The 117,516-nt window shown below is 41.8% G+C and overlaps 3 protein-coding genes, 1 long non-coding RNA gene, 1 other non-coding gene and 2 pseudogenes across 15 annotated transcripts; 3 read left to right on the forward strand and 4 right to left on the reverse strand.

Moving 5' to 3' along the window:
- Positions 1 to 8,815: 8,815 nt before the first annotated feature.
- Positions 8,816 to 10,324, reverse strand: LOC132354243 (ferritin heavy chain-like; annotated as a pseudogene).
- A 1,355-nt stretch (positions 10,325 to 11,679) lies between these two features.
- On the reverse strand, positions 11,680 to 29,930 carry LOC132354209 (zinc finger protein 350-like). Of its 2 annotated transcripts, none has more exons than XM_059905936.1 (5): positions 29,771 to 29,930; positions 25,551 to 25,730; positions 17,611 to 17,737; positions 16,767 to 16,862; positions 11,680 to 13,033 (listed from the first exon to the last, which is right to left on the reverse strand). In XM_059905936.1, exons 2-5 carry the CDS (start codon positions 25,563 to 25,565, stop codon positions 11,691 to 11,693), a joined length of 1,581 nt encoding a protein of 526 aa, XP_059761919.1. In that variant the 5' UTR covers positions 25,566 to 25,730; positions 29,771 to 29,930; the 3' UTR covers positions 11,680 to 11,690. The 2 variants fall into 2 exon arrangements, with proteins under 2 accessions (XP_059761919.1, XP_059761920.1); XM_059905937.1 differs by having other exon boundaries at positions 25,551 to 25,737.
- LOC132354241 (translation machinery-associated protein 16-like) lies at positions 18,876 to 19,471 on the forward strand (annotated as a pseudogene).
- Positions 29,931 to 29,985: 55 nt separating the features above from the next.
- Positions 29,986 to 33,257, forward strand: LOC132354254 (uncharacterized). The gene is made up of 2 exons (XR_009499216.1): positions 29,986 to 30,399; positions 32,133 to 33,257. It is a non-coding gene; the product is annotated as an uncharacterized LOC132354254 (long non-coding RNA).
- A 4-nt stretch (positions 33,258 to 33,261) lies between these two features.
- Positions 33,262 to 49,378, reverse strand: LOC132354210 (zinc finger protein 350-like). Of its 5 annotated transcripts, none has more exons than XM_059905940.1 (5): positions 49,279 to 49,378; positions 41,044 to 41,232; positions 40,486 to 40,612; positions 40,117 to 40,209; positions 33,262 to 37,510 (listed from the first exon to the last, which is right to left on the reverse strand). In XM_059905940.1, exons 2-5 carry the CDS (start codon positions 41,056 to 41,058, stop codon positions 36,174 to 36,176), a joined length of 1,572 nt encoding a protein of 523 aa, XP_059761923.1. In that variant the 5' UTR covers positions 41,059 to 41,232; positions 49,279 to 49,378; the 3' UTR covers positions 33,262 to 36,173. The 5 variants fall into 5 exon arrangements, with proteins under 5 accessions (XP_059761923.1, XP_059761922.1, XP_059761924.1 ...); XM_059905939.1 differs by lacking the exon at positions 49,279 to 49,378 and adding an exon at positions 45,910 to 45,993; XM_059905941.1 differs by lacking the exon at positions 49,279 to 49,378 and adding an exon at positions 45,722 to 45,738.
- Positions 49,379 to 49,883: 505 nt separating this feature from the next.
- On the reverse strand, positions 49,884 to 116,781 carry LOC132354197 (zinc finger protein 615). Of its 6 annotated transcripts, none has more exons than XM_059905918.1 (5): positions 67,500 to 67,584; positions 60,132 to 60,320; positions 58,480 to 58,606; positions 56,169 to 56,261; positions 49,884 to 51,265 (listed from the first exon to the last, which is right to left on the reverse strand). In XM_059905918.1, the coding sequence occupies exons 2-5, from the start codon at positions 60,144 to 60,146 to the stop codon at positions 49,905 to 49,907; spliced, it is 1,596 nt and encodes a 531-aa protein (XP_059761901.1). In that variant the 5' UTR covers positions 60,147 to 60,320; positions 67,500 to 67,584; the 3' UTR covers positions 49,884 to 49,904. The 6 variants fall into 6 exon arrangements, with proteins under 6 accessions (XP_059761901.1, XP_059761902.1, XP_059761899.1 ...); XM_059905919.1 differs by lacking the exons at positions 49,884 to 51,265; positions 56,169 to 56,261; positions 58,480 to 58,606; positions 60,132 to 60,320; positions 67,500 to 67,584 and adding exons at positions 72,783 to 75,940; positions 101,467 to 103,407; positions 107,389 to 107,484; positions 107,765 to 107,891; positions 111,375 to 116,511; XM_059905916.1 differs by lacking the exons at positions 49,884 to 51,265; positions 56,169 to 56,261; positions 58,480 to 58,606; positions 60,132 to 60,320; positions 67,500 to 67,584 and adding exons at positions 97,327 to 103,407; positions 107,389 to 107,484; positions 107,765 to 107,891; positions 111,375 to 111,584; positions 116,699 to 116,781.
- On the forward strand, positions 96,112 to 96,203 carry LOC132354391 (small nucleolar RNA SNORA40). Its single transcript, XR_009499261.1, has one exon. It is a non-coding gene; the product is annotated as a small nucleolar RNA SNORA40 (small nucleolar RNA).
- Positions 116,782 to 117,516: the final 735 nt, after the last annotated feature.

Consider the following 117,516-nt stretch of genomic DNA (forward strand, 5'->3'; position numbering starts at 1 on the left):
TGGAGCAACTAAGCCCGTGTGCCACAACTACTGAGCCTGCGCTCTAGAGCCCGCAAGCCACAACTACTGAGCCCATGTGCCACAACTACTGAAGCCCGTGCGCCTAGAGCCCATGCTCCACATCAAGAGAAGCCACCGTGATGAGAAGCCCGGGCACTGCAACAAAGAGTAGCCCCCGCTCACCGCAACTAGAGAAAGCCCACGTGCAGCAACGAAGACCCAACGCAGCCAAAAATAAATTAATTATTTTTTTTAAAAAAGTTATCCTAAATGTCTCTTATGTGAAGTAAGAATAGAATTGGCAATTATTGCATATTTGTAAAATGACAATAAATATTTAAATGTGAAAAATTACGGTGAAGAAACATGAATATAATCAGAATAATTGTGATTATTTCTATGATTACCAGGTGGAAACAAGAGAAGGATCATACCAAAGATATCACTTGCCTACATGAGAACTAAAAACATGTTCTGAAAAAGGATAATTGAATGTTTGATATATGTCTTATCTTCAGCAAGTAACGTACAGTTTTAATGTAACATCAGACAAACTCTCTAGGCATACCAGTTAAAAGTATTTTGTAAAACAAGTAATAGTTCGCATGATTCAACATTCACAAGGTACAGCTGAGGTCCTTCCACCACCCAGTTCCTCTGTTCCTAATTTTGTGAATCCTCACAGTGATATGCTATGAATATACAAGCAAATATCAGTTTAGATTTCCTTAGGCTCTGATCATTTAAAAACACTTTAAGTTTTTGTAGGGATGTGGTCAAAGCAAAGGAGGATGTGAGGGACTTCCTTGGTGGTGCAGTGGTTAAGAATCCGCCTGCCAATTCAGGGGACACAGGTTCGAGCCCTGGTCCGGGAAGATCCCACATGCTGTGCAGCAACTAAGCCCGTGCGCCACAACTACTGAGCCTGCACGCTAGAGCCCGCAAGCCACGACTACTGAGCCTGTGCGCCTAGAGCCCGTGCTCCGCAACAAGAGAAGCCACTTTAGTGAGAAGGCCACGCACTGAAACGAAGAGAAGCCCCCGCTCGCCGCAACTAGAGAAAGCCCACATGCAGCAACGAAGACCCAAAGCAGCCAAAAATAAATAAAATAAACTAAATTTAGTTTTAAAAAAAGGGACGTGAAGAGAAGAATGGGTTTGAGGAATGGCTTGATGGGAACAGCTGGTAAGCTGTTGAGGAACTGGGGGGACTGTCACAATATGAAGCTCCTTCCGGTTATAAAGGTTGGAAATAAAGGTTGGAAACTCAAATCAGGGATCTCCAGGGAGTCCCTCCCCAATTACTAACTCCACAGGCTTCCCAAATCAACAACTTCCATGAGCTCACCAGTCACAGACACCAACTCCATTCCATGACCTGCCCCAATAATAGTCATAAACATTGACTCCTTTACCCATCAGTGACCCCTCCAAGCTCCTAATGTCCCCCAACGACTCCATCACTGCCCCAATACCTCATCCTTGATTCCCCAAACCTCCACATTATTAATGCCCACAGACTCTCCCATAATTGACTTCAAGACGCCCCATTGCTAACCCTACAATCCAATCAATGACCACACAGGCTGCGCCAATTACCAACTCTCACAGGCTTCCCAATCAGCGACCTCACAAACCTTCATCCCTTATTCCCCAGGCCATGAATGCTGAACCCACAGATTCACCATGCCCTAGCGGACCCCACATTCCCTCCGTCACTGAACCACAGATTCGCCCAATGAAAAACTGCTCAGATCACCGATTTCAACAGACTGTCCGATTATGGACTAAACAAACGGCCTATCAACCCAATACACCTGCTTCCTTGACCCTCACAGACTCCTGCCACTGACCCCACCGACCCTAATCACTGATCCAACACTGCACCCCACAGAAGTCTCTCCTCTTACCGGGTCTTCTCACGACGTGGCTGGAACAACCACAGGTTCCCAAAGGCTACTTTCCAAAGCAGGTCGCCCGGCAACGCCACAGCGCCTCTGCTGCGCATGCTCAGTACTACCTGTGAGCCGCCAATGGCCGCCGGTCACGTGAAGCACCTCCAGGGACCTGGATTCTGCACGTGGGGTGGGCGGGAGTGGGGCGGCTCTTCGGGGCAATGTGGCGGCAGCTGGGGAGCAGCCGTTCTCCAAGTCGTGCTCTACAGAGAAGTAGCCTCTTCCACCGGAGATCTCAGCTCTGGAGCGTCCATCTCCCCAAGTGCCATCAAACGTGTGGCACACGTGCCGACTCTTGACAATGCAGCTTGGTCTTCTTCCCCGTCAGTTATGTGGGACCAGGACTTCACACGGCCGTGGCCACCGAATCTCGTGTCACAGGAGGTGGTGGCCGTCTTGAAGGAAGTGTACGTGTCCAACAGACTTTTATCCTTAGCAGAGAGAAACCTGGTCGAGGGGCAGACCGTGGGAATGTTTTTGGCTGGAGAAAGCTCTAGAGAAAAGTACAGGGTTATGGAGGAGCTAAGGTGGTGAAACTGGGTCCCCCTAAAACTGAGTTCCTCTACTGAAGCCGAATCCAGCCTCTGTACCCGGGCACCGAATTAATCTCGGAGACAGAGTTCCTGGTGAGATGGAAAATAGCTTTACTGCTTTGCCAGGCAAAGAGCGCCAGAACAAGCTAACACCCTCAAAACTGCGAGTCCCAACGTGGAGGGGGTAGTGAGGTCTTTTATAGGAATGGTTCTGAGAGGGCGTGATCAGCTCGTGGACCTTCTTCTGATTGGTCGGTGGTGAGGTAAGTGGGAGTCAATATCCGCAACCTGAATTCAACAGGTGGGGGCCCTCTGTGCCTGTGAGTAGCATGCCTTAATTTCTCCCACCTGGAGGGGGTTTCAGTATCTGCAAAACAGCTCAAAGATACTGCTATGTGTAGACCTTGAGGGGGAACCAGGACTGTGCCCCAAGGCGGCACTATTGTTTCTAGACTATTCCTCCCTTGTCTCTGCATCCCCTCCCTTCCCTAATTAGCATCTGTTTAAACCTGCCCCTTGGAACTAAGGGAAGGTCCTGAAGGCTAAATGAAGCCTATTTTCTGTAATCAAGAAGTGGGGGACACGGTTGGTGGTGCAGTGGTTAAGAATCCACCTGCCGGTGCAGGGAACACGGGTTCGAGCCCTGGTTCGGGGAGATCCCACGTGCCACGGAGCAACTAAGCCCCATAACTACTGAACCTGTGCTCTAGAACCCACAAGCCAGAACTACTGAAGCCCACAAGCCCGTGCTCTGCAACAACAGAAGCCACCGCAACGAGAAGCTCGTGCGCAGCAACGAAGACCCAACACAGCCAGAAATAAATTTTTTTTAATTAAAAAAAAAAAAGTGGGGGACACGGAAAGGCTTTTGTGCCCAGGAGCCCCACCCCTGCTTGGTATCACTACTGAGTTTATGATTTATCTCTCTGTCCAGAACTTTATTCCCTTTCTTATCACCTCTGACCTCAGTCCTGACCTAAGTGAACACTAATCCACCAGAGTAAAATGACTGAGATTGCTGTTGTCAATAACATCCTTAATGTAATAAAATTGCTGTTGTAGGCGGGAGAGGCCGCGATAGTGAGAGGCCCGCACACCGCGATGAAGAGTGGCCCCCGCTTGCCACAACTAGAGGAAGCCCTCGCACAGAAACGAAGACCCAACACAGCCATAAATAAGAATAAAAAAATAAATAAATAAATAAAAATTGCTGTTGTAGGTATCATAATTAACATACTAACTCAGATTGTTTCTTCAGGGCAAAATGAGCTCAAAGACCCTCGGGCCATGGACCACCTGGCCAGAGAATCATAAACACATTCTGACTCCCAAAACCATGATTAAGAAATGTCACAGAAATGTTACAAAACGATGATTAATCCTAGTTTGTTCTTCACCTTTACAACATCCCTGACACAAAGACCAAGATACAGTGGATCTGAGACTCATCTCCGCCTCCCTTGCTTGGCGCCCTGCAAATTACTTTGCTACAAACACCTGCTGTCAGAGTTTGGCTTTCAGCGCCTCAGGCACACAAGCCCTTGCTCAATTACAACGTGGCAACCCAAAGGTTCCTCTGAGGCTAGTGCCTGTGGTCTGCTGACCCTCTGTCAGCACAGGACTTTCCTTTTGAGGATCCAGCAGCTGCCCAGCCACTTTGGCCCAGGGATCTGGCTGGGGAATTCCCTTCTCAACCGCGCATCAGCGGCCCTAGGCAATATTTCAAGCTTGCAATAAAGGAATGGTTTCTCGATTGGAAGACGTAAACAACCGCACGATAGCGCCAGCCTAAAACTTTTATCCTTGTATATTGGTGCTCTCCTAGGCCCATTGCCCATATTGCAGGGATTGGGTTTAATAAAAGAGCCTAAGGTTGCTTTTGGAATTGGTTTGGCTTTAAACCTTTTGAAACTGGTTTGACTTTAAATCTTTTGGAATTGATTTGTCTTTTGTCTTGTGTGTGCATGTGAGTGTATATTTGTGTTAAACAAGGGGCACTATTTTAATTGGCGGATATGGGGGGGTTCAGTTTCTAAAAATAGCCCTTTAGGATGCATCCTACAAAATTGGACCACCTTTAGTTCTGGTTCCATGACTAAAGCCAAAGTTTTGTTTGTTTGTTTGTTGTTTTGGTAACATTCTTTAGACTCTGAAGAAAAATGCCCATGACAAGCCTCATTTGACAATCCAAAACTGGTTTTGCCAGTCTAAAACATTTTTTTTTAGAATTCTGACCCTAAGGGAACAAGTCCTTCTAGAACTTGCTTTTCTTTCCCTGTGAGATGTAAATGTTTTCCCAGGGCTCTCAGGAAATTGCATCTTATCTAGACCATCTCCAATTCTTCAGATTGAGGGGGAAAAAGGGAAAAGAGCCCTTTTAAATTTAAATTATTCCAACTGTTAGTTATAAAGTAGTGAATTTTATATTATAATGCCTGAGTCATGACTAAGTTTTAAAATGAAGCTATGAGATCTCTGTCTGTCTGGATGTATGTATGTATGTAACATGTGCATTATAAATATATGTCTTTACCCTTACCAAAATTAATTTATAAATGAGCTCTATTTAATTGGCTTAAAGGAGGTTAAGTGCTTATATAAATTCTCAGAAATGTAAAAGAAACTAACCCAAATGAATTTCAGGTTCGTGTGATCTGGGAAATAGTCAATATTAAATTAATATCTGGTATTAAAGTTAGCTTAACCTTGTTGGGTTAATTAGTATACACATGTCTTTATTTTTATTTTTTAATTAAAAAATATTGCTTAAAAATGTAACCATCATCGGAGCTTTCAGTAAGTTGTACTCTTTCTGATGGAGGGTTTGAAATATTGTGAGAATTACTAAAGTGTGATACACAAAATGAGCAAATGCTGTTGAAAAAATGGTGTCAATAGACTTGCTCAACACAGTGTTGCCACAAACCTTCAATGTGTAAAAAACGCAATTTCTGCAAAGTGCAATACAGTGAAGCACAATAATATGAGGTATGCCTGTATTTGATTTCACAGCAATAGTGTGCTATATATATTATCTGCACTTTGCAGATGGAGAAACTGAGTCTCAGTGCAGTTAGGCAACTCAATTGAAGATGATTTTTTTAAACAGAAAGCAGTAAGTTGAAACAAATATATAGAAAAACATTTAAACTTGCCCTGATAATTAAAGAAATGTAAGCTAAAACCTCAAACTACCATTTTTCACTTAAAATTTTTTTAAATTGAATTATAGTTGATTTACAATATTGTATTAGTTTCAGGTGTACAGCATCATGACTCAGTATTTTTACAGATTATACTCCATTCACAGTTATTACAAAATCATGGCTATAATTCCCTGTGCTATACAATATATCCTTTGAGCTTATCTATTTTATACATAGTAGTTTGTATCTATTAATACCCCTAATTTGCCCCTCCCTTCTTCCCTCTCCCCTTTGGTAACCACTAGTTTGTTTTCTATATCTGTGAGTCTGTTTCTGTTTTGCATGTACATTCATTTGTATTATTTTTTAGATTCCACATATAAGTGATATTATATTGTGTCTTTCTCTGACTTAATTCACTAAGCATAAATATTCTCTAGCTCCATCCACATTGCTGCAAATGGCAGAATTTCATTCTTTTTATGGCTGAGTAATATTCCATTGTATTTATATACCACATCTTCTTTATCCATTTGTCTGTGGATGGCACTTGGGTTGCATCCATGTCTTAGCTATTGTAAATAGTGTTGCTATGAACATTGGGGTGCATGTATCATTTCAAATTAGTGTTTTCATTTTTTTCTGGATATATACCCAGGATCATATGGTAGTTCTGTTTTCAGATTTTGAGGAACCTCCATACTATTTCCCATAATGGCTACACCAATTTACATTCCCACCAACAGTGTACAAGTGTTCCCATTTCTCCACATCCTCTCCAACATTTGTTATTTGTAGACTTTTTCATGATAACCATTCTGACAGGTGTGAAGCACTAGATTCTTTAGCTAGAATCATACTAGACAATACAGTTGCTTTAGATCATATTTTATATGTAGTGGCCAATAGCTCCTGTTATATGTTAATACCGCATCAGAAGTTAAAACCTACTTCGATAAAATTAGGCAACTGGCTACCTGGCTACACATCTCCCCAGAAGTGCCAGGTCCAGACTGGTTTTCAGGCTTATTCTCCTGAATTCCTCAGGGAATAAGATATATTTTCCAAGGTTTATTAAAGTTTGGGTTTCACTCCATCTCCTACATCTAATTGGGTCTGCTGCACCAAAACGATGGACCAAGGGACTAAGATTTTAGTCATGCAAGATTCGGGTCCAAGACCTGGAACTTGGGAATGTTCCCTACTCAATATGCAACACTTCCACTCCCCAAATTGAGGTAGGAAATAGCCAGAGCAGTCACTGCCCTGTTCCCTCAAAGATTTGGAGAAAGTTAAAACAGGAGTGAGGATTGAAACAAAGTTCCCCTAAAACTGAGTTCCCTTAGTGAGTTTATGATTAATCTCTCTGTCCAAAACTTTATTCCCTTTCTTGCCCACTCTGACCTCAATCCTGAGCCAGCTGAACAGTCATCAGCCAGAGTCAGATTGTTGTCAATAACATCCTTAATGTAATAAAATTGCTGTTGTAGACATCATCATTAATGTACAAACTCAGGTTGTTTCTCCAGGACAAGATGAACTTCAAGACCCCGAGCCATGGACCACCTGGCCAGAAAAATCATAAACCAGAGATATTCTGACTCCTGAAACCATGCTTAAGAAATGTCAGAAGACGACGATTAATCCCAGCCTCTTTTTTTTATTCCCCTTTAAAACTTGTCTCCCACTCCCCCGCATGGCACCCTGCAATTAAACCATTACTTTGCTGCAAACACCCACTTTCTGTGCCGTGAGCACAGAAGCCCCTGCTCAGTTACAGTGGTACAGAGGATGGAGAACAGGGGAAAAGAGGTGGCATGGTCTATGTAGGAGTGTCAAAGGGAGCTGGGCCAAGAAAGATGAGGTAGGAGGAACGCCCCGAGACTGTGGGAGGGTCCGTGTTGAGGGCAGGCCTTCTCATCTATATGGGCGGGGCCTCTGGCAGAGGCAGGGCTTTTCTGCCTCCAAGACTGGGAAATACCAGCATCAGAAGCCAAAAGAGGTGGAAGTTAGGGGATAAACTTTTTTCTACGCTCCATCCTGTAACTCCCTTGTATTATGACAAGCCTGCTCCCTTTGTTTACACGGCTTATGAAAAGAAGCTTCAGAGGGGTAAGGGACCCATATAAATCACACAATGAGTCAAAAAATTAAAAATGTCTCATCAGCTGGGAGCCTCCTGCCCAGTGAGCAGTTTCCCATGAAGCAGCTGATTTAATTTCCTCAGCCAATGACAGAGGGGAGCCCTAGGGGAGGAAGCACCTTCACCAACTGCTCCCACCCTTTCTTCAACATCCGGCCAGATGCCCTCTCGTGCTGACCCCTCCCCCCCATACCTTCACATGACTACTACTCGGCCTCAGTCCCACCTGCTGAAATTAGTGTGTCCTTTACCCACACTCACCTCCAGCTCTCCAATGAAAAGACTGTGGAACCAAGAGGAAACCAGCTGCCGGCCTGAAGACTGAAATTCCTATTACATTCACCACCTGGTGGAGCTGGCTGTCGGTCAGTGGATGGGAAGGTTTGAGGAATCGATGAAATGGAAGGTCAGTAGATGAAGGTCTCCTGGTCACCTAGGATTGGTAGGCCTTTGGGGGTGGGGTGGGGTCAGTCAAGAATAATCTGTAGAGGCCAGTGATGGTAAGGCCCTCGTGGTCCATGACGGGCGCAATTCCAAGAGTCAATTATTGGGAGTGTGAGGATGTCGTGGTTGGAAGCCAGTGGAAAGAGGGCTTTTGAAAAGATCAGAATCCAACCATCTCCCCCAGATTATGTTCTTTAAATACTACCCTTCGAATTTAGGTCTTTGATCTATTGAGAATGGATCTTGATATATAATGTGAGGCAGGGATCTAATTTCATCTTTTTCCATATCAATAATCAGTAATTCCAGCACCTTAAAGGATCTTCCCTTTCCCCACTTTACATGATTTCAGACTGGGTATTTGTCCCTAAAATAAGAACATTAAAAAACCATACAAAACATACAAAACAGGTTATAGATTCTAGGGGCATAAACCATACGGGTGTTTTGGGTCATAAATCCCATCAAAGTTACTAACGAACCCCCCCCTCACACACACACACACACACACACACACACACACACACACACACACACAAATAATGACTAGTAACTTCACTAACAGGTTGTCTTATACAGAGCAAATATTCAAGGACTGTTTAAATAAGTATCATTTTATTCACAAATATATTTTCAATCCGCACTTGTCTATAAGTGGACTGTAAGATTTGTAAATTGCAGGGGCCAGGGGCACGCACCACAGCTAATCTCAATTGAAGTAGGTTGCTCGCCTGATTATTTAGCTATTGTCTCTCACCTCTCAACCTACTCTTCCACTGTCTGCTTTGTGATAGCGCAAACCAGATTCTCTTTTGCCAGCTTCACATTAAGTTCTGCCAACATGGGCCACTAGAGAGAATGGGTAGGCAGAAGGAAAATGGAGATGGGACTCGCTTTTTTCTGTTTGCTTTCTCTTCTTGCTGCAGAGGAAACAGTTGGTTGCTGTTTTCAGTTTTCATCCACAGTCTTAGAATCATCTTCATCCCACACCCTCAGGCATTCTAGTGTCAGCCAGCCATGTGCTCTCCTCAGAGACAGGAGGAAGAGTTCCACAGCGGGGGAGCAGGGGACCCGGGTGGGGGGGGGGGGGTCCTTCCTCCTGGCTCCTAATTCCTTGCACCAGTCAGTCATCTGTCCTGTTCAAGCCAGCACAAAGTTTCAAGTGAATGACCGAGGAGCAGTGACTTCTAGCTAAATCACTCCTACGTAAAAAACAGGGTGACATTTGTGAGATTTTCTTATCAACCAAGGGCCCTCTTACCATGAGACTGGGGATTCTCAATGGCACTGGAATCCTAGTATAACCTGGGGTGTTTACGTGTCTGTCATTTTTTTTTTTTTATCTGGGTACCAAATTTGAAGCAATAGTACAAATGAAAAAAACTTAAGTGGATGCTTTAGTACAACTTACAGAAAAGGTAAAGGAAAACCCAAAATGGATGCATTGTCATGGTAACCAGGGAAGTCACCCCCACGGCCACTGGGAAGCCAGCCTGATGCTTAGCTCTCATCATCAGGGTGAGCCTGTCAGAGACACTCTGCCATGCCAGATTCGGGGGCCCTGATCACGCACAAGTGGGTTATGTGGTCACCCAATTCTTTGATGTATTTCACCTGCTCATTCAGGTTGTCACACAAGTAGGGGTCATTTTTCGCAGTAGGCAATTTGTGCAGTGCCAGTAGTGACTGATTCATGCCCTCTTCTGAGTGGAACACACATGCCTTGCCTTGAGCCCACTCTCCGAGTCATCCTGTTCTGGTTTCAGCATACACCAAAGATTCGGCCACCTGGTAGGTTCTGCATCTTCATCAGCTTCTCAGCATGTCCGCTCCCCTCACGAGACTGGTGAAGAGAACAACTGGCAAAGTTCTCCAAAGCCACATCATGGCCATCAAAGTAGTGAGACACGGACAGGTAAACGTCAGAGGCTCCAGGTGGATCTGGCAGTTATTTGTGGCCTCCAAGTCCTGGTGGTGGTGCTGGGGCACCTGTGAGGGGGACATGGTAGTCACAGCAGTCACTCCACTCCCACTCGCCTTGGGAGTGGTCCAAGGGTGCTGTGAGGAGGTGGCAGAAGGCTGGCTCTGCATGGCCAGGTTGAGGGGGTGGGGTGGCGAGCACCAGCTTCTGTTCAAGCACTGTTTAAGCAGGAAACCATGGCAACTCTCGGCAAAGAATGTCTTTTTCCCTGAAAATCATTATTCTGGTAGGCTGGCTCTAAGAAGGCCCTCAAAGATTCTCAACTCTCCCCTTGAGTGTGGGCTGGCCTAGGAACTTGCTTCTAAAAGAATACGGCAAAGATGATAGAAGATTTAGATATAATAGGTACAATGTGACACGGACTATAAACCATCTTCAAATGAGTTATGGAGTCGTTCCCTAGCAATGAGAAAGAGTTCAAGACATTCTCTATCAAAATACACATTAAGGGTGTTAATCTGATGGAAAATGAGGGTAGACTTACATAAACAAGTTTCCAAATTTCCATTGCAATCACGAGCTTATCTCCTTTGTGAGATCTCTGCCATTCTGCTAAAGGTTCAACACATTTGGTGTATCCATAGACATTCCTTATTTCTGACACATGATGAGGAACCATGTTACTGAAAACCTTGTCCTATTCACTGCTGTGCAAATTAGGGGCTGACTAGGCAAGTTTGGGGTGTTCAGACCCTGCACGTTCCAATGAAAGGAATGACCCTTGACTGGCACCTGAGAAGGAACCTCTAAGCCCTTGGAATATGCTGCCTGCCAAGAGCGTCTTTGTATACCTGGGGTTTCGGCCATGCCATATAGCTTACATTAGCAATATGATTTTTGGTGAACACCTGCTTTTGTTTGCCTGGGGCTCTGGGCCATTCTGTATCAGTTTGATCCTTAGGAGGCTGGAGTTTGAGAAGTTAAGGTCAGTTATGTGGTTTCTCCATGCCTCCATAACTAACCCCCTTACTGCCCCTCTCACCCCCCGGCACTAAGGCTCAGGTGAGTTTCTCTGGTTGGCAATACGCCATATGTGTTGTCAGGTCATTGCTGGAGAATTAAGCACTGTCCATACAACTCCACTGGGAGGACAACTGGATGCACCTGGTTTCTCCTAAAGTCTGCCTCATGCACCTTTTACATTCGCTAATTTTAATTTGTAACTCTTCACTGTCATAAACTGTAACAGTAAGTATAGCAGCTTTTATGAGTTTAGTGACTGCTTTTAGAGAATAATCAAATGTGAGGGTGGTCTTAGGGACTTGATACAACTGCCTTCCTAAAATTTCTTTCTGATGTGAATTTGTTGATGATTTTGAAGTCAAGCTCGTTACAATTCAACCTACTTAGAGCCACTGATACTTAATGAGGTATATCTTCCCATTATCACTACATTCATTAGCATTCTCTCAGTGAAAGTTTTCAACTATATAAAAAGCTAAAACCTTGATCTAAAGGCTTTTCCACACTGAACGTACCAAATCTTCCCTACACGTTTCCTGTGACATAAAATAAGACATAATTGGTAACTGAAGGCACTACCACATTTACTGCATTCATGAGGTTTCTCTCCTGTACAAATTCTCTGTTATTTCCTGAGGGTACACATCTGGCAACAGGCTGTCCGACAAGGACTACATTCCCTTGGGCTAGGAACCCACTGATATTTAATGATGTCTGCACGGCCACAGAAGGCCCTTGCACTGTCATTGTTTCAACAGAGTTTTTCTCCTGTACGGGTTCTGTGGTACATAATGAGCTGTGATTCCCAAGAAAATCATTTTCCACCTTGACTGAATCCACACATTTCTCTTTCATATGAGTTTTCTTATGTTTAGTGAGGGAGGACTTGTGGCAGAAGGCTTTCCCACAATTGCTACATCCATGGGGTTTCTCTCCTGTATGAACTCTCTGATGTCTACTCAGTATTGACTTCGTGGAGTAGCCTTTCCCACATACGTTGCATTTATAGCGTTTCTCTTCTGTATGACCTCTTTGATGTCTAATGAGACTCGACTTTTGAAAGTAAGCTCTTCCACATTCACTGCACACATAGGGAGGATTTCCAGTGTGAAATACCTGATGTGCAACGAGACATGGCTTATGACTGAAGGCTTTACCACATTCCTTGCATCCATAGGGCTTCTCTCCAGTATGAATTCGCTGATGTATAAGAAAATTACCCTTCTGGATGAAGCCTCTTCCACATTCACTGCATGTATAGGGTTTCTCTCCCGTATGAGTTTTCTGATGTACAAGGAGCTGAGATTTCCTGGAGAAAGTTTTCCCACACTCACTACATGCATGGGGTTTTATTCCTCTTTCCACTTGCATATGTATATTGAGCTCTGCTTTCCTACAGAAGGCTTTACCACATTTAAGGCATTTATATGGTTTCTCTCCTGTATGAGTTCTCTGATGTACAGTGAGTTGAGACTTTTTGATGAAGGTTTTACCACATTCAATACACTCATGTTTCTTTCGTTTTTCAGTTTGATGTATACTGAGTTTCGAATTGGTGAAGATGGTGTTTCCATATTTATTGCATTTAACTCCAGTGTAACGTTTTTCATGCTTAGTACGAAGAAACGATTTCTCATATTTATTAAACTTGTCAGGATTCTTCACTACACAGCTTTTATTCTGGTTAACTAAATCTAAATTAGAGTTCAGTACATCAAACTTATCATGGCTTTGCCTTAAAGTAACAAGATTTCTGCGCAGATGAAACACATTTCCCGATGAACTGTGTTCACGGCCTCTTTCCATATTTTTACGCTTGTTTTGGATTTCCAAAGACCACTGCATATGATCACCAATTTCTCCAACTTCTAGAAAGAAAATTAATTCTTTCATAATCAGGTTATGGTAATAAAACTGCTTCTAAATCAGGTAATAAAACTGCTTCTAAAATGCCACAGTTTGGGCTGGCTCTTTGTGACAATTCTGTCATATGAAGGAAACCATCAAGTGTAAATTTACTTCTTGAATATGAGGGGAAACACAATGAAATAAAGCCATAACATCTTAAAAAAAACCCAGCTGATTCAGAATCAATGGTAGACAATTCTCAATTAGTAAAGATTTTGCTGCTCTCCAAATAGATCCTTGCAAAACGGGCAAAGAGGATGAAGTAGAAATGTGTCTCATTAACATAAGATAAAGTAAGTTGGAGAGACATCTGATCTAGCATGATGGAGGATATAGCCATTCATTCCCCCAATGCTTATTGAATGTCTACGTATCATTCACTGTCCTAGCACTTGAATACAAATGCATCCCACTAGGCAAAAGAGAACAAAATGGAAGCAAAGAAATAAGACAACTTCAGACTGAAAACTGGTTCCTAGCATATGAAAAAGAACAGTGGGAGTTGGTCAGCTTTAAATAGGTAAACACCTGTGAGAAAATAAAAGTTGAGCCAAGAAACCAGGAATAAAGAATAAGCAACCTCATGTAAAGAATTGCAAGTTTTCATTCAAGTACAACAGCAATGCAAGAGCCCTGAGACAGGAAAGGTTTTGGCCAGGTCAAGAAATAGAAAGGTAGTCAGTAGGCCCTGAGTGGAACAGCTATATAGGGAGAAGGAAGCGTTGAAGTTCAAAAGGTAGACAGAAGGCATATCACGTAGATCTGGTAGGAAGAATCTGAATTTGACGCTAAGCCTAGTGGCAAGCCACTGGAAGTTTTGAGAAGGTGGGGGGTTCTGATTTATATTTCCAAGAGGTTGCCGACCGCTACATGGATAGTGATGGGAGAGGAAGGAGTGTAGGAGAGAGGAAGTTAATGGAGTAATCCAGGGAAGAGATAATGGTGGCTTGGTGTGGAGCAGCAATAGTGTACGTGTGGAGAAGCGGATGAACTCGAGGTACATCTAGGAGAAGGAAAAAACAACATTCAGTGTTGAATTCAATGTAAGTAAAAGGGAGGAATGAAGGGTTTTTCCCTAGGTATTTGGCTTAAATGACTAGACGTACCAGCTAAGTTGTTGAGGAACATCAGGGAGACAGGTTTTGAATGTGGGAAAATCAGGTGTGTATTTTGACATAAACATTTTGAGATGGATATCTTGGTGCGGACATGAAGAACTCAACTGGAGAGAGGAATTTGGAGAAGACTTTGGCTAGAGGACAAATTTGGGATTATCTGTACAGGCATACCTTGGAGATATTCCAGGTTCAGTTCCAGACCACCACAATAAAGCAAATAGTGCAATAAAGCTAGTTACGTGAATTTTTTTGTTTCCCAGTGCATATAAAAGTTACGTTTACACAATACTGTAGTCTATTAAGTGTGCAATAGCATTATGTCTAAAACAGTGTACATAGTGTACACAGTGTACACTTAATTTAAAAATACTTTCTCACTAAAAAATGCTAACCATCATCTGAGCCTTCAGCAAGTCGTAGAAGTAACATCCAAGATCACTGATTACAAATCACCATAACAAATATAATAATAATAAAAGAGTCTGAAATATAGAGAGAATTACCAAAATGTGACGCAGACACAAAGTGAGCAAACGCTGTTGGGAAAAATGGTGCTGATAGACTTGCTCGACACGGGGCTGCCAAAAACCTTCAATTTGTTTTGTTTTGTTTTGTTTTGTTTGGCTGCACCATGAGGCTTGCAGGATCTTACTTCCCCGACCAGGGATCGAACTTGTGCCCCCTGTGGTGGAAGTGCAGAGTCCTAACCACTGGACCACCAAGGAATTCCCCACAAACCTTCAGTTGCAAAAAACACAATCTGCAAAGTACAATAAAGCAAAGCACAATAAAGTGAGCTGTGCCTGTATAGAAATTCCCAGAGAGGGAATTCCCTGGCAGTCCAGTGGTTAGGACTCGGCACTTGCACTGCCAGGGCTGGGTTCAATCCCTGGTCGGGGGATTGAACCCGCAAGCTTTGCGGCGTGGCCAAAACAAACAAACAAAACCCCAAAAACATAAGCCAGATCATGTCACTCTTCTGCCCCAAACCATTCAGTAACTGTCATTCTGAAAAAAAAATCCTAAGTCCTTAAAATGGCCTGCAGTGCCCTGCATCGTGTGGGCCCCTTTCGCACCTCATGAGTATCACTTCCGCTCTTGATCGCTCTGCTCTCCCCACACAGGCTTCCTGGACAGTCCTCAAACACGCCAGGGACACCTCTGCCTCAGGACCACCACTGCTGGTACACTTTCCCCAGGTCTACCCATGGATCATCCCTCACTCCACTCAGCCACCCTAGCAGAGCAGAGAGGCATTCCCTGTCCCTTGTGTATAAAACATCAGGCCTTCCTATTGCTTGACATTCATTACCCCTTACATTGTTCTCCATGGTTCTAATTACCACCAGAAAAATTTGTATATTTCTTGTGTACCTCCCCCACTTAGAATGCAAGTTCTGTGAGAGTAATAATTTAATCTCTTTTATTCTCTGCTGTAGCCACATAATATAAAGCACACTACATAGCAGCGTGTATTAGGCATTAAAAATACTTGTTGAGGGAATGAATCAATGAAACAATCATACTTGTGGCGGGCATTGTAGAGACTGGTTTAAATGAAGCTGACTTTGAATTTAGGGAATGGAAAGAAAATTCTGTGTAAGCATCACATTGTATCTCGCAGTCCCTTGATCACAGAAGGATTTAAATATCCCATGTTGGTAGTAGGGTTATAACTAGAATTGTTTAGACTCGGGAAATTAAACTGAGAGTAACTAAGATGAATCAAGATAAATACCTGATCCAGCAAATATACAGAGAAATCAGCAAAGAATGCATGACGTTTATGGTTTGATTTCAGGTGGGGTCTAAGATTGTGAATTTTCTGTTTTTGTTTTTTTATTTGAGTGAATTCCTTTATTTCAGTGTATGCGGGAGGCATAATTCACTCTGAAAATTACAATACTTATAGCTCTTCCCTTACCATTTTATTATAAAAATTTTCACAGACAAACAAATTGAAAGAATTACACAGTGAACAGCCATATATCCACCTCTTTGATTCTATAGTTAACGTTTTGCTACATTTGCTTTAGCTCATATTTGCCCAGCCAGAATAAGGAAACAGACAGATGCACATTAAAAGACCGGGTTACCATGGGAACACAGCACCCTGGGTGGGGCTGAATGTTAGGAAGGAAATCAGTATTACCCAAGGTTCAGTAGTCAGAAGACGATGATAGTGAATTTGAAGTTCTCTCTTTGCAGAGAGGAGTGGAAGACTGAATTTTCAAAGCAAGGGAAGAGGAAGGAACAAGCAGTGATACTATGGCAGTCAATGAAGAAGCGAAAATTTGAGAATCCTCAGAAAGAAAAATATCTAAGCAAAACAAATCAAGATCCTAGATGAAATAAATCAGTATCAAATCCAGGGGTGAGAACACAGGAGTATTTTCCTCTAAATGCTTAAGCAATGAATATTAACATAGGAGAGTAATAATCAGAGGCTGTTTAGATACTGTCAAAAGGTTAGAAACCAGAAGATGAGTCACCTCAACACTATTTCAAAGGTGTGAGGCCTCCACAAATCTAGGAATTTACTTCTTTTCTACCTGGATGTTTCTCATTCACTTACCTGGAAAGTTCTGACCACGGATATTTTCCTTTTCTAACCATGGTTTGTTTCTTTGCTTCAACTTGAAGATTTGAATTGGTTTGGGACTTTGATACCCTATTCAAGAAAAATAACAGAATATTTAGGAAAATATCTTTGGGCGTGAGATCTAAACATTGTTAAATGATACATTTTATAGATTGTGTGACTGTACCTTGGAAAAGAGTTTTCCCCTTGGAGTAGGGAAAATATACTCCCTCTATCTGAGGCCCGAGAGGAGACTGAGAATCTACCACTTATAAAATTCAAGTCTTATGTAGGGGTCAGCAAACTATGGTCCGTGGCTGTAACTAAGGCATTTTTTTACATTTTAAAAGCATTATTAATTCAGAATAAAGTGCTCTTATAAAACAGAGTATTCGAAAAGTGAAGGTAAACTTCTAAAACATGATAGCAAAAGTGTTTTGTACCATTACATTTTAAAAATTAAAACCATTTAAAAATATTTATCTCACTGATGTTTCATCCTTTTGACATTTCTATTTTTAAGTATATTTTATAGTGCATATAATAAACTTAGCAGAATACTTATATAATTGATAAATAAAAATATGTTATGTGTGTGCTGAAAAAACAAATAAAATAAAATAAAAGTGTTATTTAAAAAAACCCAGAATATAATTACAGAGACAGTAGGTAGCCTGAACAGCCTGCAGTATTTACTATCTGGCCCTTTGCAGAAAAAGTTTGACAATCTCTCTTACATTATTCACACTTCAGATACCTGCCCCCAAATCACTGCACAACTGAGAAAGGAAAGACTGCTGATTGGGCACCCTGAGTGGCACAGGGAAGCAGTTCTTACCCACGGACAGCAGGTTGCTATAGTTTTCCAGCATCACATCCTGGTACAGGTCCTTCTGAGCAGGGTCTAGTAGCCTCCACTCCTCCCGGGTGAACTCCACAGCTACATCTTCAAATAATAATGATTCCTGTAGTAATAAATTCTTCTTTAATCTGGGGTGATCATTTGATGGTTTGGAAGAGAAGTACAGAAATCTATTCTAATCATTTCTACTGTGTAGGCTGTATCTATACGGGTGGTTTACGTTATATAGTGTGGAAGAATGGAAAGTCTTATACAGATATCCTGCTGCTGTGATTCAGCCACCCACCCCCTCAATAATTCAGAAGGTTTTCTGAAATGTGGTCATTAAAACCTCTTGTTAACCTTGGTAGATTTGCCATCTGTGTGCATATGTGCGTGCACTGAGCTACATGCAGATGATATCAAAACAAACACACGTATTCTCGCTCTCAAGAAGCCTTCACTGTGCACAAGTTAAACAGAAACAATAAGCACTAGAATTAAACATGAAAAACCTGATGATGCTGTAATTGTAAGACACTGAATATAAACAGTGTTTAATATGTGCAAAGGCATAACAGAGTCTTAAAGATGAGTGGGCTAACTTGAAGAAACAAAGATGAATTCTCAAAATAAGAAATACAGTAATTGAAATTAGGAATTTCCATTTATAGATTGACTACCAATTTGATACGACATAGAGAGAATGGTGAACTAGACAACAGATCTGAAGTGCAAAAGACAGTGATGGAAAATACAAAAGTGAGGTTGAGAGATATGAAGGATAGAGTGAGAATGTTGAATTTACACCTATTCTGAGTCTAAGGGAAGAATAGAAAATTTGAGGGAAGGTAATAACCAAAGATGTAAGGGCAGAGAATATTTTAGAGCTGGTAAAAGACACAAAACCTCAGGATGAGAGAACCCCACAATTTCAAGCAGGATCAGGAAAAAGAGATCCACTCCTAGACACATGGAGGTAAAACTGCAGAACACCAAAACTCAAAGGGAAAATTCAAAAATATCCAAAGGCAAACGACATATACCTAACAAAAGAACAAATATGATTTATTGCCTCTAAGTTCTCAACAGCAGTGATGGAAGCCTGAAAAAGAATGAAATAGTATTTTCAAAGTGCCAAGTGAAATAACTTTCAATCAAGAATGTTATACTGGGAGTTGCCTCGTGAGTTGCTGCCGCCGCAGACCCTGAGGTCCCGCAGCATGGAGTCGGAGGTCCGGAGGTCCCAGGCCACAAGGACATCGCCATGCCTAAAGCACCAAAGGGAAAAAGCGTAGGACAAGAAAAAAAAGTCATCCATCCATATAGTAGAAAAGCGGCTCAAATTACGAGAGAGGTCCACAAACTAGAAAAAAAGGAAAAACTGAAGAACGAAAAGGCGTTGCGTCTCAACCTTATTGGTGAAAAACTGCAGTGGTTTCAAAATTATCTTGATCCCCAAAAAGTAGAATATTCAAAGAGAGACGCTTGTGAATTAACTGAAAGGTATTTAAGTCAGTTCAGCAGTGAGCTGGAGCAGACTGAGTTCCACAGCAGCATCAAGGCCGGGCAGGGCAGCCAGCAGTGCTCCCGAGGCGGCCATCAAGCAGACCACGGAGCGGGAGCGACAGCAGTACGGGGGCTGCGGCCTTGAGATTCCAGACATTTTAAATACAGGGAATGGGATTTTGATCTGAAGAAACTGCCAAACATTAAAATGAGAAAAATCTGTGCTAATGATGCAGTGCCTGAGAAGTGTAAGAAGAAAACTGTGACAGCTGTAGACAGAGATTTAGGAGAACTGGAACTGAAAGATGAATCAAGGGACACAGACGAGGAACTGACTGCAGTCGCCTAACTGTCTTTACTTGAGTTGAAAATAAATAATTTGAGAACTTCAAGTTACACTTGAATTCATTATGGTAAATAATTGTCTCTACACAAGAATCTGCTGTTTAGCTTATTCTCTTATATGATGAGAATCCCATTTTCAGTTTCAAAAACAGTGTTATGATTTTTACTTAAAAATGAATGTTGCTTTTTGTTTACATTAAGTTGTTAGACTAGGTAGAAATGCTCTGCAAAATCCATTTAATCTGAATTTCTGGGGCTGGGAGAGCAATATGAATGAGGACAAAAAATGTTGTAATTTTTTCCCTCATGCTTACTTAGAGTCACCTAATCTCATGTTTTGGAGCATGGGCAGCAGCTGTTTGCTAGAAGGTTACTGTGGTACTTCTTGAGCAGTGACGATGGCAAAATTGCCTTTTAGTAATATGTTTTACTCTTTTTCCTCTTACACATTAAAACTATTTTCTTTCCTTATAAAATAGGGAAAGGGGCTTCCCTGGTGGCGCAGTGGTTGAGAGTCTGCCTGCCAATGCAGGGGACACGGGTTCGAGCCCTGGTCTGGGAGGATCCCACATGCCGCGGAGCAGCTGGGCCCGTGAGCCACAACTACTGAGCCTGCATGTCTGGAGACTGTGCTCCGCAACAAGAGAGGCCGTGATAGTAAGAGGCCCGCGCATCGCGATGAAGAGTGGCCCCCGCTCGCCGCAACTAGAGAAAGTCCTCACACAGAAACGAAGACCCAACACAGTCAAAAATAAAAAAACAACAACAACAAAATAGGGAAAATGTGATACAGAATTTATATACATTTATGGGAACCCTGTGCGCCTAGAGCCCATGCTCCACAACAAGAGAAGCCACCACAATGAGAAGCCCGTGCACCACAACAAAGAGTAGTCCCCGCTCGCTGCAACTAGAGAAAGCCCGCGCACAGCAACAAAGACCCAACGCAGGCAAAAATAAATAAATAAATTAATTAATTAAAAAAAAAAACAAAGAGGGATATGAAAGTTTGTGAGGATGTTTCAGATTGTCACACTGACCAGGTCCCTACTGTATTTAATGGTCACGTACCAAGGGTGCTATATATCCTGTAAAGCATATGACAGTCCTACACAGGAAGAACTGTCAAACTCAAAATGTTAATAGTACCCACAGCCTCCCTCTCATTGAAAAACATAGGTATAGTAAATTATACTGTATCCCAGAATAAAACTGAAAAATATTTAAAGGAATAAAAGTCTATCACTCAACAATGAAAAATTTATAATGCCTGGTACTCAATCAAAATTACCAGATATGCAAAGAGAGAAAATATGACTCATACAAAGAGAAAAGATCATCAACAGAAACAAAACCAGAAATGACATACATAATAAAATTAGTAGATAAGGATAGTAAAATACATATTATACATACATATGTTTAAAAAGGTGGAGGAAAGCATGAACGTGATATGGAGTCATATGGAAGATATCAAATAGACCCAATTCCAACTCTAGAAATGTCTGAGATGAACAATGTACTCATTGGATGTGATTAATAGCAGACTAGACACTGCAGAAGAAAAGATTAGTGAACTTGAAGATATAGCAATAGAAACTATTCAGCATGAAACAGAAAAAAGACCTAAAGAGAAACATTTTAAAACAGCCAGAGAAAACAGATTTACTACATGCACAAGAACAGAGCAGATGAACACAGACTTCTGTAAACAATACAGGTCAGAAGACAATGGAAAAACATCTTTACAGTACCAAAAAAAGAAAACTGTCAACCTTGAATTCCCAGTGAAAATATATTTCAAAAATGAAGGCAAAATGAAACCTTTTTCAGGTATGCAAAAGCTAAAGTAATTCAGCAGCGGCATACATGTACTAGCAAAAATGTTAAAGGATGTCCTTCAGATAGAAATCTAGATCTACCCAAATGAATGAAGGGCTGCAGAAATGAAAAACCTATGAGTAATATAAAATCTTATTTTTTTATATACCTTTAGAAGATAAGTGATTGTTTAAATCAATGATAATAATGTATTGTGGGATTTCTAAAATACAAAGAAGTAAAATGTAGGCCAACAATAGCACAAAGGCTGGTAGAGAAGAAATGGAAGCACACTCTTTTAAGGTTCTTATACTATGAATGAAGTGGTATAATATTACTTGAAGATAGACTGTGATAGATCAATATGTAGAAATGAGTAGTTTACTACTCACACGAACTAGCACACTAACAATACCAACTAGAAAATGTCTTGCAAAAAACAGATAAAGATTAATATCCCTGAAACCTATTTTTTTTTTTTTAGAGATCAGAAAAAACAAAATCAGCACAAAGGATTTGATTAGGCAATTCACAGAATACAAACAGTTAACAAATACAGGGCTTCCCTGGTGGCGCAGTGGTTGAGAATCTGCCTGCTAATGCAGGGGACACGGGTTCGAGCCCTGGTCTGGGAAGATCCCACATGCCGCGGAGCAACTAGGCCCGTGCGCCACAACTACTGAGCCTGCGCGTCTGGAGCCTGTGCTCCGCAACAAGAGAGGCCGTGATAGTGAGAGGCCCGTGCACCGCGATGAAGAGTGGCCCCCACTTGCCGCAACTGGAGACAGCCCTAGCAAAAGAAACGAAGACCCAACACAGCCAAAAGTAAATAATTAATAAATACATAAATAATAAAAATAAAGGAATTCCTTTAAAAACAAAACAAAACAAAACAAAAAAAAAAAAAACAAAACAAATACAGTAAAATATGTTCAAAGTCACTGATAATAATGCAAGTAAAAATAATAGTAAAACTAATTCTGATAGCACTTATTAAATAACAGGCAATGTTCTAAGATATGTCCTACATATGTATATACATATATACATAGATCAGTGGTTCTCAACCGGCCAACAATTATTTTACAACAGCAGACATATGACATTTTAGGTTATCATAACTTGGGGGTGGGAGGGTGCTACTGACATCCAATGGGTACTGACCAGGGAAACTGCTATTCTATAATCCTGTGGTGTCCCCTCAACAAAGAATTTGTTGTTTGGCCAAAAAAGTCAATAGTGCTGAGGTTGAAAAACTCTGATATATATTAACCTATTTAATCTTCAGAAAAATCCTTTCATGTAAATTCTATTATAATTCCCATTTTTCAGATGAAGAAAGCACTGCAGAGAGATTAAATAACCAGAATAAGATAAAGCAGGTAATTATAGACCAAGGCAAGATATGAATGAGTGAATCTGACCACAGAATTTGTGCTCTTAAACTAAACACTAGGGGCTTCACCTGGTGGCGCAGTCATTGAGAATCCACCTGCCAATGTAGGGGACACGGGTTCGAGCCCTGGTCCGGGAAGATCCCACATGCCACGGAGCAGTTAAGCCCGTGCACCACAACTACTGAGCCTGTGCTCTAGAGCCCACAAGTCACAACTACTGAGCCCACGTGGCACAACTACTGAAGCCCGCGCGCCTAGAGCCTGTGCTCCGCAACAAGAGAAGCCACCACAATGAAAAGCACACGAACCACAACAAAGAGTAGCCCCCGCTCGCCGCAACCAGAGAAAAGCCCACGTGCAGCAATGAAGACCCAATGCAGCCAGAAACAATAAATAAAATAAAATAATAAAATAAAATAAATTAAAAAAAACTAAACACTAGGCTCTACAACCTTCAAAAAAGTGATATAGCTTTTATATTTCAGATTTGTAAGATTTAAAAACTGATACAATATTAAATAATAGCAAGAATGTGGGAAAAACAGAGACTTTCATAAACTCTGAGAGGAAGTGCTGAAGACTTTTAAAAAGGGCAATTTTGTAGCAACCATGAAAAATTTAAGTCCAGGTACCATTTGACTCATAGATTTCCCTTTCAGGAATCTAACCTAAAAAAATTTTCACACATAGTCAGAATGCGTATTGTGAAGAAATTTTATGGCTAAAATGTACTTTTAGGGACTTCCCTGGCAATCCAGTGGTTAAGACTCCATGCTTCCACTGCAGGGAGCGAATATCCCACGTGCTGCATGGCGGGCCAAAAAAAAAAAAAGTACCTTTATATAAACAGAGTACATAAATTAAGGCAAATACATGCTAGGAAATATCATGCAAACCTAAAGGCAATGAAATAGATACATAAATACTTGAATGGAACGCTCTCCAGGGCAGGTTGCTATAGGAATAAAGCAAGTAATGTGTTTATTATGATCTCAGTAATGTAAAACTATTTTCACAAAAAATATGTGTGTAGGGGCTTCCCTGGTGGCGCAGTGGTTAAGAAACCGCCTGCCAATGCAGGGGACACGGGTTCGAGCCCTGGTCTGGGAAGATCCCACATGCCACAGAGCAACTGGGCCCGTGAGCCACAACTACTGAGCCTGCGCGTCTGGAGCCTGTGCTCCGCAACAAGAGAGGCCGCGATAGCGAGAGGCCCACGCACCGCGATGAAGAGTGGCCCCCGCTCGCCGCAACTAGAGAAAGCCCTCGCACAGAAACGAAGACCCAACACAGCCAAAAATAAAAATAAATTAATTAATTAAAAAAAAATGTGTGTATATGCACATAAGTGTACATAATGTATGTATATCTACGTGCATATAAGTGTTAATAAAAACAGAATTATTTCTCTCCTAAGTGATGAGTAGAGAAGGGTTTGACAGGGCAACTTTCTTTTTTTGCTCTATTTATTTCCATATTGTTTCTGTATATTTCACAAACAAATGATTTGTATATGACTCATTTAATAACAACAAAAGATGATAAAAATGGAAGGTAGCAGGTTGGATGGTGGCCTCCTAAAAGACATGTCCACTTCCTAATCCCCAGAACCTGTGAATTTTACCTTGTCTGGATAAAGGGTCTTTGCAGATATAGTAATTAAGGATCTTAAAATGAGAAGATAGTCCCAGATAGTCCGGGTGGGCCATAAACCCAATGACAAATGTTTTTATAAGAGACAAACAGGAGACAGACAAACAGAAGAGGGGGAGGTAACGTGAAGACAGAGACAGAGATTGGAATGATAAGGCCACAAGCCACAGAATGCAGACAGCCACCAGAAGCTGGACGAGGCAAGGGACAGATTTCTGCTCGAGTTCTGGAGGGAGCACAGCCTCACTGACAACCTGATTTCAGACTTCTGGGCTCCAGAACTGTGAGGGCATACACTTCTGTCGTTCTAGCCGCCTACTTTGAGGTAATGTGTTACGGCACCCACAGGAAACTAATACAAGGAGGTAGGTAAAAACTGACAATGAATAATTCCGGAAGAATACTACATTTCTAAGACTGGGATGCAGTGACAAAGACAATATCATGGATCCCTACATCCCAAGTCTTTAGCAGAGAATGTGATTTTAAACTCGGCTGGTAGGTCTGTACCCGGAATCCAATTCAGCAAAAAATGGCTTGAGAGGCCACTTAAACCATCCATTTGTCTAGATAAATCTAGATTTTTATATCTGAAAAAAGCCAGAATACCAGAAGGGTATTGAAGGAACTCTATAAGAAACAACCACAGGTGTACAACTGTGTAAAAATTCACTTTACTATATGTATGTTATGCCCCCATAAGAAAGTGTAAACACACACACACACATGAAACAGAGAAATGGGAACCTCTTCTTGCATATACCAGAAGGCTGCCATTGAGGCCACTGCGCCCTGCAGGAAAAGTCATCAAGAAATTTATTAAAACTTCAGTGCCAGGAAATACTTACTTTTCTGAGGAAATGATCTACTTTCTCTGTACAAAAACACGAATCATGTAATGTTTTGTGTTTCTCTTGCTGGCACTGGCTGCCAAAGTTATTGGAGATAATCTGGTAGCTCAACATAAATAACTCCTCAGGTCTTACAGTTTTTTATTAATATTCTGACTTCAAAATTCTGAGCAGAATCTCTGACCTGCATTCCCACCATTCCTAGTTTACTGTGACATCAACATTATGGTTGATATTTATTTGTCTTCAGATTCAGGCTCTTATCAATGTGTCATTTTCCAATTAATCAAGTCAATTTTTATAAGCCTCTACAAGTACAACAGAAAAGAAAGGAGGGAATAAATAAATATGTAAAACTCACCTGAAGCTTGGTCATTTTCTTCTGTTCTTAGAAAATGACTGGAACTGGGGTTCTTCTTTTTTTACTTTGCTAGATTGTCACTCAAATTCTGGTCATAGCTCTCACATCTCAAATTAATGGCATCCCCAGAAGTGACGCTTTCCTGGTTCTGGAACTTCCTTCTCCTTACTTCACTTGATTCTAAGGACTCAAAAGCAAATTCGCTTTAATTTGTACATTCCCCTCAGCCATACACCTTGTCGGTGATGTTAAAGGTGCTGCAGTAGGCGGAATCATGGCCCTCACAAAGATATCCACGTTCTAATCCCTGGAAGCTGTGAATATGTTACATCACAAGGCAAAGGGGAATTGAGATTGCTAATGAAATTACAGTTGCTAATCAGATGACCTAAAAATAGATTTCCTGGATTATTCAGGTAGGCCCAATGTAATCACAAGGATCCTTATATATGGAAGAAAGCAGAAGAGACCAGAGACAGATGTGATGTGACTTGAACTCTACACACCATTGTTGGCTTTGGAGATGGGGGGAAAGGGAAACAGGAGGCAAGGAGTGTGGGCAGCCTCTAGAAGCTGGAAAAGACAAACAGATTCTCCCCCTAGAGCCTCTAGAAAATAACTCACTCCTGCTGAGCCCTTGATTTTAGCCCCGTAAGATCCATGTTGAACTTCTAACCTATAGAACTGTAAGATAATAGACTTGTGTTGTTTAAGCCACTAATTTATGTTACTTTATCACAGAACTAACAGAAAACTAATATAGGGGGCTTCCCTGGTGGTGCAGTGGTTAAGAATCCGCCTGCCAACACAGGGGACATGGGTTCAAGCCCTGGTCCAGAAAGATCCCACATGCCACGGAGCAACTAAGCCCATGCGCCACAACTACTGAGCCTGTGCTCTACAGCCCATGAGCTACAACTACTGAGCCCATGTGACTAGAGCCCGTGCTCTGCAACAAGAGAAGCCACCGCAATGAGAAGCCCACGCACCGCAACGAAAAGTATCCCTCACTCAGCGCAACTAGAGAAAGCCCTCGCGCAGCAACAAAGACCCATCGCAGCCAAAAATAAATAAATAAATTTACTAAAAAAAAACTAATATAGGCGTCCTCTAGCATCAAATCCCAATACTTAAGAGTTTTCTTTTGTTTAAAAAACCACAACACCTAGACCTCAAGGCAGAGCAAACATTATGAAGAGTAATGTGTTAAGCAGATCCTAAGCATTTTCTTATTTAATCCTCACCACCAATCTAGAAGTATCAAATCACTAGAACGAAGGAAGTCAAGGCTTAAAACCTAGAGATAAAGTATCTTGTCCAGAGTCACATACTTTCTAAGAGGCAGGGCTAGAATTCAAGCCCAGGCCTTTTCTCTCCAAAGCTCATCACCTTAACCATTGTACCTTTTAACCAGACAACCTCCAAAAGTTTAGTTCTCTGTACAACTGCCTGAAAAGTTTACTACTTTTCAGGCAGTTTAATATCACACCAGAAGGTAGCACATAACCACAATGCATAGACTGGACTTCTGAAACAGCTCTTAGAACACTCAATGCATACTCACAGACAGCAACCTTCTTCCACAGAGAAATGAAAAAGGAGCAAGTTCCAATACTCACTCCAAAGCAGCAAATCAGAGAGACAAGGAGTCAGAAAGACTCACATTAAAAGGTCATTGATTCAGTGGGATTACTGTGAGTTTTTGTTTCCACTCCTTCTGGCCACAAATTTTTCTAAGATAATTTCCCAGTAGCTTTTCTAAACCCCCAAACCCACAGACACCGCCCTGCCCCTACTGCAACTGTTCTTTGACCTCTGAGTACATGCAGTGCCCCTCGGTCTCCAGCCTAGAATCACTTTAGGCACCAGGACTAGAGACCTGGACAAGAGAAACGGTATAAAACTATCTATAGGACATCTAGGACTATAAAACTATAGCTATAAAACTTCATGGGGGAAGAGAACATGAAAGCAACATCTTGGCCACATCCAAATTTCATGACTCCTTGTGCATGAGCCCTCATGTCCCTGCTGATGATTTCTTGGCATTGCAACCATTCACTTTATGGAATCACCCGTGTTGCCCTAGAAGGGCCACCTGCCTTTCCAGAAATACACCTATGTGCAAATATAAAAAAATAAAGCTTTACAGAGCAAAGTAGGCCATAGAAAGACATTTTCATAAGTTTCACAAGTCAATATCAAAGAGGCTTATTCCTTGACCACAATGCAACAAAACTAGAAATCAACAGTAATGAGAAATTCAACACATTTTAATCAAAATAGAAACAAAACCCTGCATATCCAGGAAAAAAACACATGAAAAACCTTCAAACTAAAAAGGCAATATAAATGAAAACTGAATTATTCAGTAGTAAATGGCAACAAATCCTGTGGGTGGATAAGCATAGAATCATAACATGTTGCAGAAAAGTACAGATATATAAGTCAAGCCTATCCAAATTAATGTATACATACATTTAATGTGACTCTAGTAACCTTGTCACTGGTTCATCCACCTGATGTGACACTACTGCAGCCATTAAGAAAATCTGTAATCGTTTTATACTATGGAAGTGTTTATAATTAGAAATGAAGTGATAAAACCAAATTATATCTGTTATACAGGTCATTCCATATGCAAAGGTAACAAAAAAATATTAAACACACACAATGGTTTGCACTGGAGATCAGCGTTTTGGGTAACAGAGATGTTTTCACTTGTGTTGCATGAACCTGAAAGGAAATATCCAAGAAAACTGTGGAGTAAAGTTGGAGGCAAGAAGAATAAAACATATCTTTTATAACACATCACTAGATCATATTTAACTACTTTTTTGGTTGGGAAGACTATGACAAGAGTGTTTATGTGGCAAGACAAAAGAGTTTTTAATTAGTGCCTTGATGAAGGTATGGACTTGAAGGAGCGGACTGGATTTGGATCAGCTGAATGAATCTATCATCAAGTCTGTGCCCAGGAATCGCCATCTGAACCTCAACCTACCTACTCTTCAGGGACCCTGGGTCTCCAAAGCGCCAGCCTCATGCCCCTCCACATACACTAGCCTCCCCCACAAAACAACAACAACAAAAAATGACTCCAAGTTAAGTCTGAAATCTGAACCAGAAACCCCCATTCATTAGCACCCGACCCCCATCCCAGGTTTCTCCACGTCTGAGCCCCACAGTGAATCGCAGACCTGCATGAGACATCGAATTCACTGATCTACACCTACCACTCCAGGTCTTAATCACTGAGCTTCACGAGCAGAAACTGCTACCAAACCAAACTTGGGTCAGCTCACCCTCTGAGCAGCAAAGCCAATTTACTGACACCGGGTTGGTGTGAAAGAAAGTCCAGCGTTTACTACAGGGCCCAGCAAGGAGAACTGGCAGCTCAGGCTCGAAAGCCTCAACTCCCCGATGGCTTTCAGGGAAGGGTTTTTAAAGGCAACATTTGTGGTGAGGGACGCAGGTGAGGGATGACTTTCTTCTGATTGGCTGTTGGTGAGATAACAGTGTTTCAGGAACCTTAATCATCAACTTTCTGGTTCCAACCAGTCTGAGGTCTACATGCGTACGCTCAGCAAGCAGTCACCACCCTCCACCCTGGCAGGTGTCTTAGTTTCCGCAGAACAACTTAAAGGTATGCATCAGATCGTTATGCATCAGATCGTTATGCACATCCTTTGAGGAGGAACTAGGACTCTATGAACTATTGTTTCTTGTCTGCTTTTTCCTGTTTCTACATTCCCTCACTTCCCTAATTAGTCTGATCTTTGGAACTCAGGGAAACCCCAAGAGACCAAAGCCTTTTTCTACAAACTAGAAAGGGGGTGACACAGAGGGGCTCTTGTACCCAAGAGGTACTTCAGGGTCCTGCTTAGTTCCAATCCCCCCCTTTCTTTGATACTCCTCAATCCTGAGGGGAACAAGGGTGGGACAAGAAAAAGAATAAAGTTTGGGATAGAGAGGTTAAATATAAAGTCAGCGGGGGAACTCAATTTCAGGAGGGCTGGGTTTCAAAATACCCACCCACATCGACAAAAACCCTCAGTCAGAGCCTCGGTCGTTTCTCTCTTCATACGTTTAATAACACTGACCGCCAAAGGGCCTATTACTGAAGCCAAGCCTCCCCAGTGACTGAAGACACCCCCAGAAGGCCTTTCACTGGCCTCACAGGCCCCTCACTCCGGACCCACGTGCAGACCCCGACCCACCTGATGCTGAGATTCTCAAGGCTCCCGCCAGCTGCCAAAAACTGAATTCACTTCCAAAACGATTCCCACTCCCCCGCTGTCGCGCCCCAATCCCCTCTCTGGCTGTCGCTAGGGACGCCTCCGGCCCGGCCCGACCTCCGAGCCTTCCGGCGTGTTGGAGTTCGGGCCGCACGACCAGCTCTATGACGTAACGTGGCCACGCCCACCTCAGCGGTCGGGGAGGAAACGGTCGTGACGGAGGCTACGGCTCAGAGCGGGAAGAACTGAAATCGCTTTTGGACACCTCCTTCCCTTTCCCTCCTCGTTGTCGGTCAGAAGCACTAGGCTGAATAATTTTTTTAGAGGCTGGACCCTATCCAAGGCCGTGGCGGCGCGAGCTGGATTCTATTTTGTCTTTTGGGCAAAACGGGAGAGATGGCGGCGCCCGTGAGCCACGACGGAGGAGCAGCAAGGGGGCGGCCATCTTACAGGAAGTGCAGTTCCGTTCGGCAGAGACCCGAGGAGCTAGTGTTAGGAGGAAACTTGGGACGGTCAACGAAGTTTGCAGGAGGTGAGACACGTTGTGAAGGCGGCGGTCAGGTCCTGGACAAAACACGGAAACTTCGAGTCCTGGTGAAATTTGGAAAGAGGTAAAGCGAGGATGGGAATGAGTACGGCTGGTCTGAGACCTGTTGAAGGGGCGGGGCCGATGCTGAGGGCGGGGCTCTGTGAACATCGATGCCCACAGGGGCCTGGGAATGTGGCTGCCTTTAGTAGGGAAGGGAGAGGGGTGAGGCTTCAAATGTATGCGAATGTTTCCTTAAAAAACGAAGGGCATTTCAGAGTAATTAAATGGTGAGCTGTGCTGTTATACTCTTTGGCATGATTCCCAAATAAAATAAACACACTTAAGAAATATTAGCCATTATTTTATGCAGGCAAAGGGGTGGTAGAGGATATTATCTATACATTCTTTCTAGAGGGCAATTTATTAGAATTATCTATACAATTTAAATTTTTCGTTCTCGTTGATGTAGAAATTCCAATGCTAAGAATCTTTGTTAAAAACTTTTTATATTAACCACAGAAATTTTGGTAAAATTTTTTAAAACTAGGAATAACTTGAATGTACAATCAGCAGGTGAATAGTTTGGTAAATTAAACACATTCCTTCAACAGAACGGTTTATAGCCATTAAAAAGCCAATTATAGAATTACCAGTATTTTTTAAGTGACTTCAAAAGGATGAAATACTGACCTCCAGAACAGTATTTATAATGTGATCCTCACATGGCAAACATTAATAAACATATGCATTTCAAATTTTTGAATGGATTAAGTAAAACTTACAATTTTGATTATATTTGGGGTTTGGGCTTGGAGATGGACTCTTCACTAAGTACCCACTAAACCCAAAAGATTTTATTAACACAGCATCAAAACATACTGCCTGCTCCAGTCTCACAGCTCCTCAAACTACACAACTCTAAAATGGAAGTCCTTCTCCCTTCCAGACTGAATTCTCCCTTATTCTGTTTCTCATCTAGCTGTCACTATTACACAATAAATTAAGAATAGAGACCTGTTACCTGGATTGTAGGTTACTGGAGGTTGCTGTGAAAAGGTCAGAGGACGAAGCCAAAACAAAACTTATATGTCGTTGTCACACTGGCCACCAATTCCTGTTATGCTGTCTCAGAAATAACTTCTGAATCACTCCCTGTACTCGCCCTCATTGCTTTAGTCTATTTATCTGAATTACTACTGAATTTGCCACCGCACTGGTCCCTTCTTAGAAGGTGTCTCTCCAACCACCTCCTTTTTTTCCATACCACACCATGTTTATTACCATACCCTCCATGAAACTCTGAATTAGTATACTGATTACAGATTAAAGCAAGATCTCAAGAGAATTCTTTTAAGACTGTATACAAGCAAACATCAAACGGATTCTCCATTATCATCCTCCATTACTCCCTGCCTTCCACTTCCCAATGCCCTGTGGTCTCATATGCTACCAGGAATTTGCAAATACTTTCCCTCCATTGAAGTCCTTGGCACACAGGAAGTAATGAGAGAATATTAGTTACTATGGCTGTTCTTTCATGAGTCATCTTAGATGTCACTTCTTCAGATAGCATTCTCAGACACCTTCCAGGTCAGTCTCAAAAATAATACAGTTATTAAATATAAAATTGTAGCTGTATGGTGGTGCTAACGATAGGAAGTATAAAAGGCATCCAAAAGAGAAAACATGTCTATACAAGGGATGACTGAAGATCATTTATCTTTCTAGACCATCATAATATACTAATTTGACGGCCCTCCAAAATGTACTATGAGTTCCTCAGACAGAAACTCTGTAATATTTTTGTATCCACAGTGCTCAGAAAACTTGAACAGAAGTTTTCAATAACGGACTATTAAATGAATAACTGAATTTGGCTTGCAAGATACAGTATTCTCTTCGTCAAGGTTCTATGCTGCTCAGTGAAAATTAAATACAGCAAAGGTGCAAGAGAATGTTTATATGTGCTGCTTTTTGAAAAGGGACAAAAAGTAGTATCTACTTGCTTGTACTGCCAAAAAAAACAAAAACAAAACACTGGAGGGAATAAAACTTACCTGTGGGAGCCAGAAGGTCAAGGGAAAACAAACTGAGAACAGGGTAAAAGTGAGACTCATAAATGCACCTTTTTATACAGTTTTAAGTTTTGAACCACATGACTCTGTGACCTATTCAAACAATTTCAATCCAATCTTGATGGGGAATACACATCTAAATCCAGGAAAAATAAAACTGCAAGTCTATAAAGGGCTTATAAGGAGAGGAACATAGTTCTATGGAGGGCCAGAAATTGGGGAACCTGGCCGAGTGAGGGAAAGCTTCACTGAAGAAGTGATTGTTGAAGATGATGAAGAATGAAGGAGGGACCCAGAAGATAGGAGGAAAGAAAGGAAAGTCCTCCCTCACTAGGACTAATGATAATACTGTTATTAATTGCATTTGGCAGGCACTATTTTAACTACATCTACTTCTCACAATAAACCTACCCAGGCAGATATTAAAGATAAACTGAGGTGAGTTGAGTAACTTGCTCAGAGGCACACAGCTCAGGGCTGGCACGGCAGGATTCAAATCAGGCAGTATGGGACTTCCCTGGTGGCGCAGTGGTTAAGAATCCGCCCGCCAATTCAGGGGACACAGGTTCAAGCCCTGGTCAGGGAAGATCCCACATGCCATGGAGCAATGAAGCCCGTGCGCCACAACTACTGAGCCTGCACTCTAGAGCCTGCGAGCCACAATTACTGAGCCCGCGGGCCACAACTACTGAAGCCCACATGCCTGGAGCCTGTGCCCCGCAACAAGAGAAGCCACCGCAGTGAGAAGCTCGCACACCGCAACGAAGAGTAGCCCCCGATCGCTGCAACTAGAGAAAGCCTGGGCACAGCAACAAAGACCCAATGCAGACAAAAATAAATAAATAAATTTATTTTTAAAAACAAATCAGGCAGTATGACTCAATTGCCCACTCCTAACCACTGTTTGAGGTGAAGGGTGATCTTTATTGAAATCGTAAGGATCCTGGGTGTGGAAGCAGGCTTAGGCATGCACTGGGCCTCCTTTACCTGGGGATGCCAAGTTCTGAAAGGTAAGCTCAGCACGTGGCCCTCAGAGCTCAGGGCAGCCCAGCCAACCCATCCCAGGCTCCAACTGATCAGTTCGAGGAGTGAGCCTGCCTGACCATGCCTTGGCTGGAAGTGGAGAGTCACAGGACAGGAAGTGGAGGGGAGCTGAGGGTCAGGTTGCTGGAGCCCTCGTGACTGATTCTTTGCTGGAGACTCCCTGTCCTGAATCCATCCCATTATAATGTGAGGGTGGTGATGGGGACCGTAGCCCAGGATTTAGGACAAATATGTTCAAAATTAGGTGTGCATCAGGCCCTTGTTAAAAATGCAGAGTCCGGGACTCCAGCCCCAGAGGTTCTGGTTTAGGAGGTGTGGGGTGTGACTCAGGAATTGCATTAAGTTTCTCAGAGAATCTGAGGCAGGAAGTTTGTCATAGACAATTATTACAAACAGTCCTGGAATGTTCTCTGGTTACATATATTCTGAAGGGTGATTCCCCTCAGTACTTCGGTTTTGGCTCAAATTATATCCAGAAAAGCCTTTCCTTGGGGAGGGGGAAATCTCCCTCATTACTACCTACAGATTACTATAAATTACTATTATTAGACTTCATTTCTCCTCATAGGATTTATCACTTCCTGACATTTTGTAATCTCTCTTACCATCTCTCTCCTTCACTAGATTATATGGTCCACCATAAAGGCTGTTCCTTTGCCTGTTTTGCTCACTGATGTTTTCTCACTGTGTAAAACAGTGATTTGCACAGTGATGGCGCTTTAAAACGTTTCTGGAGGAGTAAATTACCCAGACCCAGGATTTTGATTGAATTCTGAGTGGGCCACAGCACGGCAAATTTCCATGTCTTTTCCTATGAGTAGGACTGTTTGTAATTGGGATCTTATATCCTCATGGGATCATGGGAAAGAACTCTGGATAAAGGAGAAAGCAAAGACCCCACTTTGAGGACAGCAGGAAGGAATGAGGGAGATAGAAGACACCTGTCTCAATTCAGCAGGTCACAGAGGAGTCAGGATCTTTAAATGGCAACTCTTCACAGGTGTTAGGCCTGTGGACAAATCTCAGGATTCATTTCCAAGACATTCCAAGAAGATCTCACCTCCCCCCACTCCCTATACACTCCACCATTCTTAAAGACTAAGGCTCTCATTTTGCATTTTGTTCTATTCTAGGAATCATTTTCCTTTTCTGCTTTGTCCCTTTATAATCAGTTAAGTCTCTCTAACCTCAAACAGTTTGGGGTGTCAATTTTGGTCTTTAGAACTGTCTTTCCCTTCAGTGACAGACAGAATACACTTTGATTAGCCCATTAGTTTATTCATTCACTTTCCAAATCTAGAGATGATAAGAATTTTTTTTCCCCCCTCTGTGCTGGGAAACTGAAAATCATAGAAACCAGCACTCTCCAGTATAACTTCCTGGTACAATGGAAATGACGGTAGAGCATCTTCCCATTGTCTCACCATTTTGCTGTCTGTGCTGTCCAATTCTATTGCCACAAGTCACATGACTGTTGAGTGCTTGAAATGTGGCTGAAGAACTGATTTTTCATCTTACTGGTTTTCAATTTTTTTAAACATTAAAATTTAAAGAAAGCCACTAAAATTAAGGAATTTATAATTTCCTCGTGGAGATAACAAATAGGCATCTAAAAAAATAACTTATTTGTGGAATTCCCTGGCGATCCAGTGGTTAGGACTCCACACTTTCACTGCTGAGGGCCCTGGTTCAATCCCTGTTCAGGGAACTAAGATCCCACAAGCCGTGTGACGTGGCCAAATAAATACATAAATAAAAGTAAAAAATAACTTACTTGAAACAACGAGGTCCTACTGTATAGCACAGGGGACTATACTCATTATTCTGTGATAAACCATAATGGAAAAAATATGAAAAAGAATATATATACATACATATAACTGAGTCACTTTGCTGTACAGCAGAAATTAACATTGTACATCAACTATACTTCAATAAAATAAATTTAAAAAAAACTTATTTGTGTTCTATGGTGCTTAAATACCATTATTAACTCCTTCCCCCATCCCCCAAATGATGCTCCTTCAACAATAAATTGTCATATTCCCTTGAGCCAATTACTCCAGGTCCATTTCACTTATTATGGATACTTACATCCTCTCACTAAATTAGCTTGAGTGTAGAGATGCCACTTAAAGATAATCCGACTACCTCAATGGTCTCTACAGGGGACCATGAGCTTTCTCTGTTCTGATCACAGTATCCTCAGCTTTTGGAACAGAACCATATACCAAGGACGAATTTGACAAATACTCTGTGAAAGACCAAATTGACTCAGCCTAAGGCTGTTGTTTCATTAGTCCCTCTGCATAATATAAACTTCTGAAAGTTTAAGGAAGACATCCCAGTTTCAGATTCATCGTTCACCTTGGCCCAGGGAAACTGAATTGATATATACACGCCCCATAGCCCACCAATCCAATATTAGACCTCTTGTGATTTTTCCCCCATAGCAACCTTCCAGAAACAAATTATATGTTTAAAAAATTCACCTCCTTATTCCCTCCACTTAGTTGAACTCAGGCTTCCTTCATTTATTTAATTGACACAACAGAGCAATTGATGTGTATGTGTTTGGGTTAACATCAGATTATGCCTCAGTATCAAGGCATATACGTAATTGGATGAGTAGGTCATGTGTTCCCAGTCTCAGCATTTATAGTTTCTCTCAGTGTATACTTTTCAGCCACCATATGAACTAGAAATTTTCGCTCAGAGAATGTCTTAATTTTTTTCCCTACTGGTTTTCTGTGACATAAAATAAAATATAATTGACCACTGAAGGCACAACCACATTCACTGCATTCATAAGGGTTCTCTCCTGTGCCAACCCTCTGCTGTCTCCTGTGGGTGCACATCTGGCCACAGGCTGTCCCACTATGACTACATTCCTGTTTGCTAGGAGCCCACTGATGTTGACTGATGTCTGAGGGACCACAGAAGGTACTTGCATTGTCACTGTATTTAGGTTTTTCTCTTGGAGGACAACACTGCTCTGTGAGGACCTGTGACCCTCTGAGGGAGAATTTTCCACCTTGACTGAATGAGTTTTCTGATGTTTATTGAGGACTGACTTCCCTCTGAATGATTTCCCACATTCACTACATCTATAAGGTTTCTCCCCTGTATGGATTCTCTGATGTATAACGAGCTGCGGCTTCTCGATAAAGCCTTTCCCACAATCGCTGCATTCAAAGGGTTTCTCTCCTGTGTGAGTCCTTTGGTGTTTAATGAGACCTGTCTTCTGGGAAAGGGTTTTTCCACATTCCCCACACACAAAGGGAGTCGTTCCTGTGTGAAATCTCTGGTGTGCTGTGAGGCATGTCTTTTGGCTGAAGCCTTTTCCACATTCATTGCATATATAAGGTTTCTCGCCTGTGTGAATCCGCTGATGCACCATAAGATTTCCCTTCTGGATGAAGCCCTTTCCGCATTCACTGCATATAAATGGTTTCTCCCCGGTATGGGTTTTCTGATGGACACTGAGCCCTGATTTCTTGAGGAAGGCTTTGCCACATTCAGTGCATTCATAAGGTTTCTCTCCTGTATGCGTTCTCTGATGTTCAGTGAGCTTGAACTTTCTGAAGAAGGCTTTCCCACATAGATTACATCGATGGGGCTTCTCTCCTGTATGAAGATTCTGGTGATCAGTGAGCCAAGACTTTTTGATGAAAGCTTTCCCACATTCACCACATACGTGAGATTTCTTTATTTTTTGAGTCTTCTGATGCTTGATGAATTGGGACTTAGTGCTGGTGAGTTTTTGGCTTGTGGGGAATTTAATTTCAGTATGAAATTGTTCATTGTCAGCATGGAGACAGGATCTGACTTCTCCAGTAAACTCAGCAGGGCTGTTTATTTCATAGCTCCTGCTCTTGGAAAGTAAAGTTAAATTTGATTTCATACTTTTTCTATGTAAGTCAAACATACCCTGATTTTGCCTGAACAGAAAATGAGTTCTCCTCCGATGAACAGAATATTCCAGTGGGTTCTGTTTGTGCCATTGTTCTAGTCTCTTCTCCATGCTTTCATTTTGTAAGTGCTCCAGCAGGTGATCATCAACTTTCCAGACTTCTAGGAAAGAAAAGAAGAATGAAATCCTCCACATTCCAGATTTGGAATAAAGGGTTTTTTGTTTGTTTGTTTGTTTTTAAAGGAACAACTCTGATTAACAGCCAATGATGTTAACTGCTTTCCCTATGGAACCTTTTTTTTTTTTTTTTTAATTTATTTATTTATTTATTTATTTTTATGGCTGTGTTGGGTCCTCGTTTCTGTGCTAGGGCTTTCCCTAGTTGCGGCAAGTGGGGGCCACTCCTCATCGTGGTGCGCAGGCCTCTCACCATCGCGGCCTCTCTTGCTGCGGAGCACAGGCTCCAGACGCGCAGGCTCAGCAATTGTGGCTCACGGGCCCAGTTGCTCCGCGGCATGTAGGATCCTCCCAGACCAGGGCTCGAACCCGTGTCCCCTGCATTGGCAGGCAGACTCTCAACCACTGCGCCACCAGGGAAGCCCCAAGGTATTTTTAAAAATACTTTGATGTGAGGTGTCTTTTTAGTGATGACCCTATGGTATGAATGTTAATAAAACTCCATGTTTAATGTTCTGTATACATTGGAAAAAAACAGTCATAATGAATAAATACAGATTTGGTTACTTTCTAAATACTGTAAAATACGAGCAATTTCCTGTGAGCAGGAGACCACAGGTTGCAGGGCCACCTCATCCAAATTGGGGAGGGATGGACTCATTCATTCCACAGATCCTTACTGATCACCTCTGTGTACCAGGAACGGTGCTAGTGTTGGGGATTCACAAACATACTCCTCGTGTTCACGGAGCCTATACTGTAGGTGGGTAAAACCACTTTACAGGGCAGAGATAGACACAGGAAAACAGCTGCAGGTTGGGAAACCTGGCGGGAAGGAATGATGGAGAGGAAGAGAGGTGGAGGAAACCAGGGCTCATTTTGGAGGAAGACAGGCCTCCGCATGGATCCATTGTTGTGGTCTGCATGAGGGGAATGAAGAATATGACACAGCAGAAAAAGAAAAGAAAAAACTAGAAGACCAAAAAAAAAAAAAAAAAAAGAAAAGGAAAGGAAAAAAAAAGACAAAGAAAATGACACAGCGGAGAACTCCAAGCACATTTAACTTACAATGTGCACCTCAGAGAGATCCATTATGCAACTTCATTCCATCACGGCACTTTTCACCCCCTAGACATATTATTTATTTTAAATTTTGATTAAATTGATGTCTCGTCCTCTTAGAATGAAAGCTCTTGGTCTATTTGTTTTATCAACTGCTGTTACCTTCCAGCTTACACTAGACTATCAAAAAAATAATTCATAGAGGAATGAATCAAGGAAGCAATCACATGTATGAAACAGATTGGGAGGTTTAGGAAAGAAGATGGAAATCTCTGTGTGAACAAGATGATATGTCATGGCGATAACTAAAAGAAGAATTTTTATGTCATGTGACAGGTAACATGGTTACCTGGAACTTTCTTTTTTTGGCTGTGCCACATGGCACATGGGATATTAGCTCCCCGAACAGGGATTGAACCCACGTGCCCTGCACTGGAAGCGTGGAGTCTTAACCATTGGACTGCCAGGGAAGTCCCTACCTGGGACTTAATGTTATTAGAAGATGAGGGAAAAGAAATGAAAGCTTTCAGGAAGTGAATACAATGGTAAGGTCTACAATGAACGAGAAGAAAGTTCAAAATCAGTAAATACACAAAGGAATTAATTCGAAGTAGGCAAGAGTTATGGTCTGGTTGAGGCTGGAACTGAGAATGTAGGATGTTAAAATAACTTTCCTAGTTAAAAATTCTTGATGAACAGCAGACCCCTTTACAGAAAAGAGCTCTGCAGGTGGGGGACATTTGAGGTAATGCCTGAATGGCCAGGATGGAGGATGCACAGGAGTAAGGTAGAACCTAAACCTCTCGGGTTTCCTGGGAGGGAAGATGATCCTGGGTCCTTGCAGTTACTGGGAACTCAGGAGAGCTGCCATTGAGATAAGTTATATAGAACCCAACTCTGTGGTGGATCACACTGGGGAGAGATCAATTTGGGAGTCTTCTCCAGTGACCCTAAGGAGCTTAGCTTATTATGATGAAGAAAACTTTGAAGGTTAAGAGATCATTGGAGAAAATGGAAAACAAAACCTTTGGAGAACCTCAGAGCGGGAATAAGGCACAGTGAAGACCAGTCTACTTTGGGGCACGGCATCCAAGATGGGGTGGATGTAAGGAAGGAAATCAACATTACCAGTGGAGCAGAAAGGTGCAGTAGCCAGAAGACAGTGAGCAATTCAAAGTTTTATCTTTGGAGAGAGGCCTTGGAAGGTGGAATTTCATAGAAAAGGAGGTGGAAGTGTATGAAGAAGAAGGAAAAGATATGAGAATCCTAGGGAAAAGAAAACTATGCAAACAAAAATCAAGATGGGGGTAAAATAAAGAAGAAACAGATCCCAGAAAAGACAAGAGTCTTCCCTAAGAAAGGATATATTTTTCTCTAAACTCCTACAAAGAAAAAGAGGTCTGACATCGGGAGAGAGATGCACGGAGGCACTGCTTACCCAGCGTCCAACCCCCTCTCAGCTGTGACTCTTCTCTGACCAACTACAGTGTGATTTCCACGCCTGTCACCTTGCTGGTCTCTCACTCACCTGAATGGGTTCCACAGTGGATTTCATCTTCCATCGTCCATGGTTCTCCTTGATCCAACTTGGAGAGTATGTCTGGTTTGCTGGCTTTATAACCTATTCATGGGAAATGACAACAGATTTAGACCCACTGAATTGGGCTTGGGATCTGTGAAGACAGCAGAGTGTTACATTTGAGGACAAAACAATGTTACAACCTACAAAGTAAAGGCTTTTCTCTCAGGAGAAGGGAGAACATACCCACGTATCTGGGTAAGGGGCTAAGAATCTATTGCTTCAGAGCATCACAGACACTCCAGAGCTTTCAGAAGCTGAGAAAGGAGAGGCCACTGATTGGGGACCCTCTAAGGGACCCAGGGGAGCCGTCCTCACCCACAGACAGCAGGTTGCTATAGTTCTCCAGCATCACGTCCCGGTACAGGTCCTTCTGAGGAGGGGCCAGAAACTGCCACTCCTCCCACGTGAAGTCAACGGCCACATCGTCAAATGTCAGGGTTTCCTGTAATAACAGTGGTGTTTAATGAAATGATGTCCTTTTGATGATACGGAAGAAATGTTAAAGTTTTTCTGCTCATTTCCACTTTATAGGCTGCATCGAGATATCTAGCAGGGTTTTTATTTTAATAAACCATTGAAGAAGCAAATGTCTAATAAAATATTCTCTAATTGTGTAGTCAGCCGCCACCCATCCATTTATCCAATTAGAAGTTTCTATAATGTGTAGAAGTTAAATCTTCTTGTTAAGCTAGAGACACCACATTCTCATATATATATATATATGTGTGTATATATGTATATATATATATATATATGAATGACAGAGAAAAGATACACATATTTATACTTTACAGAATAATGGAAGTGATTTTTTACAGGCCTCTACATATCCATCAGGGAACAAAGGAAAGAATAAAACAGAACAAAAGTCACCTGGGCCTCGATCATTTTCTTCTGTTTTCTGAAAACAGCTGGCAACAGGGAGGTTCTGTCACTGTGTCTTCTGGATCTGCCCTAAATTCGGTTCTGTCTTCAATCAAGTGTGTCCCAAGAAATGCTGATATCAAATCCTGTAACTTCTTCCTCCTTCTACTGATTCTTTTGCTCCTGGAGAGTCAGGACCTGTGGGTTGAGGAGAAAATTCAAGCTGAGGGTACATTTCCTCTGGGCCCAGACGCTAACGCTGCTCCTGGGCACTCACCTTAACCCAATGCCCACAGCACTGCTGAGTGTCCCGAGAAGACTGCTGCCCCAGAAGACTTTATTCCTCTGCCCAAAAAGCCTAAGCTTCTGACTGTGGTGGGGGTATTCCTTTATCCCGTGAAGTTGAAGTGGGGTGACTGTCAGAGGGGATGAGGGAAACGAGATCCATCCCAGCAGCAGGCCTCAGGAGCAGGAGAATCTCAGGCCGCTCAGTTATACAAAAGGGACCGTATGGGAGGAGAGGTGCTGGGCACTGCTTTCCTTTAAACCGTGTGCGCTCAGGAACCTCCTCAAACGTTTCTATACACCCTGTGAGTACACACACTTCAGTTTGAAGACCAATGTACTGGGCAAACCAGAAGCACTGTCTTGTAAGCAATAATGGTAATATCTTAGGAGATTTTAAATACATAAAAAACTAAAATACAAAATAATAGTACATAAATTAGAAGGTGGTAAATGAAGTTGAGGTGCTCTAAGATGACTGTATTGTCAGAGGAAAGTGCAGAAGTACTAATTAACGTAAGAATTTGACAAAGAATAATTACATGTGATGTGTAATCTCTAGTGTCATAATGAACACTAGTAATTTTCTTAAAGTACATAATTTGCGGTGCTATCAGAAGAGGGAAATGTAATAACAAGAAACTCATCCAGAAGAAGGTACGATTCTGACACCAATTTGAATATGTGTGTTTTTTGAACACACCACCAAGCAATGCTGCAACACCGGCTGGGTGTCCTACAGTTCAACTCAATTCTGTCGCTATGTACCTGGAGATAATATCATATCCCACCGGTTGAAGGCTCAGTCCTATGAGACTGGCTTCTACCTCCTACTTCATGTGCAAACACAAGTCCATGTTGTCACGTGTACTTCTAAGCAACCAGCTACAGATGGCAGGTTCCAATGACCCCCCTCCTTGGGTTGATTAATTTGCTAGAGCAGGGAATTCCCTGGTGGCCCAGTGGTTAGGACTCCATGCTTCCACTGCAGGGAGCATGGATTTGATCCTTGGTCGGGGAACTAATATCCCACATGCCGCGCGGCACGGCCTAAAAAACAACAACAAAAAAATGAAACACAAAACAAAAATTTTCCAGAACCGTTCACAGAACTCAGAGAAACATTTTAGTTATTATATTTACTTATTATAAAAGAATGTAACTCAGGAACAGCCAGATGGAAGAGATGCCTAGGGCAGGGTATGTGTGTAAGGGCAAGGAGTGCCCCCTATAGGAGAGTCACTCTCCCTGCATCTCCACATGTTCTCCAAGCCAGAAGCAATTTCACTCTGAGAATACATCTAAGAAATACATCCATCCAAAAATATGAGCATATTTGAACCAGCGGACACGCTCAGGAATTTCCATAGCACCATTACTCATAATAAACCAAAATGCAAACAACACAAGTTTAATAAATACTAGGAAAAACCAAATATTCAAACAATGGAATGCTGTGGAAAAACTACAGTCTTTGCACAGCTTTCAAGCTAAGAATGACTTTTTTGTTTTTAAAGGACTGTAAAACAAAAATAAAGAAGTACATGTGAGAGAAATGTGGCTCAGAAATCCTAAAATATTTACTGTGTAGATATTTATATAATATATTTGCCTGACCCTTGTTACAGAGGAAAAAAAAAAGTACACCTATGTGCAAAAATGTGAATGATTCTCACAAATACTGAGCCTGACACAAAAAATGCATGATGTGGAGAAAACTCTAATCTGAAAAGATACATGCACCCCAATGTTCATAGCAGCACTATTTACAATAGTCAAGATGTGGATGCAACCCAAGTGTCCATTAATAGATGAATGGATAAAGAAGATGTGGTATGTATACATACAATGGAATATTACTCAGCCATAAAAAAGAAGGAAATAATGCCATCTGTAGCAACATGGATGGACTTAGAGATTATCATATTAAGTGAAGTAAGTCAGAAAAAGACAACTGTCATATGATATCACTCATATGTGGAATCTAAAAAACTGATATAAATGAACTTATTTACAAAACAGAAATAGACTGACAGACATAGAAAATAAACTTATGGTTACCAGAGGGGATGGGGGGTGGGTAGATAAATTGGCAGTTTGGGATGAACATGTACACACTACTGTGTATAAAGTAGACAAACAACAAGGACCTACTGCATAGCACAGGGAATTATACTCAATGTCTTATAATAACCTACAATGGAAAAGAATCTGAAAAAGATTATATATCTGTATAACTGAATCACTTTGCTGTACACCTGAAGCTAACACATACTGTAAATCAACTACACTTCAGTTTTTAAAAATGGTTTAAAAATGCATGATGTATAATTACATTGAAACACAGTTGAAAATACGCAAAACTAAATAAACTATAATGATGAGGAATGATTCTGTTATAACACCATAAAGAAAAGCCTGAAAGTGCTTGCTAATAGACAAGATCGTATTCACCTTCGGGTGTGAGGATGTAATATAATTGGGGAGAGGTTCACAGAACACCACCGGGGTGCTGGCAATGCTGTTTTCGATGTAAGTAATGTCTGTATATATGTATATATTCCTCTTTTTTTTTTTTTTGGCCGTGCTGTGTGGCATGTGAGATCTTAGTTCCATGACCAGGGATTGAACCCTCACTCCCTGCAGTAGAAGTGCAGAGTCTTAACCACTGGACCGCCAGGAAAGTCCCTATATGTATATATTCCTTTTATACTGACTCACTTGTAGAGCTTTTAATTTAACAAAGAAATGGAAGAGCTCAAAAATACTAAAAGCCTGTTGTTTGAAAAGACCAATAATATATAAATATTTAGAGTCAAAAGAGAAAGTGCAAATAAAGGACAGAAGGAATTAATGGGAGGGACTTCCCTGGTGGTCCAGTGGTTAAGACTCTGCACTTCCACTGCAGGGGTATGGGTTTGATCCCTGGTCGGGGAACTAAGATCCCACATGCTACACATGGCCAAAAAAAAAAAAAAAAAAAAAATACAGATTTTTTTTTTGTCTGAAAGAATACTATGAATATCTTCATGTCATTAAATTTGAAATCCTAGATTTACCCTCCTGAAAACATGTTGACTTCAGACAATATAGCAAGTGAATTTATAAGTAAGCAACAAGACAAAAATGTCCATTACCACCCCACTTTTCAATTTTGTATTGCAGAGTTGAGCCAATGCATTGAAATAAGAATAAGTTAACATTAGAAAATAGGGCAGAAAATTTTCATCAGTATCATTATCAACATGAAAAAAGAGATTCAAGGCATTACTTATTTAAAAGAGAAAATGCTCCCCCAGAAACCCCAAAGCAGATTTTTACATACACAGTTGGCTAGAAATGCCCCATATACCTAAGCTCATTTCTTAGTACTAATTCAATCACTACCAATGGGAACTCGAACCACATGACTGACTAAGACCAACCGGGACTTACTAATAAACTGGGATATAGGTCACCATGCCATAGGGATAGATAATTAAACAAAATGGAGATTCTGTTAGCAAAGAACAAAGTGTTCACGTATGTCAGGGAAGCAAGTAACGGTGCCGGTACAATATATCAATATTAGGAGGTGAGTGCAGGTGTTGGCAAACATGTTCTGCAAAGAGAACAGACACAGATTTTCAAATTTGCAGGCCAAAATGTCTCTGTCACGACTATATTCTGCCTTTGCTGTGCGAAAGCAGCAGAGACGATACAAAACAGATCGAAATTGCTGGTTTAGTCCCTCAGTCTGTAGTCAACTCCTTGATTAAAAGCTAAAAGCCCAGGATAAACAACAAGGCCCTACTGTATAGCACAGGGATGTTCAATATCCTGTGATAAACCATAATGGAAAAGAGTATGAAAAAGAATGTACCTATATGTATAACTGAATCACTTTGCTGTACAGTAGAAATTAACACATTGTAAATCAACTATACTTCAATAAAATAAATTAAAAAAGAAAAAACCCACACACAAAAAAGCTGAAAACCAGATGGTTTCCAACTACTGCCCTGGGCTGTACCGTTTTCTGTCCCAGCAGCCGAAGTTGGAACCTCAACCCAAAAAGTACAGCCAGGGGTCCTCGGCGTCCAAAGCCTCAGCCCTCACAAGCCTCTCTGTACCACAGACACTGACTAAACACTTCCTTATTAATCCGAAACCTGGGCCAGACACCCTCATATGATGACCATCCAGCCAGGCCCCAACACCACTGAGCCCCAAATTAAATCCCCAGCCTGAACCCGACACTGCGCTCATCGTCAATGCCACTCGTACGCCATGCAATCTGCAGAACCGCAAGCCCTGACACCTGGAAGAGCAATGATCTCTACAGAATCTGATCGTACTGACTCCCAGGACACCCCCCAACCTAAACCATAGACAAAACCCGCGTCCGGTTCCCTTCAAATACCTCAAAGCAGGTACTCTCCTGCTTCGCGTTAAATACATCCACCTCCGCACTTCTACCCTCCCCCTCTGCCCTCCGGCAAAAATCTCATGGGTCCAGATTGCACCAAGTCCACGCGTCACCCTTGGGCGAAACAAAACCACCACTGTGACAAAAAAAAAAAAAATCCAGGGACAAAAACACACACTAACCTGATTTCCCCAACCTACAAGGAGCCTAAACGTCGTACTTCTGTGAACTGCTTTGACGTCTAGACCGGTCCGACTCCGTCTACGGCAGCCGAAGTGGATCTGCGGTGTTTCAGGAAACGAGGACGACCGGATTTCCGGGATTTCCTAGAGAGGCAATATGTCCGCGCCCAGCTCTCCGCGGCCCCAGGGGGCGGCCATGTTGGGACACCTGACGTACAGAAGGCTAAGGGGCGGGTTTGGGTACCAGGAGCCAGGGATGGCGGGGAAGGTGAGAAGACACTGAAATTATCTACTTTCCTGGTACTTCGACTCTTGCAGAAAATAGGTAAATTTTCAGTCTCAAGCTTCGCGAGGCAAAAATGATGCAGGCTAAGTTGCTTTCAGCAGGCTAGGCAGACAAGTAATACGGCCGCGGCGAGTATTATCTACTTTGTATTAAAAAAAAAAAAAAAAAAAAGTTTCCAAACGGACAAGTAGGAGTTGTCGGCATGGCAGCGGAGAACGCACTCGTAGAAAGGGAAAAGATTTACCGTTACCTCCGGTAAACGGACGCCACGGAAAGCTTCTGATCGGAAAATAGTTTGTAGAAAGCTGTTTTTAAGAACAGAAAAAGATTCCCAGAAGCTGGTACAGTACGGGGCCGGCTAGTAACGAGAGAAAAGAGCGGCTGGGGCTAATCTAAGTTGTGATGGGGGGCGGCGGCGGGGGGGGACTTAGGAAAAGGCCACTAGCAGTGAGGCCATTCAAGGTATGGAGTCGCTGGGAAAAGCACAACCTGCGGGTGGTGATGCGGATAGTAATCCAAGATTTAGGGCAAAAAATGTCAAAATTAGGTGTGCATCAGGCCATTGTTAAAAATGCAGTCCTGGATTCCAGCCCCAGAGGTTCTAGTTTAGGAGGTGGGGGATTTGGCTGGGAAACTTGCATTAAGTTTCTCAGAGAATCTGAGGCAGGAAGCCTGTCATATACAATCATTAGAAACAGTCCTGGAATGTTCTCTGGTTACCAATATTATGATGGGTGACTCCCCTCAGTACTTCAGTCTTGGCTCAAATTATATCCAGAAAAGCTTGGGGGGAGGGCCTCCCCCATTATTACCAATACATTACTATAAATTACCATTACTAGGCTCTATTTTTCTTCATAGGACTTATCACTTGCTGACATATAATCCATTGACTCTCTCCCTCACTATATTGTAAGGTCCATAAAGGCTGTTCCCTTGCCTGTATTGTTCACTGATGTATCTTCAGTGTGGAATACAGCGTCTCACACAGTGTTGGTGCTTTAAAATACGTCTGAAGGAGGGAATTACCCAATAACCCAGCATTTCAGATTGAATTCTGAGACGGCCACAACATGGCAAATTTCCATTTCCTTTCCTATTAACAAGACCCAACTATTTATAACTTGAATAGTTAGGATAACTACAGGATAGTTAGGAAATTAAGGAAAAGTACTTTGGCTAGTGAGAGGCCAAGAGCCCCACTCCCAGAGGAGGGAGAAAGAATAATGAAAACACATCTCAATTCAGCAGGTAACAGTGCAGCTGGAATTTTTTTAATGGTGGCAGCTCTCAAGAGTGATAGTCCTGTGGACAAAGGTTCTTCTCCACAACATCCTTTAAGAATGTCACCTCCCATCTCCTATTTTCTCCTCCATTCTTAGAGACTAAGATTCCTATCCTTTCTATTCTACGTATTCTGAGAATCCTTTTTCGTTTTTGCTTTGCCCAGTTTATATTGTTATTGGGTCTCTAATCAAATACAATTTGGGGAAGACAGCTGTGTTCTTTAGGACTGCCTTCCAATGGCTCATTCCCTTCAATGACAGAACACTCTGATTAGTCCACTAGCTCATTCATTCACTTTCCAAATCAATGGATAATTGGTTTTTATTTTTCTGTGCTGGGAAATATAAAATCATGTAAACCAGGGCTCTCCAGTACAACTTTCTAGGATGATGGAAATGATGACAGATTTCTCTCAGTATACACTTTTCAGCCACATAGTCAGCTACAAAGTTTTGCTCATTGTCTGTGCTGTCCAATGTGGTACCCACTAGTCACATTGTGACCATCTGAAATGTGGTTTAGTGCAACTGAGGAACAGACTGTTTTTAAAACTTTAACATTTAAATAGCAAAATCAAGGAATTTTTAATCTACTGGGGGGATAAGACTTGGGCATTAAAAAAATAACTTGTATCCTGAAGTGCTTAAAGTCCGTTAAGAGTAGCCCTTGCCGTCCCTCAAAATAATATACAACTTAAACAAGAAATTATCATAACCCCTTGAGCCAATACTCCATATCTGCTATGGACTGAATGTTTATGCCTCCCAAAATTCATATTTGGAGGCCTAATCCAAAATATGACGGTATTCAAAGGGAAAATGTGGGGGGGTGGGAGGGATAAATCAGGAGATTGGGATGAACATACACACACTACTATAAATAAGATAGATAACCAGCAAGGACGTATTGTATAACCCAGGGAACTCTACTCAATATTCTGTGACAACCTATAGGAGAAAAGAATCTAAAAAAGAATGAATATATGTATATGTATAACTGAATCACTTTGCTGTACACCTGAAACTAACACAGCATTGTAAATCAACTATACTCCAATAAAATTATAATATTAAAAACAAAAACCAAAATATGATGGTATTAAGAAGTGGGGCCTTGGGCTTCCCTGGTGGCGCAGTGGTTGAGAATCTGCCTGCCAATGCAGGGGACACGGGTTCGAGCCCTGGTCTGGGAAGATCCCACATGTCGCGGAGCGACTGGGTCCGTGAGCCACAATTGCTGAGCCTGCGCATCTGGAACCTGTGCTCCGCAACAGGAGAGGCCGTGACAGTGAGAGGTCCGCGCACCGCGATGAAGAGTGGCCCCCACTCGCTGCAACTAGAGAAAGCCCTCGCACAGAAACGAAGACCCAACACAGCCATAAATAAATAAATTAATTTAAAAAAAAAAAAAAAAAAAAAAAGAAGAAGTGGGGCCTTTGAGAGGTGACTGGTTCAAGAGGGTGGAGCCCTCATGACTGGATTAGTGCCTTTATAAAAGACATCCCAGACAACTCCTTTGCCCTTTCCCCTATGTGAGGATACAGTGGGATGACTGTCTTCTATGAACCAGGAACCCTCACTAGATACCGAATCTGCTGGCACCTTAATCTGGGACTTTGTAGCTTCCAGAACTGTGAGAAATGAATTTCTGTTTTTATAAGCTACCCAGGCTATGGTATTCTCTTAGAGTAACCAGAAGGGACTAAGAAAATGTCTGTTTCACCTTGTGTACATATTTACATCCTCTTACTAGATTACCTGGTGTGTAAAGGTACCACTTAAAGATAATCCAGTTACCTCAAATCTCTCTCCAGGAGACCATGGGCTTTTTCTGGTTTGGTCACCACTGTATCCTCAGCTTCTAGAACAGGACCCAGTAAAAAGGAAGTATTTGACAAATACTCAGTAAATGAACAAAATGACTCAATCTGAGACTCAATCAAACTGGCTCAAACTAAGTCCATTTGCATAATGTAAATTTCTCAGAGTTTAAGATAGACATCCCAGTTTTCAATTAATCCTTCACCTTGGCCTTCCAGAAACTGAATTGATATATATACGCCCAGTATCTCACCAATCCAATATTAGCCCTGTTGTGGTTTTTTGTTCATAGCAACCTTCCACATACAAATTATATGTTTAAAAACTTCACCTACTTATTTTCTCCACTTAGTTGAACTCAGGCTTCCTTCATTCATTCAACTGACACAACAGAGCAATTGATGTGTATGTGTTTGGGTTAACATCAGATTATGCCTCTGTATCAATGCATGTATCTAATTGGATGAGTACACCATGCGTTCCCAGTCTCAGCATTTACACAATTTCTCTCAGTATATACTTTTTCAGCCACCACATAAGCTAGAAATTTTTGCTCAATAATTTATATCTTTTTCACATAGTATGTCTCTGAGTTTTTATTCCTACTGATTTTCTGTGACATAAAATAAGATGTAATTGACCACTGAAGGCACAACTACATTCAATGCATTCATAAAGGTTCTCTCCTGTGCAAAACCTCTGTTATCTCCTGCAGGTGCACATCTGGCCACAGGTTGTCCCACTATGACTACATTCCTATTTGCTAGGAGTTCACTTATGTTTACTGATGTCTGAGGAGCCACTGAAGGCACCTGCATAGTCACTGAATTTACAGAGGTTTTCTCCTGCATAGCATCACTAGTCTGTGAGGAGCTGTGACTCTCTGAGGGATGATTTTCCACCTTGGCTGAATCTCCACGTTTCTCTCTTGTGTGTATTCTCTTATGTTTAACAAGGCAAGACATGTAGGCAAAAGCTTTCCCACACTCATTGCAGATATAGGGTCTCTCTCCTGTATGAGTTCTTTGATGCACAATGAGCTTTTGCTTTGTAGTGAAGGCTTTCCCACATTCACTGCATTCAAAGGGTTTCTCTCCTGTGTGAATTCTTTGATGTTTAATGAGACCTGACTTCTGGGAACAGGATTTTCCACATTCATTGCACACAAAAGGAGTCTTTCCTGTGTGAAATCTCTGATGTGCAATGAGGCAAGTCTTCTGGATGAAGCCTTTTCCACATTCATTGCATATGTAAGGTTTCTCACCTGTGTGAATTCGCTGATGTACAATGAGATTTCCCTTCTGGATGAAGCCTTTCCCACAGTCACTGCATATATACGGTTTCTCTCCGGTATGGGTTTTCTGATGTATATTGAGCCGTGATTTCTTGAGGAAGGCTTTGCCACATTCAGTGCATTTATAAGGTTTCTCTCCTGTATGCGTTCTCTGATGTTCAGTGAGCATGAACTTTCTAGAGAATGCTTTCCCACACAGGTTACATCGATGGGGCTTCTCTCCTGTATGAATTATCTGGTGATCAGTGAGCCAAGACTTTTTGATGAAAGCTTTCCCACATTCACCACATACATGAGGCTTCTCTATTTTGGGGGTTTTCTGATGCTTGTTGAATTGGGACTTAGAGCTGATGGGTTTCTGGCTTTTGGGGAATTTAATTTCAGTATGAAATTGTTCACTGTCAGCATGGAGACAGGACTTCCCATCACCAGTAAACTCAGCAGGGCTCTTTATTTCATAGCTCCTGCTCTGGGGAAGTAAAGCTAAATCTGATTTCATACTTTTTCCATGTAAGTCAAACATATCATGATTTTGCCTGAACAGAAAATGAGTTCTGCTCTGATGAACAAAATATTCCAGTGGGTTCTGTTCGTGCCATTGTTCTAGTCTCTTCTCCATGCTCTCATTTTGTAAGTGCTCCAGCAGGTGACCATCAACTTTCCAGATTTCTAGGAAAGAGAAGAACAATGAATTTCTTAAAAATACCTTGATGCGGGGCTTCCCTGGTGGCGCAGTGGTTAAGAATCCTCCTGCCAATGCAGGGGACACAGGTTCGATTCCTGGTCTGGGAAGATCCCACATGCCGCGGAGCAGCTAAGCCCGTGTGCCACAACTACCAAGCCTGCGCTCTGGAGCCTGCGAGCCACAACTACTGAGCCCACGGGCCACAAATGCTGAAGCCTGTGCACCTATAGCCCATGCTCTGCAGCAAGAGAAGACACTGCAATAAGGAGCCCTCACACTGCAATGAAGAGTAGCCCCCGCTAGCTGCAACTAGAGAAAGCCCACGTGCAGCAACGAAGACCCAACACAGCCAAAATAAATTAATTAATTAAAAAAAAATACCTTGACGTGAGGAGTCTTTTTAGTGATGTTCCTATTATGTAAGTGTAAATAAAATTCCATGTTTAATGTTCCCTGCACATTGGAACAAACAATACAAACCAACCAAAAGGTAAAAGTAGTTAGTGTAAAACACAGGGTTGGATAATTCAAAATGAATAAATATAGATTTGAATACTTTCTAAATACTAGCCTTGCAAAACATGGAGAGACTGTAAAATACAAGCAATTTCCTGTGAGCAGGAGACCACAGGTTGCAGGGCCACCTCATCCAAATTGGGGAGGGGTGGACTCATTCATTCCACAGATCCTTACTGATCACCTCTGTGTACCAGGAACGGTGCTAGTGTTGGGGATTCACAAACATACTCCTCGTGTTCACGGAGCCTATACTGTAGGTGGGTAAAACCACTTTACAGGGCAGAGACAGACACAAGGAAAACAGCTGCAGGTTGGGAAACCTGGCGGGAAGGAATGATGGAGAGGAAGAGAGGTGGAGGAAACCAGGGCTCATTTTGGAGGGAGACAGGCCTCCCCATGGATCCATTGTTGTGGTCTGCATGAGGGGAATGAAGAATATGACACAGCGCAGAACTCCAAGCACATCTAACTTACAATCTCCAAAACAGAACTGGTTTCCCAGGCCAGGTCTCCTCCACCTGTCACCTCCAGCACAGTCACTGCCAACTCCACTCTTCTACTTCACCATGACAAAACTCCTCAGCATTTGTTTCTCTCGCTCACACACAATATCCAGCACAATGATCAATCCTGCCTGCCCTCCTTTACAGATACACCCAGAATGGGACCGGCACCCACTCCTTCCACCCTCACGAAGCCAATCACTCTCTCTCGCACCACAGCAGTAGCCTCCTACCTGGTTTTCCTGTCCCTCCCCTGCCAGTGCCTGTCTATGTTCTACACATTAGCCAAACGGAAACTTTCAGCACCAATTATATCACATCAAGCCTCCTTTACTCAAAACTCCCTAATCTTTTCTCATCTCATTACGAATAAAATCAAGGTCTTGACATAGACAACAAACCATGGTTACCAAAAGGGAAAGGTGGGGGGAAGGGATAAATTAGGAATTTGGGAGTAACATATACACACTACGACATATAAAATAGGTAAAGGACAAGGACCTACTGTACAGCACAGGGAACTATAGTCAAAATTTTGTAATAACCTATAAAGGAAAAGAATCTGAAAAAGAATATAGATTGACAGACAGATAGCTGAATTGCTTTGCTGTACACCTGAAACTAACACAGCATTGTAAATCAACTATACTCCAATAAAAAATAAATTAATTTGTTAAAAAATCAAGGTCTTGATATGTCCTTGAAAGGCCCTTATGTGACCTGCTCCCCAACCCCCAGCCTCTACCCCACTGACCCTATGTCTCCAGTCATGCTCTCTATGTTCCATCCAAACAGGCTTCCGAAAGTTCTTCAGTCACGCTCTTGCTTCAAGCCTTTGAACTTTCCAGGTTTATTTTGGAACACTCCTCACCCAGGGAACCTACTTGCATCCCTCATCGACCTGCTCAACTCACTTTAACAAACAAGATTTTAGGGAGGGATGGATTGGGAGTCTGGGATTAGCAGATGCAAACTATTACATATAGAATGGATAAACCACAAGGTCCTACCGTATAGCACAGGGAACTATATTCAATATCCTGTGATAGGGACTTCCCTGGTGGCTCAGTGGTTAAGAATCCGCCTGCCAATGCAGGGGACACGGGTTCGAGCCCTGGTCCGGAAAGACCCCACATGCCGCGGAGCAGCTAAGCCCGTGAGCCACAACTACTGAGCCTGCGCTCTAGAGCCCGCGAGCCACAACTACTTAAGCCTGCGTGCCTAGAGCCCGAGCTCCGTAAAAAGAGAAGCCACTGCAATGAGAAGCCCGCACACCGCAACGAAGAGTAGCCCCTGCTCGCCGCAGTAGAGAAAGCCCGAGCACAGCAACCAAGACCCAACACAGCCAAAAATAAAAATTTAAATTTAAAAATTAAATAAATTAATTTTAAAAAAGAAATTAATACAAATCAACCATACTCAATTTAAAAAAAAAATCAAGACTTCTTATTCCTGAAGCACAGGGCCAAGTCCAAGCACTCATGATGTAGTCATGCTGCTTTACGTCCCCGAAAGTAATTTTGACCCCAAAACCTTACCATCAACCTTCATCCATTTTTTCCACTCGGCCCATATTTATTTAAATGTCAACTCTCATTTGCCCTCTATAAGCAGCATATCCAGAATCCAACCAACACTCACCCCTCCACCCATGCTGCAGCCAACCATTCTCCCTGTCACCATGTTTTTTGCAATAGCCTCCTACAAGGCTTTCCTGCTTGCCCCCTGCCCACTATGGTCTGCTTTCTACACAGAAGCCAAAGGGATTCCTTGAAAAATGTAAATTATTTCATGTCATTCCAGTACTCAAGAACTCCTCGTGTTTTCTCATCTTATTAGGAGTAAAATCTCGATTCCTTGAAATTGAGTACATGACCAACCTTATCCCCCCCGGCCCCACCCCGCCCGCCCCCACTGCTACTGCCTCTTCGGCTTATTCCCATCACGTTCCTGAAAGCACACTCTGCTCTGTCCACACGGGCTCCTTAATGTCTCTTAAACTCATTCGTGGCGTGGCCTTTTAAGTTTGCTAGCCGCTCTACTTGGAAAACTCCTAACCCGGCAGCCTACTAACTTCCCACACTTCTTGGCTCAGAGGCACCTTATCTGAGTGGTGTTCCCTGCCTAAAAGAGGAGCTCCAGCACCTACTCTTCCATAATGCTGACTAAAGTTTTATCACAGCACTTTTCACTCCCTAGGTATATTATTTGTTTATTGTTATCAATTCCTTAACTCCTTTCTCATAGACTAAAAACTCGTGATCATTTGTATACTTTTTTCCACTGTTCTTACCTTCCAGCATTAACTAGGCTATCAGAAAATACAGAGGAATGAAAAAAAGAAAAAAGATTTTGAAAAATAGAGGAATGAATCAAAGAAGCAATCACATGTATGGAACACATTGGGGAGAATTTAGGAAAGAAGATGGAAATCTATCTCTTTCTGAGCAAGATGATATCATATCATGGAGATAATGGAAAGAAGAATTTTAACTGCCAGGTAATGTGGTTAGTGGAGACTAAATGTCATCAGGATCCAGTGGGAAGAAAAATGAAAATTTTAGGGAAATGAAGACAATAGTAAGGTCTACAATCAACGAGAAGAAAGTTCAAAATCAGTAAATACACAAAGGAATTAATAATTCAAAGTAGGCAAGAGTTATGATTGGGTTGAGGCTGGAACTGAGAACACAGGATGTTAAAATAACATTTCTAGTTAAAAAATCATCATGAACAGCAGACCCCTTAACAGAAGAGAGCTCTGCAGATGGGGAACATGTGAGGTAACGCCTGAATGGCCAGGATGGAGGATGCACAGGAGTAAGGGAGAATCTAAACCTCTAGGGTTTCCTGGTAGGGAAGATGATCCTAGGTCCTTGCAGTTATTGGAAACTCAGGAAAGCTGCCATTGAGATGAGTAAATTATATAGAAGCCAAGTCTGTGGTGGAGCACACTGGGGAGAGAGCAATTTGGGAGTCTTCTCCAGGGAACCGAAGGAGTTTATTAGCTTGTTAGAATGAAGAAAACTTGGAAGGTTAGGAGATCATTGAGTAAAATGGAAAAAAAAACCTTTGGAGAACCTCAGAGCAGGGACAAGGCACAGTGAAGACCAGTTTATTTTGGGGCTTGGCATCCAAGATGGGGTGGATGTGAGGAAGGAAATCAACATTACCAGTGGGGCAGAAAGGTGCAGTAACCAGAAGACAGTGAGGAATTCAAAGTTTTCTCTTTGGAGAGAGGCCTTAGAAGGTGGAATTTCATAGAAAAGGAGGTGGAAGTGTATGAAGAAGAAGGAAAAGATATGAGAATCCGGGGACTTCCCTGGTGGTGCATTGGTTAAGAATCCGCCTGCCAATGCAGGGGACACGGGTTCGAGCCCTGGTCCAAGAAGATCCCACATGCCACAGAGCAACTAAGACCGTGTGCCACAACTACTGAGCCTGTGCTCTAGAGCCCACGAACCACAACTACTGAGTCCACATGCCACAACTACTGAAGCCCACGTGCCTAGAGCCCGTGCTCCACAACAAGAGAAGCCACTGAAATGAGAAGCCCATGCACTGCAATGAAGAGTAGCCCCCGCTCGCCGCAACTACAGAAACCCTGCATGCAGCAATGAAGATCAAGTCCAGCCAAAAAATAAATAAATAAATTTATTAAAAAAAAAAAAGATATGAGAATCCTAGGAAAAAGAAAACTATGCAAACAAAAATCAAGATGGCAATAAAATAAAGAAGAAACAAATCCCAGAAAAGATAGAGTCTTCCCTAAGAAGGGATACATTTTTCTCTAAATTCCTACAAAGAAAAAGAGGTCCAGCACCGGGATTTCCACAGCCAGTCGCCTTGCTGGTCTCTCACTCACCTGAACGGGTTTGACAGTGTATTTCATCTTCCATCGTCCATGGTTCTCCTTGACCCAACCTGGACAGTACATTTGGTTTGCTGGCTTGAAAACCTATTCATGGAAAATGATACAAGATTTAGACCCAGTGAATGGGGCGTGGGGTCCGTGAAAACCGCAGAATCCTACCTCTGAGGACAATACAGTTTTCACATTTTGAAGGAAAAATACACCCCTCTGTGAGTCTCCTCTCCTGTCAATACTTCTACTTCACTTCTGACACCAGATATGTGGGTATTCCACACATCAAGGAATTCTGCGACACCAACTGACACTGACGGGGTGTCCTCCGATTTAATTCAATTCTGACACGATCTACCTGGTGATAGGGTCAGATAATACAGGTTAGTGGTACACTCCCATAAGACTTCAACTCCGCTCCTGCATTTCTGGCACCGACTGTAAATTCAGGCTGTTTCCTGGGCTTCTGATCAACCATGAATAGATCAGAGGTTCCCATGACTCCCTTTCTCGGGTTCAATTAACTCACTAGAGCAGCAGACAGAACTCAAGAAGACAGTTTACTTACTAGGTCATCAGTTTATTATAAAAAGATACACAGGGAGCTCAGCTCGGTGCTCTGTGATGACCTAGATGTGGCGGGGGAGAGGGGGAGGGAGGTCCAAGAGGGAGGGCATATAGGTATACATAGTGCTGATTCACTTCATTGTACAGCAGAAACTAACACAACATTGTAAAGCAATTCTACTCCAATAAAAAAATAAATAAAAATGTAAAAATTAAAAATAAATCAATAAAAAAATAAAAGGATACAACTCAGGAACAGCCAGATAGAAGAGAATACAGTACAAGGCATGTGGGAAAGGCCACAGAGCTTCCATGCTCTCTCTGGGGGCACCCCTCCCCTGGCACCGCCAAGTGGCCACCAATCTGAAAGCTCTCCGAACCTGTCCCTGTGGGGTTTCATGGAGGCTTCACTATATAGCCATGACAGATTAAATCATGAGGCTTTGAAATATTTCCAGACATTGCCAAATGTCCCCTGGGAACCAAATTGGCCCCAGTTGAGAACCACTGACCTAATGGGGGAGAGAGCTGGAAAATGGTAAATGCATAGAAAATGGGTGTGACAAGAAACCCTCACAGTTGCTGCTTAATTTTTTTTTTTTTTTTTTAATTTTCAGCTAACATTGATTTTGTGTTTCCTTTCAGTGTATTTAGTCAGCCTAAGCAGAGACATCTTTCTTTTTTTTTTTTTAATTTTTATTTATTTATTTATTTATTTTTGGCTGTGTTAGGTCTCCGCCTCTGCGCGAGGGCCCTCTCCCGCTGCGGCAAGCGGGGGCCACTCTTCATCGCCGCGCGCGGGCCTCTCCCTATCGCGGCCTCTCTTGTTGCGGAGCACAGGCTCCAGACGCGCAGGCTCAGTGATTGCGGCTCACGGGCCCAGTCGCTCCGCGGCATGTGGAATCTTCCCAGACCAGGGCTCGAACCCGTGTCCCCTGCATTGGCAGGCAGACTCTCAACCACTGCGCCACCAGGAAAGCCCTGCTGCTTAATTTTTAATTATAAATGACCGATTGTTTAGTAGAAACTCTTTATATGTTGTAGCAGATATGGAAATTATTCATTATTGGAGTTAAAATCGTACAAGCTGTGGTCATTGTGTTAATCATTTTTAAAGCATTGTTGTTTGCAGTATGCATATACAGGTATGCAGAGAAGAATCAAACTCCTCTGCCCAAGGACTTATTAAACTATGTTCTAATTGTCAAAAAAAAAAAAAAATCATCGGGCTTTGGTGATTATGATTTAATCTCCAGCCCCTTTCTTCTCCCCAGAGGTGGGGTGGAGGTGGGACTGAAAGTTGCAACCCTCTAAATCATGGGTGGTGAGCTCGGCAACCAGCCCCCAATCTTAGGTTATCGAATGGCCTTCCAAAAATCACCTCATTAACATAAACTCAGATGCGGTGGCAAGGGTCCCTTATATGAATAACAAAAGACACCCATTTCTCCTTTACCCTCTTATAACTTAGGAAATTCCATGGATTCTAGGCGCTCTGTGCCAGAATTGGGGATGAAGACCAAATATATATATTCTTAATATAAATCACAGCATTATACACAGCTACAAAATAAAGGCGTTTCTCTCAAGAGAAGGGAGAATATACCCACTTCTCTTGGGCCAGAGACGGGACTGAGAATCTACTGCTAAAGAGCATCACAGACAATCCAAAGCTTTCAGAAGCTGAGAAAGGAAACCCCACTGACTGGGGACCCTCTCAGGGACCCAGGAGAGCCGTCCTCACCCACAGACAGGAGGTTGCTATAGTTCTCCAGCATCACATCCCGATACAGGTCCTTCTGAGGAGGGGCCAGGAGCTGCCACTCCTCCCACGTGAAGTCCACGGCCACATCGTCAAATGTCAGGGTTTCCTGTAATAACAGTGGTGTTTAATGAATTGATCTCTTTTTGATGATATGGAAGAAATGTTAAAGTTTGTCTTCTCATTTCCACTTTATAGGCTAGATCTGTATATCTAGGGGGTTGTTTGTTTTTAAGACACATGGAAGAAGCAAAAGCCTAATAAAATACTAGGATCCAACTAACTGTAATTGTGTAGTCAGTCATCCATCCATTTATCATTAGCTGTTTCTTTTTTTTTTTTTTTTTTGGTCACGTCGCGTGGCTTGCAGGATCTTAGTTCCCCGACCAGGGATCGAACCTGTGCCCCCTACAGTGGAAGCACAGAGTCTTAACCACTGGACCGCCAGTGAAGTCCCTCACAGACGTTTCTATAATATGTAGAAGTTAAATCTTCTTGTTAACCTAGAACATCACATGCATACATACATACATGTATGTTTATATATATATGTGTATATATATATGTATGGGACAAACATATATGCCAGTGGAATCGGGATGACTGTGTCTTTACAGCCAGTCAATCAGAATCTTCTGGAAAGTGACTCAAGATGCCAGAATTATAAGAAACTAAATGTTTAATAAGCATGTTTAAAGTGTATGAAGAAGAAACTTGTTTTTTGATATGTGTACTTTGTTATGATTTCAGCCTTTAAATATATTCTTAAGTCAGTTGTGTAATGAACAAAAATAAATGCAATATATTTATTTTGCCAGGAAATAAATTGCCAGGAATTCCCTGGCAGTCCAGTAGTTAGGACTCCACACTTCCGCTGCAGGGGGTACCAGTTCCAACCCTGGTCAGGGAACTAAGATCTGCAAGCCATGTGGTGTGGGCAAAAAAAGAAAGAAAAGAAAAGAAAATGGTAGATTAAGAATTCGAACTTGGGGACTTCCCTGGTGGCGCAGTGGTTAAGAATCTGCCTGTCAATGCAGGGGACACAGGTTCGAGCCCTGGTCCGGGAAGATCCCACATGCCGCGGAGCAGCTAAGCCCGTGTGCCACAACTACTGAGCCTGCACTCTAGAGCTCGTGAGCCACAACTACTGAGCCCTCGTGCCACAACTACTGAAGCCCGTGCGCCTAGAGCCCGTGCTCCGCAACAAGAGAAGCCACCGCAATGAGAAGCTCGCACACCACAATGAAGAGTAGCCCCCGTTCACTGCAACTAGAGAAAGCCCACGTGCAGCGATGAAGACCCAACACAGCCAAAAATAAATAAATTAATTAATTAATTAAAAAGAAAGAATTCGGATCCGAACATGGAAATCAAGAGTCAGACATACTGCAAAGCCTGAGAAAACAGTCCCCATAGAACTGTCTCCATAGAAAACAGTCCCCATAGAACTGCTCTTGCTTCAGACACCGGCTGAATTTCTGGCACCCCCAGGATCACCCTCACTTCAGAAGCAGGCTACAAAGACACACCGGGTCCCCAAGACACCCTTAGATGCAATCATTAGCTAGAATGACTCAGACAACTAACAAACCCATTCGGGAACAAAGGAAAGAATAAAACAAACCAGAAGTCACCTGGGCCTGGATCATTTTCTTCTGTTTTCTGAAAACAGCTGGCAACAGGGAGGTTTTGTTGCTGTGTCTTCTGGATCTGCCCTAAATTCGGTTCTGTCTTCAATCAAGCATGTCCTCAGTAATGCTGATACCAAATCCTGTAACTTCTTCCTCCTTCTACTGATTCTTTTGCTCCTGGGGAGTCAGGACCTGTGGGTTGAGGAGAAAATTCAAGCTGAGGGTACATTTCCTCTGGGCCCAGATGCTAACGCTGCTCCTGGGCGCTCACCTTAACCCAATGGCCACAGCATTGCTGAGTGTCCCTTTTTTACCCCAGAAGACTTTATTCCTCTGGCCAAAAAGCCTAAGCTTCTGACTGTGATGGGGGTATTCCTTTATCCTGTGAAGTTGAAGTGGGGTGACTGTCAGAGGGGATGAGGGAAACGAGATCCATCCCAGCAGCAGGCCTCAGGAGCAGGAGACTCTCAGGCAGCTCAGTTATACAAAAGGGACCATATGGGAGGAGAGGCGCTGGGCACTGCTTTCCTTTAAACCGTGTGCGCTCAGGAACCTCCTCAAACGTTTCTATACACCCTGTGAGTACACACACTTCAGTTTGAAAACCAATGTACTGGGCAAACCAGAAGCATTCTCTTATTAAGCAATGACAATAATACCTTAGTCGGTTTAAGATAACATTTTTTAAAAGTACACAATATTGTAAATAAATTGGAAACTGGTAAATAAAGTTGAGATGCTTAAGACCCCTGTCAGAGAAGAGTGTAAAAGTACTAATCAATGTAAACATTTGACAAAGAAAGCTTCCATGCTGTATGTAATTTCTAGTGTCATGGTAAAAACTAACAATTGTCTCAAAGTACATAATTTCCATCCTAAAGGAAGGGGGAAACAGAATGAGAAGAAATTCATTCAAAACAAGGCAAAAAAAGAGAAGAAGGAATAGAGAACTAGTGGGGCAAATACAGTACACTTAGATGACTATTTTAAAACAAAACATACTAAGAATTATATTCAGTATAAACAGAACAAGGAATCGAGTTAGTTACACAAAACCCAATAACATGCTACTCTAGGTGACATGTATGAAACATAATGATATGGAAAGCTGGAGAATAAAAGGTTAGAAAAAGATAAACCATGGAAAGAGTAACCACAGACACTCTGGTGTATTCTCAGACAAAATGGACCAGAAAGCCTAAACATTACTACAGAGAAAGAGAAATGCTTGCTAGTAAGAGGTTCAATTCAGCACATGATAGAAATTTGCAATTTCTATGCATCTAATAATATTGCTTTGAAATATATACAGCAAAAATGGACCCAAAAAACCAAGAAGAAATAAATCCAGACTAACGGTTGAAGACTTAACACGCCTATCCCATTAACTGACAGAACAAATAGGTCACCAACAAACAAAATTTATAAACAAAATCATTTTGAAGAATATAAAAAATATATGATAAGTAGGAATACTGACACAAATTTTAACAGACTTAAATAAATGGAAAGATGAACTATGAATACGATTCAGAAAACCAAGCATTTTCAAGACGTCATGTCAACCCACGCACCTATGGTCAATTAATCTATGACAAAGGAGGCAAGTATAATGGAGAAAAGACAGTCTTTCAATAAGTGGTGCTGGGAAAACTAGATACTACATGTAAAAGAATGAAATTAGGGCTTCCCTGGTGGCGCAGTGGTTGAGAATCTGCCTGCCAATGCAGGGGACACGGGTTCGAGCCCTGGTCTGGGAAGATCCCACATGCCGCGGAGCAACTAGGCCCATGAGCCACAACTACTGAGCCTGCGCATCTGGAGCCTGTGCTCCGCAACAAGAGAGGCCGCGATAGTGAGAGGCCCGCGCACCACGATGAAGAGTGGCCCCCACTTGCCGCAACTAGAGAAAGCCCTCGCACAGAAATGAAGACCCAACACAGCCATAAATAAATAAACAAATAAATAAAAAATTTTTAAAAAAAGAATGAAATTAGAACATTCTCTAACACCATACACAAAAATGAACTCAAAATGGATCAAAGACCTAAATGTAAGACCGGACACTATAAAACTCTTAGAGGAAAATACAGACAGCACACTCTGTCATAAATTGCAGCAATATCTTTTTTGATCCACCTCCTAGAGTAATGAAAATAAAAACAAAAATAAATGAATGGGACCTAATAAAACTTAAAAGTTTCTGCACAGCAAAGGAAACCATAAACAAAAAGAAAAGACAATCCACAGAATGGGAGAAAATATTTGCAAACCAAGTGACCAACAAGGGATTAATCTCCAAAATATACAAACAGCTCATGCAGCTCTATGTCAAAAAACCCCCCCAAACAACCCAATCAAAAAATGGGCAGAATGGGACTTCCCTGGTGGTGCAGTGGTTAGGAATCCGCCTGCCAGTTTAGGGGACATGGCTTTGATCCCTGGTCTGGGAAGATCCCATGTGTTGCAGAGCAACTAAGCCCGTGCTCCACAACTACTAAGCCTGCGCTCTAGAGCCCGTGAGCCACAACTACTGAGCCTGTGTGCCACAACTACTGAAGCCCATGCACCTAGAGCCTGTACTCCACAAGAAGAGAAGCCACAGCAATGAGAAGCCCGTGCACCACAACAAAGAGTAGCCACTGCCCCCTGCACTGCTCACTGCAACCAGAGAAAGCCCGTGAGCAGCAACAAAGACCCAACGTGACCAAAAATAAATAAATAAATAAATAAAAATTTTTAAAAATCAATGTATTTTTTTAAAAAAAGGGCAGAAGATCTAAATAGACATTTCTCCAAAGAAGACATACAGATGGCCAAAAAGCACATGAAAAGATGCTCAACATCTCTAGTTATCAGAGAAATGCAAATAAAAACTACAATGAGTTATCACCTCACACTGGTCAGAATGGCCATCATCAAAAATTCTACAGACAATAAAAGCTGGAGAGGGTGTGGTGAAAAGGGAACCCTCATACACTGTTGGTGGGAATGTAAATTGGTACAACCACTATGGAGAACAGTATGTTCTCTTTTTATATTTTTTAAGAGAACAACCATGTGACCCAGCAATCCCACTCCTGGGAATATATCCAGAAAAAACCATAATACAAAAAGATACACGCACCCCAATGTTCATTGCAGCACTATTTACAGTAGCCAAGACATGGAAGCAACCCAAATGTCCATTGATAGAGGCACGCATAAAGATGTGGTACATAGATACAATGGAATAGTACTAAGCCATGAAAAAGAAGGAAATAATGCCATTTGCAGCAACATGGATGGACTTAGAGATTATGATACTAAGTGAAGTAAGACAGACAGAGAAAGACAAATACCGTATTATACCATTATATGTGGAATCTAATTTTTAAAAAATGATACAAATGAACTTATTTACAAAACAGAAACACACTCACAGATTTTGAAAACAAATTTATGGTTACCAAAGGAGAAACGTAGAGGGGAGGGATAAATTAGGAGCTTGGGATTAACATACACACACTACTATATATAAAATAGATAACCAACAAGGACCTACTGTAGAGCACAGGGAACTCAACTCAGTATTCTGTGACAACCTATATGGGAAAAGAATCTGAAAAAGGATGAATATATGTATATGTATAACTGAATCACTTTGTTGTACCCCTGAAACTAATACAACATTGTAAGTCAACTGTACTCCAATAAAACTTTTTAAAAAATAAAAAATAAAAATAAAGATGTCATGTTTCCCAAATATATATATAAATCCAATGAAACCTCAATCAAAATCCTAAGCTGATAACTATATCCATCTATCAATTATGAGGACTTAAAGTGACTTTAGTTATGACAGTACAATATTAGTACAATGATAGACAAATGGAACAAAATCAAATGCTTATAAACAGACTCATGCATATATAGAGACTTGAAAACAAAAGTACCATTACAGACAAGAGGGTAAGGATGTCTCTTTTTAAAAATGGTGCTGGGACAATCAGATATTCATGCTGGGGGTTGGGGGATTCAGATAACAATGTTGAACGCCATCTCACAATATACACAAAAATCATTTGGGGGGAGAACTGTCAATTTCAGTGGGAGAGGCAAATTAATAAAAACTTCAGGGGATAATATAGGAGAATCTCTCAATGATATTAGGGTATGGAAAGATATTTTAAACAAGCTATATATGAAGCACACCATAGGGACTTCCCTGGTGGTCCACTAGCTAAGACTCCGCACTCCCCATGCAGGGGGCCCGGGTTCGATCCCTGGTCAGGGAACTAGATCCTACATGCCGCAACTAAGACCCGGAGCAGCCAAATAAGTAAATAAATATTTTTTTTAAAAAAGAGTTCTCATTCAAAAAAAAAAACATGAAGCACAACATAATGCAAATTATATTCCGCTGGAGGAACTGGACAGCCACTTTGGAAAACATTTTGGCATCATCCATTTAGGCTGAAGTTATACACATCCTAAGACACAGAAATCTCACTCTGAGGTATACATCTAAGTTATATACCTATCCCCCAATAAAATAAGGACACATTGAACCAGAAGATATGTAAAAGAATTTTTGCAGCAACATTATTCATAACAACCCAAACTGCAAGCATTACAAGCTTAATTAATAGTAGAAAAAACTGACATATATTCAAACTATGGAATGCTATTAAAAAACAATGTTTACCCAGCTTGCAAGCTAAGAATACTTTCTACATTTTCAAAGGACTGTAAAACAAAACCAAAAAGCAATGTGAGAGACCTTCTGTGTCCTGCAACTCCTAAAATGTTTACTGTATAGATATTCATACAATATGTTTGCCTGACCCTTGTTACAGAGGGGGAAAAAAAAACAAACAAAAACAAAAAACAAAACAAAACAAAAACCCCAAAAAACCTCTGTGCAAAAGCATGAATAATTCTTTAAAATATCGAGTAAAAGGAGACTGACAGTTAAAAAAAGCTGTATAGTAACATTGACATGTAGTTAAAAATAGGTACAACTAAATAAAATATAATGATTAGGAATGATTAATTTTTTATATGATACAACTATAAAGAAAAGACTTAAACTGCTTGGTATCTCAAACAGGATGGTAATTACCTTTGAGTATGAAGATGTAATATAATTGGGAAGTGGCTCACAGAACACCACTGGGGTGCTGGCAGTGTTCTGTTTCTCAAGCTGGGCAATGACTGTTTTATATATACCCATTAATTTTATACTGATTAACTTGTAGACCTTTTAAATTAACAAGTAAGTGAGGACTTCCCTGGTGGCGCAGTGGTTAAGATTCTGTGCTCCCAATGCAGGGGGCCTGGGTTCAATCCCTGTTCAGGGAACTAGATCCCACATGCATGCTGCAACTAAGAGTTTGCATGCCACAACTAAGGAGCCAGCGAGCTGCAACTAAGGAGCTGGTGAGCTGCAACTAAGGAGCCCACGTGCCACAACTAAGGAGCCCGTGAGCCACAACTAAGGAGCCACAACTAAGGAGCCCACCTGCTGCAACTAAGACCCAGCGCAACCAAAATAAATAAGCATTAAAAAATATATAAATGGAAGAGTTGAAAAAGCCTGTTCTTTACACAGAGAACAGATTTGTGGTTGCCCTAAAGGAGGGGGACTAGGAGAGGGATGGATTGGGAGTTTGGGATCAGTAAATGCAAACTATTATACATAGAATGAATAAACAAAAAGGTGCTGCTGTATAGCACAGGGGACTATATTCAATATCCTGTGATAAACCATAATGGAAAAGAATATGAAAAAGAATGTATATATGTGTATCACTGAATCACTTTGCTGTACAGCAGAAATTACCACAACATTGTAAATCAATTATACTTCAATAAAATTAACTTTTTGGAAAAGCCTGTTCTTTAAAAAGACCAACAACACATATCCATTTGTAGTGAGATAGAAAGAAACCTGGTGCAAATATAAGGAATTCATAGGGGACATAACAGATAAAATAGACATTTTTTTTGCCCTGAAAGAATACAATGAACTTTTTTATTTCATTACATTTGAAATCCTGGACGAACTCATAATTTTATGATTCTTCCATCCTGGAAACATGTTAACTCCAGACCATCTAGCAGGTGAATTTTAGGGTAGGCAATAGGACACAGACGTCCACTGCCACCCCATTCACTTTCTTCCTTTGTACTGGAGAGTAGAGACAATGCATTGAGATAAGAATGAATTATAAACAGTAGAAACTGGACAGAAGATTAAGGTTATATTCAGACGACATCATCATCGACGTGGAAAAAGAGCCGCAAGGAATTACTTATGGAAAAGACAAAACGTTCCCCCCAATAAATCCCAAGCAGATTTTCACATATACTGCTGGCTGGAACTGCACTATATACCTGAGCTCATTTCATACTAATTGATCTCTAGCAACGGGAACTGAAACCACCAGGATTAACTAAGACCAACCAGTACTGGCATATGGGTCACGCTACCAGAAGGATGGATAACTGAAAACAGAGATTCTATTAGCAAAGAAGAAGGAGGGAATGTTTGTCAGGCAAAAAAGCAACAGTGTCCACTGCTATATATTAAGTGGTGAGTGCAGGCGTTGGCAAACATTTTCTACAAAGGGATAGATACTATACATTTCTACTTCGAGGGTTAAGATCTGTCACAACGTTTCAATTCTGCCTTCGCATTGCGAAAGCAGCCATAGACGATACGTAACAGACGGGTGTGGCTGGATTAGTCCCTCGGTCTGCAGTTACTCATCCCCCTAGATAAAAGCCTAAAAAGCAGAAGGTTTCGAACTCCTGTCCTGGGCTGCACCACCTTCCTTCCCAGCGATGGAGGCTGGAAACTCAACGAAACCACCAGCCAGGCGTCCCAAGCTTCAGCCCTCACAAGCCTCTTTGTACCACAGACACTACACACTTCTTTATTAATCCGAAACCTGGACCAGACATCCCCACATGATGACCGTCCACCTTAGCCTCAACATCACTGAGCCCCACATTAATTCCCAAACCTGAAGCTGTTACCATCGTAAATACCACCTGCATCCTCTACAGAATGATCCGCAAAGACCCCCACACCTTGCCAGTCAGGACACGGTCGCTGATCTCTACAGATTCTTAACCGTTTTAACGACTCCCCACCAAAGCACCCCAACCACAGAGAGACGTGCCAGACTCTGCTGGTTCCTCCCAAATACCTCCACTTTGGCGTTTCCCACCAGACCCTCCAAATAATCCGTGAGTCCACACTACACCATTTCCACCCTGTAGGAGTCACGTCACGCTGTCATAGACACACCTCTCATGAGAAAACACACACACACACACACACACACACACACAAAACTTCAAGGGACAAATGCACACACTGACCCGATTTTTCCCAGCCCACAGGGAGAGTCTAAACGTAACCTTCCGCGAACCGCTTCTACTTCTGGACCCGTCGCCCAGATTTTTCGCCCGCCTACGGCGGCCGAAGATGGTCTGAGGCGTTTCAAGAAAGGCGGAGGAGCAGATTCCGGTATTTCCCAGAGAGGCAATATGTCCGCGCCCAGCTCTCCGCGGCCCCAGGGGGCGGCCATGTTGGGACACCTGACGTACAGAAGGCCAAGGGGCGGGTTTGGGGCCGGGAGCCCTGGATGGTCCGGAAGGTGGGAAGCCACTGAAATTATTTCATTACCTGTCACTTCGACTCTTCAGAAAATTAGCAGATTTTCAGAGACTCGAGGTCTGCGAGGCAAATACGGAGCTACCTAAACTGCGTTCGACGGACTGGGCAGGAAAGTAATATTGCCGCGGCCTTTATTTTACACCTTGTATTAAAAAAGGAGGGGGGCGGGTTTCCAAAGGGACCAAGAGTTCCGCTGTCGGTATAGCAGCAGAGAGCGAATTCCCGGAAAGAGAAACGGCAATACATCCAGTAATCGGACATCCCCAGAAAGCTTTGGAGGAACATTTCTTGCAGGAAGCGGCTTTTAGGACAGAATACGATTTCGAGAAACCGGCACAGTGTGGAACAGGCCATCAGGTCCAGAAGAAAAGAGCTGCTGGGATGAAGCCTAAATTTTGACTGGGATTAGAGCCTCGGGGAAAGGCCACTAAAAATGAGGCCAGTAAAGGTGTGGAGCCAATGAAAAAGGCACAACCACAATTGGGAGTCCAAAAGTGTTAACATCGATAGCTATTTGGTCAAGACACTAAGATACTTCCATGGGGTAAATCTTCTCAACAAAAGAGGCTGGGATAATTGTATACCTATTTGCAGAAAAATAACCTAAGACCCATAACTCTAAGCGGACACAAAAATTAACTGGAAATAGATCACAGACCTAAATATAAGAGGTAAAAGTAAGAAACTTAGGAGATAATCTCCACGAACCTAAGTTTAAGTTAGCCAAAGAGTTCTGTAGCAAGACAATAAAGGTTGAGACATAAAAGAAAAAATAATAAGTTGGACTTAATTAAAATGAAAAACTTTTGTATTTTTAAGCACAACTTTAAGAAAAGTTATGAGTGGAGCCAGAGATTGGGAGAAAATATTGACACATTTAACATGTGATAAAAGGACTTATATTCAGAATAAAGAGTTCTCAAAACTCAACAAATCAACTATCCAGTTACTTTTCTTTTTATATAGAATTTTATTTTATCTTATTTTAATTTTTATTGGAGTATAGTTGCTTTACAGTATTGTGTTAGTTTACACTGTACAGCAAGGTGAATCAGCTATATGTATACATATATCCCCTGTTTTTTGGATTTCCTTCTTATTTAGGTCACCACAGAGCATTGAGTAGAGTTCCCTGTGCGATACGGTAGATTCTCATTATACCCAGTTTACTTTTTGGGGTTATGAAAATTTCTAAATATTGGATCATGGTGATGGCACAACTCTATAAACTTGCTAAATGTCACTGTATTATACCCTTACTACTGGTAAATGTTATATGTAAATTATGACCATAAAGCTGTTAAAATGAATTGCTGTTCTATACTACAAAATTTATAGGGTATGAATATTTTTTAAAACACAACAACTACAATTGCAAAATTATAAGCTACCTGGATTAAAAATAAATGGAGATATCTGGGACATACAAGAAAAACAGTACAACAAATCTTGGAGTGATAATGTAAGAATCTGGATAATGAGAGGATCATAATATAAACTGAACATAACTGAATCAGTTACATTTTTCAAGTATACCCACTTTAATGTATAACTTTTATATGTGACTCCAGTTACCATCCTACTATGATACTATTACAGCCATATTATTACACCCGTGATATTATTACAGCCACGTAATATTAATTATATATATACAAGAACATTTTATAATATGGAAATGTTTATAATAAGAGATTAAGTGATGAAACTAGATCAAACCTTTTTTTTTTTTTTTTAATTTATTGGCTGGGGCGCTAGTTCCTGGACCAGGGAGCAAACCCAAAACCCCTGTATTGGAAGGACAGAGTCTTAACCACTGGACTGCGAGGGAAGTCCCTAGATCAAACCTATTTTTTATAGCTTTATTGAGATATAATTGACATAGATTATACCTATTTTATTTTTTAAATATTTATTTTCTTTAATTTTTTTGGGGGGGGGGCTGCATCAGGTCTTAGCTGTGCCATGTGGGATCTTTGTTGAGGCATGCGGGACCTTTTGTTGTGGCGCGCAGGCTTCTCTCTAGTTGTGGCATGTGGGTTTTCTCTCTCTAGTTGTGGCTTAGGTTATAGCTAAGGACAAACACATAGATCACGCGGGCTTAGTTGCCCCGTGGCATGTGGGATCTTATTTCCCCTACCAGGAATTGAACCCATGTCCCCTGCATTGGAAGGTGGATTCTTTACCACTGGACCACCAAGGAAGTCCTGATTATACCTATTCTAAATAAACTTTTATTTGGAGAAAATATTAGATTTACACAAAAGTCACAAAGTACTACAAAGAGTGCACATATACCTTCATATGGTACCTTCATATACCTTGTACCTGTGTGCTGCAAACTACAGAGCCCACACGCTCTGAAGCCCGTGCCCCACAATGAAGAGCCCAAGTGCCACAACTAAGACCTGACTCAGCCAAAAATTAATTTAAAAAAAAAATAGACTTTTCAGCAAATGATGCTGGAACACTTAGTGGTCCATTGGCAACAACAAAAAAAGGCTCTCAGAAGAATCTCAACACTTTCATCCCATAAGTCCTATACTGGTAAAGGACTGATACCCAGAACATAGAAAGAATTCTTAAAAGTCAACAATAAGGGACTTCCCTGGTGGCGCAGTGGTTAAGCATCCGCCTGCCAATGCAGGGACACGGATTCGAGCCCTGGTCCGGGAAGATCCCACATGCCGCAGAGCAACTAAGTCCATGCGCCACAACTACCGAGCCTGTGCTCTAGAGCCCATGAGCCACAACTCCTGAGCGCACGTGCCACAACTCCTGAAGCCCGCACGCCTAGAGCCCGTGCTCCGCAACAAGAGAAGCCACTGCAATGAGAAGCCCACGCACCGCAACGAAGAATAGCCCCTGCTCGTTTCAACTAGAGAAAGCCTGCGCGCAGCAACGAAGACCCAACACAGCCAAAAATAAATTAAAAATAAATAAATAAATCTATTTTTTAAAAAGTCAACAATAAGAAACCCCAATTTTAAAAATGGTCGAAACTTTGAAGACACTTGATCAAAGATAACAGATGGCAAACAAGCATATGAAAAAATGGTCTACATCATTTGTTATTAGGGAGATGCAAATTAAAACAGCTATATGATACAAGTACCCAACTATCAGACTTGCTGAAATTCAAAAAACTGAAAAGATGAAATACTGGTTATAAGATGAAATAACGTGAACTTTTATTATTTGCCAGACACAATGCAAAAGATACAGCCTAGAAGATAGGGAGATTCTTGAATGTATGTTTATACAGATGATCCCAAGTTTTAGAACAGTAGTCTGAAAAAAATTTTTTTTCACTGAAATGGCTCTCATTGGGGAGTAGAATTTAGGAAAATGGTTGTTCTTACTTGTGTCAAAGAAATCTGAAAGGAAATATCCAAGAGTAAATTTTGCAGTAAAATGAACAAATATCCTGTCTTTATTCCTATACACACCACTTGACCACAGTGCATTATTCTGATTTTTGTGGGGACAATGAGAAGAGTATGTAGGAGACAAATTTTTAATAGGAACCTTGAGGAAGGATCCAAAGGTTGAGCCTCTAAACACCCACTAGCCTGGGACTATGGGTCTCAAAACTTCCCGACTCCTGTGCTCTCAAACACAGACAAACTCGGTACTCCCTAAACAACACTGACCTCAAATTCAATCTGAAATTTACCACAGACACTCTTGCCCATTGACACTCCTCCCCCAATTCCAGGCTTCTCCAGATCATGAGCTGGATAGTAAATCGCTAACCTAGGGGAGAAGCAGTGCTCATTGGTTTCACACCTTCCATCCAGTTTTCAATTACCGAGTCTTGCAGACCTAACATATAGACCCTAAACCCTGACCAACAGGACCTTCAACCATTAAACACTTCAGATTAAGCCTTAATTTAAGGCTCCATCACTCACGCCCAGATTCCTCAGTGACTCAACCCAAATAGACCCCAAACACAGTCACTGACACGCATTCCCTCTTCACCGACCCCAAAGGCCCCTCACTGGGGATCCTCACCCAGAATCAGGCTCAGCAGATCTTGAGCCTCTGAAGACTCCTCTGGAAGCTGCCAAAGGCTGAACCCGGTCCAAAACCACTTCTGATTGTGATGTGTCCTCCCTGCAGTGCTTCTGTAGCTGTTGCTAGGGAAGCCAAGCGCCTGGAAGGAGTGTGTCTGGCGAGGGCTCTGGGTTAGCTTCAGAAGTCCAAGTTCTGGCCGTGCACAGGTCCTATGACATCACATGGCTCCATGACCTCACAGAGGTTTTGGCATTTAGGACGGGAGCAGCTTTAACGGCTGCTATCACTTTGCTGGGTGGGAAGACACTGAAATGTCTTATGGGCACCCCACTGCCTTCCTGTCTCTGCAAGAGATGGTCACAGGCATAGAGCTAAATTAAATTTTCAGAGGCCGACACCTATCCAAGGCCAACGTGGTATGAGATGCATTTTAGTCATCAGTTTGGGCAAAACCAGCAAACTGATGGTGCCCTTGAACCCTTAGGCAGGAATACCTTGGGTACGGCCAGTTGCATGAACTCTGATATTCTTGTGGCAGAAAGGATGTGCAGAGAGCTTCTGGATGGATCTAAGGTTGAATTTACTTGAGGTCTATAGTGGAAAAATGCATAGTTGTATTTCTTTTACTCATGCTACTGCCACACTTGCAACACTTCTGACATGTCTGTCACCAAATAACGAGGATGGGGCGTTTAACCACAGCAAGCAATTCTCCACTACACCACCTGGGTCCTTAAGTGTGACTCAGTTCTAACACTGTCTACTCGGAGATAGTGTCAGATCCCACAGGTTAAGGGCTCAGTCCCATAAGACTGCTTCTACCCCACTTCAGATGCCAATCACACGTAGCAGGTGCCCAAGTTACCTACAACTTGTCTGACTTGGCTACAAACCGGAGATTCCCACAACCTCTTCTTTGGGTTCAATTAGTTTTGCTAAATGGCTCACAGAACTCAGGGAAACACTTGCGTTTATCAGTTTATTAAAGGATATGATAAAGGATACAGATGAACAGCCAAATGAAGACAAAAATAGGGCGAGGTGTGGGAGGATCCCAAGCACAGGAGCTTCTGTCCCTGTGCTACGGTGTGTTACTCTCCCCATATCTGAATGTGTTCACCCATGTAGAAGCTCTCCAAAATACCTACTATTGGGATTTCATGGAGGCTTCCTTACATAGGCATGATTAATTAGTAACTCCATTTCTAGCCCCTCTCCCTTCTCTGGAAGATGGGGAGTGGGCTGAAAATTCCAAGCTTCTAATCATGGCTGGGTCTCTCTGGTGACCAACCCCCATCCAGGAGCCCACCCAGAATCACATCAATAGAGTAAGAGATGCTCCACACGCTCTTATCATGTAGAAATTTACAAGCGTTTCAGAAGCTCTGTGCCAGAAACCAGGGACAGAGACCAATATGTCTATTTTCTACAATTTCACAAGGTCAAACAGTCAACCTCAAAAGGATACATCCTAAACGATTCTATTTTTCTAATATTCTATAATGACAAAAAAGATCTGTGATGCCAAGGGTTAGTGTCGGGGAAAGGATGTGACTATGAGGATGTAGCATGAGGGAGTCTGTGTTGACAAAGCATTCTGAATTTTTACTGGGATGTTGGTTACAGGAACCTACATATGTGATAAAGTTTCTTAAGGCGATATATAAAAACCAAACAAAAACTACTACATGTTAAAACTGGTGCAATCGAAATAAACCCTGTAGTTAACAGCATTGTAACAGTTTCACTTTCCTCTATTTGACCTTATATAACCACACAGTTTACTGTGTGGTTATTATAAGATTTTACCTTTGGGAGTAGTGGGCTGAAGGGCATTTAGGAAATCTCTGGAATATTTGTTTTTGTGATTCTAAACTTACTTCAAAATTAAAAGTTATAAAAACATCACATTTATATTAATTTTATAACCCCCCTGATGGTACTTACAAACTTGGTTAAACACATCCAAATCTGTTGTTATACTTACGAAACGAGTACATTTTTCATTTTGAAGTATTCAAATCTTCTGAAATAACACAAACTTGGAACCAAAGAAATGCAAAAGTTAAATAATGAAAATTCAATCCATGATGAGAGTAACTGCCACTATGTAAAATTTATAAGATCAATGACAGGGCAACTAGAAACATGGCTGAAGGTATCCTTCAGTTGCTTGTGAGGTGTAGTATCCCTTAAGTTAAGACTTGTAACAGAATGCTCTCATTCATCATTTCCCCAAGGCTTCTTTCCTTCATTAAGTTGTCTGATATTTTGTTAAAGTCCACCATATAGAATGTGTTTCTGCACGGATTTCCTGGCAAATGATGAAGCAATATTTATTACTGCAAACCCTGCCATATTCATTGCCACAGGAAAGTATTTTTCTAGTGATAACTGACATCTGTTGAGGTATTACTTCTGGGCAAAGGCTTTCCCACAATTATACTTCTACCAATTAGAAATATTCATTCATTCATGATCTATGATGATCACATATGACAGGGTTTATTTCCACTGAAGGCTTTCCTAGTCCTTCACACTCATAGGCTTTATCTCAGTATACACTTTTTAGACATAGAATGTCCTAAAATATTTTCACCAAGGCTGATTGTATCCGAGTAGTTTTGTAAATTTTTTCATCAATATAAAATATGAGGCAATTGATCACTAAAGATAATACCACATTCTTTGCATTGTGATTCTTCTCTGCATACTATTATCTTGAGGGTCTACAACCGGCAACAGGCTTCCCCAAAGTGACTACCTGTGAATTCTCTTATGTTTATCAAGGATTGACAATTGGGCAAAAGCTTTCCCACACTCACTGCATCCATAGGGCCTCTCTCCTGTATGTTTTCTTTGGTGAACACTGAGCCCTGACTTTGTGGTGAAGGTTTTCCCACATTCACTGCATTCATATGGCTTCTCTCCTGTGTGAATTCTCTGATGGGTAATGAGATCATTTTTGCACAAAGAGAATTTTCCACATTCAGTACATGCAAAGAAGTCTTTCGTGAGTGAAATCTCTCATGTTGTATGAGGCGTGTCTTCTTCTTAAAGGCTTTACCACACTCGTTGCATTTGTACGGTTTCTCTCCAGTGTGAGTTTGCTGATGTGTACCAAGGGTACTCTTCACGGTGAAGCCCTTGCCACATTCACTGCATATATATGGTTTCTCTCCAGTATGAGTTCGCAGATGTGCGATGAGCTTCCTTTTCGCGGATAAGCCTTTGCCACATTCGTTGCATACATAGGGTTTCTCTCCTGTGTGAGTTCGCTGATGTACAATGAGATTGCCCTTCTGAATGAAGCCTTTTCCACAATCACTGCATATATAAGGTTTCTCTCCTGTGTGTGTTCGCTGATGTCCAATCAGCCGGGCCTTGGCTGGAAAGCCTTTACCGCATTCACTGCACACATAGGGTTTCTCTCCGGTATGGGTTCGCTCATGTACAATCAGTTGGCTCTTCACAGTGAAGCCTTTCCCACAGTCACTGCATATAAATGGTTTCTTTGCAATATGAGTTCGCTGATGTACAACGAGATCACCCTTCATGGTGAAGCCTTTTCCACATACACTACATACATAGGGTTTCTCTCCTGTATGAGTTCGCTGATGTCTGATGAGAGGGTTCTTCAAGGTGAAGCCTTTTCCACAATCATTGCATGTATAGGGTTTCTCTCCAGTATGAGTTCGCTGATGTGGAATAAGACTCTTCTTCAAGGTGAAACTTTTCCCACATTCACTGCATACAAAGGGTTTCTCACCAGTATGAGTTCGTCGGTGTGCAATAAGACGCCTCTTCTCGATGAAGCCTTTTCCACATTCACTGCATATGTAAGGTTTCTCTCCTGTATGAGTTTTCTGATGTGTCGTGAGACTGAACTTTGTAGAGAAGGCTTTTCCACACAGACTGCATCCATGGGGCTTCTCCCCTGTATGAGTTCGCTGATGATAAATGAGCAGACACTTTGTGGTGAATGCTTTCCCACATTCACTACATGTGTAAGGTTTCTCTCCCATATGACTTTTCTGATGTTTATTGAACTGCGATTTCTTGAAGAAGGTTTTATCGCATTCAGTGCACTCATAATGTTTCAGTCCCGTATGAGTTCTCTGATGTTCAGTGAGCCTGGATTTTCTGGAGAAGGCTTTCCCACACAGACTGCATCCATGAGGTTTTTCTCTAGTATGAACGTTCTGATGATCAAAGAGCTGAGACATCTTGAAGAAGGCTTTCCCACACTCACTGCATACATGGGCTTTCTCTATGTTGTGAGTTCTCTGTTGCTTAGTGGACAGGGAGTTATTGTTGATGGGTTTTGCACTTACAGGAAATTTAATTTCAGTAAAAGGTTGTTCGTGATTAGCATGGAGAAGGGATTTCCCATCTCCATTAAACTCAGCAGAGTTCTTTAAGTTACAGTTTCTCTTCTGGTTTTCAAAACTTATATTTGATTTTAAAGGTTTTTCAGTTAAGTCAAACATATCACAATTTTGCTTTAACAGAAAATGACTTTCACTCTGATTAACAATATTTGCAAATGTATTATGTTTGCAGCATTGTTCCACAGTATTTTGAATGCTGTGATTTGGCAAGTGATGCTGCAGAAGGTCATCAACTTTCCTGATTTCTAGGAAAGAAGAGAACAAGGAATCATTCCACAATCTCTCATAATCTTAATTTGGAAGAAAACTGTTTCAAAAAATGCCTTCATGTGAAGTAACTATTTAGTGACAATTCTATGTGTGGTATAAAAAGAAATATAAAAGAAAGAAATAAAAAGAAATATATATGGTCTTCCTCCACAGAGCTCCTAAAGCCTTGTAATTTCCTAAGTGATTAGGATGCTAATGAGGTGACTTAGCATAGGGTTCCTACATAACCTCAGGATGGGACTGACCACCAGAAAGACTAAGTGATTAGTCTTAAGTGATTAGAGGCCACCCACCGGCCTCTGGGAAAGGAGAGAGGGCCTAGATATTAAAGCTCTATAAGAACTCTTAACAAAATTTGCTCAACCTCTGGATGGGTGAACATATCCATGTGCCAGGAGGGTGGGTGCACCCCAGTTCTGGGGACAGAAGCGCTCCCATTCAGGAATCCTTCAGACCTTGTCTTCTTGTACCTCTTCATTTCGGACCTTGTACCTCTTCACTTGGTTGTAAACATAAGTAAATGTTTCTCAGTTCTCAGAGCCACCCTTGGAAATTAACTGAACCCAAGGGCGGGTCATGGGAACCTCCAACCTACAGCCAGTTGGTCAGAAGCACAGGTAATAATCTGGACTTGCAATTGACATCTGACATGGGGACAACCATGTGGGACTGAACACTTAACTTGTAAAATCTGACACTATTTCCATGTAGATAGTATCAGAAATGAGTCAAAATTTAGGACACCCAGGTTTAATTCTATGTACAGACCACTGAAGCAAAGGAATAAAGAAGGCAATTGCAGTCTGTGAATCATGGTTAAAGGAGCAATGAATATGTAAGAGGTGTAGGAAATCAGGATATGTTCAAAGAAAAGACAAGGTTCACTGCTGGACTTAATGGGAGAAGCACGGAAGAGGTTCAGACTCAAGGATTATTCCAAGAATTATGTGGTTTCAGCCACTGGGTAGGTGGAATGCCTCTTAATAATGTGAGGAATATTACTGAAGTCCAGAATGAGAGGAAAATCTAGCACGCATTGTGAAACAAAGTTTAAGATGACTATTACAGGGACTTCCCTGGTGGTGCAGTGGTTAAGAATCCGCCTGCCAATGCAGGGAACATGGGTTCAAGCCCTGGTCCGGGAAGATCCCAATGCCACGGAAGAACTAAGCCCGTGTGCCACAACTACTGAAGCACGCGCCTAGAGCCTGTGCTCTGCAACAAGAGAGGCCCATGCACCGCAGCAAAGAGTGGACCCCGCTTGCTGCAACTACAGAAAGCCCACACGCAGCAATGAAGACCCAACGCAGCCAAAAATAAATAAATTAATTAAAAAAAAAAAAGATGACTATTACATACCCGAGTACTATACAAACATGAACAGGTTGAATATATAAATCTTTAAAAAGGTCTTATCTGAAAATAGCAATGTGGATATCATCAACATAGATTATTCAAAGATAGAGAACTGGATGAGACTATGTTTAGAAACATGTAGAATAAAGGTGAAGGCACAGGGCCAAGGCTTTAGCCATTCCACATGTAGAGTTTGGAATTCAATTAAGCCCACCTAAGAGAACCAAACATTGAGTATTGTGATCACGGGTCCCCTGAAGATCCAGGTATATAGAACAAAATACAATGATGAGTAAGATGTGGATCCTCAGCATCTGATTTCAAGGTAAGTGTGACAGACTACTGAAAGACTGGTTATCATAGTCTAACATCTTGCCATCCTTCTTCATTCTGTAGACCACCATTCACCTAACTCTACCAAAGCACTAATTGAATTTTTTAGAATTTCTCTTATTGAAGCATAGTTGATTTAAAATATTGTGTTAGTTTCTGGTGTACAGCAAAGTCATTCATTTATACATACATAAATATACATATATATTTATATTCTTATCCATTATGGTTTACTACAGTATACTGAATATAATTCCCTGTGCTATACAATAGTACTGTATTGTTTATTCAATTCTATATAAAATAGTTTGCATCTGCTAATCCCAACTAACCTCAAATTTAGAAGAAAGCTTCTGTAACCAAGATTCCAACTAATAGTTTAGCTGGAACATACCCTATGTTCCTATGTAAAAAGGGAACGTTGGTATGCAGTTACTCCATCCCTGCATCTTGCAAAGAAAGGAGTGGCCATGACTGATGACTGGAAGATAACCTCTGAGTCCCTGATATCTTGCCTGGTAAGAGTGTCTTTTTAGGCATGAGGTCTGAAGCCATACCATACAGTTTATACTAACAATGTGATTTGTGGTAGATGCCCGTTTTTTGTATGCCTGAGGCTTTGGACAACACTGTAACATTCTGATTCTGGGGTCTAGAGGCACCAGGCTTGGGTGAGCTTCCCTGGTTGGCAACACTTCACACATGTTGTCAAACATTCAAACATCATTGCTGGGAAAATTCAGCACTGTTCACATGACTCCACTGGTAGAGGACAACCGGGGAGCTTGTGTGCAGTCTCTCCTGGATTCTTTCCCATGCACATTTGATCTTTGATGACTTTAATCTGTATTATTTTATTGTCACACATTGTAACCAAGAGTATAAAAGTACATTCCCCTCCCCAATAATGTCTACCTTCTATAAAGTAGGCAAAGTGATCCACTTTAAAAATTGTATAATGCCACTCCTCTACTCAAAATCCCCTGTTTTCTCAACTTATTCAGAAAAGAATCAAGGTCTTGAATGCCCTTGATAGGCAGTTTGTGACCTATGTACCAAAACCCCCAGCTACTACCCTGTTACCCTTAACTCCAGTCATTTTCCCTCTTGCTCAGTCCCTTCTACCCATGTAAGTTTCCTCGAAGTTCCTCAAACACATTCCAGATTCAGGTCTTTCAACTTCCCACTGTCTCACATTTGGAAAACTCCTCACCCAGGAAGATTACTCATATCCCTCATCTATGTGCTCAAAGGCACCTTATCAGATTGCCACTCCCATTCCTAAAAGGGCAGTTCCAAGCCCCAACACCCACTCTTCCATTAGCTGCTTTAATTTTCCTTACAGCAATTTTTATACTAAGACATGTTAGTTACGCATTTGTTTATTATTCATTATAGAGTATTTCAATTGAGAACGTACTCCGTGTGAAGGGACAAGATATATATTTTTTTCCTGTTTTGTATTGCTATAAGCTTCAAAACTATTATGCTATTAGGCTCTCAAAATGCAAGTTTTAAAGGAGTAAAGCTATTACATCAATTGCAGAAGGCAAGCATATGTATGGAACATATTAAGAATACTTAGGGGACTTCCCTGGTGGTCCAGTGGTCCTTTGTCCCTTATCCCCCTGAGCTCCAGGGAGAGGTCCCCCCCCACCTCCCTCCCCAGTCCTCTCTCTGAAGCCAGGGCTGCTGCTTGGCTGTCAGGCACTTCCATGCCATTTAGATCTGGAGACTCCTGGCTGGGGGAAGTGGGGCAGAGCCGCCCAGCCCCACTCTCCCAAGCAGAGCCTCAGCCTCTTTTTATACGTCTGTTTATTCTGTATGTGTGTATTTGTGTGGGGGAGGTTGTCTGTTGCTTTCCTTTTTTTAAGGCTCTGGAGTGTTGTGTATGGTTTCTCTTCACATCCCAGCCTCCCCAAGCGCACTTCCAAGAAGAGAGGGGATTTCTCGGAAAAGGAGAGAGAAATCCCCGGAACAGGGGAGGGCAGTGCCTGCCAGCTGTTGTGGACCTTCCCGAGAAATAAATATCCTCTAAATTTTCAAACCAAAAAAAAAAAAAAAAAAAAAAATTGTTAGACTATGATAACCCTTTCAATACAGGGGACGCGGGTTTGATCCATGGTCGGGGAACTAAGATCCCACATGCAACTAAGCCCGTGTGCCACAACTACTGAGCTCAAGTGCCACAACTAGAGAGCGCACGTGCCACAAACTACAGAGCCCACACGCTCTGAAGCCCACGTGCCACAACCAGAGAAGCCCACGTGCCAAAACCAGAGAAGAGAAAACCCGCATGCCACAACTAGAGAAAAGCCTTGTGCCGCAATGAAAGATCCGCATGCCTTAAGGAAAATCCCGCGTGCCGCAGCTACGAACCAACGCAGCCAAAAGAAAAAAAAAGAAGAGGACAAAAACTCTTTACTCTTTATAATCAAGATGATATCATATCACGGGATCATTGAAAGAGAAAGTGTAATCACATATGGCAGGAAACAGGGTTAACTGGGACTAAGTGTCATCAGAATATGATGGGAAATTAATCAACTGTATTTCTACATTCTAGCAATGAATAATCTAAAAATGCAATCAAGAAACAATTCCGTTTACTATAATATATAAAAGAATACCAATATATTTAGGAATAAATTTAAGAACGGAAATACAAAACTTATATTCTGAAAGTTAGAAAAACATTTTGGAAGACATTAAAGGCCTAATTAGATTTAAAAAGATCCAATGATCATGGAACAGAATGCTTAATATGGTTAAGATGGAATGACTCCCCAAATTGACATACAGTTCAATATAATCCCTATCAAAATCCCAGGCAAATTTTTTTTTCTGCAGAATTTCACAAGCTGATTCTAAAATTCAGATGGAAATTCAAAGGCTCCACAATACTCAAAATAGGCTTGAAAAAGTTGGAGGATTTACATTTTCCAATTTCAAAGCTTACTGCAAAGCTATAATAATAAAGGCTACTAAAAGGATATATATATATAAAATAATCCAAAACTGATGGTGGTGATGGTTGCACAACTATGCAAATATAATAAAACACCACTGAATTATATAACTTAAATGGATAAATTGTTTGATATTATATGAATTAAATTTAAATAAAACTGTTAAAAAATATAAAGTGAGAACAGAAGCTTTAGGAAAATAAATACAATGATAACATCTAAGAGCTACAGGAGAATCTGAATTAGCAAAACTATGAAGGAAGTTATTTGAAGCAGACTGAAGTTATGACCTAGTTCTAACATGTAGCATGGTAGAAACATTTTTTCTAGCATCCAAGGTGGGGTTGGATGTTATGGTGGGAAATCATTATTTCCTAACTGGGCAGGAAGAAGGTACAGTAGTAAGTAGAGTGATGAATTCAAAGTTCGCTCTTTCCAGAGGCCTGGAAAATGGAATTTCACAGCAAGACAAGTGGTAACACAGAGATCCTGTGATGGTGAATGAAGAAGAGGAAGATTTGAAAATCCTAGGAAGAAGAAAACTATGCAAACAAAAACAAGATGCATATGAAATAAACAGGGATCAGATCTCAAAAGAGAACAAAGCGATATATTTTCCTCTTAACTTCTACAAGGAAAAAGAGTTCTTACACCGGAAGAGAGGTACGTGGTAGGGCTGTCTATGTTTCCTCAGACACTATCACAGCTCTGACGCCTTCTCTCCTGATCAGAGTGTGACTTCCCTGTCTGCCCACCTTGCTGGGTCTCACCCACTCACCTGGACAGATTCGACCGTGGCTGTCATCTTCTACTGGCCACAGTTGTTCTCCTCGTTCCAACCTGGAGACAGCATCTGGTTTGCTGGCTTGATACCCTGTTCATGAAAAATGATAGAAGAATTAAGACATATCGAACTGGGCTGGGATACGGCAGGAAGGGATAATGGTACATGGAGGGAATAAACAGGTTTCACATCTGTAACCTCAAGGCTTTTCTCTCAGGAGAGGGGTTATTATACCCTCTCGTCTGGGGCAAGAGAAGGATCTGAGACTCGACCATTGCAGAGGAATGCAGTTAGTCTGAAGAGTTAAGAGGCTGAGAATGGAACGGCCACTGACGGGCACCCTCTGAGGAACCCGGGGGAGCCGTCCTCACCCACGGACACCAAGTTGCTATAGTTCTCCAGCATCACATCCCGGTACAGGTCCTTCTGATCGGGGTCCAGGAGCTATGTACCAAACTATGTACCTGCCACTCCTCCCACGTGAACTTCATAGCCACGTCGTCATGTCAGGGATTCCTGTCATAACATGGTCTTATTTAGCGAAGTGATGTTCTTTGGGTAACATGGAAAAATGTAAAGGAAATTATTCTGCTCACTTTTGCCATATGGGAAATTAGTGGGTTTTTTACCTTCACACGCTGTGATAGAGTAAGAATCCTAGTAAAATATTACGTTACTGTGCAGTCTTCCATTCATTCAACTAAAGTTGAAAATTGAAAGAAGTTTCGGTAATGTACCGTTAATTCCTCTAGCTGAGGTAAGAACATCTGCAATCTCTATATATGTGAGCATTTGTAAAGGAAAAACCCAGTTTCGTCTCCTTCCTGTGTAGTGAAAAACCCAGTTCTTCTCCACTGTGTGCTTCTTCCCTGGGAGTCTCCTTTATTACCCACAAAGAACACTTCGTTTCTGACCCTTCTGGTCACCAACTGTGTGGAGACTTTTTCCCCACAACAAGCAATTCTCTGCCCTACCAGCTGGGTGTCCTATAATTTAAATCAATTCTGACACTATCTACCCAAAGATAGCGTCAGATCCCACAGGTTAAGGGCTCAGTCCTGTAAGACTTCACGGCCCCCACTTCAGACACCAATCACAAATCCAGGTTGTCACCTGTGCTTCTGACCAGCCAGCTATAGATCAGAGGTTCCAATAACCCCCTCCTCAGGTTCAATTCACTTGCTAGAGGGGCTCACAGAACTCTGGAGAACACTTATGTTTACCAGTTTATTAAAGGCTATGATAAAGTATACGGGTGAATATCCAGATGGAAGAGATGTGTAGGGCAGGATACGTGGGAAGGGAAGTTCTCTGAACATCATAGTTTGGGGATTTCATGGAGTCTTCATCATGTAAGCATAATGAATCATTAACTCCATTTTCAACCCTTCTCCCTTCTCAAGAGAACAGGGGGTGGGGATAAAAAGGACAAGCTTCTCATCATGGCTTGGTCATTCTGGTGACCAGCCCTCATCCAGTAGCCCACTCAGAGTCACCTTGGTAGAACAACATTACTCCTGTCACCCAGGAAATGACAAGAGTTTCAGGAGCCCTGTGTCAGGAACAGAGGTCAAAGACCAATATTAGAACAAGAGATGTTCCTAGTGTTCTTATCACTTAGGGAATCACAAGGGTTTTATGAGCTCTGTGCCAGGAACAGGGGGCAGAGACCAATACATATTTTCTATTATCTCATAAGCATCTATTTACTAATACTGAACTATATGATTCTTGTAAGTATATGAATAATAGATTCCTAAATTCACCATTAGCAGTTGAGCCAATACCAAAACCAGTAATGAAGAGACTCCAGATGCCAGAATCACAAGACAATACATGCTAATTTCAGTAGTTAATATACTAAATGAAACAAAAGAAACTGTATAAAACATGTATAGAGCACAATAGGTTATTAGATGATCAAATCTGTAAAGAAATTATTCTTTAAAGAATATATATGGACACATATGGACACAGACCGATGCATATGCATGTGTGTAGATTAGGCAGGATTAATATCATATTAGATAAAATGAAGAAACAGCTGTAGGAAACATATTTTTACATTTATGAGGACTGCAGTTAAGGACCTCACTCACCACATCACCTCTATGGAGAACCAACAAAGTCCTATGTGAACTTGAGACCCATGTGAACTTGAGACCCATGTGCCATGAAACATTAACATCCTTTGAGGAACTGGTCTGCTTTTGTAATAGGGAAGAACAAATCTGACTCCATATCAGATCTGTTCCTCTTACTTTAAAATCACTTTAACCTTTGTGCTCTGTTGCCTGTACTTAGTCATGCTGGCTCTGTACATTTTGTAAAAGAATGCTGCCTATAGCTTGAAATATACAAGAACATCCGTGACCTGACCTGAACAGAGAATAACATTTGTCTTGTTCAAGGTTTACAAAAACATGGTGACCTGACCATGACCTGACCTACATGACAGTTGCAAGAACAAAGAATCCAACACCACCAAGAAGTGTGCAACAACTAACCACGTCCCTCCCTCACCCTGCCTTTAAAAGGGCTTTGCTGAAAGCCTTCAAGGAGTTCCAGACTTTTTAAGGCATGAGCCACCTGACTCCTTGCACGGTCTGGCAATAAACCCTCCTCTGCTCCCAACTCCGACGTTTCAGTATTTGACCTCACTGTGCTTCAGGCACACGGTCTTGCGTTCAGTAACAACCTTACCAACAATCTTCATCCATTTTTTCCTCTCCCAGCCTGTATTTACGTAATGTTAAATCTCATTTGCCCTCTACAAGCAGCATATCCAGAACCTCACCAACACTGAACCCTCCACACATGCTGCAGCCAACCATTCTCGCAGTCACCATGTTTTTTGCAATAGCCTCCTGAGGCTTTCCTGTTTGCCGCCCTGCCCACTACTGTCTGCTTTCTACACAGAAGCCAAAAGGATTCCTTGAAAAATGTAAATTATTTCATGTCATTCCAGTACTCAAGAACTCCTCGTGTTTTTTTTTTTTAATTAATCAATTAATTAATTTATTTTTGGGTGCGTTGGGTCTTCGTTGCTGCGTGCAGGCTTCCTCTAGTTGCGGCGAGCAGGGGCTATTCTTCCTTGCGGTGCGTGGGCTTCTCATTGCAGTGGCTTCTCTTGTTGCGGAGCATGAGCTCTAGGCGCATGGGCTTCAGTAGTTGTGGCTCACGGGCTCTAGAGCGCAGGCTCAGTAGTTGTGGCGCACGGGTTTAGTTGCTCCATGGCATGTGGGATCTTCCTGGACCAGGGCTCGAACCTGTGTCCCCTGCATTGGCAGGCGATTCTTAACCACTGTACCACCAAGGAAGTCCTCTCCTCGTGTTTTCTCATCTTATTAGGGAGTAAAATCACGCTTCCTTGAAATGGAATACGTGACCAATCTTACCCCCCCATCCCACCCCGCCCCCACTGCTACTGCCTCTTTGGCCTTATACCCATCACTTTCCAGAAAGCACACTCTGCTCTGTCCACACGGGCTCCTTAATGTTTCTCAAACTCATTCGTGGCTCAGCCTTTTAAACCCGCTAGCCTCTCTACTTGGAAAACTCGTAACCCGGCAGCCTACTAACTTCCCGCATTTCTTGGTTCAGAGGCACCTTATCTGAGAGGTGTTCCCTACCTAAAGAGGAGCCCCAGCACCTACTCTTCCATAATGCTGACTAAAGTTTTGTTTCTTTAAGTTTTACTGAAGTATAGTTGATATACAACGTTGTGCTAATTTCTTCTGTATAGCAAAGTGATTCAGATATACATATATATTCTTATTCATGTTCTTTCGCATTATGGTTTATCACAGATATTGAATATAGTTCTCTGTGCTACACAGTAGGACCTTGTTGTTTACCCATTTCACACGTAATAGCTTACATATGCTAACCCCAACCTCCCATTCCATCCCTCCCCCACCGCTCCTCCCCCTTGGCAACCACAAGTCTGTTCTCTATGTCTGTGAGTCTGTTTCTGCTTTGTAGATATGCTGATTTGTGTCATATTTTAGATTTCACCTATAAGTGATATCATATGGTATTTGTCTTTCTCTTTGACTTACTTCACTTAGTATGATAATCTCTAGGTCCATCCATGTTGCTGCAAATAGTATTATTTCATTCTTTTTTTGTGGCTGAGTAGTATTCCACTGTGTGTATGTACCACATCTTGTTTATTCATTCATCTCTCAATGGACATTTAGGTTGTTTCCATGTCCTAGCTATTGTGAACAGTGCTGCTATGAACACAGGAGTGCATGTACCTTTTTGAATTACAGTTTTGTCTGGATATGTGCCCGGGAGTGGGACTGCTGTATCATATGGTGACTCTGTTTTTAGTTTTTTGAGAAACCTCCATACTGTTTTCCATAGTGGCTGAACCAATTTACACTCCCACCAACAGCGTAGAAGGGTTCCCTTTTCTCCACACCTCCTCCAGCGTTTGTTATTTGTAGACTTTTTTTCTTTTCTTTTTTTTTTGGCCACCCCACGAGGCTTGTGAGATCTTAGTTCCCTGACCAGGGATTGAACCCAGGGCCTTGGCGGTGAGAGCACGGAGTCCTAATCACTGGACCGCCAGGGAATTCCCTGTAGACTTTTTCATGATGGCCATTCTGACCGGTGTGAGGTGGTACCTAACTGTAGTTTTGATTTTCATTTCTCTAATAATTTATGTTACTTAATCTTTATCACAGCACTTTTCACCCTCTATATATATTATTTGTTTATTTTTATTTTTTTTTATCCCACACCACCAGCCCCCAAAACACTTGATTAATTTCTTGACTCCTTTCTCTTAGACTAAAAACTTGTGATCTATATGTATACTTGTTTTCACTGCTCTTACCTTCCAGCATAAACAGGCTATCAAAAAAATGTAGAGGAATGAATCAAAAAATCAATCACATGTATGGAACACATTAGGGAGAATTTAAGAAAGAGGGTGGAAATCTATCTCTTTGTGAGTATGATGATGTCATATCATGGAGTTCATGGACAGAAGAAGAACTTTAACTGACAAGTAATTTGATTAGCTAGGATAAATATCATCAGAATACAATGGAAAGAAAAATGAAAATTTTAGGGAAATGAAGACGGTAAGGTCTACAATCAACGAGAAGAAAGTTCAAAACTAATAAATACACAAAGGAATTAATTTGAAGTAAGGAAGAGTTATGATCAGGTTGAGACCGGAACTGAGAACGTAGGATGTTAAGATAACGTTTCTAGGTAAAAATTCATCATGAACAGCAGACGCATTTACATAAGAGAGCTCTGCAGATGGAGAACATATGAGGTAATGCCTGAATGGCCAGGATGGAGGATGCATAAGAGTAAGGGAGAATGTAAACTTATAGTGGTTTTCTGGGAGGGAAGATGATCCTGGGTCCTGGCAGTTATTGAGAACTCAGGAGAGCTGCCATCAAGATGAGTAAGTTATATAGGTCCCAAGTCTGTGGTGGATCACAATGGGGAGAGATCAATTTGGGAGTCTTCTCCAGTGACCCTAAGGAGCTTAGCTTATAACAATGAAGAAAACTTTGAAGGTTAGAAGATCATTGGAGAAAATGGAAAAAAACATCTTTGGAAAACCTCAGAGTGGGAATAAGGCACAGTGAAGACCAGTTTACTTTTGGGGCCGGCAGCCAACATGGGGTGAATGTGACAAAGGAAATCAACATTACCAGTGGAGCAGAAAGGTGCAGTAGCCAGAAGACAGTGAGGAATTCAAACTTTTCTCTTTGGAGAGAGGCCCTGGAAGATGGAATTTCATAACAAGGGAGGTGGAAGTGTATAAAGAAGAAGGAAAAGATATGAGAATCCTAGGGAAAAGAAAACTATGCAAACAAAAATCAAGATGGGGGTAAAATAAAGAAGAAACAGGTCCCGGAAAAGACAGAGTCTTCCCTAAGAAGGGATATATTTTTCTCTAAACTCCTACAAAGAAAAAGAGGTCTGACATCGGAAGAGAGATGCACAGAGGCACTGCTTACCCAGCGTCCAACCCCCTCTCAGCTGTGACTCTTCTCTGACCAACTACAGTGTGACTTCCACGCCTGTCACCTTGCTGGTCTCTCACTCACCTGAATGGGTTCCACAGTGGATTTCATCTTCCATCGTCCATGGTTCTCCTTGATCCAACTTGGAGAGTATGTCTGGCTTTCTGGCTTGATAACCTATTCACCGGAAATGATAGAATATTTAGACCCAGTGAACTGGGCTTGGGGTCTGTGAAGACAGAATGCTACAGCTGAGGACAAAACAATTTCACGACCTACAGAGTAAAGGCTGTTCTCTCCGGAGAAGGGAGAACACCCACTTCTCATGGGCCAGAGAGGGGACTGAAAATCTACTGCTTCAGAGCATTATAGACACTCCAGAGCTTTCAGAAGCCGAGAAAGGAAACGACACTGATTGGGGACCCTCTGAAGGACACAGGGGAGCCGTCCTCACCCACAGACAGCAGGTTGCTATAGTTCTCCAGCATCACCTCTTGGTACAGGTCCTTCTGAGGAGGGGTCAGGAGCTGCCACTCCTCCCACGTGAAGTCCACAGTCACATCGTCAAACATCAGGGTTTCCTACAGTAACAGTGGTGTTTAATGAAGTGATGTCCTTTTGATGATATGGAAGAAATGTTAAAAATTTTTCTTCTCATTTCTACTTTATAGGCTGGATCTATATATCTAGGGGGTTGTTTTTGTTGTTGTTTATTGATTGATTGGCTGCGTTGGGTCTTCACTGCTGTGCACGGGCTTCCTCTAGTTGCAGCGAGCAGGGGTTATTCTTCATTGCGGTGTGCAGGCTTCTCATTGCGGTGGCCTCTCCTGTTGCAGAGCATGGGCTCCAGGCACACGGGTCTCAGCAGTTGTGGCACGCGGGCTCAGTAGCTGTGGCGCACGGGCTTAGCTGCTCCGCGGCATGTGGGATCTTCCCAGACCAGGGAACGAACCCATGTCCCCTGCATTGGCAGGCGGATTTTTAACCACTGCACCACCAGGGAAGCCCCGAGTTGTTTGTTTTTAACGCACATGGAATAAGCAAAAGCCTAATAAAATACAAGGATCCAACTAAATATAATTGTGCAGTCAGTCATCCATCCATTTATCATTAGACGTTTCTATAATGTGTAAAAGTTAAACCTTCTTGTTAACCTAGAAACACCACATTCATATATATATATATATATGACTAACACATAAGTCAATGGAATTGGGATGACTAAATCTTTACAGCCAGTCAATCAGAATCTTCTGGGAAGTGACTCAAGAAGCCAGAATTATAAGAAACTAAATGTTTAATAAGCATGTTTAAAGTGTATGAAGAAGAAACTTTTTTGATATGTGCACTTTGTTATGATTTCAGCCTTTAAATATATCCTTAAGTCAGTTGTATAATGAACAAAAATAAAAGCAATATAAGAACAAAGGTAGATTAAGAATCCAGATTTGAACATGGAAACCAAAAGTCAGTCATATTGCAAAGCCTGAGGAAACAGTCCCCATAGAACTGTCCTCGCTTCAGACACCGGCTGCAATTTCTGGCGTCCCCAGGATCACCCTCACTTCAGAAGCAGGCTACAAAGACACCCAGGGTCCCCAAGACACCCTTAGATGCAATCATTAGCTAGAATGACTCAGACAACTAACAAACCCATTCGGGAACAAAGGAAAGAATAAAACAAACCAGAAGTCACCTGGGCCTGGATCATTTTCTTCTGTTTTCTGAAAACAGCTGGCAACAAGGAGGCTCTGTCGCTGTGTCTTCTGGATCTGCTCTAAATTCTATTCTGCCTTTAATCAAGCATGTCCTCAGTAATGCTGATACCAAATCCTGTAACTTCTTCCTCCTTCTACTGATTCTTTTGCTCCTGGGGAGTCAGGACCTGTGGGTTGAGGAGAAAATTCAAGCTGAGGGTACATTTCCTCTGGGCCCAGATGCTAACGCTGCTCCTGGGCGTTCACCTTAACCCAATGCCCACAGCACTGCTGAATGTCCCTTTTTTACCCCAGAAGACTTTATTCCTCTGGCCAAAAAGGCTAAGATTCTGACTGTGGTGGGGGTTTTCCTTTATTCCGTGAAGTTGAAGTGGGGTGACTGTCAAAGGAGATGAGGGGGACTTCCCTAGTGGCACAGTGGTTAAGAATCCACCTGCCAATGCAAGGGACGTGGGTTCGATCCCTGGTCCGGGAATATCCCACATGCCGCAGAGCAACTAAGCCCGTGCGCCACAACTACTGAGCCTGCACTCTAGAGCCTGCGAGCCACAACTACTGAGCCCACGTGCCACAACTACTGAAGCCTGCGCGCCTAGAGCCCGTGCTCCGCAACGAAGAGTAGCCCCCGCTCGCTGCAACTAGAAAACGCCCGCGTGCAGCAATGAAGACCCAACATAGCCAAAATAAATTAATTAATTTTAAAAAATAGTCTAAGATTAAAAAGACGGAGATGAGGGAAACGAGATCCATCCCAGCAGCAGGCCTTAGGAGCAGGAGACTCTCAGGCAGCTCAGTTATACAAAAGGGACCGTATGGGAGGAGAGGTGCTGGGCACTGCTTTCCTTTAAACAATGTGCACTCAGGAATCTCCTCAAGCATTTTTATACACCCTGTGAGTACACACACTTCAGTTTGAAAACCAATGTACTGGGCAAACCAGAAGCACTGTCTTATAAGCAACAATGATAACATCTTAGCTTTTAAATACATTTTTTAAAGCACACAATATTGTAAATAAATTGGAAAGTGGTAAATTAAGTTGAGATGCTCTAAGATGCCTGTATTGTTAGAGAAGAGTATAAAAGTACTAACATAAAAATTTGACAAAGAAAGCTTCCATGCTGTATGTAATCTCTAGTGTCATGATGAAAACTAACAATTGTCTTAAAGTACATAATTTCCATCCTAACAGAAGTGGGAAACAGAATAAGAAGAAATTCATTCAAAACATGGCAAAAAAGAGAATAAGGAATAGAGAACAAGTGGGCAAATACAATGCACTTATATGACTGTTTTAAAACAAAACACTAAGAATTATATTAAGTATATTAAATCTACTATACTCCAATAAAAAAAATTTTTTTTAATGAATTATATTCAGTATAAACAGAACAAAGATTCCAGTTAATTACATCAAATACAAATGCCTCGAAACTGTCAGACTGGATTAAAATTTAAAACCCAGGACTTCCCCAGCAGTCCAGTGGTTAAGACTCTGTGCTTCCAATACAGGGGGCCTGGGTTTGATCCCTGGTCGGGGAACTAAGATCCCACATGCTGTCCAGTGTGGCCAAAAAAATAATAATAAAATAAAATAAAACCCAAGAACATGCTACTCTAGGTGACATGCCTGAAATATAGTGACATGGAAAGCTGGAGAATAAAAGGTTAGAAAAAGATAAACCATGGAAAGAGTAACCACAGATAATCTATATTCTCTGACAAAATGCACCAGAAAACCCAAAAATTACTACAGAGAAAGAGAAACAAAGCTTACTAGTAAGAGGTTCAATTCACCACATTTTAAGAAATTTGCCATTTCTAGGTACCTAATAATATAGCCTTGAAACATATACAGCAAGGGAATTCCCTGGGAGTTCAGTGGTTAGGACTCCAGGCTTCCACTGCAGGGGGCACAGGATCAATCCCTGGTGGGGAAACTAAGTTTCCTGCACGCCATGAGGTGGCAGCCAAAAAAAAATTTTTCTAATTAAAAAAAAAAAAAAAAAAAAGGAATGAATTATAAACATTAGAAATTGGACAGAAAATTAAGGTTATATTCAGACAATATCATCCTTGACATAGAAAGAGAGATTCAAAGAATTATAATACTTATTTAAAACAAAATTTCCCCTCAGAAACCCCCAAGCCGATTTTCACATATATTGCTGGCTAGAACTGCACCACGTACCTAAGCTCATTTCGTACTAATTCAATCACTAGCAACGCGAAGTGGAACCACCAGGATTAACTAAGACCAACCAGTAGTGGGATATGGGTCACCCTGTCAGAAGGATGGATAACGAAACAAAACGGCGATTCTGTTAGCAAAGAAGAAAGTGTGAGTGCATGTCAGACAAAACAGCAAGTGTCCACTGCCGCTGGTGAGAGCAAGCCTTGACAAACATTTTCTGCAAAGGTGAGACAGGCTGGGACCTCGAACCCTTTGCTGCAGTGCTGCACCTCTGCAGTGCAGAGGTGTGCTCTGGACACACCTCTCCTCCGGCAACAAAAACCAAAGAAACTACAAAGGACTAAAAATAACCTTGCACATGCGCAGAGGGGGCAAATTCTGGACAACAAGATACAAAGAAATCAAGAAACCCAACTGCCACTTCTGAAGAGCCAGGAGCAAAAAAGCAGGGGATCCGGAGCAAAAGCTTGGTACTGCCATGCCCCTTGCACACACCACCACCTAAAGGGTGGGCAAACCATCTAAGCCGTCCCTCCGGCCCAACCCCTGGACATACCCCTACCCTCACCCCATATAAGGAACCAGATGCCCCCCCCCACCAACCCCACCTCAGAGAGCGAACAAGCAAGGGAACCTCTTACTTGTTCTCGCTCCCCCTCTGCTGCAGCAGGGCCCCAATAAAGCCTGGCCTGAATTTCTTATCTGGTCTTTGATCAATTTCTATGGACCAAGGAGGCCAAGAGCCCTGGTCGGTGACAAAGGGATAGATACTATACATTTCTGCTTTGAGGGTTAAGATCTGTCACAAGGACTCAATTCCGCCTTTGCAGTGCGAAAGCAGCGATACACGATACACACATAGGCGAGGCTGGGTTAGTCCCTCGGTCTGCGGATAAAAGCCTAAAAAGCAGAAGGTTTAGAACTACACTACCGTCCTGGGCTGTACCGCCTTCCTTCCCAGCGTACTTGGTTGGAATCTCAACGCAACCACCAGCCAGGCGTCCTAGGGGACCAAAGCCTCAGCCCTCACAAGACTCTCTGTACCACAGACACTGACTACACACTTCCTTATTAACCCGAAACCTGGGCCAGATACCCTCATATGATGACCGTCCAGCTAGGCCCCAACATCTCTGAGCGCCATATTAATTCCCGAATCTGAATCTCTTACCATCGTAAATACCACCTGCGTCCTTTAGAAATAGAGTGAGCCGCAAAGACCCCCATACCAGGCCGGTCCGGTCACGATCGTTGATCTCTACAGACTTTTTTTTTTTCTTGGTGGGTGTGGTGGCGCCGCGGGGCTTGCGGGATCTTAGTTCCCTGACCAGGGACTGAACCCGGGCCACTACAGGGAAAGCGCCGAATCCGCCAGGGAATTCCCTCTACAGATTCTTCATCGTTTTAACCAACAGCTCCCAAGGTACCCCAACGACAGGTACACGCGTCACAAACGCTCCCGGTTCCTCTCAAATACCTCCACCTCCGTGCTTCCCACCAGACCCTCAATAATCCCGCAAGTCCACACTACACCATTGCAGCCTGTGGACGACACGTCCACAGGGGCAAACCTCCTATGGGACAAAACCACAAAACTTCAAGGGACAAATGCACACACTGACCCGATTTTCTCCAGTCCACAAGCAGAGCCTAAAACGTTAACACTTCCACGAACCGCTTCTACTTCTGACCCCTGTCGCCCAGATTTTTCGTCGGTCTACGGCGGCCGAAGACGGTCTGAAGCGTTTGAAGAAACGCGGACTGGATTTCTGGTATTACCTTGAGAGGCAATATGTCCGCGCCCAGCTCTCCGCGGCCCCAGGGGGCGGCCATGTTGGGACACCTGACGTACAGAAGGCCAAGGGGCGGGTTTGGGGCCGGGAGCCCTGGATGGTCCGGAAGGTGGGAAGCCACTGAAATTATTTCATTACCTGTCACTTCGACTCTTCAGAAAATTAGCAGATTTTTCAGAGACTCGAGACTCGCGAGGCAAATATGGAGCTACCTACCTAAACGGCGTTCGACGCACTGGGGAGACAAGTAACATTGCCGCGGCCTTTATTTTACACCTTGTATTAAAAAAGGAGGGGGGGGGCGGGTGTCGAAAAGGACCAAGGGTTCAGGTGTCGGTATAGCAGCAGAGAACGAACTCCTGGAAAGAGAAACGGCAATACATCCGGTAATCGGACATCCGCCCCCAAACCTCTGGAGGAACATTTCTTGCAGGAAGCGGCTTTTAAGGACAGAATAAGATTGCAAGAAACTGGCACAGTGTGGAACAGGCCATCACGTTCAAAAGGAAAAGGGCGGCAGGGATGAAGCCTAAGTTTTGATTGGGATTGGAGCCTCGGGGAAAGGCCACTTTAAAAATGAGGCCAGTAAAGGTCTGGAGCCGATGAGAAAGGCACAGCCAGAATGGAGTCCAAAAGTATTAAGGTCAATAGCTATTTGGCCAAGACACTAAGATAATTCCATGGGGTTAGTTGTTTCAGCAAATGATGCTGGAATAATTGTATACCTATTTGCAAAAACATAAATTAAGACCCATAACTCTAACCATATACAAAATTAACTCGAAATAGATCACAGACCTAAATTTAAGAGGTAGAAGTATGAAACTTAAGAGAAGCAAAGAGGAGCCTAAGTTAGCCAAAGAGTTCTGTGACAAGACAAAGTAAGAGCCATAAAAGGAAAAATAATTGGACTTTATTAAAATTAAAAACTTTTGTATTTCTAAGCACAGCTTTAATAAAGTATTGAGTGGAGCCAGAGGTTGGGAGAAAATATTGACACATTTAACATCTATTGATAAAGGACTTGTATTCAGAATATATCAAGTGTTCTCAAAACTTAATAACAAAACAACTATCCAGTTACTTTTTGCAGGTTATGAAAATTTCTAAATATTGCATCCTGGTGATAGTGGCACAACTCTATGAACTTGCTAAATGTCATTGAGTTGTACGCTTACTACTGGTAAATGTTATATGTAAATTATGACCATAAAGCTGTTAAAATGAATTTCTGTTGTGTACAAAATTTATAGCATATGGATTTTTTAAAAGACATCAAATATAATTGCAAAATTATAAACTATCTAGGATTAAAAGTAAATGGAGATGTCTGGGACTTATAAGAAAAACAGTACAACAAATCTTGGAGTGAGAAGGTAAGAATTTGAATAATGAGAGGATCATAATAAAAAGTGAACATAGTTGAATATGTTATGTTTTTCAAGTATACCCCACTTTAATGCATACCTTTTATATGTGACTCAAGTTACCATCCTACTAATTCACCCATGATATAATTACAGCCACTTAATATTAATTATATAGAGATATACAAAACATTTTATAATATGGAAATGTTTATAATGAGAAAGTAAGTGATAAAATTAGATTACATCTTTTTTTTTTACAGCTTTACCGAGATATAACTGACATAGATTATACCTATTTTAAATAAACTTTTTATTTTGGGGAAATTTTAGATTTACACAAAAGTGACAAAGTACTACAAAGAGTGCACATATACCTTCATTTGACTTCCTCTCATGCGAATATTTTATGTAACCACGGTACATTTGTCAAACTTAGAAATTAACATTGGTATGACACTCAACTAAATTACAGATTCTATTTGGATTTCACAAATTTTTCCACTACTGTCCTTTTTCTGTCTTAGGATTCAACCCTAATGCTGCCTTTAGACATCATGTTTCCTTGAATTCCTCTGTTCCATGACCATTCCTCAGTCTTTTTTTCATGTCCTCAATTATTTTGAGGAGTACTGATCAGGTATTTTGTATATTGACCTTCTTTTAGGTTGGTCTGTTTTCCTCATTAAACAGGGATTTATGCATTTTGGAAAAGGCACCACAGAATTGAAGTCCCTTTCTAGTAACATCATATTTATGGGTATAGAATATCAAAATAACAACACTGATCTACTGGCAAAGGTAATATTTGCCAGGTTTCTCCACTGAAAATAGCAAAACAACTTCTGACCAAAAAGAACCATCATATAGGGCTCACACCAAGAGACTTCAAGACTTATAAACCTTTAGTAGTATTGGTGAAAGGACAAACACATAAATCAATGGAACAGAGCAAAGATCCCAGAAAAAGACCCACATAAGTCAAGTATACTCAAGCGTTTGACAGAGATACAAAGGTTATTCAATGGAGAAAGATAGACTTTTTCAGCAGATGCTGCTGGAACACTTGGAAGTCCACAGGCAAAAAACAAACAAAAACAAAGAGAATAAAAATCTCAAAAGAATCTCCTTATAGACAGGTGCAAAAATCCTCTTTTGCAACCCAGAACTCATTGTTCAGTATGAGTTTTGATACAGGTAAGAAGGAACATGATACCTAAAACAGATTCAAGTGATGGGGGTGTACTGATAAACATAAAGATTGCTTCCAGGACTATAGAGCTGATAATTTCCCTCATATATTAAGCTTTTAAATTATCAGCTATATTGATTTCATACTCTAATTTTAATGTTGACATGAAACAAAGATGGCTTCTTTTTTTAGGCTTTTATCTTAAGAACACAGTGTCAGGATTTTAAAAAGGTACTGGCATATCCCAATGATCTGTACTGTTCTAGGGTGTGATAGCTTAGGAGTGAATATGATTTGAACTTAATACATTTTTAGAGGGTGTCAAATTCAGAACCAGGCAGATGCATCTCCTGACCCTAAACATAGTCCTAAAGTAAATTGCTTGAGGAAATTGGATCCCAGAGATTACAGGTGGGGAATTTTGAAGTGTGTCTGTATTCCACTGGAGATCAAAGAAGCTCAACTAAAAGAATTGTGGATTGACTAACCTGACAGCTGTGGATTGAGCAAAACTTCTTTTTGAAAGGGCTATCTTATCTTGAATATTATGACTTTGGAGGAACTAAGGTGATTGACAGTGGAAAGAATCAGAACATGTGAAATTCCTTAAAAATTTATTGACTTAAATAATTTTGCCTATGTTACACATAATTAAAAAAAAAAACCTTTACACTTTGTTCAGAAAAAAAAAAAGAATCTCAACACATTCATCCTATAAGTCCTATACTTGGTAAAGGACTTGTATCCAGAACATAGAAAGAATTCTGAAAAGTCAACAAGAAACTCCTATTTCAAAAATAGGCAAACCTTGAACAGACACTTGATCAAAGATAATAGATGGCAAACAAGCATATAAAAAGATGGTCTGCATCATTTGTTGTTAGGGAGATGCAAATTAAAACAACAATGTGAATAATAATAATAATTTTTAAAAAGCAGCAGTGTGATACAAATACCCAGGTATTAGACTTGCTGAAATCCAAAAACTGAAAATATGAAATGCTGGTGATAAGGTGGAGTAACAGGAATTTCGATTATTTGCCAGAGACAATGCAAAAGAAATACAGCCATGTTAGATGATAGGCAGATTCTTGAATGTATGTTCGTACAGATGATCCCAAGTTTTAGAAAGGTAGCCTGAAAAAAAATTTTTTTAATGAGATGGCTCTCATTGAGGAGTAGAACTCAGGAAAATGGTTGTTCTTACTTGTGTCAAAGAAATCTGAAAGGAAATATCCAAGACTAAACTTTGCAGTAAGATGAACAATAATCCTGTCTTTATTCCTATACACACCACTTGACCACGGTGAATTATTCTGATTTTGGTGGGGACAATGAGAAGAGTGTATGTAGGAGACAAATTTTTAATAAGAACCTTGAGAAAGGACTTGGACTCGAAAACCTGAAAAGAAATGTTTCCAGCATCCAAAGGTCAAGTCTCTAAACACCCACTAGCCTGGGACTATGGGTCTCAAAACTTCCCGACTCCTGTGCTCTCAAACACAGACAAACTCTGCACTCCCTACACAACACTGACCTCAAATTCAATCTGAAATTTACCACAGACACTCTTGCCCATTGACACTCCTCCCCCAATTCCAGGCTTCTCCTGATCATGAGCTGGATAGTAAATCGCTAACCTAGGGGAGAAGCAGTGCTCATTGGTTTCACACCTTCCATCCAGTTTTCAATTACCGAGTCTTGCAGACCTAACGTATAGACCCTAAACCCTGACCAACAAGACCTTCAATCATTAATCTCTTCAGGTTAAGCCTCAATCAAAGGCCCCATCACTAACGCCCAGATTCCTCAGTGACTGAAGCCAAATAAAACCCCAAATACGGTCACTGACACACATTCCCTCTTCACTGACCCCACAGGCCCCTCACTGGGGATCCTTGCCCAGAATCAGGCTCAGCAGATATTGAGTCTCTGAAGACTCCTCCAGTAGCTGCCAAAGGCTGAACCTGGTCCAAAACCATTTCTGATTCTGATGCGCTCTCCCCGTAATGCCTCCTTGGCTGTTGCTAGGGACACCGAGGGCTCTTGCTCAGTTTCAGAAGACTTGCACAGGTTCTATGAGGACACACAGCTCTGTGACCTCATAGAGGTTCTGGCGCTTCCAACAGGAGTGGCCATAAAAGCTGCTAAGACTGCTGGGTGAGAAGACATGGAAATGTCTTCTGGGCACCCCAGTGCCTTCCTCTCTTTGCAAGAGATAGTCTCAGTCACAGAGCTAATTTAAGTTTTCAGAGGCCAGAACCAATCCAAGGCCAACGTGGTGTGAGATGCAGTCTAGTCATCACTTTGGATAAAAGTGGCAAGATGATGGTGACCTTGTGCAGTTAGGCAGGAACACCTTGGGTACTACCAGTTTACCTGGAGTCTTATTACGGACAGAGCCCGAACTCGCTCTGCTTGCCGCAGGTCAGGCCAATAAATCGGGAGAGGACTTGTTGAGGCAAGGAGTAACGACTTTAATCGGAAAGCCAGCCGACTGAGAAGGCAGACTAGTGTCTCAAAAAATCCATCTTCCCTCAGTCTGAATGTGGGCTCCGCTTACACAGAGGAAGGGAAGGAGGAGGGACCCATTGCGATGCCAGTCAATGGCTGAGTGGGACGGCTACCGGTCATGCACTAACAGCTACGCACCTGCCCCGCCTCTATTACAGTCTGATATTCTGTGGCAGAGAAGATGCCCAGAGTTTTTAGTTGGATCTAAGGCTGAATTTACTTGAAGTCTGTATTGGGAAAAGCTACAGTTCGGACTTCCTCCTGTCTTTCTCCTTTACTCTCACCCTGTTGCCACACACACACTTTCAACACTTCTGGTTACCAAATGTGTGGGTTTCCCACACACCAAGCAATTCCTATCAGCTGGATCCTACATTTTAACTCAATTCTAACACTATCTACTTGAAGATAGTGCCAGATCCCACCAGTTAAGAGCTCAGTCCCACAACTGCTCCCACCCCACCTCAGATACTAATCCCAAATAGCTGGTCCCCAAGTTACCTACAAGTTGTCTGACTTGGCTCCAAATTGAAGGTTTGCGTGAGCCCCTTGTCAGGTTTGATTAATCTGCTAGAGTGGCTCACAGAACTCAGGGAAACACTTACCTGTGTTTACTAGTTTATTAAAGGACATGATAATGGACAGAAATGAACAACAAGCTGAGGAGATACAGAGTGAGATCTGGGAGTGTTCTAAGCACAGGAGCTTCTGTCCCCATAGAGCTGGGGGTGTGTTAACACTCCCTGTACTTAAATGTGTTCACCCTTCTGGAAGCTCTCCACAGCCCCTACTATTGTTGGGATTTTATGGAAGCTTCCTCACGTTAGGCATGATCAATTAGTAACTCCATTTCTAGCCCCTCTCCCCTCTCCGGAGGATGGGGAGTGGGCTGAAAATTCCAAGTCTTTTTTGGGGACCAGCACCCATCCAGGAGCCATTCATGAGCCCACCCAGAGTCCCATCAATAGAACAAGAGATGCTCCACATGCTCTTATCATGCAGGAATTTACAAGGGTTTCAGAAGCTCTGTGCCAGAAACCGGGGGCAGAGACCAATATGTCTATTTTCTACAATTTCACAAGCTCAAATAGTCAACCCCAAAAGGATACATCCTAAACGATTCTATTTTTCTAATATTCTATAAATGACAAAATTATAGGATTAGTGTCGGGGAAAGGATGTGACAATGAGGATGTAGCATGAGGGAGTTTGTGTTGACAAACCATTCTGAATTTTTACTGGGGTGTTGGTTACAGGAACCTACATATGTGATAAAGTTTAAGGCAGTATTTAAAAACCATGTTAAAACTGGTGCAATAGAAATAAACCCTGTAGTTAACAGCACTGTTACAATTTCACTTTCCTCTATTTGATAGTAAACTGTGTGGTTATATAAGGTTTTACCTTTGGGAATAGTGGACTGAAGGTGATTTAGGAAATCTCTGGAATATTTCAGTTTTTGTGATTCTAAACTTACTTCAAAATTAAAAGTTATAAAAACATCACATTTATATTAATTTTATAACCCCCCTGCTGCTACTTATAAACTTGGTTAAACACACCAAATATGTTGACTTATACTTATGAAATGAATATATTGTTTCATTTTGAAGTACTTCAAATATTCTGAAATAACACTAAACTTGGAACCAAAGAAATGCAAAAGTTAATTAGATAATTGAACACTCCTGCACCGTATATACTAAAATTTAATCCATGATGAGAGTAACTGCCACTATGTAAAATTTATAAGATCAATGACAAGGCATCTAGAAATACGGCTGAAGGTATCCTTTCCCCAGTTGTTTGTGAGGTGTATTATCCCTTAAGCTTAGACCTGTAACACAATGTTCTCATTCTTCATTTCTCCAAGGCTTCTTTCCTTCATTAAGTTGTTTGATATTTTGTTAAAGGCCACCATACTGAACGTGTTATTGCACAGATTTCCTGGCAAATGATGAGGCAATATTTATTACTGCAAACCCTGCCATATTCATCACCATTAGGAAAGTACTTCTCTAGTGTTAACTGACATCTCTTGAGGTGTTACTTCTGGGCAAAGGCTTTCCCACAATTATATTTCTACCAATTAGAAATATTCATTCACTCATGATCTATGATGACCACATATGATAGAGTCTATTACCAATAAAGTCTTTCCTAGTCTTTCACATTCTTAGGCTTTATCTCAGTATACACTTTTTAAAAAAAATTTATTTATTTTTGGCTGCGTTGGATCTTTGTTGCTGTGCACGGGCTTTCTCTAGTTGCGGAGAGCGGGGGCTGCTCTTTGTTGCGGTGCGCAGACTTCTCATTGCGGTGGCTTCTCTTGTTGTGCAGCATGGGCTCTAGGCACACGGGCTTCAGTAGTTGTGGCACGCGGGCTCAGTAGTTGTGGCTCGCAGGCTCTAGAGTGCAGGCTCAGTAGTTGTGGTGCACAGGTTTAGTTGCTCCACGGCATGTGGGATCCTCCTGGACCAGGGCTTGAACCCGTGTTCCCTGCATTGGCAGGCAGACTCTTAACCACTGCGCCACCAGGGAAGCCCTCAGTATACACTTTTTAGACAATAAAATGTCCTAAAACATTTTCACCATGGCTGATTGTGTCTAAGTTGTCTTGTAAATTTTTTCAGCAACATAAAATATGAGGCAATTGATCACTAAAGATAACACCACATTCTTTGCATTGTGATTCTTCTCTGCATACTGTTATCTTGAGTACAACTGGCAACAGGTTTCCCCAGAGTGACTACCTATGAATTCTCTTATGTTTAACAAGGATTGACAAGTGGGCAAAAGCTTTCCCACACTCGCTGCATCCATAGGGCCTCTCTCCTGTATGCTTTCTTTGATGAACATTGAGCCCTGACTTTGTGGTGAAGGTTTTCCCACATTCACTGCATTCATATGGCTTCTCTCCTGTGTGAATTCTCTGATGGGTAATGAGATCATTTTTGCGCAAAGAGAATTTTCCACATTCAGTACATGCAAAGGAAGTTTTTCCTGAGTGAACTCTCTGATGTTGTATGAGGCATGTCTTCTTCCTAAAGGCTTTACCACACTCGTTGCATTTGTATGGTTTCTCTCCAGTGTGAGTTTGCTGATGTGTACCCAGAGTACTCTTCATGGTGAAGCCCTTGCCACATTCATTGCATATATATGGTTTCTCTCCAGTATGAGTTCGCAGATGTGCGATGAGCATGCTTTTCCCAGTTAAGCCTTTGCCACATTCATTGCATACATAGGGTTTCTCTCCTGTGTGAGTGCGCTGGTGTACGTTGAGATGACTCTTCTCTGTGAAGCCTTTACCACATTCACTGCATACATATGGTTTCTCTCCTGTATGAATTCGCTGATGTCCTATCAGCCGGATCTTGGCTGGAAAGCCTTTTCCGCATTCACTGCACACGTAAGGCTTCTCCCCTGTGTGAGTTCGCTGGTGTACAATCAGGCGGCTCTTCACAGTGAAGCCTTTCCCACAGTCACTGCATACATAGGGTTTCTCTGCAGTATGAGTTCGCTGATGTACAATAAGATCACTCTTCATGGTGAAGCCTTTTCCACACACACTACATACATAGGGTTTCTCCCCTGTATGAATCCGCTGATGTCTGATGAGAGGGCTCTTCAAGGTGAAGCCTTTTCCACACTCATTGCATGTATAGGGTTTCTCTCCAGTATGAGTTCGCTGATGTACGATGAGGCAGTGCTTCATTGAAAAGCCTTTCCCACATTCACTGCACATATACAATTTCTCTTCTCTGTGAGTTTGCTGATGAGTGATAAGACTGTTCTTCAAGGTGAAACTTTTCCCACATACATTGCATATAAAGGGTTTCTCACCTGTATGAGTTCGATGGTGTGCAATAAGACGCCTCTTCTCGATGAAGCCTTTTCCACATTCACTGCATATGTAAGGTTTCTCTCCTGTATGAGTTTTCTGATGTGTAGTGAGACTGAACTTTGTAGAGAAGGCTTTTCCACACAGACTGCATCCATGGGGCTTCTCTCCCGTATGAGTTCGCTGATGATAAATGAGCCGACACTTTTTGGTGAATGCTTTCCCACATTCGCTACATGTGTAAGGTTTCTCTCCCATATGACTTTTCTGATGTATCTTGAACTGCGATTTCTCAAAGAAGGTTTTATCGCATTCAGTGCACTCATAATGTTTCAGTCCCGTATGAGTTCTCTGATGTTCAGTGAGCCTGGATTTTCTGGAGAAGGCTTTCCCACACAGACTACATCCATGAGGTTTTTCTCTAGTATGAACTTTCTGATGATCAGAGAGCTGAGACATCTTGAAGAAGGCTTTCCCACACTCACTGCATACATGGGCTTTCTCTATGTTGTGAGTTCTCTGTTGCTTAGTGGACAGGGCGTTATTGTTGATGGGTTTTGCACTTACAGGAAATTTAATTTCAGTAAAAGATTGCTCATGGTTAGCATGGAGAAGGGATTTCCCATCTCCATTAAACTCAGCAGAGTTCTCTAAGTTACAGCTTCTCTTCTGGTTTTCAAAACTTAAATTTGCATTTAAAGGTTTTTCAGTTAAGTCAAACATATCACAATTTTGCTTTAATAGGAAATGAGTTTCGTTCTGATTAACAATATTTGCAAATGTATTATGTTCGCAGCATTGTTCCACAGTATTTTGAATGCTGTGATTTGGCAAGTGATGCTGCAGAGGGTCATCAACTTTCCTGATTTCTAGGAAAGAAGAGAACAAGGAATCATTCCACAATCTCTCATAATTTTAATTTGGAAAGAAAACTGTTTCAAAAAATGCCTTCATGTGAAGTAACTATTTAGTGACAATTCTATGTGTGATATAATAAGAAATATATTTGGTCTTCCTCCACAGAACTCCTAAAGCCTTGTAATTTCCTAAGTGACAGGAGTATCTTTCAATACTGAGTTTATGCTAATGAGGTGACTTAGCATAGGGTTCCTACATAACCTCAGGATGGGACTGATCACCAGAAAGACTAAGTGATTAGAAGGTTGGAACTTTCAGCTCCACCCAGCAGCGTCTGGGAAAGGAGAGAGGGCCTAGAGATTAAAAATCTATAACAACTCTTAACAAGATTTGCTCAACCTTTGGATGGGTGAACACATCCATGTGCGAGGAGGGTGGTGCTCCCCAGTTCCATGGGGACAGAAGCTTCTGCATTCAGGAATCCTTCAGTCCTTGCCCTATATACCTCTTCCTCTGGCTATTCATCTGTATCCTTTATAGTAAACTGGTAAACATAAGTAAATGTTTCTTTGAGTTCTGTGAACCACCCTGGCAAATTAATTGAACCCAAGAAGGGGGTCATGAGAACCTTCAATTTATAGCCAGTTGGTCAGAAGCACAAGTAACAATCTGGAGTTGCAATTGACATCTGACATGGGGACAATCTTGTGGGACTGAACCCTTAACTTGTAGGATCTGACACTATTTCCACGTAGATAGTATCAGAAATGAGTTAAATTTGTAGGACACCCAGGTTTAATTCTGGGCATAGACAACTGAAGCAAAGGAATAAAGAAGGCAATTGCAGTCTGTGAATCACGGTTAAAGGAGCAATGAATATGTAAGAGGTGGAGGAAATCAGGATATGTTCAAAGAAAAGACAAGGTTCACTGCTGGACTTAATGGGAGAAGCACGGAAGAGGTTCAGACTCAAGGATTATTCCAAGAATTATGTGGTTTCAGCCACTGGGTAGGTGGAATGCCTCTTAATAATGTGAAGAATATTACTGAAGTCCAGAATGAGAGGAAAATCTAGCACACATTGTGAAACAAAGCTTAAGGAGGTTATTACTTGTCTGAATACAAACATGAAGAAACGCGTTGAATATATAAATGTTTCAAAAGGTCTTATCTGAAAACAGCAATGTGGATAGCATCAACATAGACAGATTATTGAAGAAGAACATATATATGTATATGTGTGTGTATATATATATATATATATATATATATATGAAACTGATTCATTTTGCTGTACTCCTGAAACTAACACAACATTGTAAATCGACTGTACTCCAATATAAAATAAAAAATTTTAAAAAGAACCAGAGTATTCAAAGACAGAGTACTGGATAAGATTATGTTTGGAAACATGTATAATAAAAGCTCAAGGCACAGGGCCAAGGCTTTAGCCATTTCAACATGTAGAGTTTGAAAATTCAATCAAGTCCATTGAAAAGAACCAAACATTGACAATTGTGATCAGGTGCAAACTTGCAGACCCAGGTGTATAGAACAAATACAATGGCAAGTAAGAATGTGTCTCCTTAGCATCTGATTTCAAGGTAAATGTGATAAACTATTGAGGTTTATCATACTCCAACAACTTGCCCTCTTCTTCATTCTGCAGACCACCATTTACCTAACTCTAGCAAAGCACTAACACTAACATCAAATATAGATAAAATCTTCTGTAACCAACACTCCGAACTAATACTCTACTTGGAACATATTCTCCTGTGTTCCTACACAAAAAGGGAACGATGATATGCAGTTACTCCATCCCTGAACATTGCAAAGAAAGGACTGGCCCTCAGAGGATAACCTCTGAGTCCCTGGAATATCCCACCTGATGAGAATGTCTTTTTAGGCATGAGGTCTTAGGACACATCAGAGTCTATGCTAACAATGTGATTGGTGGTAGATGCCCATTTTTGTATGCCTGAGGCTTTGGACAACACTGTAACATTCTGATTCTGGGGTCTAGAGGCACCAAGCTTGGGTGAGCTTCCCTGGTTGGCAACACTTCACACATGTTGTCAAACATTCAAACATCATTGCTGGGAAAATTCAGCACTGTTCACATGACTCCACTGGTAGAGGACAACCGGGAAGCTTGTGTGAAGCCTCTCCTGGAGTCTTTCCCATGCACATTTGATCTTTGATGACTTTAATCTGTATTACTTTATTGTCACACATTGTAACCAAGAGTATAAAAGTACATTCCCTTCCCCAATAATGTCTATCTTCTATAAAGTAGGCAAAGTGATCCACTTTAAAAATTGTATAATGCCACTCCTCTACTCAAAATCCCATTTTCTCAACTTATTCAGAAAAGAAGCAAGGTCTTGAATGCCCTTGATAGGCAGTTTGTGACCTATGTACCAAAACCCCCAGCTACTACCCTGTTACCCTTAACTCCAGTCATTTTCCCTCTTGCTCAGTCCCTTCTACCCATGTAAGTTTCCTCGAAGTTCCTCAAACACATTCCAGATTCAGGTCTTTCAACCTCCCACTGTCTCACATTTGGAAAACTCCTCACCCAGGAAGATTACTCATATCCCTCATCTATGTGCTCAAAGGCACCTTATCAGAGAGCCACTCCCATTCCTAAAAGGGCAGTTCCAAGCCCCAACACCCACTCTTCCATTAGCTGCTTTAATTTTCCTTACAGCAATTTTTACACTAAGACATGTTTTTCTTTTAAATGTGTAGAACTGAAAGAGAACCTCAATTTTTAAAAGGATGGAGAGAAGATTTCTGTTCTAACACACAAAATAGGAAGTCACAGGACAGCTGCCATGACGAAGACTAAAATACGTAGAAAGAAATTGTACATTAGACAATATTCAGAGAGAAGTCAATTTGGGGGTGTCTCTTTCAGAGAACAGAAAGAGGTTAACCCATGGGAATGGAAGAAACTTTTAAGACTTATGAGAACGGAGAAGAAAATGGAAATGAAAGTATGGAAAACACTGGAAGGGGGTGGGGACCAAAGAACCACACAAATGCACAGCAAAAACCAGGTTATCATGGGGACACAGCATCCAAGGTGGGGTTGCATGTTATGGTGGGAAATCGTTATTTCCTCATACGTCAGGAAGAAGGTACAGTGGTTAAGAAGAGTATGATGAACTCAAAGTTCTCTTTCCAGAGAGGCCTGGAAAGTGGGATATCACAGCAAGAGAGGAGGTAACACAGACAGAGATCTTGTGATGGTAGACGAAGGAGAGGAAGATTTGAAAATCCAAGGAAGAAGAAAACTATGCAAACAAACAAAAAAATAAGATGCATATGAAATAAGCGGGGATCAGGGACTTCCCTGGTGGTCCAGTGGTAAAGAATCCACCTTATATTGCAGGGGAAGTGGGTTCGATCCCTGGTCAGGGAACTAAGATCTCATGTGCCATGGAGCAATTAAGCCCGAGTGCCACAGCTACTGAGCTCGCGCACTTCAACTAGAGCCCACGTGCTGCAAACTACAGAGCCCCCTAGCTCTGGAGTCCGCATGCCACAACTACAGAGCGCACGTGCCCTGGAGCCTGCACACCACAACTAGAGGAGAGAAAACCCGCAAGCCACAACTAGAGAGAAGCCTGCACACCACAACAAAGAGCCCATGTGCCGCAACGAAGATCCTGCGTGCCGCAACTAAGACCCGACGCAGCCAAAAATTTAAAACTGAAATAAAATAAATAAATAAATAATAAAGACACAATAAAAAAAAAAAACACACTCATGGTTTAGAAATAAGCAGGGATAAGATCTCAGAAGAAAACAAAGGGATACATTTTCCTCTTAACTTCCACAAAGAAAGAGTTCTTATACAGGAAGAGAGGTACGTGATAGGGCTGTTTATGTTTCCTCAGACACTATCACAGCTCTGACACCTTCTCTCCTGACCAGAGTTCGACTTCCCTGGCTGCCCACCTTGCTGGGTCTCACCCACTCACCCGGACAGATTCGACCATGGCTGTCATCTTCTACTGGCCACAGTTGTTCTCCTCGCTCCAACCTGGAGACAGCATCTGGTTTGCTGGCTTGATACCCTGTTCATGAAAAATGATAGAAGAATTAGACATATCGAACTGGGCTGGGATACGGCAGGAAGGGATAATGGTACATGGAGGGAATAAACAGGTTTCACATCTGTAACCTCAAGGCTTTTCTCTCAGGAGTGGGGCGATTATACCCTCTAGTCTGAGGCAAGAGAAGGATCTGAGACTCGACCATTGCAGAGGAATGCAGTTAGTCTGAAGAGTTAAGAGGCTGAGAATGGAATGGTCACTGACGGGCACCCTCTGAGGGACCCAGGGGAGCTGTCCTCACCCACGGACACCAGGTTGCTATAGTTCTCCAGCATCACATCCCGGTACAGGTCCTTCTGATCGGGGTCCAGGAGCTGCCACTCCTCCCACGTGAACTTCATAGTCACGTCGTCATACGTCAGGGATTCCTGTCATAACACAGTCACGTTTAGCCAAGTGATGTTCTTTGGGTGACATGGAAAAATGTAAAGGAAATTATTCTGCTCACTTTTGCCATATAGGAAATTGGTGGGTTTTTTCCTTCTTATGCTTTGATAGAATAAGAATACTAGTAAAATACTATGTTACGGTGCTGTCTTCCAGATGGAATAGATGCGTAAGGCAGGGTTAAAAATCCCAAGCTTCTGGGCTTCCCTGGTGGCGCAGTGGTTGAGAATCCGCCTGCCAATGCAGGGGACACGGGTTCGAGCCCTGGTCTGGGAAGATCCCACATGCCGCGGAGCGGCTGGGCCCGTGAGCCACAATTACTGAGCCTGCGCGTCTGGAGCCTGTGCTCCGCAACAAGAGAGGCCGCGATAGTGAGAGGCCCGTGTACCGCGATGAAGAGTGGCCCCCACTTGCCGCAACTAGAGAAAGCCCTCACACAGAAACGAAGACCCAACTCAGCCATAAATAAATAAATAAAAATTAAAATGGAGATTTCTTTAAAAAAAAAAAAAGCCAAGCTTCTCATGATGGCTTGGTCTTTCTGGTTACCAGCCCTCATCCAGGAGCTCACTCAGAGTCACCTCGGTAGAACAAAGTCACTCCTGTCACCCAGGAAATGACAAGAGTTTCAGGGGCCCTGTGTCAGGAACAGAGGTCAAAGACCAATATTAGAACAGGAGATACCCCTAGTGTTTTTATCACTTAGGGAATCACAAGGGTTTTAGGAGCTCTGTGCCAGGAACAGGGGGCAGAGACCAATACATATTTTCTGCTATCTCACAAGCATTCACTAATATCAAACTATATGCTACTTACAAGTAGATGAAGAAAATACATATTAATTTCAGTGGTCAATATACTAAACAAAATAAGAGAAACTGTACAGGAAATTCCCTGGCGGTCCAGTGGTTAGGACTCGGTGCTTTCACTGTGGTGGCCCGCGTTCAATCCCTGGTTGGGGAACTAAGATCCCGCAAGCCATGTGGCCAAAAAAAAAAAAAAAGAAAAGAAGAAGAAGAAAAAAAAAACTGTACAAAACACGTATAAAGCATAAAAGATTATTAGATGATCAGGAACTTTATTCAATATCCTGTAATAAACCATAATGAAAAAGAATATGAATACATGTAACTGAATTACTTTGCTATACACCAGAAACTAACAGAACATTGTAAATCAACTATACTTCAATAAAAAAATTAAAAAACAAAAAAAGAATAAAAAGTCCAAAAAAAAGATTATTAGATGATCAAATTTATAAGAAAACTATTCTTTAAAGAATATATATATATGGACAGAGACAATGCACATATATGTGTGTATATCATTAGGTGGGGTTAATATCATATTAGATGAAATGAGGAAACATCTGTAGGAAACATGTTTTTACATTTATAAGAAGTAAGGACAGGGACTTCCCTGGTGGCACAGTGGTTAAGAATATGCCTGGCAATGCAGGGGACACAGGTTTGATCCCTGGTCCAGGAAGATCTCACATGCTGTGGAGCAACTAAGCCCATGTGCCACAACTACTGAGCCTGTGCTCTAGAGTCCGTGAGCCGCAACTACTGAGCCCACGTGCCACAACTACTGAAGCCCTAGAGCCCGTGCCCTGCAACAAGAGAAGCCACCGCAGTGAGAAGCACACGCACGGCAATAAAGAGTAGCCCCCGCTCGCTGCAACTAGAGAAACCCTGTGCACGGCAACGAAGACCCAACACAGCCAAAAATAAATAAATTTATTAAAAAAAAAAAGAAGTAAGGACCGTCAAGGACTGCAGTTAAGGACCCAACACATCACCTCTATGGAGAACCGTCAAAGTCCTATGTGAACTTGAGACCCATGTGCCATGAAACATTAACATCCCTCAAGGAACTGGTCTGCTTTTTCCTCACAGTTGATCCCTATGATATGTGATATAATAAGAAACATATATTTGGTCTTCAGCCCCAGTTTCTAACACAATTGCTCCTAAACCCTTGGAGTTTTTTAAGTAATAGAGGTAAGGGGCATTCTGTGTTATTTATAACAAGTCCCTTTCAAACATACCTGAGTTTATGCTAGCAAGGTGAGTCTTGGTGGACCCCTAGAGAGTTTCAGGATGGGGGTTGGTTGCCCAGGGAACCAACCTTGTGATTAGAGGGTTGGAACTTTCAGCCCCACTTCTAGTCCCCAGGGAGGGGGGAGGGACTGGAAACTGAGCCAATCAACAATAGCCATTGATTTAATCTACCACACCTACCCAATGAGACCTCCATAAAAAAAACCCGGGCTTCCCTGGTGGCGCAGTGGTTGAGAATCTGCCTGCCAATGCAGGGGACACGGGTTCGAGCCCTGGTCTGGGAAGATCCCACATGCCGCGGAGCAGCTAGGCCCGTGAGCCACAATTACTGAGCCTGCGCATCTGGAGCCTGTGCTCCGCAACAAGAGAGGCCGCGATGGTGAGAGGCCCGCGCACCGCGATGAAGAGTGGCCCCCACTTGCCGCAACTAGAGAAAGCCCTCGCACAGAAACGAAGACCCAACACAGCCATAAATAAATAAATTAATTAATTTAAAAAAAAAAAAATTAAAAAAAAAAAAAAAAGAGTGGCCCCCGCTTGCCGCAACTGGAGAAAGCCCCCGCACAGAGACGAAGACCCAACACAGCCATAAATAAATTAAAAAAAACAAAAAACAAAAAACCCTAAACTACAGGGCTCAGAGCACTTCCGGGATGGTGAACACATCTAGGCGCTGGGGGTGTGACACTCCTAGAGAGGGCATGGAAGGTCCTTGTCCCTTCCCTCATATCTTGCCTAAGTATCTTTCCATTTGGCTCTTCCCAAGCTGTATCCTTCATAATGAACAAGTATAGGTAAGCAAAGTCTATTCCTGAGTTATGTGAACCGTTGTAGTAAACTATCGAACCTGAGGAAGGGATTTCGGGAACCCCCGATTTGCAGCCAAGTCAGAAGTATGGGTACTGTGGGCAGCCAATACTTGGCATCCAAAGTGAGGGCAGTCCTGTGGGATTGAGCCCTTAAACCTGTGGAGACTGACAGTAACTGCAGTAGTTAATGTCAGAATTGAATTAAATTGTAGACGCTCAGCTGGTATCTAGAGTTGGAGAAGTGACTGTTGGTCTGGAAAGATCCACACATTTGGTGCCAGAAGTGCTGGGAGTAGAAACAGTTTGTAGTACTGCCTGACATGTAACTTATGATTCTCTTGTGATGGCTATCAGAGATATTACACAAAAATTGACAGCTAATATAACTCACAGGATTGTGCACATTCACATATTATATCCCAACACGAGTCACAGAATATGAATCCTATGAATAATATATTCCTGATCCAACTTCACCAAGATTTCTCCAGATCCTGCTAGGATCCATTTAAACTTTCCTACTTAGCTGCACTGATTTTTACAGGCAAAGCCACTGGGGAATAAAGAAAGAATAAAAGAAACCAAAAGTCACCTGGGCCTGGATCATTTTCTTCTGACTTTGGGAAATGGCTGCAAACTGGGATGTTGTCTTTAGCTCTTCTGGATCAGCTCTAAGTTTCTGTTCAAAAATCTCAGTCTCCAATCAAGGATGTCTCCAGAACTGACAGTACTTAAGTCTCAGAATCTTTTCCTCCTTCTTTCCTTTGATCCCTCTTGTTCCTGGGAAGCCAGCACCTGTGGGCTGAAGAGCAAATTACTCTGAGTGGCACATTCTCTTTTGGCCCAGATCCTGTCAATGTTGCTGGCCACTCACCTTAAATTAAGGCCCCCAAAGATCGATCGGTCCTTTTATTAAGAAGCTTTTACATCTGGGCCGATAAAACACAACATTCCAAATATTTGGGAAGTACACCTTTCTCTTGTAAACTGGAAGCAGTAAGACTGTGAAAGGGGATGTGGGAAGGAGAACCAGCACAGCACAATGCCCCACTGGCAGGGAAATCCACAGGTAGATCAACTTTAGGAAAGAGGACACACAGATAGGATATACACATTTTTCTTCTTTTAAACCACGTGCATCCACGTACCTCTTCAAAAGTCTTTTTACATCCCAGGGTTCACATACTCAAATTTGAAGAACATCATGCTAAGCAAATAAGAAGCACCGTCATGTAATTTCTCATTACCATCCACCTCTTGATCCTCGATAAGAGTATTATAAGCATAAACCTATAAAGGATACTCAGCCAAAAATCCTCTAGGAATAAAACTGAAATAAAAACATTTTCAGGGGTCGGGGTGGAGAAGGATAAATTAGGAGTTTGGGATTATCATATACACACTACCATATATAAAACAGATAACCAACAAGGACGTACTGTATAGCACAGGGAACTATATTCAATATTTTGTAATAAACTGTAGGAGAAAAGAATCTGAAAAAAAATAGATATATATGTACGTACAACTGAATCATTTTGCTGTACACCTGAAACTAACACAACACTGTAAATCAACTGTACTTCAATTAAAAAAAAAAAAACATTTTCAGGCAAAACCAGAGAGAATTCTTCATCAGAAGACCTGTAATACAGCAAATGCACATGTTCTTCAAGCAAAAGGAAAGGGTCCTCCAATGTAAGCAGAGGACCAAGGAATGAAAAGGAACTAAACTGGTAAATAAGCAGTTAAGTCTAAATTAGTACCAGCTGGGAAAATGATCATATCTCAGGAGGTTTTAAAAATATAGAGAGTTAACCACCACTTCCCTGGTGGCGCAGTGGTTAAGAATCTGCCTGCCTGGGCTTCCCTGGTGGCGCAGTGGTTGAGAATCTGCCTGCTAATGCAGGGGACATGGGTTCGAGCCCTGGTCCGGGAAGATCCCACATGCCATGGAGCAACTAAGCCTGTGCACCACAACTACTGAGCCCGCTCTCTAGAGCCCGCGAGCCACAACTACTGAGCCCACGCGCCTAGAGCCTGTGCTCCGCAACAAGAGAAGCCACTGCAGTGAGAAGCCCACGCACTGCAAGGAAGAGTAGCCCCCGCTCGCCGTAACTAGAGAAAGCCCGCGTGTAGCAATGAAGACCCAATGCAGCCAAAAATAAATAAACAAATAAATAAAATAAATAAATTTTAAAAAAGAGTTAAAATTTACCATGATAGCATATAAATTATGAGGTGGATAAACGAATGAGTGTTCTAAGATCTCTGTATAGATAGAGTATTAAAGTACTAATTACAGTAACACTTTGACAAAGGCTGTATATTATTTGTAATCTCTGATGTCAAAATAAAACTAATAACTTTTAAAAACATACATAATTTCTATGTTAAGAGACAGAAAATATAATGTACATGGCTTCTGAGGCAATTACTCAACTCTACCACTGTAGCTCAAAAGCAGTCATACTTTTGGACTTCCCTTGGTGGTCCAGTGGTTAAGAGTCCGTGCTTCCACTGCACGGGGCACGGGTTCCATCCCTGGTTGGGGAATTTCCACATGCCATGCAATGTGGCCAAAAAACAGCCGTATTTAAAAAACAAAACAATAGGTGTGCTAGGTTCCAATAAAACTTTATTAACAAAAACAGGCACTGGGCCAGAGTTAATCCATGGGCTCCAGGTGTCCAACCCTGAATTGGAGCAGAAAAGCCATATGATCATCTAAATCAAGAGTCAGTAACAGACTCTCCAGGGCCTGGACCATCTGTTTTTACAAATCAAGGTTTATGGGAACACAGCCAGACGCATCCGTTGACTATTGTCTTAGGCTGTTTTTACACTATAATAGCAGGGTTGAGAATCTGAGTTTGGATACATTACCCACTGCAATGCAGTTTGAAAAAATAATAATAAAAGGTGAGTTTTGAATATAAGGAGAGGCAAATTGTATTTGCCTAATATGTCTATATATCTGTTTAGTCAGGAGGCTGGTTACAAAATTAAAATGGAAAAATTCTATACGATTCTAAAGCATACACAGGTCAAGTGTCTATTTAAAAGAACGTCTCCTGGGAACAATTTAACATTCAAGCGAAAATGATCAATGAAACTATCAACGGGTAACCTAAAAATCCATTTCTAAGAATCTCTGAAAGGAAAATATTGGCAAAAGTGTGATATTTGACAGGTCATTTTTACTTTCTTCACTATATTTTTCATAAGAGCATGTATATTTTAAAAATCAGAGAGGGCACTTCTCTGGTTGTCCAGTGGTAAAGAATCCGCCTTCCAATGCAGGGGATGCGGATTCAATCCCTGGTCAGGGAACTAAGATCCCACATGCCGCGGAGCAACTAAACCCGCGTGCCACAAACTGCAGAGCCCATGCGCTCTGGAGCCTGCGCACCACAACTAGAGAAAACCCGCAGGCCACAACTAGAGAGAAGCCTGCACGCTGCAACGAAGAGCCTACGTCGCAACTAAGACCTGATGCAGCCAAAAAAGAAGAAAGAAAAAAAAAAAAATCAGGGAAATATCAGCATTCTACACTTTAAATAAAATTGCTGTAGCACGGTCATTAATATAAGTTCATGGCTTTCGAAGTTTTCTTTCCAAAAAAAAAAAATAGAGAGGGAAAACAAGGAGGAAAGCAGGGAGAGAGAAAATGAGTTATAAATACAAATTTTACAAAACACAAAGCCACAAATATGGGGAAATTAGCAGCTTTTTTACTCAGCTATGCTATGCATCTGCCATCACAGTTCATTATTTAAGGTATTTTACTTCACTGAATCTTCAAAATAACGCTAAGGGAGAGATTTTAATTGCTTTTCTTTTCTTTTTTTCTAAGAAGGAAACAGACAAGAGGTCACACGAACTGCACAATGAGCAGGAGGCAGAATTTGGATTGAAAAACCAGATTCATCTCGTTCCGAAATTAATTTTCACTCCACACCAGGCCAAAATTATTTGTAAATAAGATGTCTGTTCATTACATAAAGAAAGGAAACAAGTAAAAGGCTGTTAGTAGAACTGTAATTAATCATGTGATTGAATAAGTATTTAAAGTAATGGTAGAAGTCTGCAACTTACTTGGAAATATACCAAAACCAACAACAACAAAAGACTGATATATGAACAGAAGGATGAACAGAGGGTTAGGTAACTAACTGGTAGAGCAAGTCTAGTACTATTAATAATAAAGCCTAAGTGGTAGGTATATGGGTGGTTAATATAAAATCCTTTCAATATTTCTGTATGTTTGAAAATTTTCACACTAAAATGTTGGGTGGAAAGAAAGATATTGTAGGTTTAAGAATTTAGTAAGGTGACCAAACATAAATATTTAAAGTTAAATATTAAACTGGGGGGCGTGGGGAGAGGATAAATTAGGAGGATGGGATTAACATACACACACTACTATATGTAATATAGATAACCAACAAGGACCTACTGTATAGCACAGGAAGCTATATTCAATATTTTGTAATAACCTAGAAGGGAAAAGAATCTGAAAAAGATATCTATATATACATGTATAACTGAATCAATGTGCTGTACACGTGAAACACGATATTGTAAATCAACTATACTTCAATTTTTAAAAAATCAGCCAAAAATAAATAAATAAATAAAGTCAACTGCTCTTTTGTGTTGTAGAAAATTATAAGGGAACGGGAGTTAGCAAATAATATGTTTACAATTGCAATTAAAATAAGTAGTCTAGGCTGGAGATGAAAGGCAAGGGAACAAATCCATGGGTAAATGCATAATCATAAAATGTTCCAAAAAATGACACCTAAGTATTTTAAATATTTCACGTCTATATAAATGTATGCAGTCACTGAATATAAACCTACTTATAATACCACCAGTTCACGCATTTAAAATAATTTGTAAATCTATATTCCATTAAATAAAGTGAAAGAGAAAATCATAGTACCATTTACGCAATTTATCTGAATTATGAATATGAAGGACATGATATAAACGCCTAAAACTGAAATACACTAAAATTTTACAAGCATTGTCCTTTGGGAACAGAACTCACGGTGACAGAGATGTTATTTTACTTGTTTTAGACAGAATCTGAAAAGAAATATCCAAGAGGAACGTGCAGGAGTCTTGCAGGACAAAGGATAAAAGCTGCATCTTAAGTATCGTAAAACATACTGCTATTAGATATTCATCTGGTGGATCTCTGGATCATTCATCTCGCCAAAAACCTTCATCTCTGGGAGTTTAAGAGTAAGGGGTGATGTTGGGTGCCAAAGAGGATTTTAAAACTAGTGGTGAAGAAAGGACTCGGACCGACCTAAACGGCAGAAGGGTAACGTTAACGTCCATCACATCTGTTACACAGGCCGAGGTTGGAGCTCAACACACGCAGCGGCCAAGTACTCGGGCCTCCAAAGTATCAGCCCATACACTCATCTGTACCCCAAACGATTACTACCACCACCCAGATTAATCTCAGAGACTCCTGTCCATTAATCCCGAAACAGATACTCCATCTTTAAGCCCCAAACAAAACCCGAACCATAAACAGCATTCACTGACAAACACCACCCTCCAGTTCGCAATCACTGAGCCCTAAAGAGAGTAAACGGCAAAGACCCCAACACGTGCCCTCGCGACTAAATCGTTGACCTCTAGGGATCTTTAACCACTAAGCACAAGAGAATCTCCTGATTGAAGCCAGAAGTACCCCAACCGCACGTACACTGTTACCCACCCTTTAGGGCTCCCCGGAAAAGAACACCCATTCACGCTGTCCTCCCGCTTGTATTCCACACGCACCACCCAACGCGGACGCTGACAGGCCCTCCCTCCCCACTGTCCACGAAGAGACCCAGCCATTAACTTGACTTCCTCCAGGGACGATCGCGACCCATCCACGGCTGAACTTACTTCGCGGAACTTCGTCGCTTCCCTCATCACCGCGGTACGGTGGCCAACGAGGGTCTGAGGCGTTTCTGCCGCAAAAAGACAACCGAATTTCCGGCTTCTCTTCAGAGGTAACTTGGCCGCGCCCTCTAGCCTGGCCCTGTGGGCGCGGCCATGTTTGGGGATCGGGCGTCTGAAGAGCGAAGAGCCCCGTTTTGCGCTCGTGCGCGGGGACGGCTGGGAAGACGGGAGGTCACCGAAACTGTCAATTTTGGGGCACCTGAACCCTTAATAAAAACGGACATATGCGCATAAGCTCGAGCTTGCACCAAACAAGAAAGGCATGGGGGTAAATCCCTTTCTGCGAGCTGGCAAGAAAATTAAAATGGCAGTGACGTTGATCCACTTTGTACGAAAGTTAGGAAACGGCCCAGTGGGCGCAACCATCTTACAGGAAGTGGAGGAATCCGTACAGCACAACTCGCGTTTGGGAAAAGGCGAACCGTCCGGTAGAGGATATCTGGGCCAAGTTTCTAGAGAAATTGGCCTGAAGGGATTTTTGAACGGCACAGGGCTTGGAGAAGCTCTGACGTGACAGGGATGGCGGCCATAGGTTAGGAAATAAAAACAGCTGGAACGTGCTAAAGCTGTTCGTATGTATGGGGGAAAGGCCACTGAAGGCGGGCCCAATGTGAAGGGCGGTACCTATGACAGAGGGGGGAAGCTTTCCCTTTGGGGTCCAAAGACAAAGACAGGGCTCTTAAGACCAAGGGTCAAAAATTAAGGAAATATGACTTAAAGGAGAATAAAAGGTTGTGTAAAAAAAAGAGAGTGATCATGTT

This window comes from Balaenoptera ricei, chromosome 19, assembly GCF_028023285.1.
Source record: "Balaenoptera ricei isolate mBalRic1 chromosome 19, mBalRic1.hap2, whole genome shotgun sequence".
Lineage (NCBI taxonomy): Eukaryota > Metazoa > Chordata > Mammalia > Artiodactyla > Balaenopteridae > Balaenoptera > Balaenoptera ricei.

What these genes read in the sequence shown, in the direction of transcription:
- LOC132354210 (XM_059905940.1), bottom strand. An exon ending in TAGCAACCTGCTGTCTGTGG is followed by an intron (nt 40,210 to 40,485) that starts GTGAGGACGGCT and finishes TCCCATGAATAG; the next exon opens with GTTATAAAGCCAGCAAACCA. An exon ending in CCACTGTGGAACCCATTCAG is followed by an intron (nt 37,511 to 40,116) that starts GTGAGTGAGAGA and finishes TTTCTTTCCTAG; the next exon opens with AAGTCTGGAAAGTTGATGAT.
- LOC132354209 (XM_059905936.1), bottom strand. An exon ending in TAGCAACCTGCTGTCCGTGG is followed by an intron (nt 16,863 to 17,610) that starts GTAAGAACTGCT and finishes TTTCTTGAATAG; the next exon opens with GGTATCAAAGTCCCAAACCA. An exon ending in CCGTGGTCAGAACTTTCCAG is followed by an intron (nt 13,034 to 16,766) that starts GTAAGTGAATGA and finishes TTTTCTTTCTAG; the next exon opens with AAGTTGGAGAAATTGGTGAT.
- LOC132354197 (XM_059905919.1), bottom strand. An exon ending in TAGCAACCTGGTGTCCGTGG is followed by an intron (nt 107,485 to 107,764) that starts GTGAGGACAGCT and finishes TTTCATGAACAG; the next exon opens with GGTATCAAGCCAGCAAACCA. An exon ending in CTTGTCAATCCTTGTTAAAC is followed by an intron (nt 75,941 to 101,466) that starts ATAAGAGAATTC and finishes GGCTCACTGAAC; the next exon opens with ATCAGAGAACTCATACGGGA.